The sequence below is a fragment of the Neltuma alba genome, unplaced genomic scaffold, assembly GCF_004799145.2.
Source record: "Neltuma alba isolate B1F8T4 unplaced genomic scaffold, ASM479914v2 tig00012148_pilon, whole genome shotgun sequence".
Taxonomy (NCBI): domain Eukaryota; kingdom Viridiplantae; phylum Streptophyta; class Magnoliopsida; order Fabales; family Fabaceae; genus Neltuma; species Neltuma alba.
The window spans coordinates 397,537-510,817 of NW_021636697.1; the positions used below are offsets into that span (position 1 = coordinate 397,537).

Genomic DNA, 113,281 nt, shown 5'->3' on the forward strand with positions numbered 1-113,281 from the left:
GGACAAAACAGCATATAGTATTAAATTATGTTCAAACACATTTCTCTTTATGCAGCTTTCACCATTTTTCTTTTCTTTTTTTAGGCTTTTTCTAATGAAGAAGTGGCCAAGTGAGTTTCAGGTAAAAATGAAAAATACTCCAAAAAGAAATACTCCATCCGGTTCAAAATATAAGATAAACTTTATTGGAGGAGTTTGATTTTTTTATAAAATAATATTCACTTTTGTCTCAGTATTTAATGAGTTTTTTTTTTTTAATTTTGCCCCTAACATATATTTTCTTTCTTCTTTAATTCATTTATTACATCTTTTATTTATTCTCTTCATTAATAAGAGCATATTTAAAAATAAGAAAGTACATGCCTTACATATTTTATATTTTAAACTGATTTTCACTAATTTCTTAATAAACATAAATAAATAAAATTTTATTTTATATTTTGAGTTAATTAAAACGACAGTGACCTTTTAAAATGAACATTCCCTGAATGATATGATGAACCACGGTAGTTTAGTGTTAAGGGTTGGCAGACTGGGGTAAGTCATTGGCGGCCTCATGTCCCAGCGTGACTTCCAAGCATCAAATCCCATGTCATCTTACACACACATTTTTCTCAATTCCTATTTACAAGCCACTTATAAATAATTAACGAGTTTTTTTTTAAAATTTTACTCCTATAAACTTAAAAAGGTAAGAAAAAAATATAAAACATTCTTTTTTTTGGCAGAAAAAATATAAAACATATTTAGTACCATTGTAATCTAGAATATGCAAGAAACCACACATTCACACTATTTTTTGTTTTTAATATAAAAAATTAGCTAACTAATTAAAAAAAATTTGCTGCATTAATTATTTATAATAATTAGCTATTGTTTTTATTAAAATATCCTCAATAATCATATATGAGCTAAAAATATGAATCGGTTGAAGTTTTAACATATGTACCAACTACAAAAATTATTTTAAAAAAATCATAAATAAAATAAATTTGAATCTTATATTTAATACCAAATTAAAAATCATACTAACTTCTATATTAATAAAAAAAACGTCGCAATTCATAAAACACTGATACATGGAATCGCTTGCACTATTGGAGTTTGAAACCCCTCTTAATTACCGACAACCATCGAAATTATTTGGCGTTATCCTTGGACATTATAACGTCAGGCGTTTGCTATTTCATCGCCAACCCTTCTCGTTGGCCCAAAATTTGACTGCTAACTGAAATAAATCTCTTATTACAGCTCATAATTACAAGGGTCGCTTGTATTGCTTTAAGCCTAACATATCAATACGTCGATTTTGATGAGAGAAATTGTAAACATCCAAAATTGAAATTCATTTGGCATCAAAGTCAAAACAATCAGCATCACTTTGGTCCTCTGCGATAAGGAGATAGAATGTCATCTACTGTATCCTTCACGTAGCTGCCCACCCTGTACAAGTTTCTCACAACGCCTGATGCAACCAAGTCTGCATTTCTTAGAAACCTGCACAGTAAAAATCTCCCTTTGTTGGTACTCTCGTAATAATCCCTTAAACTTTTTGTTTCAACCTAAACTAATGAAAACTTCTTCGCGGCCCCCAATTAGTTTATTTTAATTGAGATAATGAATTCTTTTTAATGCTTGTGTTTAGTGAGAAACCTGACCAGCGCATATTTGTATATGCTAATATATTGTGCACTTGCCTGTTAAAATATTCCTCTTTAGTGGGGCTTGGAGGTTTATATCTCCTTGGTTGTAGTTGTGGTTGTGGTTGAGGTTGAGCATTTCCATGTTCTGCACAAGACAGGAAAAGAACCATGAAATGATAAAGCGTTATACAATATGAATGTAAGAAAGTAAGGACAAATGGAAAGAAGAAACAGGAAGTATGAAAATGCAATCACTTGAATCGCCAATAGGACAAGAGCTTCATTGCTCCGAAAACAGCAATGATAATTATAGTAAATACATATATTATGGAAGATATAATGATGATGCTTAATTGCACATACTCTTGTTTACCCAGCAATACATTCACAATGCTATCACTAGTTCAGTTGCATGACTGGTAATATCAGTAGAAGACTATAATACTTCCGCGCAAACGGTCTGGAATATTTCCAAACTCCCAGATTAAGCTATGATTCTTCAAGGGCGACCAAACATATACAAGAAAAAGTTACCATACAAAATGTTTGTAATTTTTATAATTTAAATAAATAGCTAGGATTTCTTGCTATCTTGATAATGCGTGTATTAAGCAGCTCAACACCAAGAACAACAAGCAACATCATGGAAATGTTTGAAAAGAGCATGCTACAGAAGAGATGACCCTACTACTTTGGCACCCTGTGCGTAAAATATAACTAACTTCACAGATTTTGCTCTTCACGGATAGAATTCAAAGAGCATGAACTTATTATCTATACGGAAAGTCGGAAACCCCCCCCCCCCCAAAATAAAAATAAAAATAAAAGAGTGGCCCCACACAAGGGAGAAAAAACAACGTTTGCTGACTGGGGTTTTTAATTCTAACAACAGTACCCACAGGAAGGGGTTTGAAAGAGAAGGAAACAACTTAGAAGCAGTGCGTAAAAAATAATAACAAGAAATGTATTACCATCATTTTTCTGGGCAGGGGCTTGAACATGTCCAGCAGCAGCAGATGAAGGTGCTTTATCTAACAACACCTGAAACAAGTGCTAATAATATCAGAAACTAACAACACTTGCTTGGGAGATAACAGTAAAAATTACTTGCTCCCACAATCCAGCCCGCAACTCACCCCTTCTCTTTGTTCCTAGCAGCTCTTACAAGCAAGAAACCATTGCGTCATTTTGGTTCCTTAATTATTTTCCCATCACCAGAATTTTTTATTGGTATTCACAATCAATAATTAGACCCGATATAGGATGCTATTAAGGTCAGTCAAACTGTTTGTTGACATTTGAAAATGCTGTCCCGTAAGGAGTAGCTGAGAAAACACATTTTGGAATCAACAAAAAGTACAAACAATTGCAAAGCTACATCTCTCATTTTCTCTGCAGCCAAATTTGTCAATACCAACCAATTTTGTTCACTTTCTGAATATTTAGAACATAATATTCACCCCCTCAATTTTTCATTTATTCTACAGGACCTAACAGATTTACTGTCTGGCTCCTCCAATAAATTGATGATAGTCACATTGCATTATTCGATTTCATGTAATGTTACAAAAAACCTTCAGCACAAAACGAACCTTGTTTGCATCTACATAAAATAAGATGGCGAAGGTTCAGATATAAAACCTCCAGACCAAGGCAAAAGGGCAATATTGCTGTTTTGTCCTGGGGGTCAGCTGAAGAACTTTTGTTGTCTATGTAGACAGAGTGTCCAACACACGCATACTTGAAATCAGTAAGATTGCGGCCCTTTTTTGTTGCTTCCAACTCAGTTTCTCCCACGACAGAGGAGGGTACTGGTTATATCCATAAGAACATCAGAACAAAACTTCAACAATTCTAAAACAAGTAATGATTAAAGCTACTAAAATTCATACCAAAAAACAAGAAATATAATACCAAGGAAAGGCCCTATCAATAGATAATAGAAGCAAGGCCAATTTTTCACATCTGATCTTTCTATTTAAGTTACTTGCGAGGCAACCAGTTAACTGTTATCTTACACTATCAAATAAAACAGTCATATTCAACAAGGAGTCCAAAAGGCCAGGAAGCATAGGATGCATTTATTTTGCAGGGATCATACGTATCAAAAAGTCATCACAATCACACATCCCTGAGTCTAAAGCTACCTTTCAATTTCGACTACAGTATCAAAGACACAAAATTAATCCTCAAAGACATGCCAAAAAAAAAAAGATTAAAAAAATAAAGACTGGAAGACTATATATCATTGCAAACTTTCTTAAACCAACAATTAATGAATCCTTCTAGAAGCAGTCCCATCGAGAATCATAATGTCAGCTTCAGATTGAAATCAGGTCCCAATATTCACCAAAAAATAAGGTAAACAGGGATTGAAATGTTCATTCATCATCGCAAACTACAACACTGTAAAACTACATTGCCGTAGCTTAGGACCTTATCAAAACTTTGATATGAATATTAACATGCATTCAAAACCATGTAAGATAAAAAATAGGAACGAGTGAAGGCGCTAATTTTATTTTGTTTGTATTTTCTGGCCGAATGTTGATTTTAGGGGTGGAAAAAAAAAAAAGCATCATAACAAGTGAATAACAGAGCTCAAAACTTCATCCCATCGACAAAGAAATAGGTATACAATTTCATTTCCCTCCATTTTCCGTATTCAACTCAGCCTTTCAGACAAAATACAGACCAAAAAATGGCCAAGAAGAAAAAAGGCCTTCTCAAGCCCACAAGAGTATTGAATTGTTTTTTGGCCAAAATTTCTGGGACAATAGTTAAGAAAAATTTTCCACACCTTCCTTGAAACACTCCAAACTTTCAGAAAAGAAATTTAAAGCGCCATAAAGTATAAAGAAACATTCCTTGAAATGCACTGAAAATCAACGAAATACGCAAATACATTAACACGGAACTAAAACTTGCCAAAACATTTAATTCACAACTTTTTTTCAGGATATATATATATACAAGTTCCGTCTTACAAACCGAAGCCTTTGTGTTAATTCCTAAATATCCAAATATATTAGAAGAAACCCTACCGCACATTAAAGAAAGTAAATAAATTGTTAAGATCGTAATTTGATACGATTCCGTTCCTCAACCTTTGTTCAGAAAGAGCAACATAATATAAACAATAGGAAAGCTTGAAACTTCTGCCTATCATCAAAGAAACGTGAATACAATTTCATTTCATTTTCTGAGGCACACTATGTATCGAGCTTCCAAGAAAATAGAAAACTAACACACGATTAAAAGTACCGAGCACAGACGGAAAACCTTGCTGAAGCGTTCTGGAGAAGCCAACGCATGTGGGATTCTTGGATTTAGATTTCTGAACTGATGAGTAATACAGGCATCCTTTACAAGATTTTCCCTTGAATCCTCTGGTTTGAGGAGAGCTAGGGTTACGATTAGGAAAAGCATCTTGAGTTTGGCCTCCCCCCGCTTTGTCTCTATTGTTCACCTCCATCAATTAGGCACGAACTTGCTTTCCAGCAAAACAGCTTCCATATATTTGCAGTATTTTCCTCTTCTTCTTTTTTTTGGGTCTGGGGTTTGGGCCTTTGGGGATCGATATATACCTTCAGTGCTGTTTTTGGCGGTTTCCCATCTAAAACCGTAAAACGCAAACGTTGAAGACATGACGCAGGCCGAATAGAAACAAGGATTGGACCAAGAAGAAGAAAAGGGAATTTTTTTTTGGTACAGGAGAAAAGGAACTATGATTCTCAAGTTTTGCTCGGAGGACCAAAAACCTTTATTTGCTTGCAGCTCAAATATCCAATAAAAAGCCATAAAAATTTTTTTAGTAAATAGTAGGCATAATCCACAGCTGGCAATTCAAATTCAAAAAAGTAATTAGCATGAGTGGAAAGGATTTGATTCATTTCAAGTAAGATTGAAAGTTCTTTTTTTTTTTGGGGAGTAATTTTGAAAGTTTGATTTTGTCAATGAGAAAATTACATTAGAAGGATCACCCCCAGATAAATCCAATGTCTGAATATGAGATTATAGTATCAAATACCTATAGTTACAACACACCGTGTAAATGTAGCAAACATCCAAAGCTAATTCCTATTGCGTATGTATTTTCCGATTTATTTATATCTCTGTGGCAATGTGTATATAAATTGTCTATAAATCTTTATAAAAATTTGGTTATAAACTTATCACCTGAATTCTATTCAGGTAAACGAGCGGTGATATAAATTCAAAGATTTCAGGGGGAACAGAGGATTTTTCTACAGATTGGATGAGTTAATTATTATAACATCAGGTTTTTATTTTTTATTTGACTATCAACTTTCTCTGGGCCTGTTACGTGACTCTTAAATACATCGGGTAAATTCATTCTCAAATTCATTATGTTCAGATTCTTCTTTACGAATAACTCTCACCAGTTATGCAACAGATTCAATCCATGGTTAAAAGAAAATTAAAGTTGATGATGATGAGCACGCCCATACATACAACTCCACAAAACAAAAACAAAAACAAAAACAATAAAGACTCAAGAGTGCCAACAAATCCCATGCGAAAAGGCCTAAGCAAATTCAATCCCCAAGGACGTTCGTCTTACTGTTACGGGTGACCTAAAGGCAATATACCCTAAAATTTCGCTTCCACATATAAGAAACTTCAACATCTCTTGAAAGCTCCACCCCATTCAATGACTCAGCCTTTTCATATTTCATCTATCGATTAATTATTGGGAAAAAAAGAACATCCCTACAGTCCCAATTGTCGTTATAATTCTACGTAAGCCAACCAACTTTCACCACCAACCAAATTCAGACATCTCAGAAAAATAGAAAATCACATGAAAGGCAATTATTAAATTAAATAAAACAAAAATTACATGAGATGCTACAATGCACAGGTTCTACATGTCCGAAGAATCCTTGTACAATGTTGAGCCATGTAAGGGGAATATACTGTACAGGAAGAAATGACATTCTATGTAAGTCCTACGACTCAGGTGTGAAGATAGTCACAAAAAGCTCCTTTCTTGCAGTGTCCACTCTCGTGGAATTTGCACACTCCTCTCTGCCCCACACCAAAAGGAGGCCCTGAAGAACTTCCTCCCCGGCCAGCACCACCAAACGAAGACTGCCTGTTCCATGTTTTATCTCCTCCATAACCTGATTCACCCCCATGAGGACCGCGATCCCTATTGTTTGGGAACCTGTCTCCGTTATGATTTTGTTCATTTCCCCACATGCCCTGGCCCCCAGCCGGCGCAACCCAACCAGGATTAGCACCAACAGGTGCCGCACCTTGACCAGGCACAACCCAACCTCCATTGGCATTAGGATGGCCTTGACCAGGTGCAACCCAACCAGTAGGGATTACTGAAGATGGTCCCTGACTAGGAGCAGCCCATCCTGGATTTGCGTTTCCTGGTGCTGGACCCTGGCCAGGCATCCAATTCATGTTCATATTGGCAGCTGGAGGTCCACCCCAATTTAGATTTGGATTTCCAGGCATTACCCCCCAACTAGTATTTTGATTTTCTGCAACAGTCATGCCCCAAGGCATGCTGGGTGGCAGAGAAGCAGGAGTGTTAGGTTGATTACTTGAAGTTGGTGGTCTCAAGTCTTGAATGCCTGGCATGTGGAAATTCCCCATTGGATTTCCAGTGTTAAATGATGCAGCATTCGGCATAGATGAAGCATCGGCCCAATGGCCATGAGGCAGCGGTGGTTGGGCAGGCATAGCAGCAAGATTATTTGATTCTACCCTTGAATGGACACCTCCCCAAGCCTGTGGTTCACCCCCTCGTATCTGAATTGAACCAGCCATTTCAGGCTTCTGAACTAAACCAGATCCCCAACCTTGAGCTTCAGCATGAGAATTATGGTCGCTTACAGCCAGGTTTTGCATACTTGCAGTTTTACCGTCAGCACCCATATGTCTTGAGGCATCGGCTGTAAGAGCTGCTACCATTGTTGCTTGAGGATGACCAAGAGGAACACCAGGATTTGGGGCTGGAATCCTAGCAAGTTGTGAACTTGAAAGACTTTCAACACTTTGCACCACTTTCTCTGCAGTGACAGGGGTCTGCAAGCTTCCATGACCTCCAGGAAAAGGACTCCCTATAAGAGAACCAGCAGAGTGAACAGGAGTTGGAGACCATTTATTTTCAAAAGCCTGGCCTTTAGTCCCGTAAGATGTGGTCTGAGGAGTAGGTGAAGGAAGATTCATTGATTCAATTCTAACACCAACATCAGGCCCCCGCACATTTGTAGGGACCTTGGGAATCTCAACTGTCATTGGAGAAGGCCTATTTGCCACAGAATTATTATCTTCAAATCTCCAACTTCCTCCAGTAGTTTGGCCTGGAGAACTCATAGCATTATGTGAATTAAGGGACCCACTACTCTGATCAAATGTTGATCTTCCTCCGACTTGAGCATCTACACCTTGTTGTGCAGGCAAATGAAGCTTCCCAGTGTTTGAGGCTGCATAATTCAAATTATGCACCAACTGAGCCTTTGGAAAAGTTTTATCCACTGCTGACGGCTCGTTAGAAAACCTTCCAGCTAAAGCATCAGTTAAGAGTATAGACTCATCTTCTTTCTCAGTGGTTCTCCAAATTCTCAAATCAGCAGGAAAATATCCAGTATTATTCCATTTACGTAACTGTGCCATTGAAAATGGTCCCTGAACTTTTCCAGATGGATCCTTATAATGCCACATCTTTTCTGTTTCATTAACTTTCACAGCAGGTGATGCTATGCCAGTAGTAGATGTTACGGCAGAAGCATTAGCCGCAGCGGCAGAAAGAGAATCAGATGCTGCCACAGGCTGTATACTTTTGCCACTACTTTCTAAGCTTGAATATAGTTTTTGACCCTCCCAGCTGTTAGATAGTTGTGCTTCCCTATCTCTTCCCCGGAGCATTTGAACATCGTTCAATACCTCAGAAGCATTAGACACATCATCAACTTTAACTGAAAGTCCCTTATTAGACAAATTCCTGGTTAGCTCACGATTAATGTTAGAATAGTTCCTTGCTCCACTCCATGGATCATTTGAATTAGAACCACCTGTCCTTGGAGAAACCATCTCCCTCCCCCTTCGATCAAATGCAGTTCCTCTAGGTCTCATGTAACTCTCTGTAGGCACATAAACCAAATAAATAACAGTGTAAATTTTGGAGAAGAGGAAACACTTCATATGTCAAGGACCAATTCAATTCAAATGCTTAAGTCGTTAAGTGGAAGTCTATTATAGCCTCAAACAGGCCACCTTACACAAAAGTCCTTTGAACATAAAGTGTAGATAAGGCGCAGGCATGCCATGCCTTGTAATGAAATTAAAAGTAATTATGATAATAGAAGGCAGCAAGAATGAAACTCCTTACCACTTGGGCACAGAGGTTTCAATAATAACTCTAGATCATTTGAACCCAAGCCGGAGTTGTTAACTAAAGGATCATTATCATCTCAAATAATAAATAATTTATTGAATTTGCAAGTACCTAGTCGTTTAGGATCAGTTTCTTCTTCCTCCTCAGACTCATAACTTGGATCCATGTTTGGGTCTGCATGTATTTCTGGAATTTCCTCCAATCTCCGCTGACGTTCCTCAGGTGTTTTCAAAAGCTGCAGTTTCTCTACACATTCTCTAAGCGTAAGATTAAGTCAAGGATTATCCCAAAGTAACACTTATTTTTTATCAAAAAATTATTACATAAATAAATACTTCAATTACCATATAAAATAACTTGACAAAACAAGATAATTATTATCAGCAAAATAATCAATATTATCGAACATATAGCATATCACATTATTCCTCAGTCATGAAATGTGCAACTCACTTTAGACTTTGTGTAATACACGAGAAAACATGTTTAGCATCAAAATGAAAACTATCAATCTCTTGTTAAAATTTATGTCAGATATCATGACAAGGAACAATTTTTTTTATTAAAAAAAAAAACGCTGTTATTTGTAAAGAACTTATTAAGTGTCGCTGTAGAGAACTATATTGTTGGATAGATTATGAAACATTTCCAAGCCACAAAGAATTTAAACCACCTCAACCATCTCTTCTGTTTAACTCAATAATCATTAATGAGCTCAAGGAACATTTTAAACTCAGCTAGATCAACCTTAATATATAGTTTTGTCAACTTCACCAGAAAATAAGGAACACAAACAACCACCGCGGATTTAACATATTATGATTGACGTTTCATAAATTCTAAAAACTTCAAAACATGCAAGAAGTGAAGTTTACAAAACTGACTCCACTGAAGACAAGTGAAAGTTAAACTACAAAGATTTCCTTCCTCCAGGTAGCAAGTTGGCAATAAATTGAAACAAACAACTCAGAATCCACATATTTCTGTCAATGTGAACGGGTAACGTCATACCTAAACAATGCAAATGATTCCAAACATTAACTTGGAGGATGAAATTGAATATCTTTGGAAATTATTTTCATGCACTGAATAAACAGAAAGCTGATAACTACCAGCACAACAATAGATATATTATACTTGAAAAATAAACAAGTTAACAACAGAAGGATATTCTTTTCTCCGTCCTTTCTCACTGGCTCTATCGCGGAGGTGGCTTAGCCTCACTATCTCGGTTTCTAACCACTGCCCAAAAAAAAAGGTATAAGCATTATATAACAAGGACCATAAGTCATACTTCAATTAGGCACAGATGAAAAGTAATATCAAGTGAAAAAATGGAATGAGCAAGTAACAGAGAGCAGAAGGCATACAATATAACAATTCAAACTGAACAGGACAATTAGTTATATTCCAACATGAATTATCCTTCTTTGGCAAGCTAAGGAGCCTCAAAACAAAAATGCTAAGAGGATTTGCAGAATTCCCCGAAGATGACTGCAACAACTTCATAGATTTATACCCACAGTGACCACTAAACAATTTTTTTTCCCCAAGAAATGCGAGAATATAATTGGATGGGGGATGTACGTCTTGTTTGAGAGGGACTAAGGTATTATTAGATGTCTAAGTCCCACATTTACACGTACATCTTGTTGGACTATGAAGAGGAGTAAGTCCCACATTAAATAGCATGGGATGCTACATGATGGAGGGATCCCCACCTCACTTGAGTGTCCACCAATGGGTATGAGAATTAATGGTTGGCAATTTGGAAAAGAACTACTTGCCCAGGCTTCTAACCAGTGGAGAGATTTGACCAATGAAAAAGCCAAGTGAAATGTTGCAAAAGTGTATCCAGAGGCATCAACTCTCAAAGGGGCAAATTCATGTTGACTATTGTTGTATAGGATGCCTACACCCCACATTTAGTATAGGAAATTCTATAGAGCACTGATCCTTAGACCTCAATAATTAGCTTTTGGCAAAGGGTTCCTAACCTTGAATGTCCACTAGAGTACAAGAAATTCTCAACCAAAAAATACAAGAAATTGATCAAAACATGCAGAGTAGCAAGATCCCTTCCAAACTCCAGTGCTATTGATCTTTCCAGTCTCTACACACAGGAAATATTGGTTCCATTGAGAAATGCATGAACAAATCACCAACAAGAAGCCATATGCACAAATCCATCCAATGAAAATTTTAAAGGTTAAGTATGCCATTGAAGATAAAGGCTTCCTTCTCCGTGAACAAAATGGAACTAAACTCAAGTATCAACTTCCATTTTTTTGTCTTCAAAGTTCAGTCGCTATGCCCATACTCATGAGCTAAGTGCTGAGTCAACTAGCTATAACCAGTCGTAGAGCTGGACTACGGCCATATAGTCTTAACACAATAGCAGCAGCAAAAGTTGCACTAATGAAGACAATCCAAGTAACCAATAAATTCAGAAGCAATCATAAGAACAAGGCATGATGTTAGGTTCACAAAGAGACGAAGGTACGAATGATCACAACTCACATCTTTTACTCTGACCGCTTGCAGTGCCATTGCTTTGTCCTGAACGTCACCCTACAGGCATATATTCATCCTTAGCACAGACTAAAATGTCGGAAGCCTAAAAGCCAAGCTTAACTGAACAAAAAATTACCACTGTCAGCCGATTTATCAACCCACACTTTATACTCTGGCGGAGACGCTTGCATTCATCCTAACAATTAAAAGGCAGCCTCATTACTATCTTGATAAGAAAAGAATAAACCTCTAGCACATGTTATACAAATTTTCAACAGATGATACCCCCAATACAAAGATAATTTCATTATTTTGGATGTCAGATGGTTAAATACAACAACGACGCCTTTATATTGTATCTTGAGATTAAGGACCAAAAAGCAATAGATATTGTTGACTTTTAAATGATAAGCCTCAGTTAAATATCACCCTCCATGAAATATTAAGAGGTACAAAAAGCAAGTGACTTACAATTGATATCCATTGGCATGTCAACTTTTAGATCAGAAAAGGGCATTTCTAAAAACAATGCACATATTGGGACAAAAGGGAAGGTGAGAAAAGAAACCCGTTATAAAAATTATACTGTTAATTTAATCACCTCTGTGAACTCCTGATTTGAGATTATATCAATTGATACAATCTCTGTCTTGTTTAAATTTAAGATTTCTAGCAAGGTATCTGTCATCCTTTTACCAACTTTATATGGCTCGGCTGCTTTGCATGTTCCTGAACATGAAGACAATTAACATAGAATCACCACAAAAATCTTATTTCTTATTGAAATTAATGACAAAATGAAGGGTATTATTGCCCCAATATTTACCTACAACCTGAACCAGCCTATACAAGTCTTGCTTCTGACCACTACCAGAGATCCTTATTCTCACAAAAGACCCAACAACTTTATCATGAAGCTTATCTATATCTTCAAGTAATTCTTCCACCAAATTGCGTCTTAGATAAATTAAATTAATATTATGATTATCAATAGCTGCGTAATCATCAGTATTGGATTGAAGTCCTCTTTCATCACTTTTTTTTCGTGTTTTACGTCTCTTGTCTTTTCCAGTCTTCAGATAGGAATCAATATTTCCATCACCTTCCAAATGATTAAATTCAGTATCAACAACACTCCCCTGCTGATCTTCTGTCTGGGAATCTTCTTTTAGGAGGAAATGGGATTCAAGAAGCTTTAACATCTCAAAATGACCTACTCTTGGTTTACCAAACAAATTTTGAAGCCTTGCATCACAAATTATTTGACTTTTTCGGCGTGGATCACGGAGCTTGTTTCTTTTAATATACTCAAGCAGAAGAGCTTGCACATCAAACTGAGACAGAATAGATTTGTCGCCGTTTCTCATGTGCATAACAAACTCTAAAAGTTCCTTTGATGCCCACTCAGATCTCTCATCTGCAGACGGCCCTTTGTCATCAATCAATGCCATTGTGCTATGTGAATTCACCTCCTTCGAACGGGACTTCAATCGTTTATTGGCCTTTCTTCTTTTAACACTACTGCTTTCTAAATTTTCAGAAGAGTTATCTGAATGTGATCCCTCATCATTATTAGCATCATAGAGCTCATCAGGTGATTCCTGCTTGGTAAGAAGGACATCAGATCCCTTCCATGGGTTTTTAGCTTGAGCAAGCTCATCATATGTTAAAGATAGCTTCCCTTTAAGATCTGTATAGTAGTCCTTGAAGAGATACTCCCAGCTGCTTTTGTCATCAAAATCCACTTGCCCCTGCACCAAGCATCCAAAATAAAAAAGACGACCACAAAAACAAAAGAATAACCCCACAATCTGGAATTTTAATAATGTCGAATTACTATATGTTTAATAAATGCCACCACCATCATAGGTGACAAAGGGAACTTAAAAAGCCATTGTAAACAGAAAATTGCAATGGGTAGCAAATTCACAATGATTAAAAAATGGCCAAATAGGTATACATACCATGTCCTTGTTGCCCAGCTCATTCTGTTCAATCAGCATTACAGTCCTCATGCATGTCTCACAAAAGCCATTCTTACCCCTAACACAAAAGATGACAGCATCTTTGATGCACCCCTTGCACAAAGAGAATGTACACGTATAGCACATGTAGTAAGAACTCTTCCCACAATTGCTGCAAAGATGCCAACCTGGACTCATAACGATCAAAGGATATGCCAATTCAGATAAAGCATTCTAAAAATGATGGACCTTTGCTAAGATTTGGCATTTCAATACTTAAATGAACTCATTCACATTTTGAAATCAAAAAATTAATAGGGTTTAAGTGAACTGTTACCTGCTGAATAAGGGCCTCTAAGACCCAAAGATAATAAAAAAAAAAATTAAAAGAAAAAAAAGAAAAACAAAAAGAATTGATACACCGGAAAAATGCTTCTTATGTAAAATGAAATAAAAAATTTACACTATATAAAGCCTACTAATTAGTAAAATTCCCCAAAGATGCATCCATATATTTAGCACCCCTGCAACTTGGATCAGGAAAATATCAAAACAGTGATAAAGCAGAATAAGAGAGAAACATACCACAATTCCATTTACCCTTTGCTCGAAAGAATGCATCATCACGATTAACACATGTAGGATGGTAAGCCTTTGGGCATCCCCTGATTATCACAAAAAGGCAATGAATTTGCAAACCAAACTTCAAAGAAATAAAATAGAGATGTCTGGATAAATAAATATCCCACCTACGATCACAAAGCACAAGCTCACCCCCATCAAAGCATATGAAACAAACATCCTCTTCCACCTTTTTTCTAACTGGAACTTTCACTGCAGACTTTGAGCTCTTCCCACGCTTCCTCTTGGCACTGCTGATGCTGCTACCTTGCTCCTCAGCCACCTCCATCTCCTCAGTCAACTCAGCACCCCCAGCATATTCTGCTACTTCAGCAGCATCTACATCCTCTTCCATCAAATCTCCTTCATTGGCTACCCCCATCTCTTCTGCCTCTAGGGCCTCCTCCCTTCCACCAACTCCATCTGCATCCTCTTCTGTGTCAGTCGTACCTTCCATAGTGCCCATCACATTCAACACCTCTGCTGCCTCCTCCTTATCTTCAGCTTCCGTGCCAAGTTTGTCTGCTTCAGTTGTCTCACCAAGGGTGGAAGCCACAGACCCATCTTCCATCTCCATCCCCACTGCTACTTTTTCAGCTTCCTCATTCTCATCTGGCATGCCATCTTCATCTGCCTCTTCGTCCACCTCCCTGATCTCTACCATTTCAGTTGTCTCGCCTAGCGAACAAGCAACAAATGTGTCAGCTGGCTCCGTCCTAGCTACAACTTTTCCTGCTTCCTCTTTCTCATATGAGGAGGCAGCCTCATCCTCCTCAACTTCAACAATGTCAGCTACATCTGCGTCCTCTTTCACCTTTGTGATGTCCTCAGCGATGTTATCTACATTAGTTTCCTCTTCCACCTTCGTATTGTCATCAGCAATGTGAGCAACATCAGTTTTCTCTTCCACCTTCTTATTATCCTCAGCAATGTTAGCTACATCAGTTTCCTCTTCCACTTTTGTAATGTCCTCGTCAATGTTAGCTACATTGGCTTCCTCTTCTGCCCTTGTCATGTCCTCCTCAATGTAAGCTAAATTGGCTTCCTCTTCTGCCTTCTTAATGTCCTCAGCAATGTCAGCTGCATCGGTTTCCTCTTCAACCTTCCATGCCTCCACTGTTTCAGTTGTCTCACCTAAGCTGCAAGCTGCATACGCGTCTTTTGACTCCATTCCTATAGCTACTTTATCCGCTTCCTCATTTTCATTTGACCCAACAGCCTCGCCTGCCTCCTCCTCCAACTTCTTGGTCACCACGGCAATGTCGGCTACACTGATTTCCTCTGACACTTCCCTAGAAAGGTCAAAATAGGCCAACCAAAACGGCGAATAAATTTACGGAAGTGCCTATGCGGCAGTAAGGAATGATACAAGCCTACAAACCATGCACTATAAACTAAAAGCAAGTGTGCAGCTCTATCTTTCATTCTTTCCATAACAAGAACAGTATCCCAACGCCGTCCAACTTCCAACCAACAGAAAAAGAATAACAAAAAGAATAATTTGAGAAATTGACATGAAAAAAACTAGAGGAAACCTCAACAAGAGAGTCTCATTGATGGTACTGCGCTTTCCGGTTCTAAGGCTTGCCCTTTCATATAATTCAAGTAAAACAGGCAATTTCCATCTGCCAAGAACAAACCTGGGAGCAGGTGGAATAGGAGGAGAGGATGGCTTCTCTTCCGCTTCGTCACAGTGCAGGAGGGTCTTCGCTCCATCAGCGTCATCTCTCCGGGCGAGTGGCATGTCTTCGACGGTGGCAGGCTCGAGCAGCGGCGGGATGCACCGTGAGGGCGAGGGAGGATCCTCTGCAGGGTTTGTCATTCCTGTGGTGAAATCGCGCTTCCGATTGCAAATCGGGGGGCATCAGAAGAGTCTGATGTGATTTTGGGGTTTTTTGTTTTTTTGATTTTTTCCTTTTCTGGTTTTTGCCGTACTGAATGAATAAATGAACGGGGATTTAAAATTGGACCAGGCCCAATAACTTTGGGCCATCCAATTTCCTTTTCTTTCAAGAACACGCTAGGATCCGGTCTGCCGGGAAACTCAAGAGTCAGGACCCTGCTATTTGAACTAATTAGAGGTGGGCATCAGAACCGGCCCAATTTGTTAGACTCGACCCTTAAACTAACAGACTCAGGACCGGCCAGCGGGCTTTTAGCCGGTTTTAAAAAAATATATTATTTTTTATATTTATGATATTTTTATTAAAAAGTGAAAATAAACCAATGAAATTGTCAATAAAAGACATAAATATGAATAAAATTAAGTCACAAATACAAAATATAATAGATATATAAATATCCATCAACATCCAATAACATTTAAAACATTCATTAAAAAGATAACAACATCCAAAAGTTTTATCTATAGTGCAATTGTGCAATAAATAAACACTATCATTAATCTTTTTAAATTTCATCATCACTATAATTAATTACTCTTCTTCATAAGTATGCTTTTCTTTCGTAACAAAAATATCAAGTTTTTTTTCGTTATAGGAATTTTACTTTTAAATTTTGCAATCTAGCTATTATTTTACTTTAATGTGAGAAATATTATTGTTGAAACTCATGAATTTCTAATTTAAATTATAGAATCACAAGTTATATAAGTATAAAAATACTCTATTATCAAATATATATATATAGTTTAAAAACATCAACACATATAATATACATCAAATCATTATTAAAGTTCAAATTAACCTATTTTTTAAAAATTTAATTGGATAAATTATTGTCTAAAACTAAATAAATCAAATCATTCTATAAAATTTAATTTTAAAATGATAATAATAACTAAATATTTAAAATATTATTAACAATGTAAAAAATTAATAATATTAGAATTATATTAAAAAAATTATAAAAAGACCTAAACAGGCTGGCCTTAGAAGCCCTCAGCCCTCCAGGACCTGTTTCCCATTTGAGGGAACCCTCATAATTTCAGGGTCTAAACAGGTTTTGTCTGTTTTCTCAGCTCTAAATGAACTTTGGATTTGACAAGGCCACAAGGGGAACCTTAAACGGCGCCGTTGGAGAAAAAGAGAGAAGAAAAGGACCGACCATTGATTACTTGAATCTTCGATTTATTTATTTATTTATTTTACCAGCGAATCTTCGATTTATTTTGCAGACTTATTTTCTTTCAGATGATATACCATCAGTCTTGGATCAATAGTAAATACTTCTTCACTTTTTAATATAAGATTCAATTCTTGAGTTGGTTTTGATCCTAAATATAAGACTAATTTTTCATATTTATCAATTTTCACTAAATTACTCTATGAATACTTCCTCGACCATAATTAAGTAGAAGAGGAAGAAAAAGTATTAAGAAAGATGATTATAGTGTTTTAAGAAAAATGTATCACTTTTCTTATAATTAACTAATTTACCTAACTTCTTTAATCTAATTAAATTAGTTAAATGAGTTTTATATTAAGAATTGAAGAAGTAATAATTTTTATTGATGTTTACAACTCTGTCGTGATAATAACTAGAAGGAACCAGAGGCCCGGGGGTGCGATGCCATGCTTCGAAAGGGAGAGTGGAGACCTCGTAAGCCTCCCTACTCCCCAGAGAGAGTGAGAGAGAGCCTCAGGGATTAACAAATTTGTCATTTTCAATGGATGGTGATTAAATTATACTCGTCCGGTCCTTAATATTACCTCCGATCCTAATTATAAGAGCCAATTGACTAATTGAAAAAGATTAAGGAAGTAAGTTGAATAAGTTATTTGTCCTAAATATGTGTTGTCTTTCCTAAAATATCCTTGCTAATTAAGTGTATTAACTAGAATTATAATTATTAGAAGGATTATCTTGGAAAAAATTGAGTAAATATGAGAGACAAAGTAAATTGGGATCTCATTTAGGATCAAAATAAAAGTCAAACAGGGTCTTATATTAAGGAACGAAGGTAGTATATGACCCAATTATTGAGTTAGTTTTGATCCTAAATATAAGATCCATTTCTCATATTTATCAATTTTCTCTAAATTACGTCTATAGATACTTCTTCAAGTAGAAGAGGGAAATAGGGTATTAAGAAAGATGATTATGATGCTTTAGGAAAAACGTGTCACATTTCTTATAATTAATTAACTTACCTAATTTCCTTAATCTAATCAAATTAGCTAAATGGGTCTTATATCAAAGACAAGAAAAGAGGATTTTTTTTATTTTATCAATTGACTTTTTTTTTTTTGACCGGAGTTATCAATTGACTTTTAAGATATCAGTTTTGTGTGGATTTGGGATTAGATCATTGGTTCTCGCTTTAACATGAGTTGGACTCACCGAACCCATCTCTCATGGAAGCCGAAGGGGCGAAACTAGATTTGATTTCGCGGAAGGTTAGGCAAAAGAGTTCCGAATCATTAGCTAGCTCGAACTACCATTCTTGTATTAAGTAATTGCCATTCGTTTTTTTTTTTTTTGTTAGCCCTTCATAGATTCTCCTTAAACGTCACAAACAGAATTCTGCGCAGGTGATAAAATTATAGCGGTCTCCAACATAAAACAAAGGTTTTGGTCTTGGATATGGCATTCCCAAAGCATTGGATCAATTGCTTCAGAAACTCTGTAGCTACCAGCCTCCCTCCTCTCTGTGTTCACTGATATTTGAAGTTCACTTATCTCTTTATCAATATCCTCCAAGTTAGAAAGCATTAGTCACCTACGCTGTCAAGCGTCAATAAAACTAGCACAAGGCATTGTTGCGCGTGTGGGTGATTGGCAGCGGCCGAGAAATGTAAGTAGGCAATGTTGCTTTGAAGGCAGTGAAAAACGGTGTAATAGAGCGTTAAAAAGCAGCGGAGATTTGGGGGATTTCGTGAAGACAGCGGTGGCATCTATTAGCAGTATCTTTGAAAGGAAAAGGTGTTTAGTTTGCTCTTCATGGGGAAAGTTAATTGCTGGAGCTGTCGTTAAGTACTCTCTCGCGGTTCAAGCTTCAGAGGGAAACGCCAAACATATTCCCATCATCCCATGACCCATATCCAATATTTGGGGTCCGCAGAGAGGAACTATACCTCTCAAATATATAAACAACTAAAATTTTTAACTTTTTTCTTTCACCTCAACAATTTTTGAACTTCCTAATTCTTTGTAATTTATTTATACAATAATCCTCACACTCGAGTTTTGCATACATTAGCTTTGAACTTACTTGGACATCAAATCATACTAATGAGCAACAAGTGGTTTATTGGATCACAAGCGGGCATCATCGTTACAGATGGTAAATTCAATGATTTCCATAGCTTCGGCTGACACCCAGCAATTTACAATCAGTAAATGAGGCACAGCTGACTCACTGGGCTGGCAGAAGTCCTAATTCAGATGGGCTTGAGCAACATCATCATTCATCTAGTCATCTATAATAAAAAGAACCAAATATGTCCACCAACCGGGTACAATAGTTAATTTATCTACTTCAAAATTTAACATCAACGTATGTAATACTACACCAAATACAAGCCAAACAAAACAAAGTGCAGTCATAGCAAAGCCTCATCAGGTAACACAAAAAACGTGTGATAACACATCTCTGATCAGTAGCAAATATCTTATTCGAGAACAAGCATATCAAATCCTAGAATACCAATAGATCCACATATGCATCTACCAAGCAAAAAGATCAAAACCAACACATAAGCTATTAGGTTCAATCTTAAGATTTTCTAAAACCTTGAGCAACACGTGCTCAGCAAAAATCAGAGAAAAATAATCCTATAACCTCAAACCCACCACCTGCCATCCATCAGTACCTCCTTGGGTAGCGATCCATAAACCGACCTGAAGGGCACTCATATGCCAGGTGACCTCGCCCCCCACAATTGTGACAAATCATTAAGGGCCCCATGCAATCCCTACTCATGTGACCCAATTGCTGGCAGTTTCTACATACCACATCGCGGTACCCACTACCACGAACACCCCCACTACGATCTCCAAGAAGATTGGATTTTGGACATTGCCTAGCCACATGCCCAGAAACATTGCATAAGTTACAAATGGGGTCATTTGGACAATCACGTGCCAGGTGGCCAGTCTTCCTACAGTTGTTACATGCCTTCTCATTTGTACAGTCTGCAGCAATGTGGCCCTGCTTATAACAGTTATTACACAACCTCAGGTCCCCTGGAGGCAATGGAGGAGCAGTGCATTCTCTTGCACGATGTCCAGCCTTACCACAAGTATGGCAAATGCCCTCATTTGGACAGTTGTTGGCCATGTGGCCAGGTTCTCTACAATTCCAGCACAGTGATTTCGTTGTGCATTCAGAAGCAATGTGCCTAACAAATTATTTAACAGCAAATCAATACAGATTAGCCACAGAAGTCAAAAGACATGATGATGGATACAACCATACAATGTAAATGACATTCCCGAAACTCAGCCGTACAATAAATAACACTGTTCTTTCTACTTCAACATTCAAAACAGTAAATTAGGAAGGCAGAATGCTATATTTGGTAGGCGGGAAAAGGAGCAGAGAGAACCGAGGGGCATTCAAGTTCCTTAGCTTCATTGCCCTTTCACACCAAACGTAGCCTAGAAGTATGAAAACTTAAATTCATGCATAAACTGATCAAAGAACCAGCAGATGCCAAAGGCCTTTTGATGCAATGGCTTACTCAGGTATGTGAAGTAACCAAAAATGAATTGGTTAAAGGGTCTCAATAGTACGTAGAGGCAAACATGTTAAAAAGACTGAAAATATCAGCATAAATTAAAGAAAAATAACAAGTTGCACTAGTCAGCATGATTCAGGATCCATGATTTAAAAATCTAGCCTCCCAGATCAAAGTTTGAATTTCTATTTGACAATCATGTCAACTTATAACTCCGGTATATCATAGATCAGGAAATGAATGGAAGCATCAGATGGCAATCAAAAACATAATTTCCGACCCAAGTCACTTTAATTAGGCCATTCCCAGATTATAAACCCTAGCCAACAATGAAACCAACTTCAATTCCCGTATTTATAATTTGAAATTGTCTTTCGAAACCTGAATCCAGCATGCTTTACAGCATGAAGAACATCATTAAATCACTGGATCATTATTAAGATACCGAGAACAAGTTACATACCCAGGTAGGCCACAGTTGTGGCAGATTGCAACATTAGGGCATTCTCTAGCATAATGACCAGGCCTTTTGCAGTTCTTGCACAAATTGTCTCGGCTGAAAGAAAAATCACATAAGGGTTACAATTGCAACATAAGAGTTCATATATTCTAAATCACAAGGCTTGTCATAGGAGCCTTAGAATATGAAGTCAAAAATTACAGAAACACATTCATGAAATCTCAAACCAGTCGAAGCAATAGACACTGGAAGAAAGAAGAGAGATTATTCAAAAGCAAAATAAAAAAATTCTGATATCTTATATAAGTTCCAAAATTAATAAAATATCAAAACAAATCAATTCAGAGCATCAATTCTCCCCATTAATAAAAAATAAATCCAGAAATACTGCATGTAGATTCTACGCAGCTCATCACAGTTACAGCATTCTGTCTACCTAAGAAAGCTATAACAACTGTAAAATTCACGATAGCCTCACCCAGTCAAACTTCAGATATTAGAGAAGACATCATATAGATCCAAGGCCCCTTTTAGAAATCATAGTTTCAATCATCTTCAGCTTCCCTAACCAATGCATATAGTAGACAATGGAAACAGTAAGTACAAAGTTAAAATCTAAAAAACCTGAAGCCCCGGCGTGAATCTCTCCTGTAGGGCGCATCACGATATGAAAATCGGTCAGATCGGATCTTCCGATCCATTGGACTCCTGCTCCTGCTCCGGCTTCTGCTCCTGCTGTCTGAACTCATTTTCAAAATTTACCTTTCCTAACTTCTACCACAAATGATCAGCAAAACTACCAAACACAACCAACACCACCTGCCGCCGCCTCCTCCCTGTCCACATCACAACCACACATCCAAGATCATCCACAAGCCAAACCAAATCCCTTACTTCCCCTTCCAAACATTAAAACCCCAAATTCCAACATTAAAGAGTATGCAATTTTCAACAAGCATTCCATCTCACATCAATCAAATATCACTGTACACAGCACCAAAAAAAAAAGGGATTAGTCCTTGGCCCACATCCTCATGTTCCCAATCAAGATAAGTGTAGGTAAAAGAAATGGGAATGATATAACTCCTCCTTTTCAGTAATTGGGCTAAATAGTTATCTACTAATAAATATCAAAGACTAGGAGATTGGCACACAAAGGCCAGTGAGTCAAGGTAAGCTTCATAAGCAATATTTTTCTTCTCGCAAGGATATGCAGAAATAGATCATAGGAAAAGGCAACTAAGAAAAGGAGATTTTCATAAGGTGACCAAAAGCCAGCTGAATCTTGCCAGTGGAAGCGACATTTTATGAGTGACCAGGATTGGAGGCTTTTATGACAATCCAAGCATCCGAAATATAATAATTTCATAGTATTCATTCTACTAAAAGAACCACCTTTTCCTTGTCAATTTATTCATCTACAACTAATATATGAGCTGTACATCTTCTCTTTACTGAAATATACAGCTGTTTATCCACCATTCTAGCAACATAAAATGCTATCTCAAAAGAGAAAAATACAAAACTATAATCTTAGCCAGCTAAAACACAACCTGTCATAAGGGACAGCATCTCAAAGCAACATTTATGTCCCATAATGTTCCTTGCTCTGGACTCCTTCCATCTATTTAACTGCCTCAACAAATAACAGATTCCTGCACCACATCTCACCCCTTCACCACAGCACGTGGCACAATTATGTTACTGAGTACTGACACCATCCAATACAACAAGTTCCCCTTTCTCTATTTTAAGCACTGGAAAGTTGCAAACTGACTATGCCACTGGCACGTTCTAAGGGTATCAAAACCAGGCCATGAAGAACATACAAAATAAGAATTCTTCTTTCTCATCGGCCTCTTCCAATTTTGATGCTATTGTTAAAGATAGGAGATAATATTTGGGTACTCTAGCCATATGCAGATGCTGGCAGTGTTTATTTTAAATTCACGCTGTAAACCTACATATTCAACTCAGCTAGTTCTCAAAGCCAGGCCATTTGCAGTGAAAGCAAGATCGAATGGATGATTTATCAATTGATATGGCTTTTCATTCTGAATCAATGTTTCACACTCAATTTCTCAGACATTTCAGAATTAAATAGCACCCCGGAATTTTACTTTCACAGAACCCAATAAATCTAATATTGACACCTTGCTTACATGACTATAAACAAAGCCTTCACTTACATTTCACCTTCTTCTCCTGCTCCTCATTCTCAAATAATACTAACGTCAAGCATACAGCAAGTGGATGCAAATCACAGCTTCCACAATTCGTTCAATTACAAGCATTTTAAGACTCTAATCTTCGTATCATAATACATTGATTAAAAATCATGCAATGGGAATACCAACTAAGATTTCCATTAAATAATAAACGCCGCTCAGTCGGCAAAAAAAACAAAAAAACAAAAAAAAAAAACAGCAATCATGCAACCATACAATACCAACAACCAAGGCCAAAATACGAACAAAACATATGAATTCGTCATATCGCATCCATAGACCTATTTACATCACGAATGCCTCTCAAAGTCGAGACCCAAAGGAGACACGAGCAAAGAAGCAATTCAATTCGACAACATACGTAACAAACCACATTCAATCAAGAGGATGAGAAAAAGCGAAATGATAAAGCAATCGTGTCCAAATAGCAAAATTACACCGCGGAAGAGGCAGAACCAGACAATTAGCCCTAACCCTAAAAAAGTAGCCAGAAGGAAAAACACAAAACCTCAGGTTAAAGAGTAGAGAAGGATAACGAACCTGAGCTCTGCTTTGGACAATAACGGTGAGTATGACTGGTATCAGGGGAATGATAAAAGAAGCAAAGGGAAGTGAGGATCGGAGAATGGTAGGATTCAAGGGGAGCAGGCCACGCACCGCAAAATATTCTCTGATTTTTTTTCCTTAATAATAAAGGGGTTTATAAAACGGGCCTGAAGACCAGTGACAAGTACGAGGCTCGGGGACTGTAAGCCCCAGGCAATCTGAGCTTACTTCTTCAGAAGTCCAAATTCGTGGCCCATATCTCTTTCTATTTTTGTTTTTCGTGATAATGGAACTATGAACGTTCTACGTCCAGTCCAAACAGAGGGCTAGACCACGACGGCACGGGGCCAGTTTGGCTGGTTTAGATTTTTTTTTTCCCCTTTACTTTTATTTTTGATGAATATATCTGTGAAAAAATCATGGGAACAAAAAACTCAACATAGCAAAAGGCCAGAAACCTTAAAAAGTGCTATAAATTTTCAAAATCCCGCTAATGCGCTATGTGCTTAAATGAAATTGTGAAATATTTATGCTTTTATAAGGTCCCATTCACCACGTGACCACTGCTGGCGGCTGCTCCGTGGATGACCGAAGCTTCATGCATGTTTAGATCAGCGTTTTCAACGGAAAACATGTATTGGAATGACGCCAAGTCGCCAACCAAACGTTACTGGCAGATAAATGCTTAAACAAATATTTGGATGAGTGTTTTGGCTAGGTAAAAAGATAGCTTAACGCTAAAGCTAATTTTCTGAGTTTTTGCTGTCACAAATGTGGAAAGAGAAAAGATGGTAATGAAAAAAGATAAAATTACTCCTAACAAACCCAATAATTTGATACTACATATTCTTAATATAAAAGTTAGTAACTAATTTAAAGATATTAATAAAATTAATTAAGTTAGTTATTTGTAATAAATTGATGTTGTCTTACATAAAATATTCTTATTAATCATGTATATTAAAACTACCTATTAATAAAAACTCCTTAACATGCATAATCACTATAAGGATTACTTGAGAACAAAATAAATAAATATTTTATAATTTTACAAATAAACTATTTTTATTTTATCATAATAGTTTTAGGTTTTTTTAACAATTATCACATTAAAAACATAAAATATCAAACAATTTTTAACTTTTTCAAGAGACTTTTTATTAGTACCTATCCAAACATAGAGTGTGTTTGAGATCACGGTAAAGATTCCAAACTGACTTTTTCACCGGTAAAAGTAGCTTTTTATAAAAGATATGCTCGGACTCACCGTGAAGAGAGATGGACTTATACCAGAAACGGATTTTTTTTTCAGAAGCTCCTGCCTTCAGCTTCTCCACTGCGACTTGGTAAAAAAAAAAAGTTTCTCCACTACACATTTCGTGGGGTCCATGAGTGAGGGAGAGAGAGAATGCATTACATGAGTTCTTTTTTTTTAAATCCAGCCAATTGGTTTTCAATATTAAAAAAATTATTTTTTGAATAATAAAATCATTTTTAAAAAAATAAATATATTATTCTTTAAAAATAAATATTTTTATTTTTTAATTTTAATTTTAATTTTTTTCTAACAATTATCACATTATAAACATATAATATAAATATCTACTATTTAATAAAGTTTATGTCATTTTCAGTTACTTTACATCTAAACTTACTTTTTTATTAATCATCTAAACAATTTTTAATTTCTTAAACTGACTTTTTTATAAAAGTCAATCCAAACATAAATCACATCACTACCTGACTTTTATCTAATCTGACTCTTGCAAAAGTCATATTGAAAAAAAGTAACTTTTCCCACCGCTAATCCAAACACACCCATAAATCGCGTTACACTAACAAACTTTTACTTTAACTTCAGTTACAAATGTCAGTTAGTACAGAAGTCAATTTTATCTACTACCAATCCAAACACACCCTACAACGTTGATGCCCCCCTCTGCTGGTCACTGAAGCTCACACACCAATATCAGAAATATATTATTTTGGACAATTTTTTTGACCAGAAAAAGTCCTTTTTATTAATATCAAAAATGTTATTAAACTAAATCCGTTAACTCATGGTATATAAAAATTATCTCAATGTAATTCAAAATTCGAGGAAAAAAAATATGCGTAATGGAGTAAATTCAGTTAGCAATAAAAAAACTATTCGAGCAAAATTAAAATTTTGAGGGATTTATTGTTAAACTTTAAAGGTTAAAAATTTGTGTAGACTTTTTCTGGGATTGAAACGGATTCAAAGCAATTAAACCAAGACTTCATTGAAGACTTTAAAATTTTACCCGAAATCTGACCTGTAACATTAACCTTATATTTCATTACTTCTGGTTTTTAATATAAAAGTTCATTTAACTTTTATTTTAATTCTAAATATAAGATTCCAGTCAATTTTATCTCTTATATTTATTCTTTTTTTTTATAAAGTCCTAGAAATAATAATATTTTTAACCAATATAGTTAATTAGTAGGAATATTTTAAAAAAATCAATACATGTTTATTATAATAACTAATTTTATTAATTTTTTTAATCTATTTAAATTAATTAATTAACTCTTATATTAAGAACTGAAAGGTAGTAATTTTGAAGTACTCTCATGACTAGCATTCATTTTAATAATTCATCCACGCTATCCTTCACGACGACCTCACCCACATGCACTCACGTTACCTTGTTCGCGTCAATCACTGTTCACCAGTCCTTGATTTCACCGCTTGCCAAACGTTTCCTATTCATCAACGACACGAACATGAGCGGAGCCCATCTTTCCAATTCTCCATCAATTACGCACATGACTATCTCATCGACTCGTTCGTCACAAAGTCAACCCTAGTTCAGCTTCGCGAGCCGCTAATCCCTTGATCAAGATAATGAAGAGGGTCCTTGACCTGATTTTAAATGAATTTGAGTCAACAGAATATATTGTGTGATTAATATAAGAGTTAGTTGATTAATTTAAATAGACTAAGAAGGTTTATTTAGTACTACTCCCGGTTCTAATTATAAGAACTAGTTACTAATTTGAAAAGATTTAGAAAATAAGTTAAATTAGTTATTTGCAATAAATAGGTGTTGTCTTTTCTAAAATATCCTTGTTAATCAAATGTGTTGGCTAGAATTATCATTATTAGAAAGACTACTTTAGGAAAAAATATACAAATATTAGAAACAAAGTGAATTGAAATTCTATATTTAAGACCAGAATAAAAATGAAATAAGGTCTTATATTAAGGACTGTAAGTAGTAATTTGTAATAAATAAGCATTATCCATCCTACAATACCTTTGCTAATCATATGTATTAGTTAAAACTACCATTTGATAGAACATTTAATGTGTATAATTACTACAATGATTATATTGAAAAAATGAATAAATATGATAAACAAAATAGATTGAGGTTTTTTATTAATAACCAAATTGAATGCCAGACTATCTATTATGTTAAGAATTAGAAGTAGTTTTTGCTAAAAAAAAGAAATAAAAAGATACTAGTTGATTAATTTGAATAGATTAAAAAATCAGTTAAGTTAATTATTTGTAATAAATAAATGTTATCTATCCCAAAATACTTTTACTAATAATGTGTATTAGTTATAACTACTTTTTAATAAAATATTTAACATGTGTAATTGATACAAAGACTACATTAAAAAGAAATTAATAAATATAAGAGACAAAATAAATTATGATTTTACATTCATGATAAAATTAAATATCAAACTAGTTATCATATTAAAAATCGGAGATAGCGTAAAGGCAATAAAAATGTCCACCACAACACATGGGGGTGGCCCCATTGCCCTTTATGAGGGGAAGTAGGCACGCAATAGCAGAAAATTTTCTTAAAATTTAAGGCAGGAAGTGAGTACCAAATTTTAGGTGCACAACCATAATTTGATGCCCTTTTTCTATATATTTGATGTATTAAATTCCTCTTGAGGAATTATTTTTCGTGAAAGCACACTAATACCTCGCTTTGGTACCCAGTAATACGTTAGATCAGAATTGTCAAAGAATTTAATTTTACCAAAGTGGTTCGATCACGATCAATTCCATGCTACGGGCCATTGAATCGCTGGGATTACAAGGAATTCAAAACCTCCACTTGCTTGCCACCCCAGATTTCAAAATCGACCACACTTGTTTTTTTTGTTTGCCCGCTCAAAATCGACCACTTAACCCAACGAATTAGACTAATTCAATGAATAATGATGGTTTCCATATCCACCCAACAGTTGTTGGGTTGTTGCTCAACGACGGTGTCAGTATTTGATTTCTTCCGCTCTACCATTCATCCTTCACTCGACTTTAGAGTGCATATTTAAAATTTAAAGCGGTTAATTATCACTTAGCTCTACTCATATTTCACTCACCATTACTATCTCAGTCAGCCCAAGTTTTAAAATTCATCACCCTTGATCGCATAGTTTAGTGCATGGTGTTAAACTGTTGTGTTCGTATGTGATTCCCACTTGGGAGCTATCAATTCAAAAATTTAAAATGACTTTTTTTAAAAAAAACAAAAAAGCGAACAGATAAAATTAAGATTATTTAAGATCTCAGATGCGTGTTTTATTGACCTAGGGATGCAAATACAGTTCATTTGCAAAATAAAGTTGAATAATTCAAATGCTACTAAGGGTGTTTGGTAACTTTGAAAAGCGTTTCTCAGAAACATTTTTTTGGTAAAACGAGACAAACTTCTCTATATATTTACTTCGTAAACCGTAAAAATATTTTGAAACCATAGCTTAGTTTACATTTAAACATCCAGTAAGTTGAAAGAAGGAGACCAGAGAGAGAAAGAAATCAAGCTATTATAAATATCAACAAAACCTAAAAGTGTATGGCCAAAATGTACTCGTAAAGAAATTTCGGTGCCCTCAACTACTCCTAAGAAATAAGAATACAAACAATCAATTCATTCCTAATTTCTGTTACCTCCCTAGCGGACCAATGACTAGCACCACAAGCCTAATTCGAAAACCACTATCTATTTTACAAAACCGAACCCGGTTAGACCGGATGATGATTTCGAATCTAGAAGCTCAGCAACTCGGAACTGTCTGAGTTTTGAGTCAACTCACATTCCGGTTCGCTCATCTCCTTCCTCTTCCTCATCTCTAACACTTTACGATGGCTGTTCGAGTGAACATCGATAGAGAAAGTCGGGCTACAGGCCGGTCTATACTCCGGGAAAAGCCGACCCGACTTGTACCGGACCCCACAAGCGTTACAAAGTGTTTGGGGCCAAGCGGACCTGTCCTCCATTGCGGAGTCTTCTGCACTTGACAATGGGTGCACCGACGCTGAATTTGGGACCCACCACTAACACCGGCTTGAGTCTCCGCCCTTTTCTTCTGCTTTTTCAAGGGCGTTTCCGTAACGCCATGTACCAAGGCTGTCTTCGGAGCCGCGCCAACGGTGATAAGAGTCAACGACGAGGAAAGGACCGACGAACATGAAGACGGTGGCGAAGATGGCCGGGAAAGCAAGGGGCTAAACATCCTGGCTCTTCTACACCTGGTGCTTCTCGCCTTGACGGGAAATTCAAAGGGAAAACAAGGGGTTTTCGCAAAGCCCGGGCTAGGTTCCTGTTCAGACCGGGTCTTCATTTCCTCGGAACGGACGGGGTACAGAAGAGGGAACGCCGGTACAGAATCGTCAACGAAATGAGAAACCCATTCTAAGTCAGCCAAATCATCGTCCTGTAATAATTTTAAATGAATTATTTAACAACAATAAATTGAATTTATAGAAGTAAAATAAAATTTATGTCTCTGCGCGTAAAAGTCGAGAAAAATGACTCACCGGAACGGCGAGTTCGTTAGGGAAAATGAGGTCAGAATCGCCGGGACCGGAAGAGGAGTTGGAGTTGGCGTCTTCTTCGCTCCGGTCATGTGAGGAGGAAGCGGAGAGACTGTCTTTTTCCTCGTCGTCTTCTTCATATTCAGGTTGAAATTCACTCTGAGAGAAATCGAATAAGTCATCCACCCAGAAATCCTCACCGGCAACGCCGTTATTCGAATTCAAACACCAAATTTCCTCGCCGAAGGGTTGCTGGCTCGACTTCAGACACGACAATTCTCTGTGCAAACTCGATTTTAAGGCGTTCGCTGCCACAACCTCCATTTCTATGCACAAATTCAATCATTATTATAACAAGTCGCAAACAAAAATTTCGACCAGAACTCCCACAAACCACAACCCGCTTCCCCCCTTTATCTCTCTTATATAAAATTTACCTGATAAAAATGACGAAGAAGAGCAAACCGCACGGCAGGTTTCTTAGGATGAAGCACCGGGACGAACGAGGGTGTTTCGTGGGCGAAAGTGGTGCTGGGTTATTGGTTTATCTTTATCTTTGTTTCTCCTATCTTTTTACCATGTCTGTACTGTTTTCCAATTTAAATATGCACTACGAAAAATTCGAGAGCGATATGCTATGCGTGCACCATTTTGGGCATGTGAAGGGTAGTGCTTGACTAGTATATAAATATAAATATAATAAATATCATTTTTTCAATTTTGGACAGGGATCTTTGTCTCGCTGATTGATGATTGATTCGTATATTGGAAATTTCTGATTTTTATTTCTTGACCATTCCAAAGAGTAGTGGCTTGGTCCAGTCCAACCACTTTAAAACAAAAACGTTAAAATCACCCGCCGGTTTTGACTGTTACAATATCGGAAATCAACGGCTGCGCTTAGCTCTGTGCGTAGAAAGCATAAATTGGCGCTAACAGTTTTCAAAAACGACGTCATTATGAACGTCCCAGGAAACCGCCCATGGGTCTAACTTCTATGTTAAGAGACATTGGAAACTGACCGTCAAGTTTTAGTTATTTACGAGAGTGGGATTGCTTCGCCGCGTTGATCGCGCCTCGTGCTCGGCTAATTGCCATGCGAAGACGGCGATGACCACGTCAGACAACTGACTGCTTGGCGCGTGAAGCATCTAACGGCTGCTGCTTTGAATTTGATTTGAACCGAACGGTGAGGATCAGTTTGGGCTCTGGAGTTTGCGCTTAAAAGTCTGAGGTGGTTAGATTCGCGTCCTTTTGGAAGCATCGACTCGTGTCGTTAAGCATTCCCCAGCGCGTTGCTTCTTGGACGATGATCTATTCCCTCGGAGCAATAGCTGGCATGCAAAATGCAAACGGATATATGGTGTGACGCAAAAAAATTGGCTGGGGTTCATATTCAATATATTTTTCAATATTAAAGCTGAATCAATCTAATGATTAGGATTTAGGAGACAAACTGTTGCTCTAAATCAAAATTAAAATGAAAAATTCAGGGAAACTATTTCAGTTATTTGAGGAGATAGTGTGTTAATTGGTTTTATTTTAAAAATAACACTTTGAAAATAAAAATAATATACCAATACATATTTTTGTCTGCAAAATAGGCTGAAATATACAAGCTTGACGTGGAGTTTGACTTATTTACGCATTTCACTTTTAAATTTTAACCCACAAAAAAAAAACTCCTTGATTTTTAAATTAATAAATAATATGTGCTTAAGGCCTGAGCTCGTATTTTATTTTTATTGACTCGGCGAGGAAAATGATAAGCGCTTGCTAGAATTCTTCCATTTGGAGGCACAAAATAATTCATAGAAAGGGTATGCTCCGTGCTGCCACTTTACCCCCTCTCCATTCTTTTGACCAGAGCGGCATGCCGCCACGTTCATGTGAAAATAAAGTACATGACATCATTGGAAAAAAAACCATTTATTATTTTAAAAAAATATTTTTCAAGAGCTTAAAATTATATCATAAAAGTAAAGGAATGCAAAAAAATAAGGAATGTTGAATATAACAGAATAATATGTATAATTGATAAAATAATTTGCAGATTGAAAAGTAAATGATTAGTTTGGAGGTAAAAATGAGTTTTCAAAATTTAGGGCCTGTTTGGCAAAAAATATATTGTTAATAATTTTATTAATTACATTATGTTAAATATGTATAATTGATATAATATACACATATTAATTATTTATTAATTACTTGATGTTAATTACTATTAATTATGTTGGTAAAAAATATATTATTAATAATGTTATTCCTTCAAATTAAAATATGTTATAAAATCTGTCTTTTATATAATTATCATATTAATTTATATCATTTTTAGTAATTTGCACATTTAAAAAGTGCTTCTGATAACAACTATCCAAATACTCTCATTTTATCAAAATTATTTTTTCACAAAATATATTCTTCACAAAATCTATTGTCTCAAATCTATTATCCAAAAGTTATTTTTCAAACTTCATCCAAACACCCTCTTAAAAGTCTAGGAATAAAGTTGATTACAAATCAACCACAACGCCAAGCACAGATTTGGTGTCAAAAAAAGTGTAGTTACAAATAGGAAAAAAAAAAGCAAGTGATGGACAACTAGAAGGATGGAATGTGTGAGGAGTAGTGGGCGTCCACAAATGTCTCCATTAGGCCTTGGTCATGAGCACTCACGTGGTAGGTGCCACGAGATAATGCTTAACTACGCGCTTCCCATTATTTGACTTTCAAATTTCAACTTGCTTAAGCATTCCTAGCTGGCCAAATCATATATTAATAGCCTATATATTACTACTTTCTCTATCCCCCACCCTCCAAAAACCACCCCCAACCAATTCAAATTATTTTATCATTGATTATGTTGCAGATTCGAGAAAAAAAAGGGGGAACAAAACAAAAAAGTAGGTAAACAAAATTTTGGTCACTGATAAAAAAGAATGGTACTAACATTTTCAAATCTTCAAAATTTTTAATGTTAATTAGGCATTTCAATCCTTTGCTATATAATCTTTTGGAAAAAAAAATCACCCGAACACTCCTCTTCACCTAGAAGCTGAACATCCTGAAAAATTAAGTTGAAAACCCTATCATAAAAACTCAATTAAAATGGTTTCCAACTGAGTATTTTTCTCATATTTATTTTTTAATTTTAAAAATATCAAAACTAAAGAACAAATGCGAAAATGTTGCTTGACTAAGACTTAGGAAAAGTTAATCTTTTAGTCCTTATAGTTTTCACATGTTTGTAACTCAATCCTTACACTCTGACTCGGTACAACTCAATTTTCATAGTTTTGATTTAGTTGTAACTCAATTTCTAAAATTTGACTCTCTGCAACTTGATTCCTATCGTTTTATTCATTTTATAATTTAGTCCTTGTATTTTTTGAAAAATAAAATTATATATCTGATAAAAAGAGGAACTAAATTATAAAATAGTTAAAAGTATAGGGATCGAGTTGCAATGAGTCAAATTTCAGGAACTAAGTTACAACCGAGTCAAAACTATAAAGGTTGAGTTGTATCGAGTCAAAGTATAAAAACTAAGTTGCAAATTAGTGAAAATTATGAGAACCAAAAATTTAATTTTCCTCTAAGAATTATTCTAAGTGGTTTTTTTATGGCATTGTTAATTTAATTTTTTGGCCAAATGAAAAAACTTCAACCTTTCCAATGTCATAAATTTCAAATTTAGCTCTCACAAATTTTCAACTTTTACGTAAACAAGGTGATTATGGGCAAATTTTATCTTTATATGTGTCAACAAATCATAAAAATCCTTGGTTAATACCCTTTCCGGTCCTATATATAAGTTTTGAATAATAAAATCATGTTTAACGAACTAACAGTTAAAAATAATAAATATGTTAGAAATGGATTTTTTTTTTCAAATTTATCCTTATTTATTAAGAGAGTAAATGAAAAGAAACAATGAGTAAAAAAATGATGAAAGAGAATATATGGAGATAATATTAATGAGAAGGGGTACTAAATATAGTCAACAAAGGATAAAATAGGAAAAATAATAATAAATATTCAGACAAATTCAAAAATAAAACTTATATTTTAGAATAGTCCTCTCTCCCAAAGTGAAGCTTATATACAGTACTGGGGGCTTCAAATTTAAATATCTTCCTAGTTTGGTCAGAGTGTGATTTTTTTCAAGAGAAGTGTCGTGATTTGGTATTGACAACTTATTGGTAAACAACTTGGGAACCATTTAGCACTAGGAAAACAATCAAATAAGAAACTTTACATATCTCTCTCTCTCTTTTTTTTTGCCACCAACTTTGCACATATCACAATACACTTGATATCCTTTAGGTGCCTCCTACTTAAGAGCTAGTTTTTGAGTTGAACCCAAGGGCTCAATATAGTATCAAAGCCTTGGTTGCAGGAAAGGTGAAGAGCGGTGGGATGGCAAGTCCCACATCACCTGAAGTCCTAACAACCACAGAGTTTAAATATCATTTGGGTGCCTCCTACTCACGAGTTAATTTTTGGGTTAGACCTTAGGGCCCTATGTGGTATCAGAGCCTTTCTTACAAAGGAAGGTGAAGAGCAGTGGGATGATAAGTCCCACATCGCCTGTTTTGTGGGCATCATGACTTCAATCAGGCGATGTGGGACTTATCATCCCACCGCTCTTTTTTAAAAATATAAATAAATTGGGCCTTTTATTTTAAAAATATTTTTACAGTATTATTTTACCATATATGCAAAAAAAATCCCCATTTATAAGTATAAGATATGTTTTGAAATGCAAAATATTAAATGTTAGTTTGTTACCTATATAAAAAATATTATTTTATTAATTAATATGTTTTTTCTATCTCATCCTCACTTTATCTTTTTAAGTAGTTCACCCATCCTGCCATCCATGTCTTTTCAACTTCAAAAGCTCTTACAGCCCTTGAACGTGTTTTATGGTGCGTGATTCGTTTGAGAATTTAACAAGATAATTGGGAAATGGTTTTCAACTTATTATTTTATTAAAAGGTTATGATGAAAATGAATAGTATAAAACAATTTACAAATTTCTTTCAATGTGATGTTAAGACATTTGAAAATGATTATTAGAAATCAAATATAATTGTAATTGCAAAAGAAGGTCAAAAACATTGTAGTTGTATTATATGCATGTGACTAGTAATACGTTTTACGTTCACACATGCTTTACATTTAACACACATCTAATAATTATAAATTTTAATTAATAATAATAAATTTAAACGATGTGAGTGTCAAAATAAATATTTCAAACTCACATATTTGAACCTTTATTTTATTTTATCATACAAAACTATCTCGATAATAAAATTTCATGCCAAAATAACCATTATACTAATTACTCTTTTATCATTGTCAATAACATAAGCCTCCTTAGGGATTTTGAAACGCCCAAAAAAAAAAAGAAAAAGACTCAAGTCTAAGGTCAACCAACATTTTATTTTTAATGAAAAGAGAAGCTATATACTAATATGAGAAAGAAACGAAACGGAGGTGCGAAGCTAAGTCACTCACTCGTTCGCTCGCTCACTTATATGCTTTGAAGTACTTGTGAGGAGAGAAGGCTTACCAAAAAATGCAGTGAAATTGATGAGTGAGTTTATTAGCTTCTACTTCTCTGCACATTAAAAAAAAATAGTCAGTTTTAACAAGTTAGAGGATTCAAGAATAAGATCATCAAGAGGATGGTTCATGAGGTAGTGTTGAAACTTAAACTAAGTCTAGTCAAACTAATAAACTGAACCAATCTCTTATCTAATCTGGTCAAGAGTTTTAAATAAATTAACTAGATTACATTTTATACTGGTGGATTGAAATTTTTTATTTCAATATCATGTTAATCACGATTAGTTTAATGATATGCTCATCCTAATTTAAACGATTGATTATATGTGAAGTCCCACATCGGTTGAAGAGAAAAACGAAACATGTCTTATCAAAGTGTGTATACCTCTCACTTGTAGACATATTTTTTTGGGTGGCTATGGCTACACCCAATGAAACAAAACCATGAGATGGTTACAGTCGCACCAAAGTGAATAATATCTACGACCGACATCTGGGGTGGCTATGGCTATACTCCAAAACCTGGGGATGTTACATTTGGTATCAGAGCCTGGTTTGGGTTAGTATGCCAGTGAGGACACTGGGTCCTGAGGGGATTAATGTACCAAAACAAACAATATTTACAAGCGAAGATTAGCCATAGAAATTCAATACTTGTATAATTCATAAAAATAATGAAAATGAAATGACATGAAAAGATGATAATTAAATATTTTTAGTATGGCATGAATACAGCTAAAATAAAATTTATGTTTTTAATATATGATTAAATACATACAAACATGAAAGAATAAAAATATCCTTCATTGTAAAAAGGGAAAACAAAACAGAGAGAGAAGGAAGGGAAGAGGGAAGAACTAAATGAGAATAGAGGAATGATGGTGAATTGGTTAATTACTATACGCGAGAATCAATATTGATTAGATTTCACATGGGTGTATATGTTCAACGAGAAACAGATAATGAGGTTTTAATGAATAATTTTGATTTTGATTTTAACTGTTCACATTTCTTATGGACTGCATTGTGAAAAATCTAGAGGTTGAAGAATGAAAAGAGATGGAGAAACCGCCTTTCAAGGAAAATTTACCAATAAACTATTAAACTTATAATTTCATTGAGAGGAGCCCAGCTAACACGTTTATAGCAATGAAAAGTGAATAACGTGTCCACTTCAGATGTATTCCTTCTACTATAATTGGAATATAGAGTAGTCAGAACATTTGGTTTGTACAAATTATGAAATTTTGAGAAATAGATGATAGAAAACAGAAAAAGAATAGAGTACGACATGGAAAATTATGCATTTCTTGCTTGGATTTTTTAATTTATAAATGAAGCACATATTTGTAAATAAACTAACAGGCAAATAAAATAAATGGTATAATAAAAAGCAAATGGGGAAGCTCACAACTGAAAATGATAATCAAATCTATAATAAAAAACCTATATACAAAACAAGGAAAGCCGATTCTAAATTAGATCAACCCAATTCATAATTCATTCAGCTCAAGTGAAGCCAAACATAGATACAAGTAGTTGCCTAGATGTCTTCGATTCTGATGACATTCCAGCGATGACGCAAACCTGGAATTTGATAAATGGCAATAATGACTTTTCAGCCTAAAGGGAAGAAACCTGATATATGGCAACAACAAACCATCTAATTAAAGTTTTAAAGCTTTAGGGTATGTTTGGATTGACGTTGGGCAAAACTGACTTCTAACCTAACTGACTTTTGTAACTGAAGCAAGAGTAAAAGTCAGTTAGAGTATGTTTGGATAGATGCTTTAAAAAGTCAGTTGAAAAAGTTAAAAGTTGTTTGGATAATTAATAAAAAAGTCAGTTTAGTTGTAAAATGACTGAAAAGGGTATGGACTTTATTGAATAGTAGTGTTTGAAATTTTATATTTTTAATATAATAATAGTTTAAAAAAATACATAAAATTATTATGATAAAATATAAATAGTTTATTTGTAAAATTATAAAAAAAAATTGTTACGTGAGAAAAATTTGAAAACACATTGTAGATAAATTTGAAAATATATTGCAAATAATTAATTAAATATATATAATAGACAAGCATTAATATAAGTTAAAATTCATTTGATCTGAAGAAAATCTTATTATGCTAACAAAGGAGATGAGGCAGAAGGGAAAATGTGAGAGTGAATCTGTGATGTTCATTTTTAATGATCACTGTTTGAAATTACAGTTTGAAAAATCAAAATTTTTTTCGTTGAGTCCAATTGAGATTGAAAGCCAGAAGTTTGTTGGAAAAGTTAGTCTAGCCAAACAATATTTTTTGTCCAACTCAGTTTGCAACTTCAGTTTCACCATTTACTAGACACTTTTACTGTTGAAAATGGCAATCCAAACATGCCCTAGTGGTTGCTATCTATCTCATGGCTCGTGATATGAACTTTAATTTGTGAATCATGCTGCCGACCTTATGTTACGTCCCTTGGTTGAGACTAACAGAACAAAGCAGAGGACACGCATCATAAGATGCATTAAAGTGGAACGAAGGGGGCAAAGTAACCTGGAAAGAAGGCGTAATATGCAAGGTTTTTGGTTGCCACGGCTTTTTACAAGCCTCCTTCTCTTACAAGCTTGAATAAATATATCAGATCATGCTATGTTTTAAGTGAATCATTCATATATTCAAACATTTTGAGGACATAGGAGATTTCTTATTATTATTATTTAAAAGTATGGTTGATGACAATATATATCTCTTTATCTATCTCAATTGTTTATGTAACATGCCTTTTCATTCTTGATAAATCTACGGGGTTTAGATTATGTTGTGTTACTTTGCTCAATTTTCACTCAAATGCTCACCATTTTCGAAGAGACTAAAAACTGAAAATAGAACATTAGAAGCTCCCAAAACGCGCAGAGAGTAATTTTTTTATTTTTAAAGTTCCAAGGAATTCAAGACACAGCAGGATAATCACTAGCTTGAAAATGTGTTTATATATATATATATATATATATATATATTATGTTGATGATTTATTTATGGATTTATAGTTTATATTGAACAGTTATATGTTTCTGCGCCAAGTCACCTTCAATGCCAATTAAGACCTGGCTAGAAGAAAACCACTACTAATTTTCATCAGGCGGCGATGCCTTTGATATATATGCACATACATTTGCACGCGCACGTGACTTAAAATGCTAATAAAATAAAATAAAATCAAAACCAATAATTCCAAATCAGCCATAATTAAATTGGCCAGCAATTTCGTTTCATTTAATTGCATTTATTTTTCAATCAGTAATAATTTCAAATCATTGACATCACATATATTTTTTTAATAAAAAAATTAAAGACAATCCTATTGGTCTAGCTAAAATGCCTTTTTTCATTTCAAATGATTAATATTTAGTTCACCTAGTCAGCTCCAGGTAATGAAAATCGAAACCAGAATCATAGGCATTGCCTGGGATTTTTCCTATAATTCATTATATATTTTTTTGCTAAACTACACAAAATTCCCATGCTAAACCAATGGCAGAATAACACTTTTAACTTTCAGAACAAACTCAATAAACTTGATGCAGTGACAAAAAATGCCAAAATACTTGGAAGTATTTATCAAAATGCTATATTTGTACTAAACTTAGGAAGCTAGTTTTGATGATCATCGTAATGATGAGCAACATGATACTCATTTAAATTTCAACCGTTCAAATTTAATATAAACGATTGAGATTTTATTTTTTATTTTTTTAAAAATATTTTCTTTTAAGAGGTGGATAATCTAAAATCAATCTAGTGTTTTAATTGTATTTTTTTTAAATATAATTTTTCATTTAGGAATCATTAGTTAAAAATTTTAAATTTTACAAAAATACTTACAAATCACTTATTAACAAGATATTCATATCAGTAACAAGATTCAAATTCATACTCTCATGAGTTATAAACTAACTTTTTATTAATTGGACCACTTCTTATTTGTGGATAACATTCCATTTGAAGACTTCAGAGCCTTCCTATGGTCAGACGAGGAGACGAGGCTGTGTAAATGGGCCGATGGGAAGACAAGGCTGTATGATGGGAGCCCAAACATAATATCCGGCCCTCCTAGGCGGCGATGCCTTTTGACGTATACCTGTGCGACTAAAAATGCTGATAAAATGGACAGGTCCCAGTAGATCAAGCATTAAATGTCCTGCTCTTAAATCGTGAGTGAGCTCAATCCCTTTCCTAAAATTTCTATACCAAAAAAAAATGCTGATCAAATCAGATCAAATCAAAACCAATAATTTCAGATCAACAATAATTAAAAGCATAGCTACATTGGTTATAAAAAAAAAAAGTGTTATTTTATTCATTTAATGAACAGTCTTCTTAATATGTGTAATTAATAAAAAATTTAAAAAGTTTTAAAATTAACAATAAATTGCAATTTTATATTTATAAATTATAATTAAAACAAACATTCTCAGTTACCTCTTATATTCAGTTCTTGTATGGAGAAAGTAACAAAATAAATGCATGCTTTGAAGTCATTCGTGTCGTGTGTTTGAAGTTTGTAATTTGCATTATATGAATATATATTAACAAAGTGATGATGTGGTTATGGAAGAGATGAATTGGGTGCAGATGAGAAGAGAACACTACAACGACGTGCTTGTGCGCTCTGAGGAGGATGGGCTGAGGTAAGTGAGCACAGCGATATTGTTGAAGAAGGACCTTCACAGCTTCACTCTCACCAATGGCTGGGCTTTCCCCGCAGAAGTCTATTACTTCAACGGATAAGACTGTCAAATGCCTTTGCCTGACGCCTTCCCTGCCCTCCCTAATCTTGCTCCTCTTCATTCTCGCACTTCCCTTCTTTTCTTCTTCTCCGTACTGCTCCCCTTGCCTTTTATCCATTCATGATCACACTATATCCTTCTCATCATTCTGTTTGTATGCTCATTTCTTCAATTTAGTCACACTGCATTTGATCACCTTACTATATACTCCCTCCGTTCCTTATTATAAGAGACACTTGATGCTTATGCCATGTTCCTATATATAAGAGACACTTACAAGTTGTCTCTACTTTTTTGTGTTGATTTACTAGTTTACCCATATTTATTATCTCCAACTCACACTCTCTCTCCCTCCCACTTCTCTTTTTTTTAATAATTTAATTGTTCTCTCTCATGCTCTCTCTCCTTATTAATGAGGGCATTTTTGGAAAAAAATTATAGTTTTTATACATTAATTGTTCTTAACTAACTTTAACTGTTTTTTTGATCAACGTACTTCGATTATTTGTCTCTTATAATAAGGAACGGACGGAGTATCTTTTTATCCTCTCAAGAACATTTGCTTAGTTTATTCCTGGAACTGATGACAGCATTCATATGAAAAAATTAAACTAAAAAATACTAAATCTATAAGGGGCAGAAGTAAATTTTAACACAAATGTTTTTGTCATATAAAATAAAGCATTCATCCTGACGGCAACACCCAGGCTGATAGCTGAGCCACTTGCCGTGCAACTCTGTTAATCTTCACAGCAGAGAGAGGGGAGAATGGACGGATTTTGGTGGAGGAGCAACCATCAACTGGGATCAAGCTTGCAGACCACGACAGCAGAATAGTGTCAAAATGAAAAATGAAAGGCGCAGGCCAGGATAAAAACGTCTTTCGAATTCTTTTAATAGCAGTTTTCCATAAAACCACCATTGAAAGTCACTTCCCACGGCTGTGGAAAGCGAAAAATTAAAAATTGGTTAGATTAGTTGTTTATTAATAAAATATGTGTTGTTTTTATTCATTTAACGAATAGTCTTTTTTAATGTGTATAAACCTCCTATGTTATTTAAGGCCAAAAAAAAAAACCTCCTATGTTATCTTCTTCATTATTATTATTATGTAAAAGTAGACACCAAAGTATACTCATATCATGTCACATGGCAGATTCTCCTCAAAGATAAATAGCATGAATCTTTAAATGCAAAAAGAAAAAAAAATGAGAACCCATGTTCCACATTTATTTTTAATTTTCTGATTACAAGTAATTTTGAATGTGGGCAGTTTTCTGAATATATGCCTGCTAATAAATTAAAAAAATTATCCTTTCTAATGGTGAATGTGGAGAATTTTTTGACCAAAGCATGCTCATATCATGCCATGTGGATAAATAAAATGAATTTTTATATGCAAAAAATTGAGATTCCATGTTACAAATTTATTTTTAATTTCCTTATTACAAATGATTTTGAACGTAGACAGTTTTTTGAATAAAAGCTAAGACTCAGAGGTAAAATAGACTGTTGTTGTGGATTTTGATGCTTTTCCACACTGGTGCAATGTTCCACATGGGATCCCTTGGATTCGCTATAGTGGAACATACAAAGATCTCAATATAAATTTAATCTATCCTGGAAAAGATCCAACTCTGGGTAAGCTTTTATATTATTTCCAGTTTATTTCCTCCTACTCCTGGACTAACCTGTCAAAGCGTATAGGTATCTTTAGTAGACATTGGCAAAACATGATCAATTTTACCTCTAATTCCTCCCATCTTATAATGGAATAATGGAAATGTGAAGCCTTTAACGTCTTACTTTTTGACTATGACGTGATTAGTCTTTGTTAGAAGACATGTGACAATAAGGACATTTTATTGTGCTGTTATTTGATAATAAAATCATAATCGTTTCCCCTAAATGAAAACACAAACATCTCTAATACCTATACAGTTGTTTCTAAACCTTTTTGTCCTACATGGCCATATTTCACCTTTTTTACTGCTTTTTCCAAAAAAAAAGAAAAAAGTTGACCTCTAAAAAAAATTTGATGAATGCTTTGGTTGGGGTAGACCTTTGGTCGACTATGCCTCACTCCCTTCTGCTGTTACGTCTTGAGTCAGGCTGTTCAAATCCGCAAGCAGGAGGAGAATGATATGATGAGGGATATCAAGACTGACTGTAAGCATCAGAAATAGAATCGAATCACAATCTATTAAGGTGTGTTTAGTGATGACTTTCTCAGTTATCTTGGATCTGGTATTCAAAGACAAGAGTTTTAACATAGCCTGTTGATAAGTTGAAAATGAGTAATCTTGTCTGGACTAAAGCTTTAAATAACCAACTATGTTAGGTCAATTTATTTAACTAACACTCTCAGAGTGGTATCAGAGCCAGCACAATTTAGACAGAAGTGAGATATTATTTGTGAAGGTGAGTAAGAAGATTTTACTAAATTATGAGTGAAACCTCAATTAGTCTTGAACCTATTCGACTCTCCTCCTCCTTTACCCGACTTCATTCCTCTATTTGTAGATCTCTTTCTGACTATGACGTGATTAGTCTTTGATAGAAGACATGTGACAATGAGAGTATTTTATCGTGTCCCTATTTGGTAATAAAATCGTAATCATTTCCCTTAATAAAAATACAGACACCTCTAATACCTATACGGCTGTTCCTAGACACTTTTGTCCTACATGGCTATATTTCATTTTTTTTACTGCCTTTTCAAAAAAGAGATAAAAAGTTGACCTCAAAAAAAAAATGATGAATGTTTTAGTTGGGTTGGGCCTTTGGTCAACTATACCTCACTTCCTTTTGCTATTATGTCTGGGTTGTAGAGTGTTCAAATCCACAAGCAGGAGGAGAATGATATGGTGAGAGACATCAAGACCGACTGTAGGCATCAGAAATAGAATCTGATCACAATATATTAAAATGTGTTTAGTAATGACTTTCTTAGTTATCTTGGATCTAATATTCAAAGACAAGAGTCCTAACATGGCCCGTTGATGATGAGTGCTCTTACTTGGACTAAAGCTTTGGATATCAGACTATGTTAGGTTAGTTTGTTTAGCTAACACTCGTAGAGTAGTATCAGAACCAGCACAGTTTAGACAAAAGTGAAATATTATTTGTGAAGGTGAGTAAAAAGAGTTTATTAAATCATGAGTGAAACTTCAATTAGCCTTGAACCTGTTTGACTCTCCCCCTCCTTTACCCCTCAAAAACTTCCTTTCTCTATTTGTAGATCTATTTCTAAAAAGATAGAAAATTTTATTGAGGTAGATTACCTTCATAAAGATATTAAAATTTAGAAAACAGATTTATTTCTTCTCAGTTCTTATAGCCTTTGTCATTGTACTAATTGTGTCTCCAAAAATATCAGAAATATAATTTCTACTAGATAACCCTATGTGAAAGAAATTGTCCAGACTACCAATTTGAAAAACTGTGATCTTTATGCCACCTCTTTTGAACAATATGTTACTCTTGACATAGCCCAACCTTTAATTGATAAATGGAAAGCTCAGGGTTATACTCATCTCCGTGTTGGTGCTGTGCGTCTCATTCTTACACTTTATGGGAGAAAAGTGATTCCAGCTACAGCTAAAGTTACTTTAGTTGATACTATCTGCACTTCGTATAGTAATATTTTAATTGGTGTTATCTTAACTACTCTCAACAATGGTAATGTCATTCTTACCATGGCTCCTAATTTTAAAATAAAACTCTTAGATCCAACTCTAATGGACAAATTGAATGTCCAAATCCAGATAGTTGGAACAGATCAAGATCCTAGAACTATTGCAGCAACCCTTTATCATTAGATCATCTACAGGCTCCATAATCATTCTCTTAATCTCTATTTTCACAATTTCACTAAAGATGCTTTTTATGTGGTATTTGAACGAGCAAATGATATTTCTATTATTCAGATTCCTAGGCAAATCTCTAAAGAAGAACTTGCTCAGCTAATGCCTTTTGAATAAATCACCAATTATGAAAAACAATTTTATGGTATTCAAAGGGATATCCACACCTCTACTCCCGCAGTCATAACGAGACTAATATATGATTAAATACATGCAAACATGAAAGGATACAAATACCCTCATTGTAAAAAAAGTAAAAAAAAAAAAGGAGGAAAGGAAGAGGAAAGAACTAAATGAGAATGGAGGAAGGATGGTGAATTGATTAATTACTATACATGAGAATCAATATTGATTAGATTATACATGGGTGTACATATTTAACAGGAAACAGGTAACAAGGTTTTGATGGAGACTTTTGGTTTTGATTTTAAGATAAAATGGCCACCAAATAGATATTCTAATTTGTGTTGATAGTTGTTATGGATTGCATTGTGAGAAATCCAAAGATTGAAGAAAGATAGAGAAACCACCTTTTGGGGAAAATTTCCTAATAAACTATTGAGCTCATCATTTCCATAAGATGAGCTCAACTAACACCTTTATAGCAATGAAAAGTGAATAAGGTGTACACTTTAGATGCATTCCTACTATAATTGGAATAGAGGGCGGTGAGGACACTTAGTTTGTATAAAATTAAGTTTTGAGAAATAGATGGTAGAAAACAAAGAAAGAGAATAGAGCACGACATGAAAAATTATGCATTTCTTGCTTGGACTTTTTAATTCATAAATGAAGCTCAGATTTGTAAATAAACTAGTTGGTGAATAAAATAAATGATATAATAAAAAGCAAATTGAGAAGCTCACAGCTGAGAAACCACCTTTTGGGGAAAATTTCCTAATAAACTATTGAGCTCATCATTTCCATAAGATGAGCTCAACTAACACCTTTATAGCAATGAAAAGTGAATAAGGTGTACACTTTAGATGCATTCCTACTATAACTGGAATAGAGGGCGGTGAGGACACTTAGTTTGTATAAATTATTAAGTTTTGAGAAATAGATGGTAGAAAACAGAAAGAGAATAGAGCACGACATGAAAAATTATGCATTTCTTGCTTGGACTTTTTAATTCATAAATGAAGCTCAGATTTGTAAATAAACTAGTTGGTGAATAAAATAAATGATATAATAAAAAGCAAATTGAGAAGCTCACAGCTGAAAATGAGAATGAAATCCATAGTAAAAAACCTGTATACAAAATGAGTAAAGCCCGACTTCTAAATTAGATCGGCCCAATTCATAGTTCACTCAACTCAAGTGAAACCTAGACGTAGATATTATTAGCTGCCTAGATGTCTTCGACTCTCATGACATTCCTCCAATGACCCGAACCTAGAATTTGATAAATGGCAATCACAACTTTTCAGCCTAAAGGGAAGAAACCCAATATATTCAAAGCTCAGTGGCTGCTATCTATCTCATGGCTCATGATATGAACTTTAATTTGTGAATCATGCTGCCGACCTTATGTTGCGTCCCTTGGTCTTGGGACTAAAAAAACAAAGCAGAGGACACGCATAATAAGATGCATTAAAGTGGAACGAAGGGGGGCAAAGTAACCTCGAAATAAGGCGTAATATGCAAGGTTTTTGGTTGCCACGGCTTTTTACAAGCCTCCTTCTCTTACAAGCTTGAATAAATATATCAGATCATGCTATGTTTTAAGTGAATCATTTATATATTCAAACATTTGAGGACATAGGAACATTCTTATTCTTATATTATTCTTATTATTATTACTATTATCATTATTTAAAAGTATGGTTGATGACAATTATATACTTTATCTCTTTATCTATCTCACTTGTTTATGTAACAAACCTTTTTATTCTTGATAAATCTACAGAGTTTAAATTATGTTGTATTACTTTGCTCAATTTTCACTCAAATGCTTGGAAAACACCATTTTCGAAGAGATTAAAAACTGAAAATAAAACATTAGAAGCTCCCAAAACGCACAGACAGAGTAATTTTTTTTTTTTTTTTAAGTTCGAAGGAACTCAAAACAGAGCAGGATACTCACTAGCTTGAAAATGTGTTTATATACATATTATGTTGATGATTTATTTATATACTCCTCTAGTCCTTAATATATGACCCAATTTTTGAGTTGATTTTAGTCCTAAATATAAGACCAATTCCTCATATTATCAATTTTCTCTAAATTACCCCTATAAATACTCCCTCAACTATAATCAAGTAGAAGAAGGAGAGGAGGTATTAAGAAAGATGATTATAGCGTTTTAGGAAAAATGTGTCACTTTTCTATAATTTAACTAACTTACCTAACTTCCTTAATCTAATTAAATTAGTTAAATGAGTCTTATATTAAGGACTGGAGGAGGAGTATTATATTAACCGAATACTAAATGGATTTATAGTTTATATTGAACATTTATATGCTGCTCTTTTGCACCAAGTCACCAACAATACCAATTAAGACTTGGCTAAAAGAAAACCACTACTAATTTGATTATTGATTTTTTTGATGTAACTAATTTTGATTACTGATGATGATGGATGCTATATTGACGTTGATGATTATTTTCAGAGACTAAAATTAAAATACTCCTAATTAAGATAATAATTCCGGGTCAAAAAGTTAGGATAATAATTTATTATAAAATGACAATAAAACAACCAGAAATGTCTCCGCCAAGGAACCAAAGCCAAATGAATCTCCTGATGCTATTTCCAATACAGTTTGAAAAGCTCTCTTCTCCCTCGGATACGAACTCATTGCTGGTGGCGTTGGTCCGAAACCGATCGGCGAGCAGATTCAATCCATTCGCCGGTGAATGGATGCAATCAGAAAGCAAGCCTCCAAGCTCCGACGTTTAAATGGATTTTATCTATTTATTAATCCCTATGAAATCATTTTATCTTCGAATAGCATTCGCTTTGTTCTCACAAATGCCACCGTTTGTTGCTATTTTTGTTATGCAATTGTCTTCTTGCATCTTCCATGCCATTCTGAATGTAGCGAACCAGCATTTAACTTAGAGTATAATTACTCTTCGCATGAACATGGTAACGGCGTGCATTGGATCCGTCGAAATCGGTACTTGCATTGCGGTAATTAATCGATAAAAGCTACACTGCATGGATGTTAGCTGAAAGCTTGAATTTTAAGACAGTAGCTTAGCTTGCAAATTCATTGACCTTGGTTGTGAACACTCAGAATCTTTGAATATTTTGATTTGAATAGCTGCTTCGCAAGTAATTTGTTGTTCGTTTTCTGCCGACGTACATATAAAATTGGTTAGACGGCTTCTAAAGACGTGCTGAAGACTTAAAGAGGACATAACTGCATATTGAGTCACTCGTATGAGCTGTTTAATTTTTGAATGGAGATGAATGGATTCGATCATTCAATCTATTGCAAGGAATGACTATCTGGAGCATGGCCATGTCAAGGAAAAATGTGTACTCTGAGAGTAAGTAAAAAAGAATAAGAACTATATATAAAAATCTAGCAAATCATTCATCATACCTGCTATGCCATGATCCTCTGTTTTGCTGCTCTTAGGGATGCGTACGAGTATCAATTCTATACAGAGATACAGCAAATTTCTTTTTCTTTTTCTTTCTTTCTTTCTTTTTTCTTTTTAAAAATCTAACATAAGGGCATGACAGATGATTTGAGATAATTAAGATATTATTGTGAAGCAATAGTGTATAAAATTCACTTATTTGCATGTGCACACGAAAAAATTTAAAAACTCATATTCTGTTTATTTTTGTGGTGATTTGATCTTTTAGCATTTATAATAATTATTTAAGATTCGAAGTTCTAAAACCAAAAAAATATGCGCTTTGACTGCATGGCTATTGGCATCCAACCCTGATTTATAAGTATGCACACGAATGCATCTTATCCCTGGGGCTAGTTTGGATGTAGGGTGCGGTGGGGGCATGGATAATAGTATTTATCTTTAATTATACCTGTATAGTTCAGTTTGGTGATCAGGCATAACTTGTTTCTTGCTTGTTTTTCCTATTCTTAAATGTTAAATGTTTTGCTTCTGGCCTCTGTTAAGGTGTTATATCACATTTGTGTTATATAGGCTGTCCTGAAACATTTGGGGCAGGGGGATATGGAGGTCAGATAATGTGATTACTGATGAGATGAGTTCCAAAACATCAGAAACTTGAGAAGCTATACATATCAACACGTGCGGGAAAGGTACTTGGTCCTCCCATGCGAGTTTTTTATTTCTCATTTACCTTTACATCAATGACTGCTGATACCATGCTTGCTGCTGCTCCGCATTATCAAAGGGATATTGTCCGTGGGGTAGAAGTAGAAGGTTATAGTGTTACAGGGTCAAGCAAGTGGAAATAGGTAAGTGACATGGTGGGTGAAATTTTAATTAATTTTTGACATTTATTTACAAAACCTCACCTTGTTATTCAATCATGTGCATCTTGTTTGACAGGGACAAAATTGTCAGAAGATAGCAGGAAATATGGTGCAGAAAATACATGTACCAGTGGTAATACGTTATCTAGAGCTGCACTAAGTTGCACATGCTCGTGTCCAAATGGAAAAGGAGCGTGGGAATTGCTAAAAGCCCTTGGCACACAGGTTTCATTAAAAACTATGCATGCACATACACATGGATAGGTTTCATTTTGATACTTACAGTTGAGCGCAAAAAAAAAGGGCTCAAAGCAGTCTAAAGTAGCCACTGTTATGTTGTATGATGAGTTACTGCCTTTCTCCCTTTTGGATGCCGCTCCTTATATCCAAGCTCCATGGTGCCCAGTCTAAATATTAAGATCCCTGTCTTTTGTTCTCTGATTGGAGTGAATTTTAGCCAATTCCAGTGTGCTCTATGGTAGCTTGTTTTCTCCCTGTCCAATTGAAATCTGAAGTGTCAAGTTATGTTTCAATTTCCACACTTTTGCTTTGAAGTCCTTTGTTGTTTTTGTGTTCCTGCTATATATTATACATTGGTATTTAGCTTATTGAGTCCATCATACTTATATTTATACCCCTTAAAGAGTGGGAAGGGGGTGGGGGACTTGTGAGATTGCACAAAACTTTTTCCTTGGTGCTATGATGAGTCATCAGGTAAGAGATGTGTTGTAGAATTGTAGGATTCAAATCTGACTTTGCCTTAACCATACCATGGCGTTTTAATTTCTAGCTGAACAGGTGTTTTACTCGTATGGATATGAAATTCTGATTTCTGATTTGTCTTGTTCCTTAACTGAACTGGTCCCACATTGATTGGTTTTAACTTTGTAGCCATACATGTTCAGCTTTCTTGCTGATGATTATGTGCTGCTTAGATTGTTGATTTGTTCAATGTGTTCTTGGCTTCATTTTAATGGCTTAATATTTTTGTTATTAAAGTCTTGCTCAACGTTTAGGTTGCCGAGCCCTTAAGAGCAATGGTAATGGGAGCACCATTGGAGGATGCTCGGCATCTAGCTCAACGGTATGACAGAATGCGACAGGAAGCTGAAGCCCCGTAGTTCTGGAATTTGATCATTCCTTTTCTTTTCCATTTTTTATTTTTTTATCATTTAGATCCTCCTTATTGTTGTCACACCTATTTTTAGCTGTCTTGTTTTCCAACCATATATTCTGATAACAGGAAAAGTAGCTGTTATTTTCTCACTGAACTTGTAATGACCACTATTTTTTGAACCTAGACAGGCTATTGAAGTCGCCAAACGCCAGGCAAAAAATAAGGGAGACGCAGGCAATCCTGAGAAGGCTATGAAATGGAAGCAGCTGAAGCAAAGCTGCAAGATCTAAAGTCAAATGAACCTAGACAGGCTATTGAAGTCGCCAAACGCCAGGCAAAAATAAGGGAGACGCCAGGCAATCCTGAGAATGCTATGAAATTGGAAGCAGCTGAAGCAAAGCTGCAAGATCTAAAGTCAAACATGGCCATTTTGGGGAAGGAAGCAGCTGCGGCAATGGCTGCTGTTGAAGCGCAGCAACAGAGGTTGACCCTTCAGCGTCTTATAGCTATGGTATTGTAGTTGTTGTTTTACCTTGTAATGATGTAGCCATTCAATTTGATGGCTCTGAGCCAAAAGAAATTATAACTCTCAAATAATCTAACAGTCTGTATTTGTTTATGAAGGTTGAAGCAGAGCGTGCCTATCATCAGAGAGTTCTTCAAATACTTGATCAGCTTGAGGGAGAGGTTAGATACCATACTTCTTGGTCTTTTATACTATTCTTTTGAATTTTTAAATGTGACATCAGAAAGTTAGGTCATCTATTTTGTTGTTGACATACGATTGTGTGCTATTTTATATTTAATAACATGATAGATGATATCTGAACGACAACGCATTGAAGCCCCTCCTACTCCTAGCATGGATAACAGCATGCCTCCACCCCCATCATATGAAGAAGCTAATGGTGTCTATGCTTCTCAGACTCATAATGGATCAACAGATAGCATGGGTTACTTCTTAGGAGAGGTTTGTGAATATTGCAAATAAGGTTATTAATTTGCTTGTTGAAAAACAAGTGGCTGAATACCAGTTTTTAAGTTGTATCTTTATTCTAATTGCAGGTACTGTTTCCATACCATGCTGTGTCTGATGTAGAGCTAAATCTTGCAGTTGGTGATTATGTTGTTGTCCGGAAGGTTTGTTGCTTGCTGAATCCCAAACATTTATGCAGAAGAACTTCTTTTGTTTTTTTATTTGTCTTTTTGGTGCAGGGGGTAACCTCAATCCTTGTATCTGTTTGTCGTCAAATGGATTACAAGATTCTAATGTGTTTTTTTTTTTTTTTTAAAACAGGTGACAAACAACGGATGGGCTGAGGGTGAATGCAAAGGAAAAGCAGGTTGGTTTCCATTTGGTTATATTGAAAGAAGGGAACGTGTCCTCGCAAGCAAAGTGGCGGAAGTGTTCTAGGTTTTCCGGTTGGGTTTGGTTTCTTACCCTGTGGATTTTGTACGTGTCACGTGTGTATGCTCTTGTGCTTAAAGGTGGATAATGTGTTCTTGCCATAGAATGAATTGCATTGTGATATAGATATCTACGCTACCCTTGTGATTATCAATTGATATGAATCTTTGTCTGGTTAGTCTTCATTGCATGAGCATTGTTCATTCTCTTAGTTTGTACCTCGAGTGAAATACTTTTATTGAGGCCTGTCTCTTTCCTTCGTACTCAGTTAAGCAAGTCCAGAACTAGAAAGGATATGCAGACGCAATTGAAGTTTGTTATATAACGGGCATATCCAGGTTTGGGATTTCGAATTCTTTTGATAAGCAGCTACGTAGTGCTAGTACGGCATATGCTGGGAACTTTGGTTCTGCATTCTTTTAGGGACTTTCATTCACTTGATAGTCTATAATCATTTTTCTAGTAGTATCGTAGGATTCTACTTGGATTTATAATTTTTCCCACAGTTGTTGAAGCATGTTTCTATATTGACTTTAATACGATATAAAAGCTATTTGATTAGTTTGAATTGATTAAACAAATCAAATAAATTCAATTATATACCAAATATAATATGATCTCCATAAAATATTCTTCTGATATTAAATTATATGCTAGTTTAAAAGTTAAGCAAGTTAATTTGAGAAAAAATGATAAATATAAGAAAGTGAATTAAATATAACTTTCAACTAGTTTTTGTATTAGGGATTTGATAAAGTATTTAAAATAAAGTGAAATTTGAGTTGCAATTATTAGATCAAATTCTAAATAAAACTAAAATGCAATTTAGAATGGAGTGGGGAAAAAGATAGAAGTAGCTGATATATGGTACACGAATTCCAGAATCAACACTGGAAAAGATGGGCATTTTTGTGGTCACCTTTTTTTCAAAAGAACCAGTTTGCGAATAAATGATCAGCTTCACAAAATATTTTGACTGGCACCTCTTAAAGCCAATAATGCAGCTCCATATGCAGCCTCTGTATGACTTGCACGACTCACAGGCAAACCAAGCACCCTCTCTCTTATCCTGATCCAATTTTCGTTCTTAGCTCCACCCCTGCTTCTCGCTCCAGGCTATGAATGAGTGATTGCTCTAGAAAGCTCGACCTCTACTTAATTTTAGCTTCTTGCTTTGGATTGTTAATGTTGTTGCAATTCAAAGCTCGACCTCTTTAAAAGCAAAACTTTTCAAAATAATGCAACCTATGTACCAACTTGGGAATTTTACAATGATGGCAAGAAGGTTTACCCTTGTAGAAAGTAGAGCGCTTAAAAGAATCGTTTAAAGCAAACATGAAACGAATAGAAACGAATAGGCAAGAGAACCAGCAAAGTTATTACCTCAATGCGTGCAATGGATTCCAAAATCCCATGCAAGTACTCAATATCATTCTCTGGCCTTGGGAGGAGCCTGCCCACAGTAGAATTCAATCAGCTGGGGTCACGCCATGGACACCGTTTGCTATTACTTTTGTGTATTTTAGAGCTTAGACGCCAATAGGAGCAGAGATTATCTTGTAACCTAAATTGACTTAATTGCGACTTCGAAAGACTCAGCCATCAGAGAAATCTTTAAAGCTACTCTGTTGCGCTACAATCTTTACACCTTGTATACCCTATTCCACTCGACTTATACCTGAATTTCTCTCGTTTATCCGGATCCAGAATCAAAGAAAAAGAAAGAAACACCCCCAAAAATTGAATAAAGTAAATCAGTGCAAGAATTTAATGAAAGCCCCCCTAACATAAGAACTTGAAAGTTACCATTAGGGATTGCATCCTCTAACAATGATAATAAATATTAGCAAATTACTGTCAAATCCCTCTGATCTGGTCCAAAATAAGTTTAGCCCCTCGTGATTTGAAGCATCTTATTTAAATTCCACGTGGTTTGTTGTTACACCGCTATTTAATTGCCCTTCAAAATTGTTTTTCCTTAATTTTAACTGAAAAAATCATGTAAAAGTGAAAATATTGAACAATGACATTGTACTTTCGCAGTCTTGAAGGCAATTAATGAAAGTTCGCTAATATATCTAAGTTGAATGCCCACCTAATCTCAACAATAACTTTGGAGCATTACAAACATTCAAAATATGATTATATATTATTTTAACGCGATAATATTCACAAAAAATTATATGCAAAATATACTACAGGTTAATTCGATTGTAGTTGCTCCAACCACGAGGGACCAACTTATTTTGGATCAAACCCGAGGTCAGCTGTATTTTCCCCATAATTATGTACTCATTCAGTCTTAAATATAACACGCACTTTGTACTGTAATTTGCACTACAAAGTGGTTCTTATGTTTAGAGTCGGAGGAGTACATATTTTTTATTGGATGTCCCCAAAGGGACCATAATTATGTATAGAAGCTCTTAATCGAAGTCATGACCACTCTAATTTGTTCGTGAAAGTAAATCGCATCAAGTACCTCGGAGACAAATTTGGATCTGACACTGGGAATCTCTCACCGGCTTTTGGCAAAGGATAGTAGTCCAAGGGGGAGGCTTCCAAGGGATTGATCTGTTCACTTAGTTTCTCTAATTGATCATCTGTGAACAACTGCCTAAGAACAGCTCCACCAGAGTTTGAAGCACCACCAACAAGCCACTTATCATCCAGCCGATGACTATAGACCCCAAACCGCGAATCCTCAATCCTGGTATTACTCAATAGTTTGATAGCAAGTGTTGAACCCAGTGAAGTAACCTAATCAAGAATGCATGTTGTCAAACAAAAATGTCAGAAAAACACTGATTGTGGAAGGATCACTTTAGAGGCAACATTTAAATAGATTGTTTAGCAGCGACACTTCATGCAAAATCGCCATAGACCAAACAATGGCACAACATATTTCCGTGCTTGAAGTGATTCCCGCCACACATCTTTCTTAGATGCTAAAACGCATAGAAAGGTTAATTGTGAACATTTTTATGTATGTTTAAAAAATATGATACATTAGAAATAGTCGATGACCTTTCTGGTTCGATAATTAAAGAGGGACAAGTGCTGTAAAATCCTTACAGCGTCACCGGGCTGAGAGACACGGGCTGCAAGAAATGCAGCTATACTGTCGGTGGTTCCCGTGCACACCACACAATCTTGTTGAAAACCTGAAAGGATGTGCGCTCCAAAACTTTGATTAGGTGGAAACAGAAAGAAATTCAGGTGCCTATTTTTTCTTCTTTTCTTTTGCGTTTGTGTTGTTGTTTTTTTTTGGGGGGGGGGGTCAAAAGACAGCAACGAACAACAGACACGTGTGGAAGTCAGATGAATCAGCTAAGTGATATGAATCGGCTACTGAGATTTAGTTGCAACCTGAGTTAGATGTTTCTTTTCTTTCCATTTCTGTGTTAACTTATTTAATCAACTTGAATTCAATATTTACGTAGATTCTTTATTCTCAAATGCAATACAAATTCTTTCAACATAGTTCCAGCTACAAGTGTAATTAATAAAGGGAAAGCATACCAAATTTATTTCTAATGTCTTCTTTTAGATAAGAAACCGGAGTTCCTGGAGCCACAACTGAAGGCAAAAGATGAGAATATGGCTGACGGACTAGCCATGCTGGATATGAATCCACTTCGGGATCATAGCCAACCTGCAAAACATTGAAAAACGATTGGATTTTCCAAATTAAAAATTTTATCAGGCATGATAATTAAGTAACATTAATAAACATTCCCGGTGCGAAGAAGCACTGAATTATACCTTCAGAGCATTGTTATAATCTGAAACTCCAAGCTTTCCATGAAGAAGCCACAAAAGCCAGTCTGCTTGGTGTAGCAACTGAGCAGATTTCTTGTTTGAATCAACATGGTTCCACCATGAGACGAGCTTGCACAGGGTGGAAGAGCTAGAGCAAACTGTATGATTTGGAGGAGCAATGGATTTCACCATTGGCAAAGCATCAGGACAACTCTCATTGTAAAGGAAAGGTCTCCCTAACGGTTCTCCCGTATCACTGCAATACGCCATTCATATTCCTTCTTCAGATATAGTCTAAATATAGAGCAAGGTATAAATTGAAAAGCAACAAAATGCAAGTCGTCCACCTATCAACAATGAGCGTAGTTGCAGAAGTCCCATCAATAGAAATAGACGCAATATGTTTCCGGACATCTGATGGAATGTCTTCAAGTAGCAGGAATAGTGTCTCTTTCCACGACCGTACCCAGTCCTGTGTTTCTCCATTCTTTCTAGACAACAGAAACAAGAACTCCATTACCATGGCAGTAATATTAATAACAGAAAATCTATTAACCACCAATGCCAATAAAACAAGACGCACTACGTAAAAGAAACTACATGTTTCTGTAGTTTTATGGAGTCTATGGTGTTGGGTGTCGCATCTGTGCTTCTATTTTTTCCTTAAATGAACTGAACAAAAAAAAAATACTCAACAGCCAACAAACAGCAAGCCTAACGGTTACTAACATCTGACAGAGGTAAAAAACATGAATAACAGCTAGAACCCATGCTATGACGATAATTTACCAACCACTACTTAATTACATTAGGGACAAAGCCAATGAATCGTGTACAGCTTCCTATTGCTGAACCAGAATGAGATCTTCATGTTGACTCGCATCTGTGCTTCTTAACATGTAATGCACATAGTAATTATATTCTTTCAGTAAATTAAGTGAGATTTATGCCACATGAGACATCAAATTGGAATTTAAATGGTTAGCGTATAATCTACAAGGCACCGAGACATAAAATAAGATGTATTGAGTATGACGAAGAACACTTCAAAATGCAATACGGACACTTCATATTTTTGTGTTGACATGGGTGTTTCTATGGTGCTGCGTCTCATATCTGCGCTTCATGCGAATACTAATTGCATTATTTTTCAAAAGTTCGGTGGAATTCATGGCACAGGAAACATCAAAGTGAAAATTATAATGTTTGAGCATGCGGTTTCAAAAACTGTCATTCATCAGAGGTCATACAAGGTATCTGCCTGACAAAGAATTATGGTGATACAACTTATCCAATTAACTCCAAAATCTGAAACCATATCACTTTTAATTGTAATTATTTATTCAAAAACATGATATAGCATCCTGTAATAATAACTCTCAACAGAACATTCTACAAAAAGCTCGAATGAGAACTTGAAAAGGCGGGGAAAAACAGAGCAGTAATATAGATATCGTGTGTGTGTGTGTGTGAGAGAGAGAGAGAGAGAGAGATCTGTACCTTGTACAAAGGATACTCTCTCTTGGCCTCGGTTTGAATCGCGCCGTCCTCGTCAATGGCGGCGAACCTCGCACCGGATGTGCCAAAATCCAGACCTAGATAAAGCCTTTGATCACCTGATTGAACAGCCACTTCTGGCCTCTCTTTATTGCTTCCAAGAGACATCGCTATTTTCCTTCGTTTCCGAGTAGTATTGCATAACCTATTTCCTGAAAATCAATTTAAAACATCATCATGCTCCGATTTGTCAAGAGAATGCATCCTCCGATGCCGAAGAACATAAACAACACTGTTGTGCTCCGAGTCATCGGAGTTCGGAACTTCCAGTGGTTAGAGAGCTGGCAAACAAGGATCACACTGAAGCTACAAACAGAGAAATATAGCAACAGATTTGGATACTGACGAACCAGAAACTAAAATGGCACTCGCTGGATAGGTCATGGATACAGTCCCCGCCATACTCTTCTTCTGAACCCTTCTTCCCAATTCGCGCGGATAAGGGACTCGCAGACAATGGTGGGAAAGCAACTACTCAAGACAGATTTCCTTTACATATATTTCAAATGTTCGCGTCAATTTGAAATTACACGGGCCCTCTCTTTATTTTATGAGTGCATGGGCCGAGGAGTGGGTTTGCTTCAAGAATTGGCCCACCAGGCCTCCCATGCACGAAATGCCTTCTTATATTCTCAAACTGTAAGAATGCCATCCATAAAGGATGTGTTTCAGGATTCAACTTTTCTGCCAATAGTTGTGGCTTAGTAACATGAAAATCCTTTTGCAAATGAAAAATTGCAAGTTCGATTGTATTTGTAATCTTAAACTGATAATATCCGTCTCCTGAGTTAAGAAAATCAACTTATTAGCCAGTAATGGCAAGATTCAGCTTATTAAAATTGATCGGCATCACTGTCAATTAAACTTTCTGTCCATAGCACCAATGAAATTGAGTTGTCAGTTTTGTAATTGAATTTTTGCAGCGTCAGTGGTGTTGGGAGTGGTCATCGTCATTAAATAAAGCAACATTCACAGGTCCAGAAAGATGGGTTCGTTTCAACTAACCAACTACCATGCATGCGTTATTATTAACGTCGGAACCGTAGGCAAACATATATATAAATATATATATGTGCCCAGACCTCAATCGGAGTTCTCCCCCCCCCCCCCCAATTTTATAATTAAATTGACGCGTCGGAAGTTCATATAGAGCAGCAAATTGCATGTGAAAGAGGCGAAGGGAGCAATAGTACAAAGAGGAAGGAACGATTCTTCTGTTAGATAGATAGAGTCCACGTCATGGGAATATGAGATGGGAGATGCACATGCACGAGACAAACTCTTTTTTGAATTTTGCAGAGTGGTCCTCTTTTTGGTGATGTTTGTGACTGAGAGGAGAAGCAAACAGCAAATAGCACATAGCTGTCACCTCCACTTTTCAAACTCGCTCACGTGCTGCTGGGGACATCCTCAGATCCTGCCCAATAATGTGGGTTCCATTATACGTATAAAATAATGCTAATAAAAACAAGATAATCACACAAAAGGTTAACAATAATGGAACACACACACACACACATACATATATAGCCTGTCTATTTATATATTTATTTATACGAAAAATTGGAAGTCTTGATTTGTGATCGAGATGCCAATGAAGCCTCCCACGTCGTTTCACTCACTTCAATCGTCTCCATTTCATGCGAGCGGGCAGGATTGATAGAAACCCTAACAAGGGAGAAATTATTTCTATCTCTAATTTTTAATATAAAAGTTACTCCTCCGGTCCTTAATATAAGACCTAATTATTAAATTAGTTTTGGTCCTAAATATAAGACCAATTTTTCATGTTTATCTATTTTCTCTAAATTATCCCTGTAGATATTCCTTCAACCATAATCAAGTAGAAGAAAAAGAAGGGTATTAAGAAAGATAATTATGGTATTTTAGGAAAAACGTGTCACATTTCTTATAATTAACTAACTTACTTAATTTCCTTAATTTAATCAAATTAGTTAAATAGGTTTTATATTAAGGACTGGAGGAGTAGTTGGCTAACTTGAGACGAATAAAAAAATTAGTTAAATTAATTATTTATAATAAATATGTATTATCTTTTCTAAAATATTCTTACTAATTAAGTGTATTGTGACTAGAACTATTACTGTTATAAAAAAATCTTGAAAAAAAAAGATAAATATGAGAGATAGAATAAATTAGGATATTATATTTAAAATCAAAATAAAAGTTAATATATTAAAGACCAAAAGTAGTATATAGTTTTGGTGAATTACATATTTCATTTAATTTCTTAAATGTTTTACAAGTTTAACGATCAGCATCGCTGGTCGGGCCCCGGGGCCAGTGGGAGTGGATGGTGGGGTGGTTTTTAAGTCAGGCACAAGAAATCAATTATATCTAGTACGTGCAATGGACAAACTTTCTGCCATTTAGTTTGCTATAAAAATGGATAAACACGGCTTTCTATATTATTGCAATGGTGAAAAAGGGAGGACCAACAGGGACAAGGCGTTCCTAATTTTTATTTTCTTTAATATTACCTCTTGTCCTAATTATAAAATCTCATTTATAAAATATAAATAAAGTCTTATAATTAGAACAAGAGATAGTATTATGTACATGTCATATATTTCTGACCCTTAATTAAATTTATGTAAATTTTATACTATATACGTTTTTTAAATCTCGTCCCTCTCATACTTAAATCTCAAACCAAATATTGGGATCATATTTTTCATTGTTCTATCCCTAAATCCGCTCCTGTTTTGAGCAAGATAAAAACGAATAAATCAGACACTACTAACTGTAGATCCGCCATATGCCGCTCTTGTGAAAACTTAATTAAAAAAAAAAACTACTGTAATTCATAGATTGTTTTAAAAAATAAAAGTTGCTGTGGCATATTCTGCAACGTTAATCATGTAGGAGTAAAAACAAAATTTATGGGGTGTTTCGTAACATGAAGTGCTTTTAAAAAATACTTTTTCATAAAACGAGATAAATAAAAGCATTTTTTTACAAAATGAGTTAAATTCCTTCACATATTTATTTCGTATATTGTAAAAATATTTTTAAAATTATAGTTTGGTTTTCATTCAAATATTTTATTAATTTAGCTAAAAAGTTAGCCCGCGTAATTTTATTGAGGCGTGGCTTCTTTTTTTTTTTTTTGGGAGGGGGGGATTATAAGATGAGGCGCCAGGCAACATATACTCAGGTAAACTATGTGTCATGTACCCGAAAAAAGAAAAGTAAACCATATATCAACAACACATATTCGAAAAGAGACCCTCATTGTATCTCTATACAGTATACCTCCAGCTTCGGAGGTTCCTTGTAATTTGGGATAGGTTTGGGAACACTTCAAATACTAGTAACATTTTTAATTTACACCTTATAAAATAAAATTCTTCTCGTATATTTATCTCATATGATAAAAAATTATCTGAAATAAGTTGATCAAATGTAAGAATGAGAAAAGCGTACCTGACCGTCCTCGCTAGCATTTCTCAACCATAAACGAATGATCCAATCACCTCGTTTTGCAATCATCATACTATAAACAGCTCCATGATTCTTTTGAGACTGCATTTCCGAGCCCTATTTTCTTCTCAAACCAATAATGACGATAAGAGTTTTATAACACGTCATCTTTCAAGGAACTCCCCCCCCGGGGATGCTGAACTTTTTTTTTATAAAAAAAACGCAATAAAAAAGACTTTTAAAATAACACCTGCTAATATTAAAAGGCTAAAGTCTCGTCTTTTTTTCCCTAGTAAGGCGAAAACCTTTCTCCAGAGAAGCTTTATGCTCTTTTATAAATGCAGATCTTATAAAAGACGAACATATTTATGGTGACTTCAAAAAGGAGTGAATAAAATAGACGAATTAATATATGCGCTTTGGACATTCAAGTAACCTTGCGAGGGCTAATCTTCCTTTTGAGCGATATTATGTTCTCTTTACTCTTCTAGTTTAGGCCCTTTTTTTTTTTTGGGTCCCTTTTCTTCATTGTTTTGAAATTACAGTACTTCTTTTATCCGTTTCAGAGAGGCTTAGTACGACGGATTCGCCATTCGGCAAGGAGGTAATAATATTGTTTATGTCGTATTTTTTGTTTGTACATTGAAGTAATTAAGTAATACCTCCGGTCCTAATTATAAAACCCTATTTATAGTTTACAAATGAGATTTTGTAATTAGAACGCAAGATAATATTAATTAAGCAATGTTATTAATAATTATCAATATATGGATGCTCCCCATCCAACAAATAAAAGCGACTCATCAAGTGGTCAGTGGGATGAGTCCTGTGGATGCTGGGCCCAGGGCATAACAACGCATCCTCTTGTAAAATTATGCCAATAAAGTTTGATGGAATTTGTTTTAAAGATAAGTTTTTATTACACGGACATGAATGTTTCATCTGGCATTTGTTTAGTTTGTGATAGAGTGAGCGTGTAGTGACATGTTTTGTACCTTAGCTTTGATAAAAATAATTATACGAAGCCGTATAATTACCAGGCCTGCATGACAATTTAAATTTTTACGTTACCAAATTGCACAAGTATATGTACAAAACATAATTTAAACAATGAAAAATTTTAAGGGTTGGCAACTTGGCATGATTTTTAGTCTTTTAAGTTCATTCTTATTTTGATTTTAGTTCCTTAAGTTTCCAACCATAAATTTAAAGAGCAAAATAGTCCAAATTTTTATTAGATTATAGGGATCAGTATTTTACATGAAAAGAAACTTGTGGGACTAAGACTTATAATTTAAAACTTGAGGGATCAAAATTAAAATGAGGGTAAAATTGAATAAGCAAAATTTATATCAACCAAAATCTTATCATTTTTAATTGCAGGACAGTTATATACTTTTGAGACTTGACATCAAATATGTCAGATGCGTGGTGGTTAGCTGACAGTGAAATAAATCACAAACAAATTAACAATTAAACGAAACGTCAGATCAATTGCAATGGATTTTCTATGATGGCATCCTAATGATATTAAACTCTTATTTATTATTTCTCATTAGATATTGGCGATTTGGCGGGTTGGAAAAGGCAAGACAAGTGGACAAAAATAAATAAATAAAATTATTGCGCGCGGGATCTCAATTTGAAAAACTTGACGAAATATATTATCTACTCGGACCTGGATCATCTCTGGACGTTGTCTAGACCTAAACCCATATCTCAATACTCAATATAGGTCTAAGATTATCATAAAAAAAAGTTGAATCTAATAGAAAGAGTTAATCTTTCACAATATGACGAATTAAGATTCGAATTCCTGTTAGGAGAGGTGTTCACATTTAGTACCCAATAATATTTCGAATATGATTATTTTCAATAAGAAAATACCTATACTTTAGCTAAAAAAAAACATAATCTAATGATTGAGATCAGATATGAGATGTGAGCAAACTTGTTTTCAATTTCCTGCACGCATTTACAGAGCACTGGATGAGTATCAAGGGATAGGAGTTGCGTGGAACAAAGTGAAGCTCTGAGATTGTGTTGGTGTGTTTGATCTGAACCATTAGATTAATTATACTCCTCCGGTCCTTATTATAAGACCCAATTTGACTTTTTATTTGGTCCTAATTATAAGACCCAATCCATTTTCTCTCTTATATTTATGCATTTTTTTCCAAGATAATCCTTCTAATAATGATAGTTTTAGCCAATATACTTAATTAGCAAGAATTTTAGGAATAACAACACTTATTTATTATAAATAACCAACTTAACTTACTTCCTTAATCTCCTCAAATAAGTCAATTGGGTCTTATAATTAGGACCGGAGGAGTATTTTAAATTATATCGATGGTCTAGAATGAGTACTGAGGGATCGATGGCTGCAAGACAACGGCGGGAGAGGATCCGGATCCCTTCTCCTCCCTTCTCGCGTTAAAAGGCATACCGAGGTAGCGTCCAACTCCAATGTATTTTGCTTATGTGCTTTGTTGTTAGTATTTTTTTAGGAAGAAATTATATTAAAAATATCTATACTTTCTCTCAATTTTTAATCTGACATCTGTGTATTTTTTTCTTAATTAAGTTTTTTCAATTTAATCTTTTTAGTAATATTAACTCTTGTAATTTTAGTCTCTATGTAAAGATTAACATTATGAATAGAATAAAATTAAAGATTTAATTAAGAAAAAAACACACAGGTACCAAAATTAAAAATAAAAAAAGTATAAATACCTACAAAATGATTTTTTTTTAATTTAGTACTATCGCTAAACCACATCCATTTGATGGACTGAAATTTTAACAAAAATAAATTAAAAATAAGTAGCGATGTTTAAATGTCTAATAATAGTAGATGAGGGGGGCATATTAGGCCTTCGTTATGTTCTTGAATTTTCAATTGAACGAAGATTTTGATGATATTGAACCGTTCAAATTTAAGTATCTCAGTCTAAAGTTGGCAGGAAAAAACTTTCAAGTGTTTTCCCGCTTATAAAAAATATATATTATAAAAAGAGGAAAAAACTTTTAAGTATCCAAGCGCAAAATAATGTGCCATTCCACATTCCTAGTTTATTATCTTTTTCATTTATTGTATCAAAAGTCTTTTCCACTTTCTAGTTTAGTACCACATCTGCTTATGAGAATTAGTTGACTAATTTAAGTAAGTTAAAAAAATTAGTTAAGTTATTTATTTATAATAAATATGTGTTGTCTTTCTTAAAATATCATTACTAATCTGTTGTATTAGCTAAAACTACTATTTGATGGATTATTTAACATGTGTAGCTACAATAAGGGCTACTTTGAAAAAAATAATAGATATGAGAGACAAAATATATTAGAGTCTTATATTCACAATCAAAATGAAAGTCAAAATAGTTCATATATTAAAAAAATGAAGGTAGTATCTTTTTCATCATTCACTTGATAAAAAAAAACTCACACATGCATTGCAGTTACGGAAGATTAAAACCACGGATAGCTGATACTTACAAAATATTCAAATTAAGAAAGATGTTTCGTGTCATTGCAGCGCAAAACCATCATCTCCCATTTATTACTCTATACATGTTCAGTTGATTAGCTAAAAGAAAGTTGCAATATTGCTTTCATGATTCTAAATGTAATACTCATTTATAATATATAAAATAAATCTTATATTTAAAATCGGATGAGTAATGCAGTTCATCCAATGATAAACCTAATCCGAATTATAGAGCTACGACACAATCAAACCCAAACAAACAAAATGTTGAATTGAATCGTACCAATCTCTACTGGGGGTTATTACTCATTTTTGTACTTGCTGTTTTATTTTCCAATTATTTCTTCAATTAAGGGAATAGTAAATATATATTAGGAATTTTCTTATCCCATTCGGAAGGATATAATTTCATAATTATCTATGACTATTTATGTCTCTAGCATGACTACTTGATGAAATGTGAAGGAAAGTGGGATAAATGGCTGATACTACTGGAAGGATTCCTCTTTGGATAATAGGTACTGTAACTGGTATTCTTGTGATCGGTTTAATTGGTATTTTCTTTTATGGTTCATATTTTGGATTGGGTTCATCCCTGTAGTAATCGGCTGAACTAAATTTTTGAAATGAAAGCATAAGAACTCAATAGGACCCCCTCTCGGCAAAGAACTGCCTATTATGTATCTATGGTACATTGCTCGACTTAAATGTATGACATCTACCTATAATGTGCTAGTTACTTATTTTCATTGTGTAATTATAGAATAAAAATATTAATGTGCTAATATACATGATACAATTCTTTTTTATAAAAAATTAATAACAGTTTGTAAAATTTACAAGTCATGAAAAGCCGAATTTACTTATCAATTATCGAGTGATATTTAAAAGAACGCCTATTCAAATACACACGCATATAACTAACCTGTAATGCCTGGCTTGGTGTTAAATCATGCATCAATATATCAATCAATATAGTAAATATAAATGGTGTAGCACTCACCATCAACAAGTGACTTATTTAGTTATTTGAAAATATATTTAATTTCAATATGCCCGAGCAGATTTTATCATTAGCCTATTACGATTCGTCAAAGCAAGCAAAGCATTTATTCCCCGTTCATTATGCACCAGCAAGAAAATTTTAGCTAAGATGAATAATGTATCAGTCAAGTTGTTATTCGAAAATATGAAAAATGGTTGCCCGCCTAAACACTTATATAGCATATTTTTTTAGTTAGCATAACAATACCAGGTTGAAGTACCTACGTTTGTCATTTCTTGCATGATTATCTGGCTTAGCTTAACCCCAATTAGTTAATTTTCCTCCTGAGAATTTGACGTGCAAGTGATAATTCAGGTACTATTTAACACTGTAACTATAATACTAAATCCCTGGATTATGTAATGCCCAGGTATTTTTAATATGCTGGCTAATGTGTAATATCCCAAGCGGGACTCGTTAATATGTTAAATTATAATCATTAATAAGATAAACATTTTTAAGATAGAAAAAAAAATCATTCAAAAAATCAACTGTACAGTGGACGGAGCAGGGAATCAAAAAGCCTACTTCCTGGATAATAAAAAACAGGCAGGAGCAGCTGAATGAAGTAGTGGAATAGCCTATCGTGATAAAATAAATGTTCTGAAAAATAACACAACCAAACCCGTAGCGGAATGCATGCCATATATATAAAATCCTGCTATCATCCATTTTATAAAGTAAACGATTGATTTTCTTATAAACATTTGAAAAATGCGATTGTTTCAGTTTTCCAAATAACCAAAGCGACGTGAGGTGCAAGATATTGACAATTTTCCTTTGTGTGTATTATATATTTATCGTCAGGAGGTTTCCATCAATCACTTACGACTCAATCACATATATATCAATCATCAAACAAACAGGATGCATTTTTGGACCCAAAAAAAAAGAAGCAATGGGTTACGGCATATAAAGGTGTAATAGTCTTCAGATTTTGGATTCCAAGAAATCTCATCTATAGATGGAACAAGATTTATTAGGTGTTTGAATGAAATCAAAGCTATAGTTTTAAAAGTACTCTTACGGTATATAAAATAAATATACGGAAGAGTTTATCTTGATTTATGAAAAAGTATTTTTCTTACTACACAAACACCCCCTTAATAATTTAGAGAAACTGGCTGGCCAAATGGCTTAGACACTTGGACAAAAATGATGTACGAGTAACTTGTAAAATAGTATGAAACAAAAGTTGCAGAATCATTAAAAAGGAAAGAAAGAAAATTGCAGATTGTGCGAAAAGCTGCAGATTTTGAATCTGAGTATTTTCCCCAAATATTTGAGCCATTTAATTCATTTGACGAATTTTCTCCAATAATATGTTTGGGGTGCTGTTCTGTTGCTCAAGACGTGTTAAGGGTGTGTTTGATTCTTGGGAGATCAGCTTCTTTCATTTTGTTTTTTGGGCTAAATCTCGTCTGATTAAGACTTAAGATCAACTTCTTCTTTTTTTTTTCCTGCTTTTTTGGGCTAAATCTCGTCTGATTAAGACCAAAGAGACTATAGTATTTTCAAACACGTGTATAGTAAGAATTTTCAATAGAATCGGATTATGTCAACAACTCATATCTCATTGGATCAACTAAATAGCCAATGTTCAGTACAGTTAAATAAAGAGGTCCGCACAATTGAAGGTAAGAAAATAACACAACTGTACATCAGATATAAATGAATAGAACTGAATAAATAATACTCCTCCGATCTTATATATAAGACTATTATATACACTACAAAAAGAGTCCTATATTCAGAATCGAAAGAGTATAAACATGCTTTTTATTCTATTTCATGCACGACTGAGTAAAATATATATCCATGCACAAGATGCAGGTTGTGAAATTACATTGCTCATATGTTATGAATAATACGGTTTATCTTAGAATTTGTGTAAACTCTGAACTTAGTTACGATCAAATATATATATAGAAAAATATTTTTTTTTAGCTTTTATAGTTTTGACTCAGCTATGATTGAAGCTTAATCCTTAAACTTTATTTTAATGTAACTTAGTTCATGTAGTTTTGATTTAAAATTTGATTGAAACTTGATCATTAAGTTTTAACTAATTGTAACTCAACCCTATGGCTTTAACCATTATAAACTTTACTCCATAATTTTCATGAAATATACTATGATCTATTTTTTAAAATATAAAGACTAATATTTTAAATGGTTACTTGATGGGGAAAAAATTACTTCAAATGTTAGCTAGAAAACCGAGTCGTATCCGGTTGAAATTTATAGGGGAATTATGATTGAGTTAAAACCACAGTATTGAATTCATATATTCAAGTTAAATTTTAACAATGAGTTATAACTAAACCACAATTATAAGAAAAACAAGATTAATTTTTCTTAAATAACACAAAACACCTAGCAAGCAACATCTATATTACCCGTAATTAACCACACCTGTTTATATTTATACTTGAAGTACTTTTTTTTTTTTTGACCGGAATACTTGAAGTACTTGATAAATTCATATTTTGATTTAAGTCCACGATGCTTCAAAAATGAACACGCATAGTGTTAATATGTTATAAAGATCGCAGACACCTTGACTCCCATTCCCCTATCTCTCCTCCCAAATGGCGTGGTCAATTCTCTGAGAAATGTACTGTACCCACTACGCAACCTGATGCCTGCCTATCCATCCTCCAATCCAACACTTTTCGACAGTTTCTCTCCCCTCCCCGATCTTACCATCATCTTTCCATTTATTTAAGTAACACTGAATGACCAAAATGCCCCGATTCACCAGCTGTCGCTCTCTGACCGCGAGTAGGTCTCGTTTTCTTCACACCGCGAGTAGGCGTCGTGGGAGCCGAGATCAATTTTTTTTTCCAGAATCGGTTTTTGTTTTGTACAATTTTTGTTTTTATTTCGAGTTTGTCCGGATCGGCGGCCGCTGTTATTCCCGCTCAAACATGCTTTTTTTCAAAGACTTTTCTCTCCATTATCGTCGATGAGCGGGGGGGCCTCTCCCAGTTCAAATTAAACTCCTCAACGCCTCCCCCGCCATGTCGTCATCCGGAAAATCCCAGTAAATAATTAATCTCTCATGTTTTTAGTCCTAAAAAAAATTCAATTTGATTATTCCTTCACTATTTTCCAATTATAATCCTTGTGGCTGACTTCAACTTTCGGCAAACTAAACTTTAAATATAACAGTATTCATTGATTGAAATACCAAAATAATATATACGGCTGACATTTCAATGTTCTGCTTCTCCCATTAAAATGGTAAATGGCACAACACTTCAAAATTAAAGACAAATTTAAATTCAGACCACCTTCTCCATTCTATCGCCCTCTCTCTCACCAGTTATTGATCTTCATCTTCACTCAGCAACTGTCTTTGTCTTAAAGAAGACGAAACAATCTCACTTTCTCCTCTCGTGTTTCTCTCTGTTTGCCTCACAGAATAATATCTTAAAGGGAGTCAAAGGAAGCAAGCAAGGAAGGAAGCAGGAAAAACGAGAGGGTGCCAAATGTTCTTCGCTTTTGTTTGTATAGCCATGTGAGCGTTCTGACACATTCTCTTCCTCTCCTTCCCTTTTTTTCCCCTCTTCCCTTCCTCTCATTTTTTTGCTGGTTTCAGCTGAGTCATCACCTCGGTGAGCGAACTAGATGGCCTCATCCTCACGAGCTAGGAGCAGCTCCCCATTTTCGCATCGGAAATCATCGACTCCTTACTCGTCCACTTCCTCATCTTCGTCCTTCATGAGTGGCAGGTTAATGCCTCGCTCCTGCTCTTCTTCTGCATCGTCATTTTTCAACTCTGGCCGATCCATGACTCCAAGTCGTGGTCGAAGTGAGTCAATGTATTGTGGTCCGCCCGGCTATGGTAGTCCTTCTCCTGTTGGGTTCGGAACGGAAGAACTGATTACCGAGCCTGTGGATACGCCGAGGTCAGGGGATAGCATTTCGGTGACGATTCGGTTTAGACCATTGAGGTAATGCTTAGATCTGAGGTTGTGGTATCAGATCCATTGGCAGTGGAAGAAGGAGAGATTGAATCTTTTGATGTTAGAATTTCATTATTTGCTATAAATGTGATTGAGCAGTTCGATTTTGGGGCATTTGGTTGCAGTGAGAGGGAGTATCAAATAGGGGATGAGATCGCGTGGTATGCAGACGGTGATAAGATAGTGAGGAATGAGTACAATCCAGCTACTTTTTATGCATTCGGTATTGTTCTTCATGCTGCTTATTTTGTCGTCTTACTATATCTCTATGCAGTAATTTTGCGGTGTATTCATAGAAAGCAGTTAGATGTCTACTGGCAAATTTACGATCAAGTTGCATTACTTGTAGAAATATAGAACATTGATTTTGGGATTTTGAAATGATTTAACTATGGCAGATAGAGTTTTTGGACCGCATACGACCTCAGATGAGGTGTATGAAGTAGCGGCCAAACCCGTTGTAAAGGCTGCCATGGAAGGCGTCAACGGTATGTAATGTCTGTCTCTTGACTGCTCCCGAAACTACTATTAATGTGTGGACAAAGTCAAATTTAGCACTTATAATGGATCGAGCTAGTTGAATTCTAAATGTTATTTAACCCGAACATCGCAGGAACTGTATTTGCTTATGGTGTGACGAGTAGCGGTAAAACACATACTATGCATGTAAGTGGCGTTTGTTAGCCTGATGCAAATCTTCCCTTCCCTTTTCTTTTAGTTTTATACTGAATATGAAAATGTTGTGCACCACATCATTATTGCATTTCAATGTATGTCATTTAGATTACGAACATATTGAAGAGCTATTCAATTGATTTTTGTGCCATCAAGTTATTTGTTTTGTGCTGATTCGACGGTTTCTTCTAACACGGCAGCACATATCCCACATCACTATTACGTCTGTAACATATAACATCAATTTTTGTTACTTTTCTTGACAAGAAGAATGCAAATAATAGGATATCTTCCCACTCTCGTTGAATCTGAGGGTAGCTTCAGAAGATTAGTGCTGGATGTAGTTTCTGTCTTATGATCTAGTGAGGCTGATTAAAGTCGTTTCCTGCGACAGAGGTTGTGCATTAAAGAATTTGCAATTTAGCACTACCTCATGTTGGGGAGGAAGATACTTAACAGATCACTTTGGTAGAGCCTAATCGATAGTAAAATCTAGAGGAAACAACCACTGATGGTATCATTTTATTATATAAACAAAGGCATTGTATTCTATTGTCAACAAGCTTCAGCAACAGAATTGCATACTTGAGCTGACACTTGTGAAATTGGAACCCTAGTTCGAACGTTAATCTAGCAGTCACTTATCTCTCTTTTTTAGTGTAGAATGTTCAGTTTCTGGTACATGTAGTTTGGCCAGCAGTACTAACAGTTTCCATTTTTATCTTTAGTCAATAATTTTAAGCATGATGCAATGAATTTGCTCAATTTCTACCAAATGTTCTTAGTGGTACCATGCTCTATGGTGTCCATTTGCATAATTATCAGTGATAGGAAATCCTCTCAGGCCAATGGTGCCACTCAGAGTATGACTGACATTTGCGTGACAATAGGTGGGCTGTGAAGGAAGGTCCTAAGTTTATGTTTTAGGCATCTTAGGCTGAAACCTTACATCTGGTGATGATATCATGCTTTAGCAAGCAAATATTTGGTGGACTTTAAATTCTTGTCAGTTTTCACGCCTTAACTTCTCTTGCTTCCTTCTCGTAACAATTTGTGCTTATGATATGTTAATGTTAATTGTGATTTATATTTGCAATTGTAACATATATGCGCAGGGAGATCAACATTCTCCTGGTATCATACCATTGGCTATAAAAGATGTATTCAGCATTATCCAAGATGTAAGTGTTGTCAATTGCGTTGTTTACCTGTGATGCTTATCTCCAAATGACTGCGTAGCAATGTTCTTTATGTTATGGTTTGAAGTGCAAACATAACAATGTCTTTGTAATTGTCCTTGGCATTGACTATAATGAAACTATTTATCAGTTTTCACTCAACATTCTATTTTTAGAATTGAATTGGTTCCTTACATCATGTTAGAGCCTTTATAATCAGTTAGTGAAGAGTTTAATTTATGGTGCTCTCCATTATCTTATTCGAGGTTAAGTTTCAGCACAAGGTATATTGTGCCTATGCTTTATCTACACTTTGGGTCCAGAAGATTTTTGTGTGACAGGAGCGTTGGGGATTATAATGAAGCAATTTATAAGTTTTCAAAACTGAAGGTCTTGAGTTGAATTGGCCCTTGGTAGTTCTTTTGCACTTTGCTGTGCTATTCCCCTTTTGATTGTCTTGGATACAGTTCTGTTTCTTTTCTCCCTTGTTTAGTCCTTATGCTTAATTTAGATATCTTGGTAATTGTCTGTGATTTATCTTTTATTCATTCCTTCAACTTAAAGTGATTGTGGAAGTGATCTCATTCTTGTTGATTAAATGTATGCTTTATGCTGTAGACTCCAGGAAGAGAGTTTCTTCTCCGAGTGTCCTATTTAGAAATCTACAATGAGGTAAAACACAAAACCTTGTTTACATCATCTTTATGCTTCGTTGCTTTGATTCACACACACACACACACATTTAAATGTGACTGAGATACTATGTTGACTTGGATATACTCACTATTAATATTAAGCCCCTACAACTTTACAGCACTGATTATCACATCGTGCATGCTAGATTATGTTGTATTTATTTATTTATTCATTTCACCATTTCCTGTTTTAATATATACATTTTTACTTGCGATGCTGTTTTGGCTTGGAATCAGGTGATAAATGATTTGCTCGATCCAACTGGCCAAAATTTGCGTGTTAGAGAAGATGCACAGGTTCCAACCTTTTTTGTTTTCATTGGTCTCCTCAAAGGCATTCTTCCATATATATTCTCATTTGCCTCCAGAATACAAGATCCATGCAGGAACATCAACTTTAAAAAATTGGCTTTACTGTGTCGATAATAAATTGATCACTGATCAATTGAGGCGTTAGATTCTTTCTTTCTCACACCCCTATTATGTACCGCATCAATTTTGGTCAATGGGATTCTCATTGTATTAGAATTTCAAAAAAGTTATAATAAACCTTGTTATTTGAGGAGAATCTAGGAAATCATTATTGGTTTTGAACTGTCATTCTTTAGAATATTTCCCTTATTTCCTTTCTAAGCCATTCTAGACACAAGCGATTATATATGTTTTGGTTGTATTTCAGGGCACTTATGTTGAAGGAATAAAGGAAGAAGTTGTCTTGTCACCAGGGCATGCACTTTCCTTCATTGCTGCTGGAGAAGGTGTCTGTGTGTAGATAATATTCATACATTTTCCTTGTTTTGATACAGCAATTGTGAATACTTGTTGGATTATCATAATTTGTCAAGCTTGTTGTTTAACGCAGAGCATCGTCATGTTGGATCTAACAATTTTAATCTCTTTAGCAGCCGAAGTCACACAATTTTTACACTGGTAAACATTCTTGATGTGGTAGCATTAAAAGTTTGGTGTCCAAATATTCCCTTTTTGCGCCATTATTCATATTATTCAAGAAAAAAATATTACAAGTCTCCGCCCAAGACGTCTCTTTCAGTTTTTGAATGAATAAGTTGCATTTGAGCATGTGCTGGTGCTAACTGCTCGACAAGCTCACTTGCATGTCTGTGTGACTAAAATGTCTTGTGCTAATTCTTGGGAGTGAAATTTTCTAACATTGATTTTCTAATGCATTTGTAGATGATTGAAAGCAGCGCACATGGTGATGATTATGATGGAGTGATCTTTTCCCAGCTGGTATGGTGAAAACTTTTGGTTTTCTTCCCGAAATTGTCATATTTTTATGTGTTGGATATCTCTTCTAATTTTTTTGCTCGTTTCCCTCAATCAGAACTTGATTGATTTGGCTGGATCTGAGAGCTCAAAAACTGAAACAACTGGACTTAGAAGAAAAGAAGGATCTTATATAAACAAAAGTCTTCTAACACTTGGAACTGTAAGTGTACAATTTGTGTATTTTTGTTACTTGGAGTTGTGTTACAGCATTTCGTTTGGACACCAGATGTTCCATATGTATAGTTTGCAGTTTTTTCCTTTTTGGCAAAGGATGAAGCAAATGTCTAAAAAAGAAATCTACGCATGTGACTTTTTTTTGTTTTTTTTTTTTTTTGGTTTTTTTGGGGGGTGGGGGAGCAGAAAGAATAAATTTGGTGGATTTAAGTGTGTTAATTTGTCAATTAAATGATAATTTGTCTCGCCGAGTCAACTATTGAATAACACTTTTGCTTTGTGGTAAAAAACTTTTCCATTATGGTTTGGTTAATGGAAAGAATATGCACACCTTAGTTGAAATGTTTTCTCGGGGAGAGGAACGAATTTGAATTGATGCCTTCATTTTATTTCTGTTTTTGTTAAGGTTATAGGTAAATTGAGTGAGGGAAAAGCATCACATGTTCCATATCGAGATTCAAAGCTTACCCGCCTCTTGCAGTCTTCACTTGGTGGACGTGGCCACGTTTCGGTGAGTTTGTGATTCTACTTTTAGTGCATTTTTATGGTCAAATCAGATAGTCAAAATTTTTTATGAGCTAAATATAATGGCCAAAATTTGGTATCCCACACACGAGCAGTGTGCTACTTAAATGCCGCAGCGATTTTTCATGTTTTGTGTTTTGTTTCCTTCCGATGTATGGATGGATATAAGTGAAAAATGGGTAATAGACTGCCAGCTTGAGTACCTTCTTAACATATTTTCTGACATGCAAACTTCAGCTTATATGCACAGTTACTCCGGCATCCAGTAACATGGAGGAAACCCATAATACCTTGAAGTTTGCTAGCCGGGCTAAGCGAGTAGAAATCTATGCCTCACGTAATAAGGTTTGGTTAATGCTACTAATTAACTATACTGTGGCAAGTCCAATAGCATGCACTTGAGGTCCCTGATTCTCTCTGAAACTATTTCCTGAACAGATCATTGATGAAAAATCCCTGATTAAGAAATACCAAAGGGAAATTTCAATCCTCAAGCAAGAACTTGATCAACTAAGGAAGGGCATGCTAGCTGGCGTCAACCATGAGGAGATACTGACCTTAAAGCAGAAGGTTTTTAGCTTTCCTGAATTCTATTTTGTATTCTGATTGTTGCACTGGAATTTGTGGTTGTGCAACCGGACTACATCTGTTCTCATGCTGTGCCTTTGTATAAGTAGTTGGAGGAAGGTCAAGTTAAAATGCAATCAAGATTAGAGGAAGAGGAGGACGCCAAGGCTGCCCTTATGAGTAGGATCCAAAGGCTAACGAAGCTCATTCTTGTTTCTTCAAAGAACACAATTCCTGGATATCTACCTGATATTCCCGGCCACCAGCGAAGTCTATCTGCTGGCGAGGATGATGTTAGTACCCCCTTCAATATTACACTGGAGATTCTATTCCACTGTTATTCAGAATTTTAATGCATAAAGTACTACTATGCAATACTATAAATTTCCATAGCCAACAGACTAAGTTTTTCTGCTGTTCACCGCTTGGTTCTTTTCTTTCTTTCTTTCTTTTTCTTTTTTCTTTCTAAACAGCCAAGTAGTGATTGTTTCATCTATTACGGGGTCAGAGTTTGGCCGTATAATTTTTCTAGCTTTCTCTGGTTTACAATATCCATCATTTATAAGAGTTTTATACTTAGTGAGCCTTCTATTGTGTTGCTATCATTTTCATTATAGTGTTGAAACATGTTAATATTTTTTTTTTTTCACTTTTTCCCCAGAAATATGAAGTCCAACGTGATGGGTCTCTGTTGATTGAAAGTGAGTGTCAGAAAGATGCTTCTGGAATGTCATCAGACCTATCTCATGACAGTAAACATAGAAGGTCATCAAGCAGATGGAATGAAGAGCTTTCCTCAGCAAGTAGTATTGTTACTGAAGCAACACAAGCTGGGGAACTAATCAGCGGAACAAAGCTTCCTGCGGTAAATTCATGACTTATTTATTTCTGCCGTCTTATTACCTAATTTGCATGACACAAGTTTGAGTCAAATGAGTAAAACAACAAGCAACGAGGTGGAGATTAACCGCTTTTATTGTTACAAAACATATTAGTCCTGTCTCTAGTTATATATATTGGAAACCTGATAATTAGCCTGCAAGATTTATTCTCATTAAATCCCTTGATCTTTGCCTGTTATCGACATGAATGCTCTAAGTGATTGGACTAGAGGTGCAGATCATTAAGTTTCCAAGTTCAAGTATCCAGGGCCAGATGCTATGAAATATATCATATTAGCCAAATTTGAGGGAAATAATGGCTCGACAGAGATATAGTGAAAAGTGATGTTTAGTACGAAGCATTTAAACTGGGCAAATATAGAATGTGTGCAGAAAATGCTAAACGACCTTAGTGGAGGTGATAATAAGTCCAAAATAGGATGATATTCATTATCGCAAGGGTAATTACGTGACAGTTATAATGGCAAAGCTAAATATAGGGAAGCTAAGTTGATTACTTTTAAAGTTATCATTTCCTGGCGTGTTTTGTTACTTTCATCTCTCTTTGTCAGTAAAATATGCATTGATAGAAATAGTAACGCACCATCCCTTCTGTATCATTTATCACTTGTCACTCTCAGAATTCCATGTTCATTGCACTGAAGTCGTTCTAATGTTTCTAATTCACAGTATTCTTGGTACCATATAGGTGTAATTGTATTTCGTTTCGGTTGTGCACTTTCATTGGTTGGTTAATTTAAGATAGAGTAATAATCTATAATCTTTATGTTGACTATTTATGCAATTGTAGGGAGGCATGACGATGTCTGATCAGATGGATCTTCTAGTAGAGCAAGTCAAGATGCTTGCTGGAGATATTGCTTTTAATACCAGCACTCTGAGGCGCTTGATGGAGCAGTCTGTAAATGATCCTGAAAGCTACAAAACTCAGGTATTCTGCCCTGCATTCCAATTATGCTGCACTCGCATTATGTAGATGTAGTGTGCATACGAATTGTACTTCTTTATTAGCCCAAGTCTGACCTTGAAACACACAATTTACTGGTTTGTTGATACCTCTTTCATCCTTCTTTTTTCTTTTCTAGTGAACTTTGATGAATTCTGTTTGGTGTGATTACTAATACTAGAGGCATGGTTTAATACACTTTAATAAGGCACAGAAGGGCCATGTTAATGGACAACCAGGATTCTAGAGTCCTTTACTCTGGATTTTCTTTTCAACATCTTCTGCGCAACTATTATGTGGTTCATATTTGAAGAAAAAAGGCCATCCTAGCCTCTTGTAAAAGTGCTATACTACTAGTATTGCTGATATCTGTTTGTATGTGCTTTTTTTTTTTTTTTTGGACCTGGAGTTCGTATGTGCTTTGAAGCCTTTTACATAGAAAATTTGAATTATGATTACAGATTGAGAACCTGGAACATGACATCCTGGAAAAAAGGAAGCAGATGAGAGTGTTAGAACAAAGAATAACTGAGAGTAGTGAAGCTGCAATGTCTAATGCATCACTGGTTGAAATGCAACAGGTACGGTTTGCATTTATGTTCTCATGTATTCTTTTAGTTATGAAGGCTGCATATTCTTGCAAATGGTTAGATAAAGTCATTTATTTTATTTCGTTTTTGTATTGTAACAGACTATCACAAGATTAATGACTCAGTGTAATGAAAAGGCCTTTGAGCTGGAGGTAGGTACCATTTTAGCTACATTGGGGTGTTTCTAGAGTCATAAATATGTTTCTGAGCGTGCTGAATTTTCCGCCACTAATATTTACGGACAACATTTTCTATGTCCTGTATGTTGTAAATTTTTATTTTGGTTATTGGCGTTCCTCATTTTATTTTAATAACCTCTGTTAAAATTTTTATAGCTAAAATCTGCGGACAACCGGGTCCTTCAGGAGCAGCTTAATAATAAGGTATAAATTCCTTTATGTTGCTGACGTACCTTTTTCCTTTTTCGTTAACTAATAAAGCTGATTTCAGTCAAAGATGATGCAGGAATCTTTTTAAATTAAGTTGTTTCTATTGATAATTGATATCCTCCCTCCGTGTTCTAATGTTGTTGGCAGTGTTCTGAGAATAATGAATTGCAAGAAAAAGTAAAGCTGCTAGAGCAGCAACTGGCTGCAGCTGCCAGTGGTGGTTTAACTTTGTCTTCTGAACAGTTTGTCTCCGGCGAACGCATAGATGAGTTGAAAAAGAAAATTCAGTCCCAGGTATGTTAGAATTTTTTGGTTTTATAGCTGCACGCCTTTATGGATCATGTGCCAGATGGGATGGGCTTTTTCTTAAAACGCTTAAAAGTGCTTTCGGTGTAAAGTTTCGATTAATGTATTTGAGACGTTAAAAATTTTAACTCTTGGGGTTGAAAACTTTGCTAAAAGAGGCTTCACCAAGTATGTGCTCTTGACTGGTCAGATGCAATATGTGCCGCTATTTACTTCAACCGGACTGTGTGTGGTTTCTCTCTTCTTTCTTCCTCTGCTTGTATTAAAAATATGATTTTCTAATCTACGATTCTCATATATCCCGCCTTGCTATTGGCTTTCATAAGTGGAACACTGTATTGCGAATACTATTCTGTGTGAAGCATGAACCATAGCAATATGGTTATTCTTCTCGTCCAATTAACAGTTTTCCATTCTATCCAACCTCCTAAATAATTGACACTTCTTCTCCCCCATTTACAGGAGATTGAAAATGAAAAACTAAAGCTAGAGCAAGTTCAGCTTTCAGAAGAAAACAGTGGGCTGCGGGTGCAGAATCAGAAACTCTCTGAAGAAGCTTCTTATGCCAAAGAATTGGCCTCTGCTGCTGCTGTGGAGTTGAAGAATTTGGCTAACGAAGTGACAAACCTTTCATTACAGAACTCAAAATTGGAAAAAGAATTGACGGCTGCTCGTGACCTGGCCAACTCCAGAAGCTCTGTTCTGCAAACTGTTAATGGTGTTAACCGCAAGCACAATGACGCAAGATCTGGTAGGAAGGGAAGGATTTCAAGCCGTGCTAATGATATGTCAGGAGCTGCTCTAGACGACTTTGATTCATGGAGTCTAGATGCAGATGACTTGAAGATGGAGCTACAGGCTAGGAAACAACGAGAGGCGTCTTTGGAGGCAGCATTAGCTGAGAAGGAATTCCTAGAAGAGGAGTTCAGGAGAAAAATTGAAGAGGCTAAGAAAAGGGAAGAAGCTCTGGAGAATGACCTAGCAAATATGTGGGTCCTTGTTGCCAAGTTAAAGAAAGAAGGGGTTGCTGTTCCAGAATCTAACACTGATCAGAAAGGTGATGGGACAGAACAAATCAATGATGACAAAGAAAATGGCGTCGAAATTAACAACGTTCCTAAAGAACAGGTTTTCGATGCAGCAAAACCAGAAAATGAGGTTTCCACAGAAGAACCCCTAGTTGTTCGTCTTAAGGTGAAAAACTTCTACAGTTACTGAAGCATTTCTATCGTAGAAAACGTGAACTGATCTTAACATCGCCGAACTCGATCTTCAACATAATCTTTATATTCGGTTGTTATCTATACCTTATGATTTCAGGCACGCATGCAAGAGATGAAGGATAAAGAACTCAAGAGTCTCGGGAACGGGGATGCCAATTCCCATGTTTGTAAAGTATGTTTTGAATCGCCGACCGCAGCAATTCTTCTCCCATGCCGACACTTCTGTCGTAAGTTTTCTTAATTAGTCCAAGCCTATTTACTTCACGTTGTTTGGTCGTTTCTTTGGGTTTACGTTCTTGAATTTTTTGTTGTTGTTGTTGACCTAATGTTCTTGATACTTTTACTTACAAACCTGTTGTGTAACTTTGCAGTGTGTAAATCTTGTTCACTAGCTTGTCATGAGTGTCCAATCTGCCGCACAAGTATAGCAGATAGGCTTTTTGCTTTCGCCTCCTGACCTCATCACAAGGTCTTGATTTTTTTTTTTTTAAATGACGATGAACAATATTTATTTCTGTACAACGTCTATAAAATTTCACATGATTTTTGCAGGGCTGGCCTCATTGAGTTCATATTTTCCATGCGACAATGAGTGCGATTCTTTCATTAGTTTGCTTATATGTAAAGGTAAATCAAATATCTTCCTTCTCTTACTCTATCCCTGCGCAACTGTATAATACGGGGAGACAAAGGGGTGGGAAAAAATGTAAAAAGAGGAAAAGGAATGGCTGTAAGAAGCACTGCTAAATGATGGGCACGAACAATGTTGTTTGATGTAATACACAGCATAATTTTGTTATTCTCTGTTCATATTTTGCTACATAGATCGGCTGTTAGGTTCCTCTTTCCTCCTTGGAATATGGATATGATTGCCGTATCAAATATTGTTACTGTTAGTGTACCGTACCAGAACACTCGATCGTTCTGAAGGTTCTTCACTGATGCTTTGGAGGGATACATGTGTAAAAGAATTTTTATGTCTATAATATAATATAACATGTTTTTCTACATGGCAGGTGAATTATGTGGTTCCATATAAATTTGACTTGATCTTTTGATTTCTCCATGATTATAAGATTCGACATTAAACAACCAGATTGCTACACTGAAAACGAAATAAAATGATTTCCATATATTTTCTTAATTATAAAATATCAATTATTCTGTTACAGTTAATAAGAAGTGACGTATAGAAAAGTAATCTTGCATGAAAAAAACTCTTAGTAAATATTCAAGATAAAATTCTAATAGTTCAAATGATACAAATAAGTTTTGACTGGCTATGATTTCTCATAAAATTTGAGAATCAATAGATCCCTATGTAATGCGGGGATAATTATAAGGAAAAATAATAATAGTTTCAATTACATTTTTTAATAAATATTTTTATCAATTTAAAGCATATTTAATGTCTTAACTAATATTTTTAATTTGTGGGAACGTTTAATTGATGTTTTATATTATGCATAGGAGAGCATAGTTTAAATATGAATTTCAGGTTGGTTGATCTCAGAACTGTAGTATATCCCTACAATTTTCAACTTCCCAACTGTCGATTCTCTTGGGGAAGGCAGATTTAATAAAAATATGTTCCCAGGAGGCTTTATTTTTGAAATAAAAGCTCCCCCTTGTCCGCTTGTGCAAAGGGACCAGTTCTGGGACAATTTCGGCTCATGTTATTCGTGAGGAGCGGGAAAAAATCAAGATTCCTCCTCGTGACTCGTTTCGGACATCTTCCATGGTCACCGACCCGGCAGCGAACTTCCGTAAAATTGAAGAAGGCAGAAATTTGGACTCAGAAGAAAATGTACCCAACTAGTAGTCAACAATAATAGGACGTTGGGTGGCTTGCTTTTCTCTTGGCGGTGTGGAGGTTTGTGCCACATATCGCCGTTTTGACTTCACACTCAAGTGCCTCGGTGTGAAAAACAACCAGACGGCGTTCCGAAAGGAACATTTTGTTTCAATTAATTGATACCTGAAAATCAATATTGAAAAAATTAAGATCTTTTTCAAAATTTATAATAATAACTTGTTATAACTTCTGACAAAAAACTTACTAAAACTAATTGTTTAAAGTCATCATCGACTTCCCTCGTAATTAAAACTTAGTCTTACTTATTTTATAATAATAACGTATAACAAAAAATTTATTTAAAATGATGACAATATTAACATTAAAAGTTATAAAAGATTTTTCTTATACAATATAGAAGATTATATTGCTCATAACATAAGCCATGCATCTCATATTTATATAGAGCTTAGAGGGCGTTTGAATGAAACTAAATCATAGTTTGAAGAATAGCTTCTGAAAAATAGATTTTAGAAAAAATAGATTTTGTGAAGAATAGATTTTGTGAAAAAATGATTCTGATAAATGAGAGTGTTTGGATAATTGTTATCAGAAGAACTTTTTATATGTACAAATTTTACTAAAAAAAGCATAAGTTAATATGATAATTACATAAAAGATAGATTTTATAATATATTTTAATTTGAAAAAAATAAAATTGTTAATAATATATTTTTTACCAACATAATTAATAATATATAAAATAATATAATTAATATGTATATTTATTTATAAAATATAAGATTAATATGTTTATAAAAAATAATTGAGGAATGTTAAAATCATATTATCGTTAAGATTTACTCTATAGGCACAATCATACTTTCCCATTTGAGCTAGAAGCAGAATAGATTCACTTCTTCTGAAACCATAGTTTTAAACTCCAAACCATGGTTTTCACCCAAAACCATGGTTTCTGTTTTTTTCTGGGTGTTTGGCAAGTCTGGGATCCAAACCATGGTTTTTTATGTTATCCAAACAGGCCCTTAGTCTACCTTTTATGAACAGTAAGTTATACGTTTTTGAAAGCTATTTCTAAAATTCGATGCATAGTGCTAGACATCATATTGATATATCAACAAAGGTTGTAAGTAATGATTTTTGCTTGTTTATATATTATTCTTAAGTCATTTTTTTAGGTCTTAAATGAGAGCGACTCAAATGTGCAGTTGAAGTTTTATATTTAACTTATGCAATCATATTTCCTTACAAGGCACGTAAATGTGAGTCCTTCTTTATATTATCTGGTTGCCTGTTCGACATTAGAGAAGTTCCTTATATCCACCGAATTGCAAGCAGCTAACTTTGAACGAACGCCATGATCAACCGCCGACACGGAATTAGTCGCATGGCAGGGTAGAAAGATAGTTATTTCAATTGAAAAATGGCTAAATAATATAATTAAAAAGAAACTAATAAGTAAGATAATTTCTTTCCACTTATCTTGTTAACTTCCAAGAGCCATAGGTGTCTTGTTGACCTCCACACTAATGAAAAGTACTCCCGTCTATTGCTAAAAGAAGGAAAATAAGAGTCTGAAACGAGAAATCGAAAGCCGAGAAGATTCCCCAGAAAAATTGAAAAATGAAAAGAAAGAAAGAAGCAAGGAAATGCAAATAACTAAATAGAAGATATCCTCTAACTGATTGTACAAACTGTTCTAATCAACGGGAGCGTCTAACACTGTTTTGTTGATAGAAGATTGATTTTTATGAACAATTCGGCGAAGTTCTCTTTAGTCATTTCTTGAGATCCAGCGAGCGAATTGCAAAAGCTGAGGAAGATAGGAGAAGCCCAAATTAAAGGTGCGGGGAATTCATCTTGAGCTTCTAAACAAATACATACTTGCTTCATTAATATCTTCCTCCTCAAATGCTGACAGGTTCCCATACTTCTGCAATACACACACAAAACAGAGTTCTTAATTAGAATAATGCCATAAGAAAAACAAACATATCTCCCTCTAATTTTTTTCCTGGGAAACATCAACACAATAACACGACATAAATATCTTAATAATGCTGTTCGTTAGTGAGTGGGCCACACTTGAAAGAAATTGTCTCCTCGTTTGAAAATTGAAATGTGTGCAAGAAGCGTGAAATTTAAAAGACAAAAAACGACGACTTTGTTTGTAGCAGTAGTTCATAGGGTTTATAGCAAACCTTGCAGAAACCATTAAGTGGAGGGAATGAAGAAGCGTCAAGAAGATCTTCAAAGCAATAACCAGGTATCTTCTCGATCAAGTATTCAGAAATGCTACTTGTTGAAACTGAACTGGTATCACTAATCATGCTCTGATCTTCAACGTTACCAAAACCAGTCGCTGAGGCTAATAAAGACCTATTCACCATTGAAGAACTGGCATTCTGACTTGAAACTGATGATCTGTGTCTCTTCATGTTAGATTGAGAATCACTGCTCGAGATAGAAGCAGAGAGCTTCACACCGGTGAGAAGAAACCTGTTATGTTTCCGAGTATGCTCACTGGCCCTGTGAAGAGGAACGTCACATTCTCTGCACAGTATCGCTCTGTCCTCTTGGCAAAACAGATACGCTCTCCTCTCCTGCAACCAAAAAAAAAAAAAAAGTAACAATCACCATAACATCAGATTCTCGAGTCAAAGCATTTCTTCCTTCTTCAAAATTTGGTATTTCTAAGTCTACTTTTGTGGTTAGATTAAGGGTGTGTTTGGGTGACACCCCAAACCATGGTTTGGGAACCCAAACCATGGTTTGGGGAATAATCTACCCAAACACCCCCTCCAAAAACCAAAACCATGGTTTTAGGTCAAAACCATGGTTTTGACTCCAAAACCATGGTTTTGGAAAAAGCAAAATGTTTTTGCTTTTGGAGAAAAAAGGGAGAGTGTGAGGGCTTATATGATATGTATCTTGTTATTTTTTTATAAACATATTTTTTTATAAATATATTTAATCTTATATTTTATAAATATATATACACATTAATTATTTATTAATTATATTATCTTATGTATTATTAATTATGTTGGTAAAAAACATATTATTAACAATTTTATTCCTTCAAATTAAAATATATCATAAAATCTATTTTTTCTGTAATTATCATATTAACTTATGTCTTTTTTTTAGTAATTTGTATATATAAAAAGTGCTTCTGATAACAACTATCCAAACACTCTCACTGCTCAGAATCACTTTCTTACAAAATCTATTCTTCACAGAATCTATTTTCCCCAAAATCTATTTTCCAGAATCACTTTTCCAAACCACGGTTTGGTTTCATCCAAACACACCCTAAGATTAATGCTGTGTTTGGGTGACACCCCAAACCATGGTTTGGAGAATAAATCACCCAAACACCCACCCAAAAACTAAAACCATGGTTTTGGGCCAAAATCATGATTTTGAAAAAAGCAAAAATTTTTTGCTTTTGGAGAAAAAAGGGAGAGTGTGAGAACCTATAGGATATATATCTTGTTATTTTTTTTTATAAACATATTTTTTTATAAATACATTTAATCTTATATTTTATAAATATATATACATATTAATTATTTATTAATTATATTATCTTATGTATTACTCCTCCGGTCCTTAATATAGGATCCAATTTTTAAGTTAGTTTTGGTCCTAAATATAAGACTCATTTATCATATTTATCAATTTTCTCTAAATTACCCTTATCGATACTCTCCCAACCATAATCAAATAAAAAAGGGAGATAAGGTATTAAGAAAGATAATTGTAGTGTTTTAGGAAAAATGTATCATATTTTTTATAATTAACTAACTTACCTAACTTCCTTAATCTAATCAAATTAGTTAAATGGGTCTTATATTAAGGATCGGAGGAGTATTAATTATGTTAATAAAAAATATATTATTAATAATTTTATTCCTTCAAATTAAAATATATTATAAAATCTATTTTTTCTGTAATTATTATATTAACTTATGTCTTTTTTTTAGTAATTTGTATATATAAAAAGTATAATAACAACTATTCAAACACTCTCACTTCTTAAAGTTACTTTTTTATAAAATCTATTCTTTTCAAAATCTATTTTTTCCGGAATTTATTCTTCTCAGAATTTATTCTCCATAATCACTTTTTTAAAAGTTTGGTTTCATCTAAACACACGCCTGGAGGAGAAAGTAAGATAAAGAGAAAGAAAGAGCAATGTACCTGACAGATATCGCAGAGAGGAGAGGAATTAGAGGAAGGGTGATGAAGAGAGAAGCGAGAATGTTTGCGAGAGAGCTTGTTGGCATGGTGGATGGTACGATCACAGGCGCAGCAGAGAGCAGCTTCGTCGGAGGGACAGAAGACAGAGGCCTCCGCTCTGTCACACACATCGCACAGTATCTTCATTTCTCTGTGAATCTCTCTCTCTCTCTCAAGGAGGAGAAAGAGATGGTATTTTGAGATGGGAAGCAAGCGAAAGAGGGAATGAGGACGAGGGACTTATGGGCGCTGATTAGGCTCCAGGGACTAGGGGTCCACAGAGAACAGCTAGACCTCTTTATTATTCATTCACTTTTTCTGACTATCAAGGCTATGCACCAGCCCATGTCCCAACCTTTGCTCCATATAAAACACATTTCTAATTTGACATCTTTTATTGACCCTAGTTACCCCTTGCCGCAGTTGTTTTATGATTTTATCTTTAAAGTGGCTCATTTGTATTTGCATGAAATTTTTATGTGAGTTGTACTATTTGTACTAAATATAGCTTTATTGTTTATTGTACGAGAATTTGATACTAAATGTATTATTTTTCTTAATCTAAAGGATTATTTAGAAACTATGAAAAATACACCAAAAAAATTCAATCAAATTGAAATACAATTTTTTTCCCTATTTATCTTGGTCTCCGTAAAATTTTTTTTTTTAAAAAAAAACCAATACGAACACTTTTTAAGTCATGCATTGTTAGAGGATCTCTTAAGAATGTTTTCGTTTTTGGGGAAATTTATAGTTTAAGTATATATTATTATTCGAACTGTGTGTGTTTATTTGAGTAATTAAATGGGAGCTTTCGAAGTTGGAGAGTCTTTGGACCATGGGTTGTTACATTCAAGTTCTCTAGAAAAGGGTTTCGCACTTTCGCTTTCATTCTGAGTGTGTCTCTGTCTGAATCTGAATTCTGAAGAGTGAAGCCCGGGCTCTGATTCTGAACTCGGGAGGCATGGCCCCGCATTTATCTTCGCATCAATTAATCTAAACTTTAAGCACTTTCAAAAGTTTTGCAGTTGAAGTCATACCGTGGGACACAACAGCATCGTAAGATTTTTTATTTGTTTGTTTGTTTGTTTTTATTTATCATATATGCAATTATTTTGCTAGGAAGGATGATGTGGTTAAGTCTTTTATTTTATTTTCTTTCTTGCGTTATATTTTTATAAACAAATTAAGAATACGAAGAATGAGAAGAAGAAAAGAGAAACTGAAAATTACAAATCCCAAATCAGGTTTAGTAATATAACTTTATTTGGTATTGACAAATTTGAATTTATAAATGATAATAAATTTTTATTGATATTCCTTGTCTAACATTTATAAAATTTTAATTTTTTTTTGGGGTCATTTTCTCTTAAGAATATTCTTTTTCCCAGAAAATATAAGGCCCCCCAGCCCACAAAAAAAGCCGTGCAAGAAAAACGATAATGGGTGGGACCGTGGGTGGAAACGGGATATTCAAAATTCTTCATGCATTGAAATGAATGTGTTTGGTGATAGGTGCACCTAATTTAGTAAATGATCACGTTAGATGTAATAATTTTTTGCAAATAAAACATATAATATTTTTTTTCAAAACAAAAAAAATTATATGCCCTATTTTTTTTCCAGACACAGGCATTCTCAGGCAGTAAATATGAACACACAAATCATAGATAGCCAATTCTATTTTTGACCAATCTTTTGGTTGAAATTTGATCTCATTTGTAAAGACTCAGATTTCGTGCATTAATAATTTTTCTTAAATTGATCCTTCCTAAATTCATTTATCAAATATTATCTGCATATCAACAGAGCAATAAGAGACATTAATAACTGAAATAAATTAAAAAGAGAGAGGCTGCTATTGCACTCGATGAGTCCCGGTTCAATTCATGACTGGGATCCTATATTGATACGGGACATGATTTTAAAGGTTATCTTTTCTTTTCCTTGCGTCCTCTATGAATGACACAAACAACTGGGTGCATAATTTTTTAGTCCTAATAGCTATATAATTCTTCTAATTTTCCTGCCTTTTTTCGGGTCTTCTGATTTTATTAAAAAAAAAAAAGGTCATTGCAGGGCTTGTCCTTACTGGGGTTATAAAAGGCGTGTTTGGGATCACATTTGGAAACTCAAACGTGCATCTCAACCGGAGAAGTAATAGGTAGATTGAAAAATGATATTTGGATTCATGTTTTGTGTATTTGACTTCTGCTACTGAAACAAACTTATGCAATAAGTTTAAAAAAGCTGTTTTTACTCAATCTGACTTATGTAAAAGCCAGATTAAAAAAAAGTTACTTCTATCACCGCTATCCCAAATACACTCAGTTTTGATGAGATGTGGGATTATCGTTGGCATACAAAGAAGGGAGTTAAGCAAAGGTCTACGTCAAGGTACCCAAGTGGGACCAAAGTTGATCAAAGCGTAATAATAACAAGTCTTGTCTTATTAAGTAGGATTGGTTATATGAAATACACGACACATAATGGTTAAAGTTGATCAAAGTGCAAGAACCAAAATAAAAAAATTGGACATATATACAAGACGACAAGAAAATACTTTTTCAGAAAGAGTCACACACATATATATTGGCGTGTTGGCAGAATCTTTGAAGGAAATATTTGAGAGATTTTGCAAGCTGTCAGCATGAAAAAGGTAAGAAAGGAACAATGAACCTTAATATCTGATTTATTTTATGAATTTCATGTACACCCACATGGATGGGGATTTTGAAACGACCAATTGTACACTTTTTTCACAGATGTGCATCGCTCATAATTTCCCTGCCATGTGATAGGCCACTTAGCTTCTGGCTTGTAACTTCAACGAAAGTACCTTATGATTAGGGGTGTGTTTGGGTTACACCCCAAATCATGGTTTGGGGACCCAAACCATGGTTTAGGGAATAATCTACCCAAACACCCCCTCCAAAAACCAAAACCATGGTTTTGGGTCAAAACCATGGTTTTGACTCCAAAACCATGGTTTTAGAAAAAGCAAAATTTTTTTGCTTTTGGAGAAAAAAGGGAGAGTGTGAGGGCCTATATGATATGTATCTTGTTATTTTTTTTATAAACATATTTTTTATAAATATATTTAATCTTATATTTTATAAATATATATACACATTAATTATTTATTAATTATATTATCTTATGTATTATTAATTATCTTGGTAAAAAACATATTATTAACAATTTTATTCATTCAAATTAAAATATATCATAAAATCTATTTTTTCTGTAATTATCATATTAACTTATGTCTTTGTTTTAGTAATTTGTATATATAAAAAGTGCTTCTGATAACAACTATCCAAACACTCTCACTTCTCAGAATCACTTTTTTACAAAATCTATTTTTCACAGAATCTATTTTCCCCAGAATCTATTCTCCAGAATCACTTTTCCAAACCACGGTTTGATTTCATCCAAACACACCCTAGATTGTGGACGCTAGGGAGAGAACCAAAATATCATAGAGATTTAATCAATAACCTGATAGTAGTGGTTGGTAAAAAAGCATTTAATTGGGCAAGCACCAAAGTAAATATCGGTTGGTGTGTAATTTGTTAATATTTTCGAAATGGGAATATTCACGAACCATTTAACATGATAATTTAGCTGACGAATATATGACTTGTATCTCATAAGAATAAGGATTTTATATTATTATTTTTATCCTTAATATAGAACTAATTAACTACTTTGAGTATATTAAGAAAATTAATTTAGTTATTTGTAATAAATATACATTGTCTTTACTAAAATATCTTTACTAATTAAGTGTATTGGTTAGAACTACTATTATTATATATATTATATTGAAATAAATAAATACGTGAGACAAAAATAAATTTGGGTCTTATATTTAAAATTAAGATAAAAATTAAACTAATTTTTACATTAAAAACTGAGGACAGACTTTTTTGGGTAGATAATTTGGAAATATCCATCAATGATTCTCCATCTTATTCAAAGCTTCCAGTGCAAGAAACATGCTTGCACTCTGTTTGCCAATTCCTATTGCGTACTTCACATGGACCCAAGTCCACGGAAGGCAGCCTCACCCTGGTGTGAAAATTTTGATCTCCTTAGAGACGTGGAATTGTGGATTATTCAAGTTTTACTTTCAAATGCGTTCCATCATTTATGTTATTTCAGATCATTTTATTGGAATATATTATTTCTTAATTATAAAATGATACTGAAGTGAGCATGTGCATTTTTGTTTAATATATTTTATTTTAGAGATAAATATTAATTTTAGGCGCTGAACTCTTTCTCAATTGTTAATCTAGTTTTTGAATTTTGACTTACTATATAACTTAATCCCTATAGTTTTTTTCTTAGGAAAATTATAGTTTATTAAATTAAGGAATTATGGTTTGACCCCAAAAAAAAAAGAATTAAGGAATTATAGAAATTGGGATGTATTGAGAAAACAAATATAAAGATTGAGTTACTATAAGTAACGCGAGTTCTCATCACTGACATCAAGTTGAGTTGGTTCTTAACAAAATTTAATTAGAGGATATATTAAATAAGATAAAAAAAATTGAGGAATTTTAGAATCCATTTTTATAGTGGAGGAAAATAAATTGATCACCTTGGTAGGAAACTGCCGGACCCTATTCAACCTAGGCTTCCATTTTCGGGCCAAAAATGGGCTCCACTGTATGTTTGTGTCATTTTACTGCGTCTTATTCGGCCCAGTTTTCCCCCGTGGGCCTCCTGACAAAGTCGGAGTTTATTATACCAATAATTCCGCTTGCCGGTATACCAAAAAAAAAACAAAGAGAAGGAGAAGAAGAAGAATTTAAAAAGAAAAACGTGAAAAAAAAAAATATTGTAAGAACGTACTTTCGGATGAAGGCATATCTCGGAGATTTGGTTGCGCGACCCTGAACGGTCATTAGAGTGTCTCCCGCCAAGCCAGAGTCACAGTTCTTACAGCTTTAACTTCCACAATGGCTGCATTCTCTGTCAATACTTCTGCTTCTCCTTATCTTATTGGACGTCGTTGCTTCCCTACTCCCTCGCGTTCCACACGTCTCCAGGTACTCCAGGATCAATTACATCGGATTTTTATCGTGTTCTGCTCTTGGTGAGGGTGGAACGTAATTTTATGCAATATATGTTTTTCTTTGATTCTTGGTGGTTGAGACCAAGCAGAATTCATATATACGGATTCCTTGTCCACAATTGTGTATTTATTTGATGTTTACTGCAAGCAATTTGTGGCTTTTTCTTTCCTTTCTCTATTCTGAGGGAACCTTCAAGTAATCCTGCTAATCCTATATCCTTCTCCAAATTCAGGGTTCATTGGCTCAGCGTTGCAATGCTATTTTCTGGATGCAGAGGCTAAGATCGTTTCCTTTGAATCGTAGAAGGAGGTAATATCCGTAGCTTGAAACTTGGTTCCCGTAATAATTTGACTGGTTTACTTGCTAGCTTCTACTCTTATTGCACTTGAGTTGCTAAATCAAATAAGTCTCATGTATGGTTTATTTTAATTTCCAGTGTTTTTTGCGCAGTCATCATATTGACAATGGGACCGTTGGTAAATTTACGTGTTTGGATCTAAAACAGGAAAACTTTGATATGTGCAGTCGATCAAGATGCTGAGGAAGCCTTCAAGAAGACTGTGGAAATTGATAGGCTCATAGATATGCTGAGGGAGTCAGATCCTCAGAAAGTAAGAGCGTAGATATCAAAATTTTCCCCAGCCTTCCTTTCCATATTTTCCTTACTTTTGGTAATTATCTTTAACCACGCGGATAACGGATTGTGGTTTGTCTGTGATTCTGCTATAATCGCCCCCTCCCATATAATATATCTTAATTCGTTAACTGGCTATCAAATTTAACGCCTTTACTTAGCATGCATGGAAGGCTAGTTTGTTTGTTGTTTGCATCATATTGGCGATGCAATTTTGTGTTCATGCGTGAACGAGATTATACATGGTGTTATTCCATTCACTCAGAACCACAAGCATTTTTAGTTTTTTTACTCGATTTTACTCTATAATTCTTTTAAATGACAGTATTGCTTCTTTTTTTTCCTCCGTAAACAGCTTCAGAAACTTGTTGTTGAAAATATCCTTGCTTTCAATCCAAGCTTTTGGATCCGCCTTGCAGCAAGAACTGATACTTGCAAATCTGAGGATGATAAGGCAGGGTTTTTAATTTCTTAGAATGTTTCTTTATTCAGTGTCTTTATAGTCATGCCATTTAGTAAAAGTTGCTTTTATTTATTGTGAATACGCAGAAAGATTATGAGGAGTTGGCTTTAACTGTGATGACCGTGGTGGATCGATTGGTTCACAAGACCAATGTACTTTCTTACCTCCGTTAACCTTGTAGCCACGCTTGTTTATTCTCTTTGATGCTTCTTTTAATACTAATCCTTGTGTGACTCAGCAAAAAATAGAGTCTGCTACAGATGTCCTCAAGGGAGTACTAAAGCCTGTGGTTGATGATGTTGTTGAAGAGATTCCCTGGCCTCCCAGAGATCCTCAGGCCCTCGCATTGATGGAAAAAGTAAGCTTCTCACTTTCTCTCTGAACTGAGAGTGACCTGTGTTATTGTACAATGGGATATCTTATACCCTTCAAAATTAGGCTGTTTTTCTGCGCATCCGTTGAGTGAAGAAACTAGTTGCGATAACCCAACACTAATCTTAATAATTAAATTACTTATTTGACTATAACACGTAGATATCTGACTAGATTTATGCAAAATCTCAACAAATGTCATATCTTTTAATCTTCATTCAGTGGGCTGAAATATGCATGAGCTGCTCTTGAAGATCAGTGATCCACTATCAGTTATCGGAAACTGAATGCGATAAAGACTGAAAGTAGTTATCAATAATAAAGAACATTAGAGTAATCAAAGCACTCTTTTCTGAAGTAAACATAAATGAATCTCGCATCATCTTGTCTTTTCTGAAGGCAAAAGTGACAAACTTCATGCAGATGAGTATATTTTGTTTCAAGAGCATGTATGTTGGTCTGTTGTACTCAAACATATATTCTTTCAACCAGTCCGATCAATTTTCCAACTTACAAGTTCAAATAATTAGGAAATAAGTCAAAGGGAGCAAGAAGGACAATTGGACGAAGGATTTCTTGCGGAAGTTAGTGCGCAACTAAGACAGGTAAATCTCTTTTACTGCTTTTTATTTAGACAGCAGTGAATTCATGGGAACAATATTATTATGTTGACCAACCATATATTAAAAATACATCGTGTATGTGGTATCAGAAATTTGAATAAATTTCCAAAGTTTCTTTCCTAGAGCACTCAACTGCTTAGATTTTGATGGCCAAAAGGGGAGGGGTAGAACTGCTTAGGTTTCTTTTTCAGTTTTTCCTGCATTTATATTCTGTTGAACCCGGGCCGTTGTATACATATGTAAGGAAAAAGCCCAATATGTGATAATGGGCTAGGTGCGTAGCTGAGGGTAATTGTGGGAAAGAGATTTAGGAGTTAGTTACGCAGGGTATTTGTTGTCAGGGAGGTCGTTGAGGAGGGGCATGAATATTGTTAGAGTGTTGTGAGGAGTGTGGTGCTCTCGAATGCACTAGGCTACAGGTTTCCTTCTGGGTGCTATCCATTAGGTTATACCCTGTGGATTGTTACTTTTCTCAGTAAATAATACAAGTTGCCGGAGTCATTTCCATCATATTCGCATTATTATTACTTAATTTTCTTATAAATTTTCAGTTTTATTAAAATAACCCTCGTCTGTTCTTTGTGTAAATGCAGCAACTTTTGCTTTACTGACGTGTATATATATATATTATGTTTACATTAGTTTCCTTTTTGAGCCTCATTTGATGTACTCAATACTCCAATAGTATTAATATTATCTTTTCCTTTTTCCTACAATGCGCAGGCAAAAGAAGATGGAGATAAGCCCGGGCTGGAGGCTATGCTGCAGAAGGTTTTACAGCTCTATGCTTCCAAGGTTCTCTCGAAACGTAGTTATGCCAATAAAGGTATGTTTTATGTGCTGATGCATCACAATTATCACAGGAATTTATGTCGAACGAGATGAGTATATGCTTTTGGAATCGTGATCCTACTTGAGAACTTGGCATGTACGTAGCTTATTGCAGGATTATGACGGTGACGGGATTTATATTTAGAGGAATTAGTTAAACAACATGAAAATATCTCGTGCAACAATTCCTATAGCATATGCTTCCCAGGGAAGCATAAATTGACCTGAGTGAACAGGAGCAACATAGAGGACACTATATGGGGAAAAGCATGTCAAATTTAATGGGTCGTTAAGATTTTCATTATTTGCCATGTTTGAATAATTAAGTTTTATTGATCTTTGGTTTAAGTTGAGACTTCATTTTCTCCAAATTCTGTCTCTCTCTTTTCTGGTATCTGCTCTTCTCAAGTGCAAAGCATGAATTTTAATTTAATCTATTCATGTGATTGTCTATCTGACTACAGCATATCCTTGTCGCTTGATATAAATATTTAATCAAGTTATCACTAAGCTCTGCGTGCTCTTGTTGCAGGGGATGAAGTTTTGAAGGACGAGCAGTTCCTCGAAACTATAATCCAAGGTGTCTTCATCACCGCAGAGTGTCATGTCTTGGGAAATTATCTTATTTATATGATCAAGTGAAGGTTCCCAGGCTGGACTTCATTTTTAAAGAATCTCCTTTGATATATTTGAATTTCATTTAGGTTGATAAATTTGCAAGGTAAAATGAATTAAATCAATATGATATTATGAAAAGAATGGAAGGCACAATTTGGAGGGTCTCCTGACTGTGCCTGTGATGCAGAGTTGATTTTTGGTTAGATGAAAGACCTATGTAAAAGCTTTGTTGGAGAATAATATACTACCTCTGGTTCTTAATATGAGACCCAATTGACTAATTTGGAGAGATTAAATAAATTATTTTAAAGTATTGTATTACCAGCTAATTTACTCGGCTTATGGTTATATATATTCTAATTATACACATAAGTACTTTTAAAAAGATTATGTAACATGTGCTATAATTAAGTAATTTTTTAACTTCTTTAATTTTCTCAAATTAGTCAACTAGGTCTTATATTAAGAACTGGAAATAGTATTAAATACACCAAATTTGTATATTTGCTGTTTCCTGCAGCTTCTGGTCATAGCCTCTTGATGATCAGAAATTTCATCACTATAAGCAGAGTATCTGGATTGATAACGAGCCCATTTTTATCCCCGGATGCAATTACATTAGTCCCATTAGCCAATTATTGGTTTCTTGCAGCCCCTGAAGAAGAATGGAACAATATTCTGATCAAAGGGTTGACAATCGGCACAGGGGAAGTTTCACCTGAGGAACTCAATGCTGTCGTGAAAAAACGAATTGAGCGCACTTTGATTAGAACTGTGAGACAAAACCCTGCCTCTTGTCTGTAGATTTAATTGTTCTTTGTGTCTTTCTCTTCCTTTTAACTGATGTCGCTCCCTTGATTTGTCCATGAAAATCAAAGGAGGGAGGTTCTTACCAGCAGCGCATTCTAACAGAATATCTGAAAGGCATTGAATCTAGAGCTGAGGAAATTGTTCAAGCTTTTCAAGGGAAACGGCAATAGAGTTTTTTTTCCATAGCTGAATATCAATTCGATGCCATTTATCACGATAATATCCTGCTTCGTGCAAGAGGTGGTTCTCCCTTTTGTAGAGGATATAAAGCGAATCAACACTGGGTGCGCATGTAGAAGTTTAGACCAGCCGTCTTCTAGAAGGTAGTGACCTGCCCATATTGATTTGCCAATTAGTGTTATGAACAAGATCTGGTCACTTTTAGCTTGTAATATGTATATTTATATAGGAGCAGGCTGTGGGTTTAAACCATATCTCCTGGAACAAAACAAGTGATGTCTAATGTTGGAATCTGGCAATAAATTATTCCTCTTGTACAAGTCTCATTGCAAAGTTCCTACTCAATATTCGATAAATGATTTTTTTAACCAGTATGAATGGATGACTAATAGGGGAACAAAATAGATCAAATATAGTTTATTGTTATTTTTAAAAAAAATACTGACAGAAAGTAAGAAATTGCTCTGAAGAACTGAAAAAACATTCTAACTCTAACAAGATAAGAAATTATTCGACAATTTCCGTTGATTAACTTTTTGATTGTGACTTATTCGCACTAAAAAGAGTGTTTAGTAATACACTTGTCTTTTAAACGATAAGTTTAATACTATCTCCGGTTTTAATTATAAGATCTCGTTTGTATTATGCAAACGAGGTCTTATAATTAGGACTGGAGGTAGTATTAAAAATCATATCTATTACTACCTCTTGTCCTTAATATAAGAGCTAATTGACTAATTTGAGTGAATTAAAAAATTATTTAAATTAGTTATTTGTAATAAACAGATATTTTTCTTAAAATATCCTTACTAATCAAGTGTATTAGCTAGAATTACTATTTGAAAAACCTTTAACATGTACAATTACTATGAGACTATTTTGGAAAAAAAATGGATAAATACAAAAGACAAAATAGATTAGATCTTATATTTAGAGCTAAATTGAAAGTTAAACTAACTCTTATATTAAGGATAGGAAGTAGTATTAAGTATTTTAGTTCTATGCACCTAAATTGTTAAAACATGATTGCGTTTATAACTTTTATCTTTTTTTTTTTTGGGTTTGCTTATGTTTATAACTTTTATCTAAATAATACTCTTGCAGTCTTTAATGTAAAACCTAATTAACTAATCTAAAAAAATTAATTATATTAGTTAAATTAGTTAATATGATATATTTTTTCTAAAATATTCTAAGTATCTTTTTTAATTCTTTCTTTCCCTCTTCTACTTGATTATTGTTGTGGAGATATTAATAAGGTTAATCTGAAAAAAATTAATAAATATATAGAATAGTCTTATATATAAGACTAATATTAATTCTTTAATTATGTCTTATATTAAAGACAGGATGAGTACTCTTTTGTTATTCTACAAATGTTCCAAACATTACAAAATGTATGTCCTCCTAATGCCATTTTTCAGCCATAAAAGTAGCAAGCTAAGGGTGTGTTTGGGTGACACCCCAAATCATGGTTTGGGGTGTCAATCACCCAAACACCTCCTCTAAAAACCAAAACCATGGTTTTGGAAAAAGCAAAAAATTTTTGCTTTTGGAGAAAAAGGGAGAGTGTGAGAGCCTATATGATATGTATCTTGTTATTTTTTTGATAAACATATTTTTTGATAAACATATTTAATCTTATATTTTATAAATATATATACACATTAATTATTTATTAATTATATTATCTTATGTATTATTAATTATGTTGGTAAAAAATATATTATTAACAATTTTATTCCTTCAAATTAAAATATATCATAAAATCTATTTTTTCTATAATTATCATATGAACTTATGTCTTTTTTTTAGTAATTTGTATATATAAAAAGTACTTCTGATAACAACTATCTAAACACTCTCACTTCTCAGAATCACTTTTTTACAAAATCTATTCTTCACAGAATCTATTCTACCCAGAATCTATTCTCCAAAATCACTTTTCCAAATCACGGTTTGGTTTCATCTAAACACACCCTAAATACAAGTGATCATACATATTTTAATCAAGGTACCTAGCAATGTCATAAAGTATTTATTTATTTAAATAAATTTTTATTAGAGCTAACCCTATTCAAGATATTATTAGGTATTAAATATAAACACCCCTCTTAATAAGAATTTGAACTTTGATTTGACAAAATAAGAAATTAGCCTTTCTACTATTTGATACAGTTTTTTATCTATACTCGGACCTATCTATAATGTTTGAGGGACGCACATGTAACAAGGTCCAAAAAAAAAAAAGGAGACACATGAAACCATGAAACTTGTCATCAGTAGCACCCCAAACTTGCTCTTGGAAGAAAAAAAATCGCCGTCCCTGAGCTGCTTCTTTTGAGCACGTGTGCAGAATTAAAGCGAGACTTGAGGAGGTAATCGGCTCTCTCTCGGCAATAAACTTGTTTTACTCTTCTACCCCGGCTTACTCTTTGTGTTGACCATTAAAAAATAAAAAATTAAAGATATGTTCGGATTTACTTGGTCTCTGAATACTTAAACTACATAAAATGTATAATTTAATTTTCTAAAATGCAGGGGGCTGATAATATTTTAAAATAGTTAAACCAAAAGAACTAAATTTCATTGAGTTACTTAAAATTTAAGAATTAAATTATAACTGAATCGAGACTATAAAATGCAATTAAAAATAGATGAAAACTTCTTATTAGGCCTGTTTAGAATTACTTATAAACAGCTTTTCAATCATAATTTATAGAATACAGAATAAATATGTGAGAAGAATTTTATCTCGATTTTCATAAAACATTCTTATAAGTGGTTTTAAAGTTGATGTGAAATAGGTTTTGTTCTTTCTCTAAAACTGATAATATATATTTTGACCTAGTAAAACTGATAATGCATGCAATGTTATTTTTTCCAAAAAGTTTTACAAGCACAAAATGATTAAGAAAAACTGTGCATTGTGGTGTTTTCAATTTCTTTATATTAATTGATTGATTATTGAATGAATTCTTTGACTCAGGAAAGAGAAATTACAATCAGGTATTAAAAAAAATTTAATTATGCTAAAATTCATTGATAACCTTGAAGGGTTTGCAATAACAAGTTTTAAAATAAGAAATAACTTTACATAAAAAAATAACAACATATTTTTTATGCTAACTAGTAATTACTTGCAGTTGGAATTTCATGACAATTAAATTTTTTCTGGGGATTTTATACCCTAAAAAAAAAAAAGACCATTGCCTGCCTTTTTTTTTTGAGTAGGATGGTATCGTTGCCTCAGGTTATCCCAGCACAACCGGCCAGATTAATCCCAGGTGTACTTGCAGGTATCGAGCTCATGACATGGTAAGAAAGACGCCTTGCGTTTCTATTTACGACCAGTCGGACCCGACCGAGGCCCATTGCCTGCCATTTTATTTACATGTTAAGAGCGGTAGAATTGGAATATATCACGACCCTTAACGCGAAATCCATCGGCTAAAGTCAGCCTAATTCTGACAAACTTCAAGGCATTTTACTCCAAAACCCTCAGAAAATTACTTTTAATAATTCCTCTCATTCCCTCTCTTCCTCTCTCCCTCTAAAATTAGGACACGATCTATAAACACACTCAGATCTAGGAGGTGCCCGCAAATCCTCCTCCTTTTCATGATCCTCTGTTTTACTTTCGTCTCCTGTTGGAGTCTTCTCAAGCTGAAGGCTTTATAATCTGCTTTTGCCTTCAAATTATCGCGTAGTTTTGAAGTTTAATGTAGAGCTCTCTATCCGACGGCTTTGTTGTTTAACGTCGAATCAGTGGTTTGCGTTTCTTCTTAGAGTTCGATTTAGCTGGGTGGGGCTTTTGTGGTTTGCTGTATTCTTCAGGGTGTTTGATTGACTTGGGTACCGAGGGAACTGATCTTGGGACGACTTGATCCTTGAAGATGTTGACGAAGTTCGAGACCAAGAGTAATAGAGTAAAGGGACTGAGTTTCCACAGTAAGAGACCGTGGATCCTGGCAAGTCTTCACAGTGGTGTGATCCAGTTATGGGATTATCGCATGGGCACTCTCATTGACAGATTTGATGAGCACGATGGACCTGTACGAGGCGTCCACTTTCACAAATCTCAGCCGCTGTTTGTCTCTGGAGGTATTTTATTTACGTTTAATTCCTTTTTCCTTCGAAGTAGTTACTGCGAATCAGATAATTTAAACGTGTGAACATGCTCCTTTGATAATCTTGTTGATATTGGGGGGAAATTCGTGGGTCATATTATTTTGATTATTTGAAGACTTGTAGATCTAGCTTAGTTATTACTACTTGTTGCTCTTTTTAAGAAAAATCAAATATGTAAAATTTGAACTTTAATATACACTTCCAATTACTATGAGATCGAGGTTCAGGTCGAGATTACAATACTAGACCTAGTGTGCCGTTCGGGCGTGTATCTGATGACAAGGTTGAGATCGTTATCAATTTACTATATTTTTGTATGCGATATGCGCATATCAGAGCTTAATATAAAATACTTGTTATTTGACTTCTCTTGGTTTGGTTGGATCGCTTCATAAGAAATCTTCTTGATTGATTTGTCTCTTGGTATCTAAATTGTGAATAGTTTTAATTGTGTTTCACTATTAATGTTGATCCAGTTATTACTTAAATAAACTCAGAATATGGATGTTTCTCTGCTGGGAATGCTGTAGAATGAGAAATGTTTTTGATCGAGAAGAGTTAATCTCTTCTCATCAATCCCAATTTAATGATCATGGGAGTTTCTATCTGTTTTTCTTCTGGCAGGGGATGACTACAAGATAAAAGTTTGGAACTACAAGATGCATAGGTGTCTGTTCACTCTCTTGGGGCACCTGGATTATATACGTACTGTGCAGTTTCATCATGAGCTCCCATGGATAGTGAGTGCCAGTGATGATCAGACTATTCGTATTTGGAACTGGCAATCACGTAACTGTATATCTGTCTTGACTGGCCACAATCATTATGTAATGTGCGCATCTTTCCACCCTAAAGAGGACCTCGTTGTTTCTGCCTCATTGGATCAGACCGTTCGGGTTTGGGATATTAGTTCTCTTAAGAAAAGGTCTGCTTCTCCTTCTCCTTCAGATGACTTGTTGAGATTCAGTCAGATGAATACAGATCTTTTTGGTGGTATCGATGCTGTTGTCAAGTATGTTTTGGAAGGTCATGATAGAGGAGTCAATTGGGCTGCATTCCATCCCACGCTTCCTCTTATTGTCTCAGGAGCAGATGATAGGCAGGTTAAAATTTGGAGAATGAATGGTGAGCCTCAAAAAAGAAAATCTATGTAACTGCTCTTTTCTTTTCTCTCAGCTTTGCTATTGGATCTTTTACTGGATGCTTGTTCATAGTTGGCTTTTTTCTACTCTTGTCACCATTTTCTTAATTTATGATGAATATGTGGGTCTTGAGTCCCTTAAAAAGAGTGTTATAAGGATGTTGTTGGCTGAAGTTTTTGGGTGCAAGTAATCACATTCGCATTCTGTTTCTGTTTTTAACAATTATGTATATTGAGTAACTCCTTTATCTGTTTAATATGCCATTATTGTTGTTGTTGTTATCTTAGTAAATCATGCCATTATTATAAAACATGAGTAATAGAATAGCTTCTTATTTTGTTTACAGAGACAAAGGCTTGGGAAGTGGACACTTTAAGGGGACACATGAATAATGTATCATGTGTTATGTTCCATTTAAAACAAGACATAATCGTCTCCAATTCTGAAGACAAAAGTATTCGAGTGTGGGATGCAACAAAGAGGACTGGAATTCAAACTTTTCGACGGGAGCATGACCGTTTTTGGATTCTTGCTGCACACCCTGAGATGAATCTCTTGGCAGCTGGTCATGATAGTGGTATGATTGTCTTTAAACTGGAGAGAGAACGACCAGCCTTTGCAGTTAGTGGTGACTCTGTGCTCTATATTAAGGACCGGTTTTTGAGGCTTTATGAGTTTTCAACACAACGTGACACACAAGTGCTTTCAATTCGACGACCTGCTCTTAATCAAAGTCCAAAATTTCTTTCCTACAGTCCAACTGAAAATGCTGTCCTCCTTTGTTCAGATTTAGATGGGGGATCTTATGAGTTATATATCATATCCAAGGATGGCACTGGTAGGGGTGATATGCAAGATGCAAAGAAAGGAGTTGGAGGATCAGCTCTTTTTGTGGCTCGGAACAGGTTTGCTGTGCTTGACAGAAGTACCAACCAAGTTCTATTGAAGAATTTGAAAAATGAGCTCGTTAAAAGGAGTGCTCTCCCGATAGCCACAGATGCTATCTTCTATGCAGGAACAGGTAACTTATTATGCAGGGCAGAGGATAGGGTGGTTATATTTGATCTTCAGCAGAGGATAGTTCTCGGTGAACTTCAAACACCCTTTGTCAAGTATGTTGTTTGGTCTAATGATATGGAACGTGTTGCCTTGCTTGGCAAACATGCCATTGTCATTGCTAGCAAGAAGCTTGTGCATCAATGTACTCTGCATGAGACAATCCGTGTAAAAAGTGGAGGCTGGGATGACAATGGTGTTTTTATTTACACAACTTTAAATCACATCAAATACTGTCTTCCAAATGGAGATAGTGGCATAGTAAAAACTCTTGATGTCCCAATTTACATTACAAAGATTTCTGGAAATACAATCTTCTGCTTGGATCGAGATGGGAAAAGCAGGGCCATAGTTATTGATGCTACCGAGTATTTATTCAAACTTTCTCTGCTGAGGAAAAGGTATGATCTTGTTATGAATATGATAAGAAACTCACAACTCTGTGGGCAGGCTATGATTGCTTACCTACAACAGAAGGGTTTTCCTGAGGTTGCACTTCATTTTGTTAAGGATGAGAGAACTCGGTTCAATTTGGCTCTTGAGAGTGGGAACATTCAAATAGCAGTTGCATCAGCTACAGCAATTGATGAGAAAGATCACTGGTATCGGCTGGGAGTTGAGGCTCTTCGCCAGGGTAATGCTGGAATAGTGGAATATGCATACCAGAGGACCAAAAGTTTGGAGAGATTATCATTCCTTTATCTTATAACTGGAAACATGGAAAAACTTTCCAAAATGTTGAAAATTGCTGAAGTTAAGAATGATGTGATGGGTCAATTTCACGATGCCTTATATTTGGGAGATGTCAGTGAACGTGTTAAGATCTTGGAGAATGCAGGCCATCTGCCCCTTGCTTACATCACTGCATCAGTTCATGGGTTGAATGATGTTGCTGAACGTATTGCAGCTGAACTGGGGGATAATATTCCTTCTTTGCCTGCAGGAAAAGTACCAGCTCTCCTGATGCCCCCATCCCCTATTTTGTCTGCTGGTGATTGGCCTCTTCTTAGGGTTATGCGAGGCATATTTGATGGTGGGCTTGACAATGTTGGTCAGGATGGGATTGATGAAGAGGATGAAGCTGCTGATGGTGATTGGGGTGAGAGGCTAGACGTGGGTGATGAAGATGGCTTGCAAAATGGGGATGTGACGAGCATTCTGGAGGAGGATGGAGATGCAGCTGAAGAAAAAGAAGAAGGAGGATGGGATCTTGAAGATCTTGAACTTCCTCCCGAATTAGATACCCCCAAGACTGCTGCAAACACCCTTTCCACAGTGTTTGTTGCTCCAACATTTGGCATGCCAGTGAACCAGATATGGATCCAGAAATCGTCTCTTGCAGCTGAACAGGCTGCTGCTGGCAACTTTGACACTGCGATGCGGTTGCTTAACAGGCAACTTGGCATTAAAAATTTTGCTCCTTTAAAATCTCTGTTTCTTGATCTTCATACTGGCAGCCATTCGTATATGCATGCATTTCCGTCAGTTCCAGTGGTTTCACTGGCAGTAGAGAGAGGATGGAGCGAGTCTGCTAGCCCAAATGTGAGGGGTCCACCAGCCCTCGTGTTCAGTTTCTCTCAATTGGAAGAGAAGCTTAAAGCTGGTTATAGGGCAACAACTTCTGGGAAATTCACTGAGGCTCTTCGGCATTTCACCGGCATTCTTCACACAATACCTGTTATTGTCGTTGAGTCAAGAAGGGAAGTTGATGAAGTGAAGGAGTTAGTTATTATTGTTAAAGAATATGTCTTGGGTCTGCAAATGGAGCTGAAGAGAAGGGAAATGAAAGATAATCCAGTACGCCAGCAAGAGCTTGCAGCATATTTCACTCACTGCAACCTTCAACTGCCTCACCTGAGGCTTGCCTTGCTAAATGCGATGACTGTCTGCTACAAGGCAAGGAACCTTGCTACTGCTGCTAATTTTGCCAGGAGGCTACTTGAGACCAATCCCACCATTGAAAACCAAGCTAAGACTGCTAGGCAAGTACTGGGAGCTGCAGAAAGGAATATGACAGATGCCACTGAATTGAACTATGATTTTCGTAACCCATTTGTGATCTGTGGTGCAACCTATGTGCCAATTTATCGAGGACAGAAGGATGTCTCTTGCCCATATTGCAGTTCCCGGTTTGTGCCCAGTCAGGAGGGACAGCTATGTACTGTCTGTGATCTTGCAGTTGTAGGTGCAGATGCTTCTGGTTTACTATGTTCTCCTTCACAGATGCGGTGATTAAAGTAGTGGACAAGGGCCACATGTCAACCACAGTTTCAGGTCACTATTTAGAATGAATGAGATTGTTTGATCCCCGACTCTTAGCATATAAAGGTAACTGATAGCAATGGCAAAACAAGTTCCCCGTGGCATGTTCATCTCCTTTTTGTGTCCATCTTCTTACTTTTATTTAGTTGATAATGGTTTTTAATATAATGAGGCAATAAGCACATTTCGGGAATTCAATCTTTGGCTATTTTTATTAGTTCAAAGACAAGAATGCTCATTTTTTTTCCCTAAATGTTTTCTTATAGGGAGGCAAACTTGTGAATGCTAGCAGATGCCGTTGGGCAATGTTTCCTATTTTTCGACAAATCAATGTTTCAATTGATTGGCTGTGAAAGAAGTACTTTGGTTTGAGTAGTAAGCTAAGTGTTATTGATGGCAGTTTCTCAGAACTCATTTCCCATTGCAATGCTAGTTTCAGCGGCTGAAACTAGCATTGCAATTTGCTGGTGGGTCTTGACTGAAAAAGAGGGCCCCAAAACAAAGGAAGTAGGGCAGGAAAATCGTTGGCTGAAACCAGCATTGCAATTTGCTGGTGGGTCTTGACCAAAAAAGAGGGCCCCAAAAGAAGGAAGTAGGGAGGGAAAATCTTTGTAGGTTGTCCGCTTCAAAAATTGGGAGCGAGTTTCCGATGGGGTTTATGAAGCAATTACTCGGAGTTCCTATGTTGGATTTGGCATATTAGCTTGAAATAAATTTGGTTGTTGCTTAAAGCTGAGGTGCCGATGGTTAAATTGACCAACGACTGCTGTGAGCAATTGTAGTTTTTACTATTGGTGAGAAAACTGGATCAAATTTGGTTGAAAAACCAAAAAAGAAATAAAACTGTGTCTGAACTGGTCTATTCAAAAAAGAAAACCGATCAAACATGGGAAAATTAGTCAGATTATCAATTCAATCGGTTGAAGCTTTTCTTTTTCAATTCTATAGGTACTATAAAATAGCATCCTTTTGACATAAATTATTTTTCTTCCTACGTTTTAATGATATATAACCATTATTTATTAAAAAATATGAAAGAAGTAATATTTCCCTGAAAAATTATACCAATAAGGGCATGCCCGTACATAAAACAATAATCGATCTGCAAGATATGACATGAAATCTAAATGTTAAACTTTCTACCTGGTACTTTAGCATACTTTTATAGTTATTACTTTTTTTTAATGATTATTAATTATTATACATTAATTTAATTAAATTTTATGACGGTAGATTATTGATCGATTGTTTTGAGTTCAAATATGGGATTATGATTGAGTTTTAACTTATTGTTAGATTCTAATAAAGTAAATAATTTATAAAATTAGCAATAGTGTTCTTATTTCTTTCCTGATATAAGAAATAAAAAAAATTATTAAGTCCAATTAATCACGTAGGACAACTGAGGCCTCATTTGGTATAACTCAAACTTTTAAAATTATTATAAATATTTTTTATATAAATTAAGATAAAACTCTTCTCAAAAACTTATAATATATTTTATAAATCATAATTAAAAAATTATTTATAAACTATTCTATCAGCATTTATTTTCATGATGGTTGAATGGATTTATTAATTCAGTCTTTCATTTCGCTGACAGAGGCCACTGCATTGTCAGTCATTTCAGTTATATTTAATATCATTTTCATTCGGTTCAGGTAGAAACCACAAACCAGAAACGAATTAAAATGAGAAGTGAGTAATCCAAACAAACCCCCCCCCCCCCCCCCCCCAAAAAAAAAAAAACCCAGAGAAGGGAGCTGGTGACCGAAAAATAAAACAGAGAGAGAAGGGAGCTAGTGGCCAAAAAAAAACGAGAAGGGAGATTGCCTACTTTTAATAAGACCAGATGTAACGGAGTTGGATTTTAATTTCACTTATCAAAAAAAGTTCGAGATATATTTTTCTTTTGGATGCGTGTGTGCGTTTTATATTTTGTTTAATCATGTTGGGGGATTGACTAACAATGTTAAAAAATTATTCAATTGTTACATTTTCTTGCAATAAGGTTTGTTTAAAAGTTTGTATATCTATTATATCTATTGTAAATCTGGTAACTACAGTGCCTTTTTTTTTTTGAAAAAAAGAAATCATTACCCTCAATCTTTTTTAATTTTTATTTTAATCTAAAATATAATATCTCAATCTATTTTGTTTTCATATTTTTTTCTTTTTTTTCAAGATAATTCCTGTAATAATAATAGTTTTGACCAATATACTTTATTAGTAGGGATATTTTAAGAAAAATAATACTTATTTATTACAAATAACTAACTTAACTAATTTTAGTAATCTACTCAATTAATCAAATAACTTTTATATTAAAACAAGAGATGGTGTTTTTTAAATTTTATACGTCAAAAGAAAATGGGAGGGTCGTACTGAAAAAATGATGGTCACAGTGAAAAAATAGGTTGTAAATGTGAGATCTCCCAAAAGAAGGGCACGAGATTTATAATAAAATTAGAAATATAAATGTAATTCACATAAGTTTTAAAAACATAGGCATGCAACCCGGTGAGAAATTTTTGTGGTCTGGATCTTTAATTTAAACATAATAACATTCTAAATAAAATAATTTGTTACTTGTATTTATATATGATATGTATTTTTAATATGTACATGATCATGAATTCTAGACTTGAACGCATGGTTGTCTATATTTTTATCGACGTAATAAATTTTGGGATAAAATATGCTATTTCAGTTCAGAGATAACAAATTATAAAATAGAACAAGTTGTTATCTAAATTCTATGATATCGTTTTAACATATTTTTATTTATTTTTGAATTAGCTTTTGATTTTTAAATAATTTAAAGACTCACAGGATAATAAATTTTAAAATAAAATATATCATTTATAATTTTAATGTGCAAAGTGCCTTTAATTTTCCTTTTCTTTTTGCTTTTTTTATTATGGAGGAACAAACTTAGTAATAAGCGAAAGGACAATTTGTGGAGTTGATGCCATTAAGTGACAGCATTATTATTATTTTCTTATTTTGTTTAATCAAAACAAGAAGCTAATTTCATTTTCCGTAGTGTCCCAAATTTTTTTTCTTGGCTTGCTTCTGTATTCATCCGGCTTTCTTCCTTTTTCGCGGTAGGGTAATTTGACTTCATTAATTTCTTTCCTCTGCTTTTTCAATCATACATATCATCCCTTTTTTTTTTTTTTTGGGGATCGAATCACACACATCATTCTTAAACGGAAGCTAAATATGAGCAACCGCGAAAAGAACCCGGGAAAAACATGACATTGTATTTTCTATTCACCCCTCATCGTCCCACACGTCACAGTAAAATGAAAACAAAAAACAAAAAAAAAAGAAAGAATAAGAATACGACAGGTTGAAGTGGAACTATGCAAATAAAAAAGCGTTTCGAAATTTCCATGTGTGCAGTTCTTGACAAAATTTCAATCTCTCTTCCTCCCCTGCCTTCCCATTCTCCGCTGAAACTAACAGACACTACACAAGCCAGACCCAGATCTCATCGCCAGAGGGGTCTGAAAATCCGTCTCTTCTCTCCACTTTCGATCCAATTCTCCTCTTTTTGATGATCTCTGTAACTTCTATCTTTGTATGTGCATGTTAATGCGGGTCTGTTCGTGAACTTGGTCATAGATGCGTTGAGTTGTTTGTTGAACGTGATTTTTTCACGACAATTAGATCTGAGGTAAATTCTCTTCGTTGTCATATGAACATTGGAATTGAAATCAATTGGGAGATTCCATGCGGTGGTTTTCCTCCCTCCCCTGTCTAATTAAATGGTACATGTGGGAAAATGCTGGTCGATTTTGATTCTTATATTGGAAATTTTATATCCCCTGACTTCATTTGGCTTCATAGAGTTCTTGTTGTAATTCAACATAAACGTTGTTGATGATTTTACGTGGGAATTGCGTTTGCGGTTGGAATTCAGCTTGATCTGGATTTGATCCTGATGGAATGGGAATTCTAATGCAATTGGATTGTGCAGAGACTGTGCTTGTGATACGGTGATTGAGGAAGATGTTGACGAAGTTCGAGACCAAAAGTAACAGAGTGAAGGGGCTTAGTTTCCACAGCAAGAGACCGTGGATCCTTGCGAGTCTTCATAGTGGCGTGATCCAGCTATGGGACTACCGAATGGGCACCCTGATTGACAGATTCGATGAGCATGATGGGCCTGTTCGAGGTGTTCATTTCCACAAATCTCAGCCTCTCTTTGTTTCTGGAGGTAACCGTATTAACACTGTTTTACAGTGCTTTCTGTATGTTTGATGACTATCTTCGCTGACTGCTTAGTATCTGATCCACTGATTCTTAATCTGAGTGATTATCAGATCAAGAATAAATAGTTGTCTCCTTACTTTCCCTTTCTTCCTTTGTATATCTATGTTGAGCTGCATAAAAGGAGAATGTAGGTTTTGAAAAATTACGTATAAGATGCCTTATATTTATGTTTTCTCCATGGAATAATTTGCCTTGTCAATTTGACTTTTGCTGCCCCATCTTATTCCGTTGCACTCTTCCTTTGTCGTATACTTGCCCCAGGATGGTGTAACAGCCTAACAGGTAATACCAAGAGGAATAAGGAGACGGAATGAGCTTTATAGAGTGCCAAGATTTATTTGAGCCGTCTTTAACGCATGGGATATACTTGGACCATAATTGAACTCTCTGGATTGGAAACTATGTAACTAATATAATATAAGCTTAGACAAAACATTTAGACGTTACATGTTGTCCTGATGTTTGAATTTTTGTCCTTTTTTTTTTTTTGGTTTTTTCGGTCGCTTGGGATGGGGGAGATTTTCATTTCTTACTGGATGCATGTGGCAAGGAGGGATTTCACTCCTCAATGATTTTTATTATTTTTCCTGTGAACAGGGGATGATTACAAGATTAAGGTTTGGAACTACAAGTTGCACAGATGTTTGTTTACTCTTTTAGGACACCTTGATTATATTCGTACAGTGCAATTTCATCACGAAAACCCATGGATTGTGAGTGCTAGTGATGACCAGACCATTCGCATTTGGAACTGGCAGTCACGCACTTGTATTTCTGTTTTAACTGGCCACAACCATTACGTTATGTGTGCTATGTTCCACCCAAAAGAGGATCTTGTTGTGTCAGCCTCCTTGGATCAGACTGTTCGTGTATGGGATATTGGTGCTCTCAAGAGGAAGTCTGGATCTCCTGCAGATGACATACTGCGACTGAGTCAAATGAACACGGATCTCTTTGGTGGCGTTGACGCGGTTGTTAAGTATGTCTTGGAAGGTCATGATCGTGGTGTCAATTGGGCTTCATTTCATCCCACACTGCCTCTCATTGTCTCGGGAGCCGATGACCGTCAAGTCAAACTCTGGAGGATGAATGGTAGGTATAGAACTTAGTTATATACATTATGCAGTCCTGAATAATAACTAATTGGAGACATATATGGTTTTCCATTTCTTATTATAAATATTGAGCAGGCTACATTTTTACCCAGCGATTGACGCTATTTTGAGTATTTCGATTAGTTTTGAGGAAATTGCATGTGTTTGTTGGCATGAAATTACAGGTCCAACGCCATTATTGCATGAATTAAAATTTACAAGCTTTGTATTACGATAAAAGGTGTAGTAGTTAAAAACTCTGAAGTAGCGCTTTTCTATGTTATTCTTTTTTTCCCCCCCAGATACTAAAGCATGGGAAGTTGACACGTTGAGAGGGCACATGAATAATGTTTCATGCGTTATGTTTCATGCCAAACATGATATCATTGTGTCAAATTCTGAGGATAAAAGCATTCGGGTATGGGATGCAACAAAGCGGACTGGAATTCAGACATTCCGCCGAGAGCATGACCGATTTTGGATTCTTGCAGCACACCCTGAAATGAATCTGTTGGCAGCTGGTCATGACAGTGGCATGATTGTCTTTAAGCTGGAGAGAGAAAGGCCAGCTTTTGCAGTTAGTGGTGACTCTCTGTTCTTCACAAAAGACAGGTTTTTACGTTTTCATGAATTTTCAACACATAGAGAGACACAAGTACTCCCAATTCGACGACCTGGTTCTTTAAACCTCAATCAAAGCCCAAAGACCCTTTCTTATAGCCCAACAGAAAATGCAGTTCTTCTGTGTTCGGATGTTGATGGTGGATCTTATGAATTATACTGTATATCCAAGGACAGTTTGGGCAGGGGTGATATGCAAGAAGCAAGGAGAGGACTAGGAGGATCAGCAGTCTTTGTGGCTCGAAACAGATTTGCTGTGCTTGACAAAAGCAGCAACCAAGTCCTAGTAAAGAGTTTGAAGAATGAGCTCGTTAAAAAAAGTGCCCTCCCAATTCCCACCGATGCTATTTTCTATGCAGGAACAGGGAACTTGCTGTGTAGGTCAGAGGACAGAGTTGTTATATTTGATCTTCAGCAGAGGATTATTGTTGGTGATCTTCAAACCCCTTTTATTAAGTATGTCGTCTGGTCTAATGATATGGAAAACGTTGCCTTACTCAGCAAACATGCCATTATTATTGCAAGCAAGAAGCTAGTGCACCAGTGCACGCTCCATGAAACAATTCGTGTAAAAAGTGGAGGCTGGGATGACAATGGTGTATTTATTTACACAACATTAAATCACATCAAATACTGTCTTCCTAACGGTGATAATGGAATAATTAAAACACTTGATGTCCCCATTTATATTGCGAAGGTTACTGGAAACACAATATTCTGCTTGGATCGGGATGGTAAATGCAAATCTGTTGTCATTGATGCGACTGAATATAGTTTTAAACTCTCTCTGTTAAAGAAAAGATATGACCTTGTCATGAGTGTGATAAGGAATTCACAGCTTTGTGGGCAGGCTATGATTGCTTATCTACAACAGAAAGGATTTCCTGAGGTTGCCCTCCATTTTGTGCAAGATGAGAGAACTCGGTTTAATTTGGCTTTAGAGAGTGGGAACATTCAGACTGCTGTTGCATCAGCTACAGCAATTGATGAGAAAGATCATTGGTATCGTTTGGGGGTTGGGGCACTTCGTCAAGGAAATGCTGGTATAGTAGAGTATGCGTATCAGAGGACTAAAAATTTTGAAAGACTGTCTTTCCTTTATCTCATCACTGGTAACATGGACAAACTTTCGAAGATGTTGAAAATCGCTGAAGTTAAAAATGATGTGATGGGTCAATTTCACAATGCCTTGTATCTGGGTGATGTCCACGAGCGCGTTAAGATTTTGGAATCGGTGGGTCATTTGCCTCTTGCCTATGTGACTGCATCAGTCCATGGGCTACATGATGTAGCTGAACGTATTGCAACTGAACTGGGGGAGAATGTCCCACCTCTGCCTGACCGAAAGACGCCATCCCTTTTGATGTCACCATCGCCTGTCATGTGTGGTGGTGATTGGCCCCTTCTAAGGGTCATGCGAGGCATTTTTGAAGGGGGCCTTGACAATATTGGTCAGGCTTCTGCTGACGAAGAGTATGAGGCTGCTGATGGGGATTGGGGTGAGGAGCTTGACATGGTTGATGTGGATGGTTTACAAAACGGAGATGTTTCTGCAATTTTGGAGGATGGAGAAGTGCGTGAAGATAATGATGAAGAGGGTGGATGGGAGATGGAAGATTTGGAGCTGCCTCCGGAAGCTGACACTCCAAAAGCTTCCTCCGGTATGCGATCTTCAGTTTTTGTTGCCCCACAATCTGGCATGCCGGTAAGCCAGATATGGATACAGAGGTCATCTCTTGCGGCTGATCACGCTGCTGGTGGCAATTTTGAAACTGCAATGAGGCTGCTGAACCGACAACTTGGGATTAAAAATTTTGCCCCCTTGAGACCCATGTTTCTCGATCTTTATAGCAGCAGTCATTCCTATCTGCTTGCATTTTCATCTGCTCCAATTATAACACTTGCAGTTGAAAGAGGTTGGACTGAGTCATCTAGTCCAAATGTAAGAGGCCCACCTGCTCTTTCTTTCAAATTGTCCCAATTGGATGAAAAACTCAAAGCTGGTTATAAGTTAACAACGGCCGGGAAATTCACTGAATCTCTACGGACATTTATTAATATCCTTCATACAATTCCTTTGATCGTTGTTGAGTCGAGGAGAGACGTGGATGATGTGAAGGAGCTGATTATCATTGTCAAAGAGTATGTTTTGGGTCTGAAGATAGAGCTGAAGAGGAGGGAAATTAAGGACGACCCAGCGCGTCAGCAGGAACTTGCAGCATATTTCACCCATTGCAACCTTCAGACCCCTCACTTGAGGCTGGCTTTGCTGAATGCAATGTCTGTCTGCTACAAGGCAAAGAACCTTGCCACAGCTGCTAACTTTGCCAGGAGGCTACTTGAGACCAATCCTACTATTGAAAACCAAGCTAAGACTGCTAGGCAAGTACTGGCAGCTGCAGAAAGGAATATGACTGATGCCACACACTTGAACTATGATTTCCGAAACCCATTTGTCACTTGTGGTGCAACCTATGTACCAATTTATCGAGGACAGAAGGACATCTCCTGCCCATATTGCATGTCCCGTTTTGTGCCAAGCCAGGAGGGGCGGCTTTGTGCCGTGTGTGATCTCGCGGTGATTGGTGCAGACGCTTCTGGATTACTCTGTTCACCTTCCCAAGCGAGGTGATTGCTCTGTCGGTGTATAGGAGCATTTTTCAACTCATTACTGTTCAGTTTTCTGCAGAAGATACAAGCCCATTGGTCAACTAATATTTCCTCGTAGAGATTAGGTATAGTCCGGAAGAATACTGTTTGAGTGAATTTCTTTATTTTGTCTTTTAAAAAACAAAAAATACTTTTCTCCTTTTACTTCCCCTTTCTATTGAATTGAAATTTTTTTTCCTCATTGTAATAAAACTGTCATACTTTGGGTGGGGTTAGTTTTCCGTACAGAAAGGAGTGAAGGGCCGCAATTAGATCAGACGATGGGTTCTGGGGTACCAAACTTGCTTGAGTTGCGGTTCTTGCAGAATTATTCGGCACATTACATTTCATTTGTGTTTAATTTAGTTGAGATTTCATTCATTTAGTTGTAAGACAGTGCTGCTTCTGTCATAGTTAAATAACTCCCTATTCTTTATTTGATTCAGTGCCACTTCATTGATCATCAGTGCTCTATGATTAGTAATGAATTGTAATCTGTCTTTAACCTTAGCCTTTTTTTTTTTTTAACTGTAGATGATTATTGGTTGCCCTTAATTCACTGTGTTATACTCCCTCTGCTCCTAAATATAAAATCTATTTTATAGTGCAATTTATACTATAAAACAAGTTTTATGTTTAGGACCGGGGAGTATATATTACACACAATCATTCATCACTAGATCTGACTTAATGTCAGGATTTGAATTTTATTTTACTTAGAAACTTGTCGGACTTCTCGAGTTTTACCTTCGTGTTGAAATTTCAGAATTCTAACACGTCCATCTTGGATTCGTTAGAAGCCAGCGAACTGATACTGCCATATTGCAAGTAGCTCTTAATGGTGTCGCGGTTCAATATGATATGTGTGTAGCAGATCGGAAATCAGAAGTGGCTTAATTCTCTTGCTTTGAAGCCTTCCACCGAGGCCTCTTTCCATGGATGACGATGTCTGAATAAATTAAACATGGGTTACAGTGCAAATTTGTTTTAACGGTGAATGTTAAATTTCTTTAATGATATGGGATAATATTGCTACAATTTTAAATTTTCAGACAAATTTTCTCCTAAAAAACTTTCAAATATCTAAAACTCCTGAGTGTAAATTTTCAAAACAAATTTGTACCCTCACTTATTAAACATTAGCAGACTGCGTCGCCACCATTATCAAAATTCCATCTACATGATCAACCTTTTTTTTTTTACCTGTTCATGTGATTCCGTCCTTGACATGTCTTTTTTAAGTGTAACTGCCAATACTTTTTGTCATAATTTCATATCAACCTTTAAATTTGTAACGACAAAAATTGTTCTGTGAATTTTGTTGACTGAGATCTAATATAATTGCCCATGTGTAAGGTAAAAATGGTTTATTTTCAACGACAACTTCACTAATTTAATATTATATGTGTGTGTGTGTGTGTGTTGTCATGTCTTACAAGTTAGTATTTTGTTTCTGTAATCAAATACATCGTAATTGCTTTAGAAAATCAGGATACAATAATGTGCAAGGAGAGAGCAAATAATTTTGAACCCCGACTTGTTAGGAAATGTATGTTTTTGGTCTCTTTTAAATAAGTATAGGATACGAAACAAAAATAATTAATTGTTAATTTCTGAAAATAATATTTTGATCTAATAAAAGTTATGAAATTCAGCCAAACTAAAGTCCAAATTTTTTCATCCCAAAACAAACAGCACTTATTAGTCTAAAATCACGTTATTGCGATGAGACATGTATTTGCTCAAAGAGAAAAAGAAGGTAGGGAAGCACTATCTTTGTCAAGTCGGTATTGGTTTTTGTGGCCACAAGTTAAAAAATGTTAGTGTTGTAGCATCAAACGACACAAGACATCTGCAATTTATAAAACCATGCGTACAATCAGAGCATGTAATTTATTATAATAAGAAAGTCAATTTATGCTGCATGCAAAGTGTTTGTTTATTCGAAGTGCAGACAACACGGTTGAAGCATCTTTCAATTTCTTGTCCTCATCACTTCATTTACCCTCCATTATAAAATATGCTTCAGAACACTATAATACTAATTTGGTCACATCGCCCTTGAAATAGAAGAGGAACAAATAACATGTATATGTCTACTTGTTTGTCTTTTTCTCCCCTTAATTATATACTACCTCCTGTGTTTAATATTAGAATTAGTTGACTAATTTGAATAGATTAATAAAGTTTGTTAAATTAGTTATTTATAATAAATAAGTGTTATCTTTATTAAAATATCCTCACTAATCATGTGTATTAATTTGGTCACGTCTCCCTTAAAATTAATAGAATAGGAACAAATAACATGTGTCTACCTACTCATTTATTTTTTTTTCCCCTTAACTATATACTACATTTGATCCTTATTATTAGAGTTAGTTGACTAATTTGAGTAGATTAGTTTTATTTATAATAAATATGGTGTTATCTTTCTTAAAATACCCTTACTAATTATGTGTATTGGTTAGAACTATTATTTGCTAAAATTTTTAACATGTGCAATTATTGTAAAAACTACTTTGAAAAAATAAATAAATATGAGAGATAAAGTAGATTGAGCTATTTTAGGACTAAATTGAATGTCAAAATAGTTTTTATATTAAGTAGCAAACATAATATATTTTTACAACACCCCCTCGTGATTAACTCTAATACT

At 35.0% G+C, this 113,281-nt stretch overlaps 11 protein-coding genes across 17 annotated transcripts; 5 read left to right on the top strand and 6 right to left on the bottom strand.

Annotated features, from left to right (window-relative positions):
- Positions 1-1,016: 1,016 nt before the first annotated feature.
- LOC114723639 (uncharacterized) lies at positions 1,017-5,202 on the bottom strand. Of its 2 annotated transcripts, none has more exons than XM_028909842.1 (5): positions 4,908-5,202; positions 3,285-3,454; positions 2,615-2,684; positions 1,698-1,788; positions 1,017-1,497 (listed from the first exon to the last, which is right to left on the bottom strand). In XM_028909842.1, the coding sequence occupies exons 1-5, from the start codon at positions 5,116-5,118 to the stop codon at positions 1,377-1,379; spliced, it is 663 nt and encodes a 220-aa protein (XP_028765675.1). In that variant the 5' UTR covers positions 5,119-5,202; the 3' UTR covers positions 1,017-1,376. The 2 variants fall into 2 exon arrangements, with proteins under 2 accessions (XP_028765675.1, XP_028765676.1); XM_028909843.1 differs by having other exon boundaries at positions 4,926-5,201.
- Positions 5,203-6,459: 1,257 nt separating this feature from the next.
- LOC114723637 (zinc finger CCCH domain-containing protein 19) lies at positions 6,460-16,011 on the bottom strand. Its single transcript, XM_028909840.1, has 11 exons — positions 15,761-16,011; positions 14,249-15,412; positions 14,085-14,164; positions 13,500-13,687; positions 12,362-13,286; positions 12,137-12,264; positions 11,672-11,731; positions 11,542-11,592; positions 10,193-10,263; positions 9,133-9,284; positions 6,460-8,767 (listed from the first exon to the last, which is right to left on the bottom strand). The coding sequence occupies exons 1-11, from the start codon at positions 15,940-15,942 to the stop codon at positions 6,624-6,626; spliced, it is 5,145 nt and encodes a 1,714-aa protein (XP_028765673.1). The 5' UTR covers positions 15,943-16,011; the 3' UTR covers positions 6,460-6,623.
- A 3,512-nt stretch (positions 16,012-19,523) lies between these two features.
- On the bottom strand, positions 19,524-42,975 carry LOC114723643 (zinc finger protein GIS2). 2 transcript variants are annotated; one of them, XM_028909846.1, is made up of 4 exons: positions 42,959-42,975; positions 21,846-22,053; positions 21,225-21,317; positions 19,524-20,422 (listed from the first exon to the last, which is right to left on the bottom strand). In XM_028909846.1, the coding sequence occupies exons 2-4, from the start codon at positions 21,968-21,970 to the stop codon at positions 19,888-19,890; spliced, it is 753 nt and encodes a 250-aa protein (XP_028765679.1). In that variant the 5' UTR covers positions 21,971-22,053; positions 42,959-42,975; the 3' UTR covers positions 19,524-19,887. The 2 variants fall into 2 exon arrangements, with proteins under 2 accessions (XP_028765679.1, XP_028765678.1); XM_028909845.1 differs by lacking the exon at positions 42,959-42,975 and adding an exon at positions 23,990-24,109 and having other exon boundaries at positions 21,846-22,057.
- On the bottom strand, positions 28,799-30,445 carry LOC114723642 (GATA transcription factor 5). Its single transcript, XM_028909844.1, has 3 exons — positions 30,245-30,445; positions 29,811-30,133; positions 28,799-29,707 (listed from the first exon to the last, which is right to left on the bottom strand). Exons 2-3 carry the CDS (start codon positions 30,129-30,131, stop codon positions 29,123-29,125), a joined length of 906 nt encoding a protein of 301 aa, XP_028765677.1. The 5' UTR covers positions 30,132-30,133; positions 30,245-30,445; the 3' UTR covers positions 28,799-29,122.
- A 5,384-nt stretch (positions 42,976-48,359) lies between the features above and the next one.
- Positions 48,360-51,303, top strand: LOC114723589 (SH3 domain-containing protein 2). The gene is made up of 8 exons (XM_028909784.1): positions 48,360-48,435; positions 48,530-48,678; positions 49,470-49,568; positions 49,878-50,081; positions 50,195-50,257; positions 50,388-50,540; positions 50,636-50,710; positions 50,868-51,303. The coding sequence occupies exons 3-8, from the start codon at positions 49,491-49,493 to the stop codon at positions 50,982-50,984; spliced, it is 690 nt and encodes a 229-aa protein (XP_028765617.1). The 5' UTR covers positions 48,360-48,435; positions 48,530-48,678; positions 49,470-49,490; the 3' UTR covers positions 50,985-51,303.
- Positions 51,304-52,085: 782 nt separating this feature from the next.
- LOC114723598 (D-ribulose kinase) lies at positions 52,086-56,755 on the bottom strand. 2 transcript variants are annotated; one of them, XM_028909796.1, is made up of 8 exons: positions 56,648-56,755; positions 56,241-56,449; positions 55,088-55,227; positions 54,744-54,996; positions 54,501-54,633; positions 54,054-54,142; positions 53,461-53,738; positions 52,086-52,431 (listed from the first exon to the last, which is right to left on the bottom strand). In XM_028909796.1, the coding sequence occupies exons 1-8, from the start codon at positions 56,697-56,699 to the stop codon at positions 52,290-52,292; spliced, it is 1,296 nt and encodes a 431-aa protein (XP_028765629.1). In that variant the 5' UTR covers positions 56,700-56,755; the 3' UTR covers positions 52,086-52,289. The 2 variants fall into 2 exon arrangements, with proteins under 2 accessions (XP_028765629.1, XP_028765628.1); XM_028909795.1 differs by having other exon boundaries at positions 54,006-54,142.
- A 10,817-nt stretch (positions 56,756-67,572) lies between these two features.
- LOC114723650 (kinesin-like protein KIN-7D, mitochondrial) lies at positions 67,573-78,715 on the top strand. The gene is made up of 26 exons (XM_028909863.1): positions 67,573-67,799; positions 67,881-68,235; positions 68,373-68,470; positions 68,646-68,735; positions 68,861-68,913; positions 70,038-70,103; positions 70,719-70,772; positions 71,033-71,092; positions 71,475-71,553; positions 71,658-71,725; positions 71,990-72,046; positions 72,141-72,245; positions 72,666-72,770; positions 73,022-73,129; positions 73,223-73,354; positions 73,462-73,644; positions 74,013-74,216; positions 75,044-75,184; positions 75,661-75,780; positions 75,891-75,941; positions 76,125-76,172; positions 76,326-76,472; positions 76,947-77,678; positions 77,805-77,934; positions 78,079-78,176; positions 78,260-78,715. The coding sequence occupies exons 2-25, from the start codon at positions 67,910-67,912 to the stop codon at positions 78,162-78,164; spliced, it is 3,243 nt and encodes a 1,080-aa protein (XP_028765696.1). The 5' UTR covers positions 67,573-67,799; positions 67,881-67,909; the 3' UTR covers positions 78,165-78,176; positions 78,260-78,715.
- Positions 78,716-81,112: 2,397 nt separating this feature from the next.
- On the bottom strand, positions 81,113-83,926 carry LOC114723651 (B-box zinc finger protein 20-like). The gene is made up of 3 exons (XM_028909864.1): positions 83,730-83,926; positions 81,725-82,126; positions 81,113-81,456 (listed from the first exon to the last, which is right to left on the bottom strand). The coding sequence occupies exons 1-3, from the start codon at positions 83,913-83,915 to the stop codon at positions 81,379-81,381; spliced, it is 666 nt and encodes a 221-aa protein (XP_028765697.1). The 5' UTR covers positions 83,916-83,926; the 3' UTR covers positions 81,113-81,378.
- A 4,746-nt stretch (positions 83,927-88,672) lies between these two features.
- LOC114723658 (uncharacterized) lies at positions 88,673-93,702 on the top strand. 2 transcript variants are annotated; one of them, XM_028909875.1, is made up of 11 exons: positions 88,676-88,831; positions 89,091-89,167; positions 89,364-89,469; positions 89,848-89,946; positions 90,042-90,107; positions 90,194-90,313; positions 90,858-90,932; positions 91,674-91,776; positions 92,314-92,361; positions 93,052-93,173; positions 93,278-93,702. In XM_028909875.1, the coding sequence occupies exons 1-11, from the start codon at positions 88,742-88,744 to the stop codon at positions 93,377-93,379; spliced, it is 1,008 nt and encodes a 335-aa protein (XP_028765708.1). In that variant the 5' UTR covers positions 88,676-88,741; the 3' UTR covers positions 93,380-93,702. The 2 variants fall into 2 exon arrangements, with proteins under 2 accessions (XP_028765709.1, XP_028765708.1); XM_028909876.1 differs by lacking the exon at positions 93,278-93,702 and having other exon boundaries at positions 88,673-88,831; positions 92,314-92,425; positions 93,052-93,115.
- A 3,240-nt stretch (positions 93,703-96,942) lies between these two features.
- On the top strand, positions 96,943-102,800 carry LOC114723618 (coatomer subunit alpha-2-like). Its single transcript, XM_028909820.1, has 4 exons — positions 96,943-97,493; positions 98,145-98,645; positions 99,009-102,046; positions 102,247-102,800. Exons 1-3 carry the CDS (start codon positions 97,286-97,288, stop codon positions 101,948-101,950), a joined length of 3,651 nt encoding a protein of 1,216 aa, XP_028765653.1. The 5' UTR covers positions 96,943-97,285; the 3' UTR covers positions 101,951-102,046; positions 102,247-102,800.
- Positions 102,801-105,433: 2,633 nt separating this feature from the next.
- On the top strand, positions 105,434-111,061 carry LOC114723659 (coatomer subunit alpha-2). Of its 3 annotated transcripts, none has more exons than XM_028909878.1 (4): positions 105,434-105,490; positions 105,966-106,205; positions 106,859-107,353; positions 107,658-111,061. In XM_028909878.1, exons 2-4 carry the CDS (start codon positions 105,998-106,000, stop codon positions 110,606-110,608), a joined length of 3,654 nt encoding a protein of 1,217 aa, XP_028765711.1. In that variant the 5' UTR covers positions 105,434-105,490; positions 105,966-105,997; the 3' UTR covers positions 110,609-111,061. The 3 variants fall into 3 exon arrangements, with proteins under 3 accessions (XP_028765711.1, XP_028765712.1, XP_028765710.1); XM_028909879.1 differs by having other exon boundaries at positions 105,485-105,586; XM_028909877.1 differs by lacking the exon at positions 105,434-105,490 and adding an exon at positions 105,500-105,662.
- The last annotated feature ends 2,220 nt before the right edge of the window (positions 111,062-113,281 follow it).

Excerpts from the sequence above, each read along its gene's own strand:
- LOC114723639 (XM_028909842.1), bottom strand. The coding sequence starts at position 5,118 with ATGGAGGTGAACAATAGAGACAAAGCGGGGGGAGGCCAAACTCAAGAT. Across the intron at positions 3,455-4,907 it reads AGGTTTTCCGTCTGTGCTCG|TACCCTCCTCTGTCGTGGGA; the intron begins GTACTTTTAATC and ends GGATATAACCAG. Across the intron at positions 1,789-2,614 it reads CCCTGCCCAGAAAAATGATG|AACATGGAAATGCTCAACCT; the intron begins GTAATACATTTC and ends TGTCTTGTGCAG.
- LOC114723637 (XM_028909840.1), bottom strand. The coding sequence starts at position 15,942 with ATGACAAACCCTGCAGAGGATCCTCCCTCGCCCTCACGGTGCATCCCG. Across the intron at positions 13,287-13,499 it reads AGCTGGGCAACAAGGACATG|GGGCAAGTGGATTTTGATGA; the intron begins GTATGTATACCT and ends TGCTTGGTGCAG. Across the intron at positions 10,264-11,541 it reads AAGCGGTCAGAGTAAAAGAT|TGGTTAGAAACCGAGATAGT; the intron begins GTGAGTTGTGAT and ends TTTTTTGGGCAG.
- LOC114723643 (XM_028909846.1), bottom strand. The coding sequence starts at position 21,970 with ATGAGTTCAGACAGCAGGAGCAGAAGCCGGAGCAGGAGCAGGAGTCCA. Across the intron at positions 21,318-21,845 it reads GATTCACGCCGGGGCTTCAG|CCGAGACAATTTGTGCAAGA; the intron begins GTTTTTTAGATT and ends TTTTTCTTTCAG. Across the intron at positions 20,423-21,224 it reads CACAACTGTGGCCTACCTGG|GCACATTGCTTCTGAATGCA; the intron begins GTATGTAACTTG and ends ATAATTTGTTAG.
- LOC114723642 (XM_028909844.1), bottom strand. The coding sequence starts at position 30,131 with ATGGAGGTTGTGGCAGCGAACGCCTTAAAATCGAGTTTGCACAGAGAA. Across the intron at positions 29,708-29,810 it reads CTAACGAACTCGCCGTTCCG|GACGATGATTTGGCTGACTT; the intron begins GTGAGTCATTTT and ends AAATTATTACAG.
- LOC114723589 (XM_028909784.1), top strand. The coding sequence starts at position 49,491 with ATGGTAATGGGAGCACCATTGGAGGATGCTCGGCATCTAGCTCAACGG. Across the intron at positions 49,569-49,877 it reads TGCGACAGGAAGCTGAAGCC|CAGGCTATTGAAGTCGCCAA; the intron begins CCGTAGTTCTGG and ends AATGAACCTAGA. Across the intron at positions 50,711-50,867 it reads ATTATGTTGTTGTCCGGAAG|GTGACAAACAACGGATGGGC; the intron begins GTTTGTTGCTTG and ends TTTTTAAAACAG.
- LOC114723598 (XM_028909795.1), bottom strand. The coding sequence starts at position 56,699 with ATGGCGGGGACTGTATCCATGACCTATCCAGCGAGTGCCATTTTAGTT. Across the intron at positions 55,228-56,240 it reads GAGAGTATCCTTTGTACAAG|AATGGAGAAACACAGGACTG; the intron begins GTACAGATCTCT and ends TTGTCTAGAAAG. Across the intron at positions 53,739-54,005 it reads TTAATTATCGAACCAGAAAG|GTTACTTCACTGGGTTCAAC; the intron begins GTCATCGACTAT and ends ATTCTTGATTAG.
- LOC114723650 (XM_028909863.1), top strand. The coding sequence starts at position 67,910 with ATGGCCTCATCCTCACGAGCTAGGAGCAGCTCCCCATTTTCGCATCGG. Across the intron at positions 73,355-73,461 it reads TACTGACCTTAAAGCAGAAG|TTGGAGGAAGGTCAAGTTAA; the intron begins GTTTTTAGCTTT and ends TTGTATAAGTAG. Across the intron at positions 76,473-76,946 it reads AAAAGAAAATTCAGTCCCAG|GAGATTGAAAATGAAAAACT; the intron begins GTATGTTAGAAT and ends CCCCATTTACAG.
- LOC114723651 (XM_028909864.1), bottom strand. The coding sequence starts at position 83,915 with ATGAAGATACTGTGCGATGTGTGTGACAGAGCGGAGGCCTCTGTCTTC. Across the intron at positions 82,127-83,729 it reads CTCTCTGCGATATCTGTCAG|GAGAGGAGAGCGTATCTGTT; the intron begins GTACATTGCTCT and ends TTTTGGTTGCAG. Across the intron at positions 81,457-81,724 it reads CACTTAATGGTTTCTGCAAG|AAGTATGGGAACCTGTCAGC; the intron begins GTTTGCTATAAA and ends TGTGTATTGCAG.
- LOC114723658 (XM_028909875.1), top strand. The coding sequence starts at position 88,742 with ATGGCTGCATTCTCTGTCAATACTTCTGCTTCTCCTTATCTTATTGGA. Across the intron at positions 88,832-89,090 it reads CGCGTTCCACACGTCTCCAG|GGTTCATTGGCTCAGCGTTG; the intron begins GTACTCCAGGAT and ends CTCCAAATTCAG. Across the intron at positions 91,777-92,313 it reads ACGTAGTTATGCCAATAAAG|GGGATGAAGTTTTGAAGGAC; the intron begins GTATGTTTTATG and ends CTCTTGTTGCAG.
- LOC114723618 (XM_028909820.1), top strand. The coding sequence starts at position 97,286 with ATGTTGACGAAGTTCGAGACCAAGAGTAATAGAGTAAAGGGACTGAGT. Across the intron at positions 97,494-98,144 it reads GCCGCTGTTTGTCTCTGGAG|GGGATGACTACAAGATAAAA; the intron begins GTATTTTATTTA and ends TTCTTCTGGCAG. Across the intron at positions 98,646-99,008 it reads TAAAATTTGGAGAATGAATG|AGACAAAGGCTTGGGAAGTG; the intron begins GTGAGCCTCAAA and ends TTTTGTTTACAG.
- LOC114723659 (XM_028909878.1), top strand. The coding sequence starts at position 105,998 with ATGTTGACGAAGTTCGAGACCAAAAGTAACAGAGTGAAGGGGCTTAGT. Across the intron at positions 106,206-106,858 it reads GCCTCTCTTTGTTTCTGGAG|GGGATGATTACAAGATTAAG; the intron begins GTAACCGTATTA and ends TCCTGTGAACAG. Across the intron at positions 107,354-107,657 it reads CAAACTCTGGAGGATGAATG|ATACTAAAGCATGGGAAGTT; the intron begins GTAGGTATAGAA and ends TTTCCCCCCCAG.